General features: G+C 35.8%; 1 protein-coding gene across 1 annotated transcript; it reads right to left on the bottom strand.

Moving 5' to 3' along the window:
• Window positions 1-58,304: 58,304 nt before the first annotated feature.
• Window positions 58,305-138,342, bottom strand: FGF10 (fibroblast growth factor 10). The gene is made up of 3 exons (XM_017661370.3): window positions 134,359-138,342; window positions 64,451-64,554; window positions 58,305-61,064 (listed from the first exon to the last, which is right to left on the bottom strand). Exons 1-3 carry the CDS (start codon window positions 134,678-134,680, stop codon window positions 60,867-60,869), a joined length of 624 nt encoding a protein of 207 aa, XP_017516859.1. The 5' UTR covers window positions 134,681-138,342; the 3' UTR covers window positions 58,305-60,866.
• Window positions 138,343-144,179: the final 5,837 nt, after the last annotated feature.

Genomic DNA, 144,179 nt, shown 5'->3' with positions numbered 1-144,179 from the left:
ACATCAATGGACGCTAAACCTAGTAGTGAAAAGTAATTGAGGAAGCATGTAATGTTGACTTAGTCTTAAAGATTTTTTCATTACCAGGGGAAAAAATAGAGTGGAGAAACTTGGAGGACACCACCTTTATCAAGTGATAAAATATACCACCAGTAAGAGGACAAATTGAAATTGTGTACCATCTGATAGAATATAATAAGAATACAACATCACTTCTGTGATAGTCCTGTTCAAAATGTATAATGTGAATCTAATTAATAGGAAATATCAGACAAACCTAAATTTAGGGACTTCTACAAAATAATTAGTTTCAATTTTTGAAAATGTCAAGGTCATGAATGTTTAGGAGAGTCTGAGGAACTATTTCAGATTAAAAGAGAAAAGAGATTGCTAAATGCAATGTGTATCCCTGGATTGGATAATTTTGTTCTAAAGAATATTATTGTGGCAAGTATTGAAATCTTAATGGGATCTGTGGATTATATCATAGCAATGTATCAATGCTTATTTCCTGATCTTAGGGGTTGTACTGTGTTTATGTAGGTAAAGGCTCTTTGTAGGAATTGTACACTAAAGCATTCTGGTGCTAAAGGGCATGATGTCTCCAACCTACTCCCAAATTATTCAGAAAAATTTTTCTTTAGCTATAATCCCAAAATTTTGTTAAAATTTTTAAATAATTTCAGAAATAGGAAGAAAAATTGCAGCCTTATGCTGTTTATAGGAGACATAATTAAAGAATGAATGTGCTGGGATAAAGAAATTTCATTGGAAAACACTAGTCAAAAGAAATCTGATGTAGCGATATTTCTGTTATGGGAAAAATCTGATTAGGTGTGGATAAGGCATACCACAATATAACAATAAAAGGCATCAATTCACAAGGAATACATAATAATTCTGAAGGTATATGTGCCTAATAACATAACTATTAAGTGCAAGTTAATCATATTACCATGAACAATTTATAGCTCCAAAGGTATAGTGGAATTTTTAGCGCACATTTCTCTGTTTTGGATAGATAAAAAGAATTAGTAAAGATACAGATAATACAAGTAACACAGTCAGCTAACTTTAAATAATGGATATTTATAGAAGTCTGCACTTTCAAATTAGAGAATTTACATTATATCAGACACATATGGAAACTATACAAAAATTGACCCTCTGTAGGCTACAAAAAAATTATACAAACTGTGTTTTATACTAATGCTATATAAAAAGAATTAGTAACCAAACCAATAATATATATATATATATATATATCTAATAAGCACAATTCTAAACAGTTCATCTTTCAAAGGATATTTAGAAATAGCAATATAAAAATTTATAAGATGCAAGTAAAAGAGTGCTTACATATTTATTGCTTCATAATGCATATATGAAGAAAACAGTTTAAAATTTAATAACTGCTCTTGAATTTAAGAACTAAGAAAAAAATCAAAGTAAAATTATAGACATACTTTAGTGAAATAAAAAGCACCAAAATAATAGAATAAAGATAATTAAGGTTTCTTTAAAAAATTGATAAAATGTATTTGCTATAGCAAGAATAATGAAGAAATAAAATGAAATAAACATTGTTAGAAATGAAAGGGGAAAATACTACAGACACAGGAAATTGAACAAATAAGTCTTCAGAAAACCTTAGTGAAAGTTTTACTAAATGGACAGTTTTCTAGAAAAATATTATTTAACAGAAACCATTTACCTATAAATCCATTAAAGTAATCAAATCAGTAATTTAAAAATTTGTCATCAAAAAAGTATCATACCAAGGGGAATTTAGAAATATACAGGCCAGATAGTTCCTAGTCTTTGCTCCAGAGACTGGAAGGGGGGAAGCTCTCTGGTTCATTTTATGTGGTCATATTGGAAGCTTTCTCAAGGAACTCCCCCATGCTGCCCAGTCCGTATTTCCCCGTTCCCCTTTTAATTTCCAATCCATCTCATATGCCCATGAATTCCCATTTTAAAAATGACCAGGCAGTTTACAATTTTTATTTCAATTAAGCAATATTTATTGAGTAGTCTACTACATCCCAGGCCCTGTGATAGTCTCAGAAATGAAAGAGACATCAACAAAGCAGATTGGCTACTAGATAGTTACAGTTAAAGCCTCAGTCTTGGGCAAAAATACTGTTGGCAGTTTACAACCCCCTGAAATCATCAGCTCATCTCTGTATGTTCTTCCTTCTTGTCTTTTCTCAAATATTTTGGACCCTTCTGTAGATGAAGCTTTAAACATCAAATGACAAAGACCCATGAGATGAACAGTGGCAAAGCAATTTCAACTGTGCAGCAGGAAGCAGCACAATCCACAGAAAAAGCCTCATTGAAAATTAACTGAACAGGTACATGCATGTAGCTTTGCTACTGTTACTGGAGGCAAATCACTCAACCTGTTTATGACTCATTGTAAACAGATCTACTATTACCTCTCCTATTGGTTTTATAGTATTGCTGAAAAATAAATGGAATAAAATTAAATAATTGATCTTAAATCATCTGAAGAGTAGTATAAATAAAAGTGAGGTCATCATATTTATCAGCACCACATTAATGTATAATGTATAACACTGTATTTATGCAAAGGAAATTTCTATGTAAAAATGAATTTTGAGACAGATTTTGAAAGCAAGATGGGCATAATTTTGCAAGGAAAAGTATTTTCTGGGGAATTATTATTTCTAGTTTGCTTATTTCATAGTGTACAATTTGCAGTGCTGTGGTCTTCAAATATTTAACTGCAATTATCGTACATTGTGACCCAGCAAACACACACACAGACATGTATATGTAGATATCTCATATGAAGTATAAAAAGTCTCAAAAAACAGTATTTACATTTTGTATAGTAGGTGCAGTATGATATTTTCTATTCTACTCTATTCCACTTCATTCTGTTTCATTTAAAACTGCATTTATTTCTTGACCTTAGTTTGAAAAACAATGTTTAAATATATCATATCTCATATCCATATCGTTTTTGAAGACAACTCTAATGAAAACAACCTATTAATGCTAATGGGATGAGGCCAAGCAAAGTCAAATATTTCTTCTGTTGGATTCCAGAAAAACAAGTACTAAAAATTTATGTTCTGCAGTTGAGGAGTTCTGGTTGTGTTACATCCAGACTTTTAAAATTGGAGCACAAAGAGTTGGTTAAAAAAAAAAAAAAGCTACCAGATCCTCCAGTTTCCTTCCAATGACCTTTAATAGGAAGAATGACCGAAAGGAGTTCTTGAGGATGAGCTCTCAAGTAAGATAGGAGGAGGTTCTACCCTGTTATATTTTAGAGTGTCACTTTATTAGATCCAGCTGATGTTTTTGGACTATCATCTCTGTCTTTTAAAAAGGGAAATTACCAAGAAAAAATTATAATCAGGCAATTAAAAGCTGGGATACCTCCATGTTTTTTTTTTCAGTTACTTTAACCTTTATTATATACAAGTAAGGAAAATCATAATAATTCATAATAGCACAAAATATTTACTTTTTTATAGAGAGGGTTTCATTTGCATAGACAGAATTAGTTTTCTTTTTCACTTGTATATTTAATTTCAAAAGTAATTTAAAATGTATTGAGGCAAAAAGTAGTATAATCTGCTTTTTAAAAACCTTGTTGAATCACAGTATAAATATACACAATTATCACATAATTGGATTAAGAGGTACTTATTCACCACCCTTATTAAAAACATCCTTTGTAAAGTGTATTAGTTTAAGAGAAGATTTGAGCATTTTTGAAAGATAATGACTGTACAATTATTATGTTCCTTTTCTGTGGAAGTACCACACTTACTACTTCACAGATCTTTTTAGCTCTCCTTGCATCAATCATATCTGATAGATAGTAACAGATGGGAAAGCTTAGGCTCTGATAAATAAGTAGTTAAGGATAAATCCATGATGCAGACTTCAGCCTTTCTCTAAAACCTGAGCCCTTAACTTCAAAGTATACAGTTTTCAGAAACCCAAATATTATCATAGCAAATAGCTCCTGCATATTACTACCAAAGATATTTTTCCTGAGTTGTAGACCTGCAGTAGGTGCCAAGGTGTCTAACTCTATGTATCCCAAGCTAAACATCTTGTCTTCTCAGACATGTTCACCCATCCACTCTAAAATGAGTCTGACCTCTTGGAAATCTCTATTTTCTGTTTTTCAGTGAATAGCCTCCCTCAATTACCTAAGCTGGCAATTTAGAAGACCTCCTTTCCATTACCATCTCTACTCAATTCACACCTAATTGTCCATGGAATCATACTGGCTTCATTGATAGCTCTTGAATCCTTCCACTGTTCTCAAGACTAGCTGCCCTTACCTGCTCAAAAAAGTCTATTCTCGTCATTGTGTTCCTGGCAACTGTTATGTTCTCACTTCTGACTCCAGTTTTCTTCTGCTCCTATCTATTCTCTGCACAGTAGTAGCTATATCTTTCATATCATATTTCTCATATTTCTTCCATATCATATTTCTCATCACATCTTTCTTGCTTAGAATCCTTTGGCTCTTCATTTACCAGACCAAAGCCTGCTGTCCTTAGCCAGACATACAAAGCATCATCTGTAATCTCTTCTCTCTCCAGTCCCTCAGTACCTAGTCTTTCTAAATTACAACCGATTTGTTGAGCAGCTATGCTCCCGACTCCAAACCTTTGCATCTGCTTTTAGTTCAGCCTAATTGGTCCCCTCTAACCCTGTGCTTTAGGAACTCCTTGTAAGTTTTCTCTTTAGGTTCCCGGGCATACATATATGGTAGCAATTCTCATCTGCATTATAACCTTCCATCTTTCTACCTACATGAGACCAGGCTCTCCTTTTGGGAAGGTCCTATATCTTAATCCTTTGCATCTTTAGGGCTCAGCATACTGAGATATAAAAGAGTCAAACTAATATGTGAGGCACTGTAATGCAGAATATTTTTCATGAGCCAGCTTCTTCAGTGTACTAAAAACAAAGGAATGGCTTGAGAAGATTAGTTAGCTTCCAAAATGTGCCTGATTTTTAAAGAACTTTTGACTCTAGGAAAATCACTTTTTAGAAAAATGAACCTCCTCTCCTGGGAAAGGTAATTTGATTTAAACTTAGAATAACTACCATTATTTGCCTTGTTTTCAGAAATAGATGAGAACAGAATAAAGGCCAAGGAAAATAAGTACATTGGCTGTTTATTATAATGTTAATAAAGAAGGGAAGCATTATAGAATGAGTCTGGCAAGACTCCCACCTCAGGAGGTATGAAATGGTAAGAAAAGGACAAAAACAGAATTTCATAGGACATGAAATCAACTCTCTGGATTCAGGTACAACTGGGCATGCTTCTCACCAGTAACAGGGAAATGAAAAAGACGCCCATCCAGCTTTATGAGCCCGTGGGGAGGCTGGGATGAGAAAAACCATATGAGACCATTTAGTAAACTACACAATGTATCAAATATAAGATTTGTGACTGTTAGGTTCAAAGATAACCTACTTTGTGGAGAAATAGTGAATTTATTTTTTGTTTAAATAAAAATAAATGATTCATTCTAAAAAATAAAACATTTATTTATTTATTTAAAATAAAGTAGAAGGTAACTTGAGCAACTCTTTGGTGCAAATGTCTGAAGAATTATGTGATACCCATTGGAAGTTATAAAAGAGAACATTTTTAGTTCCAGTGCCAGATTTAGGAATCACCGAGGCTATCACAGGTAGTTGCAATCATGTAGAAACATCTGAACTTAGGACTTTGGCTCTGTAGAAAAATAACAAGTTTAAGAGTAGCCTCTATGGATATGTTGCTTGATCTGAAGCTATTCTTATAATCATGGACACAAAAGGTAATACTTTTTGGAAAGTGCTGGAAAAAATAGAATTTGAATAATTCTATTCACTGTGCATTAAAAGAGGGTTGAAACCATTTTACGTCCATACAATTAACTAAAGATAGACCATGATTAAAATGAGCAATGGTGAAATGTACAGGGTTTTTTTTATAGGAAAATATAGAAGTTCACACAGTGGCAAAGTGTAAGAGTATTCATTTTATTTTGGCTGACTCTATGTAGACATACTATGGCACAGTTAATTTCATTGACTGTGCCAAATATTATTGTTCAGATTTACTGTAAATTTAAGTATTATTTGGTGTTATTTTGCAGTGAGTAACTTAAAAACAATGAATTTTCCAAGCAATAATTAGTACTTAAAAGTTGTCTTCCAAAGTATATAAAGATAGAGTTGTTTCACAGTGTAGCACAGAGAAGGTACATAATGGATCTGTGGCATCTTGCTGCACTGATGGACAGTGACTGCAGTGGGGTATGGGTGGGGGACGTGATAATATAGGTAAATGTAGTAACCACATTGTTTTTTCATGTGAAACCTTCATAAGATTGTATATCGATCATACCTTAATAAAAAATTAAAAAAAAGATAGAGTTGTTTCATATGAAATAAATAAAAAGACTATGTAAATAGGTTTTTGATTTTATTTTTACCCTTTAATATATTCCACATATATTCTTTTCCCTTTGCTACATTCTTACTGCATCATACAAGGTATGTAGTACTCCAGTTCCATGGCACTTTTCCCTTCCTTCTGCTATACTTAAAAATGTAAAGATGTCAAGTGATTCACTCAATGAACTAAGGTTTTCAAGCAGTTATAAGTATGTGTCACAGGCCTGAGCACAGCATCAGTCAAGTTTGGTACCAGGATGTCCATCTCCTACTCCAGGGAGAGTGGCTGCTTGCCCTGGATTCACTGTGTGATCTTGAGTGAGTCACCTCACATTCTTGAACCTCAGTCAACCCATTTGGAGAATTAGGTGAAAGCTAAGCTTTAGTGAGAAACAGATGCTACATCTGAGATGAGTTTTCTTGTGTAAACAAGTAATTCCAAAGTTTAACTCCAAAGAAAGTCACTGTGTGGATGGCCATGATACATCTGAAGTAACCAACTGGGTTAAGGCTTTGGAATAAATGTTTTTGAATAAAAATTATAGCATTGTCACATTACATCTGGGTTTCTTGAAACTATTCTTAACTAATTTTTATTCTATACTGTTTTTAGATATTTACTGTTGTGCCTTTTATGCAAAACGTATTTAATGCTTTTGGAGCATTTTTATATGGTAAATTATACTCCTCTAATAGGTCAATTAAGTTGTCAAGGTAGGAGGAAATATAACTCAAAATAGTCCAGTTATTACCTAGTGAAAGTCAATGAAAGTTAAGACCTCTTCTCTTTGGGATAAAAGTGAACAATCAAAGGATTTAAAGACATGTGTTTTTAGAGACAACAGCTAAGTTTACATTTTGGTTTAATTCCTGGTAGATTACTTGTCACTTTGGTAAATTCTTACATTCTAAAACACTTTGCTGAAGAAGAGATAGATAATTTAATAAGTTGAAAAGAATTCCTCAAAGGAAAGAAAATCCTCTTGAGAAATGCTAGTCCATGTTGTCTGATTGCTTTCTCTCCTCTTCAGTTGCTACTTTTGCTGATTGAAATAGCTGTGAACATCAAAGTAAGATCTGTGGTTCCAGAAACTCCAAGCTTGCCATAGCGCTAACCTTATATTTCCTGTGTTGACTTCATGTATTGCTATCATTGGTGCACAATTTCAAAGCTTCAGGTTAAATGTGATGTGGTTTCCCATTGCATAACTTTTTTTGTATTTTAAAGTGGGAATAAGTAACATGTGAATCAGCAAGCTAATGGATACTGTTGAGAATTCTGTGTTGGCTAGTTTATGTTTCTGGTTTGTTTTTTGGCAACTATGGTGTTCTTGCATTTGACATTAGCTAAGGGGGCAGTAGCTTGGCCTTTAATAGAAAACAATCCAGGAATTTCAGGGAGGAACTAAGCAACAAGAGGCCTGCAGCTATTATCTTCTAAAGAGATGAAAGACACTCCTGTGCCTATGCTTTTCTTGGTCGTCTGCACAGAACTCTTTCGACTTCAGTGAGAAGAGAACACATCCGTGGTAGAATTTGGCCCTGAGTTTCTTTAGTAACTAAGCTTAGTCTAATTGAATGAGATGCGAAATAACTGTTGGCTAGAGTATAATTGCCCATGGAACACCAAGAACATGGTGGGCATAAATCTAAAAATTAGGAGGGATGGTGGGGAAAACCTGTATTTAGACTTAAAGCTAGAAAAATATTTAGTGGAAATATCCATTGCACCTGGATATCTTGGGAAGCAGGCTGAAGGAGAATAGTAAGGGAGAACATTATTTTGATATTTAAAACATTTGAATAAGTTCTCATCATGAATAGTCTTATACTGGTCTCCTGTAAAGAACTTGAATTACAAATATTTTCTATTCTAAACTTCTTACATGAGTGATATAATTATCTGTCAATCATGTTCTTCATGTATATATATATTGTGTTTATGTTCTTTATATATAAATAAATAAATAAATAAATAAATAAATATATATATATATAACTTTCATGTATGTGTAATACCCTTTACTGCACCTACAATGTCTTTCTGGATTCTTGCCAAAAATATTATTTTAAGGTGTACAAAAGAAGAATAGAATAGCTTTGGTTCCATAAAAGGCCAATTTGTTTTTTAGGAAATGGAACTCTGACCTTGTATCTGGAGCTGGAAGTAAGATTTATGAGCATAAGGTAGGACACACATATGGAAGCTTGTATGAATTGAGCCGTGTGGAAATCATTCTCTTTTCACCTGGCACAAAGTTCAGATCCTACCATTGTTTTGTGTAGTAAGTGTGTTTAAAGAATAAGAGAGTTACAACTGTAAGAAAAGTTGGGATCAGTGAATCGATGTGCTAACCTTGGCCCTGAAAGGTTGGTTATACGAGATAAATCAGTGGTATTTAATGTCCATTATTCAACTTTAGTGAATAAAATTACTCTTCTTAGGTCACCCTCACTGGGATTGATTTTTATAGTTGATCAGGATGAAAGCTGATGAGTCCAAGAGGTTTGTAGAATATGTGTTTCACAAAGGTTATTCAGGAATAAAGTCTTACAGCAAAAAAATTTTTTAGAAGATGTTTATAAAGCTATCTCCTATTTTAAGATAGACTGTATAACAAAACAGTATAAAAAAACCCTAAATTTCTACTGGGATTCTTGGCAGAAGTGTAAGATACTTTTATGTAAGATTTTGAAAAATGCTGCCTATGCATCTATTTTTGAGGGAAAGCTTTTTCTGCCTACACACAGCTCTAAAGTCAACATTTGATATGCATTTTATTTATGCTCTGATGTTCCGAGTATATACAAAACTGAGTGTGTACACTAGAATAAATTTTAATTTGATAAAATGCCAATCACAAAGGAGTTGTTGATCTTAAAATGATCAATGACTTTAATCTGTTAAATGTGAGAAATTTTTTCCTTTTTTTTTGTTTTGTATACAATGCCCAGCCAGTTTTGTATTTCCAAGTTTTAACATTTTTGACATTGACTTTTCATATTTAGAAACTTTTCTCTGAAGACTTCAAAGCTCTGTGATTTGCATCTCATCCAACAATGTGTAAGGCAGGGAATTTCAAGAGGAACATATGGGAGGATAAGCTAAGAGATTTCCCCTTTAAGAAAAATGGATCTTTTAAAGTCAACACCTGACTCTCACTTTTCTTTTGCAACATCATCAGTGATCACCTTTATTTTGGAATTAAGAAAATGTAGTCAAAATTTCATTCAATTAATCATAAATAATAATTCATTCAATCATAATAATTAATAACTATTCCATCTCAGCACTAAATTAAGATGGATTGTTTTACTTCCATTCAGTGGTTCAGTGAGTACTTTCTGTGCCTTTGAAGGGAGCTAGGAGCATGAGGTGATTGCTGGTTTAATTTATAGGTAATTTCTTTTTTCCCTCATTTATTTATTTATTTAAGCATCATTGATATACAATCTTATGTTGGTACAGTTATACAACACAGTGGTTCAACAGTTCCCCATATTATTAAATCCTCACCCCTTCTAGTGTGTTCACTATCAATATAATGTTACAGGATCATTATCTGTATTCTCCGTGCTATACTACCATCCCTTTGACCAACTTCCTTGTGATTGTCAATTATTGTGCCCCTTTATTCCTTTCCCCCTCCCTCCTCAGCCCCTCCACTTTGGTAACTGTTTCCCTTCTACTTTTCTTATCCAAATTTCTTTTCAGGGATATCACATAATTATGGGAACAAAGATTAAGGTCTTTCTATATCACTGTACCTGCTCACCAATCCTGAGCATGTCCTGCTCTTTTCTTCTTTATCTTTATGAAGGACATCAGCTGTGTTTGCTTGTACAGTATCTAGCCACTTTGGGCAACAACTCTCTGATTTTCATTTGAGAAATCACCTTTCTCCCGTCCTCAGTCCGTGTGGTTTAGGTGGGATTACTTTCTTGCCTTGGATCCATGGGTGGATACATGACCCAGATTCATCCTTCAGAACATTCTGTGCCTCTGATCACAATAATAGACAGATCAGGTTAAGGGTACTCAGATTCTGGGACTTTTGTTGGGAGAATTGATTTTTTCTTTTTAAAGTTCTTTCCATCTGACTTGCTAAGCTGTAGGAAGATAGTCTCCCAAGGGGAAAAATTACCTCACAATGCAGGCAGTGCAGAGGAAATTAGAGCTATATGTACAGGGATAATTGATGATAGTATCATTTGAGTGCTTGCATCCAACTATGCCTGAAGATAACTAGTCATAGAATTTTCGGTTATCAGTATTTCCATTCAATTACTTATTTATTTAGCTGCATTGAGTTTCTCCTAGATCAAGAGAATTCTTCTCCATATTACTTTATAAAAGCACTAATGTTTAGTATGGTATAAACAAAATACCAGTAGAATGTTGGAGAATGTCATCTTCATAATCAAATTTTTTTCTGTCATTAAAAAAATTTAAAACAGATTATTTTAGAATCATAGAATGTTCAAGCTTGAGAAAACTTTAGAAGTTGTTTCATCCAACCCTTTCATATTATAGGCAGCATACTACTATTTACAAAGAATTAGGGTATAATGAAAGGCTGTGCAGCAGTTTAGGAAGAGTACTTACAGATCCAGTGCATACCCACTTTGTTACTTGTGAGCAGGTCTCTGGAGTGTCAGTTTCCTTAACTTGTTCTGAAGATGTCTGGCTCATAATTGACATTAAATGTGGTAACCTTATTTTTTGTAATAAATGTTAACATTTAACATTTAACATTACTATTATTAATGTTACTATTAGTGCCAAGAACGTTACTGTTTGTTACTATTATTGCCTGGGGCATAGTTCCTAACATGCTTATTCAATGCAAGGCATGAAACAATGACAGTGTGGGTTTTCTCTATATTTTACTTTTTATTAGAAGTAACATATGTATATCTGAATCTATTTGTTTGTTATTTTTAAAAAACAAGATAAGCCAAACCCCAAATAATGGTTATGTATAAGTATGGGAGAAAACTGTGGAGAGAAAGAGATTTAAGCTAGACTTCTCTGAATATAAGTTATTTGTAGATTACCATGTAAATATTACATTATTATGAAATAAAATTAAATGAAAACCCTTGAAAATTGAAGGCACAGTAAAATTAATGAACTTTGTATCAAATTGGTGCAAAACCACACAAAGTGGGACTACTGCATGTCTTAAAAATACATAATTTGACTGCACGTATCTAGGGGATATATTCTATGACAAAAAAAATTCAAAATGCTTTCTTAAAAACTCTGTTCAGTGATTACATTGTGTTGTTTGTAGAAACTACACCTCAGTACAAAATGTTTAGTAACAAACAAATACAAAACAAAAATAATATTTATACAGCTCACAAGTCTGCAAAGTTTAGCTGATGTGTTCTGGCCTTATGCATGAGTATGTGATTAGTTTTGGGTTGGCTCAATGGCGCTGTTGATCTTACTGGGCTCAATCTGGAAGTTAGTTAGCTGCTGGCTAATCTAGAATGCCTTGGCTGAGACAGACATCTGGGTCAATATGACTTATTCTTCTGTCTTTTGGCCCCTGGGAGCTTCAGTTGTCTAGTCCAGGCATGTTCTTGGGGCAATCACAGAAGCCCACTGAAGAAAGTGGAAACATGCAACAATTATTTCTAACCTCTTTCAGTTTCATGGTTACGGAGATCTTTTCGGCCACTGAAAGTCATTGGATGGGCTTAGAAAAAGACTGTAAAAACGCTGCAAATAGCAAACTGTGTTGATATGAGAGACGGTGAAGAAGTGGGGCTATTAATGACAGTCCACCTTGGTAGTGTTGTTTCGAAGTTGTTGAGTATCTGATGTTAGAATAAAACAGAGGAGTTGTTATGTTGATGTTTATGAAATCTGGAGTTTTTAGAATGTGAGGAAGAAGAGCTAGATACAGTGTCGAAGAAATTTAAAAACTACTGTCTTGAGGTATGAGTGTAAACCTGTCATGTATTTTACCTTCAAAACAAATATGAAACCTAGCTTTGTCCACTGGAAAAATCTGGAAAGAATGACCAACTCAGTGGCAAATAGGCATGATTAGCATCCATGCTCTGATCTCTAAATAACATTTCCCACTAAAATAAACTGGGATTCTTTGGATAAATGGCTGATTCCAGGACATGTATTAGATGAACCTAGAACATCTTGTTACATCAAACAGCAAGGAAGTTGTCAAAAACTACAGGATCACATCAAAAGGAGACCCCAGAATTGTGCTGGTCAAAGTTGGAGAAATTTTGACCATGAATAAGAGTAATGATTCCAAACATCAAATATGCTTAAATCCATAAGCTCATAGTAATACCAAAAGATTCCTTAGCCCTCAACTTAATTTCACTCCAGGAAACCAATTAGTTTAGAAAACCTGTAAATAAAATGAGAGACTGAAACATTTATATTGCCTTTCCTATACAAAGTGCCACAGGGTAATCAACTAGTTAATGAGGGAAAGTTTCTCTCCAGAAGAGTTTCAAGCAACAAATGAAGAAAGGATTATCAAATTACAATATCACCATTTTATAACACTTGATGAAATAATGCCTAGGAAATAAACATCCATGGCTGCTGACCTTACAGCAAACAGTGACAACCAGAAATGATGTGCCTCCTGACAGAAATACAAAACAACCCACGTGAAGCATTCTTGACAGGAAATCAAACCTAAATGTGATTGAGACCCTAACCTAACTACCAATTTACAGGAAATAAAAGGGACAGGAAAAATATGAAACAGTGCCGCAGGACTGCAATCAGCAAAATCCACACTGGGAGATATTACAGGACCAAGAAGCCAGTTTCTTCAATGTATGTTTTGGAAGGAATACAAAACCAAGAAGAGGAAGGACTTGTAGATTAAAGAGATTTAAGGGACATATCCACTAGTTAAACTATATGGATCTTACTGCGTTCCAGATTTGAACAATCTCTAAACAATTATAAGAAAATCAGAGAAATTTGAATACCTATTAGATATTTGCTGACATGGAGCAATTATTGCTAATTTTTTAAAGAAGTGGACTAACGGTATCATGCTTTTTTTTTTAAAGATGATCTGTACTGAAATGTTCATGTATGGAATGATATGATGTCAAAGAATTTCCTTCAATATAATTCAAGTTTGGGGAGTAAAGCAGCACAAAGCTGGAACATGATTGACTATGAGTTGACAATTGTTGAATTTGGGTAATGGATACATAGGAGTTCATTATGTTCCTTATTCTTGTTGTATGTTTAAAGTTTTCTTATTAAAAGATTTTTAAAAGTCTATTCCATGAATGTTCTCCAAATGTGTAGGAATCTGCAATAGTTAAATATAGTCTGTCCATGATTAAGAGCTTAGGCTGGGCAGCACACCACCTAAGATTGAATTCTGTTTCTTTCTCTTGAATCCTGTTTCTTTCATCTTTCTCTACCTGAGAGAACATGCACAAGTTACCTAACCTTGCACTGCCTCAATTTGTTTATCTATAAAATGGGAATATTAATAGTATGTTCCTTAGAGGGCTGTTATGAGAATTGTAAATGTGAAGTGATTAGCATAGTGTGAGGCATACAGTAGTCACTCAATACTTTTTATTTTTAATTGATATGCTATCATAAATATGTATATGTGAATGCACAGATAAAGGGCTGAAAGACTGCCTCTAAACCTGTAATACCCGTTACCTCTGAGGAAAGGAGTAGGAGTAGAGAGAGAAGAGTTACTCTTTATTTTTTATTTTATTTATTCAATAATAGCGAAAATATTATTGAAGTACTTGTATTATTGAAGCAATTTTTTAAGACTATCCTCAGTACAAAAAAGAATTCCCTGAACAATTACATTTAAAATTTTTAGTTGAGCACCTTGCTGCCAGCAACTGACTGTTCACAGCTCAGTATGAATAAAACATTGTGCCCACCTTCCAGGAGCCTAAACCTATAGAAGAATAAGATGGGGTACAAAAGGTAATTCCATGCAGGTTAGTGTATGTTATAGATCCTAAAACAATTTATAAACACAGGAACACCAGGATTTAAAATATGGTGTGGGGCTAAATTCTACTTTAAAAAAGACCAGCTTAGTTCTTGCGAAAAGCTTATTGTGGTAAAATACTCTGCAGGTAGTGAAACACATTGGATGTAAAAGAAAGAGCCTGAGAGATAATAGGAATTCACTCCATGAATGACAAGGTGAGTTTCTGCCACCTTATTATCAACACACAGATTACCACTCCTATTACTGTGAATTCATTTGAGTAAAAATTAGAGTAATATCAGTTTGTCTCATGTCTCACAAAGGACAACTACTTCTTAATAGGTCCTATGGAAGCATACTTAGAGAGTAATACTAACAGTGTTAGTGTACTAACAGTAACACTGCAGGAGGCTTCAGCATACTTATATCATGCACCACATTTTACTGAGAGAGAGAAGGTTTCAGAACTGACCATAGTTGTTGATATTGCCCTAAATTAAGAACCACAGAGCTCTGATTTCACCTGTACAGATTTCAGTCTGTGGACCTGGGCATATATATAAACTCTTGCCTGCTGCATGACCAGCAGGGAAACAGCATAACTCCTGGGTTGCTGTTCCTACCGAGTGCCTCTGTGGAGGCTCACTGATCACTTGAAGACTGTTTTAGCATCTTGAAAAGTGGTAATAATAATAATATCCCTACCTCATTGGGATGGACAGGCAGGTTACTGGACATAATGCATATGAAGAGTAAGCCCAGTGGAAGGCACACAAAGTAGTTAATAATTGCCAACAATCATGTTTAATGACTGATTCTGCCTGTGGAATAGGAAATCTGCGAGGACAGGAACAATGTGACATACTGCTCGACCTACGGAACCCAGCTCCATGAGGGTGTGAATGGTGGAGCACTTATTTCCATACACTGCTTTAAAAGTACCGCTGCCCCAAGAAATCACACATGTGGAAGAATTGTATATGTAAAACCTCTATTTACTGCAGGAAGAACTGGGCCCTGAGAAATCTGCTGTACATAAAGACCCTGTAGGATTCAGCTGGAAAACCATGGTCCTCTCATCACTGGGAACTTTGTTGAAAAGGTTTCCGCTACATTTAAATGAGAGACTGAAATTATGGGAGATCTAACATATATGAGGGACCATTTTCTGTGAAGGGTAATAAAAGTAAAGTAAAAGATCCATGTTAGATCTATGCACGTTTTCCTTCTAAAATGCTTGGCCTTTTGTCTGAGGAACTCTAAAAGGGAATGAACTACTGTGGGCAGGTCTGCCTTGTCTTTATCCCCTTTTTCAATGGCGATTGGTTTAGATAAAAATGAAAATTTTAGGAAAAAAAATATGTCAGGCATTAACAGGGTTTTTATTATTTATTTTCTGAGCTTAATTATGGTCGGTGCTTCTCAGTTTTTCATTATAAACCTCTTTTTCTCAAGGGGCTATAACTCCCTCAATAAAGACAATGACTTCAGGCAAACACTGGAAGCATTTGCTCTCTACTTAGGAGGACTTTTGTTTTTCCGGGTCTTGAAAGTGAAAATCCATTAAATTCTTTTTACAATACAGGAATGTTAAAGTAACAAAAAAAAAAAAAAAAAAGAAAGCCCAGAATTACTGCTTTCATATGTGTTTCTTTACTACCTGGGCCAAATTTTGCTTGTTTTTTCAACAACAGTTTTGCAGGCCCTCTCATATTAATCCCTCTGTATCTGAGATAATTCGGCAATGACCCTCTGTACCCTGTCCACTGGCTTCCTCAGAGATGCATGCTGGAGATGGTATAGCAAGTAGTCTGTACTCTGTCATTTCTCTTCCCCTGATAGATGATCCATTATCACCCAGAAGAAAGCATTCTGTTCTGCACATGGTCAACTTAACTCAGTAAAACACTACAGCAAGCTGCCGCTGCTAGGGCAATGTGCTGGTAGTGACCAGGTCACACTGAAGGTGGTGGCACACTGAAGCCACTTTAAAGTGTCTCCTCCAACTTTTTGCTCCCAGGGAAGTGCTGATCTGAAGACTGCCATGGCTTCCTCTGTTGTGGGCCAAAGATAAATTCAGGCTGAAGATGAGGGCCTCAAGATACATTTTAGAGACTCACCAGACCCTGAGGTCTACCCATGGCATGAGTTGGAGTCCCTGCTTATGCCAGAGTGGTTCCAGGTTTCAAGATGTGGCTGGGGTTACCTGTGCAGCCGAGTTAGACCTGAGGGGCCCCAGCATCTTTAAGATTCTTTTCTTTTCCCTTTGCTTTGCTGTCAAGGACTATTTCATATTTTAAAGGAGATATTTTGAAAACAATGAATATTTTTAAATGAGTATCTAAAAACAAGATTTCTCAGTGTTCAATGCCTCTGAAATACACATATACACAAACACATACACATGGTAATACATTTCCTCTGGCTTCTTCAGTCCAAAAATAGCTTAAAAGAGAGAATATCTACCTTAGAATATGTCACAGGTTTCCGGAAAGAATATCTTTGGGAATAGATAATAGGCAGAATTATAAAGCAGTGACAATAAATAGTGGTGAAACTGCTTTATACAGGAAAAAAATATTAGTTTCCTATGTTACACCATACAAAGGAAGATATAAGTATATTAAAGACCTAATTTTATACAATTAAATATTTTAGAAGCAAATATAGGAGAGGTTTTCTTAGACACAAGACTCTAAGCTGTTATGTAAAATATTATCAAATTGACTATATCAAAGTTGAACAAATTCCAAACAACAATAGACCTCATAAACAGTTATTATTTTAAATGCATATAGCCAGCAAGATGTTATTATCTAGGATATATAAATAATTTCTACAAATAGAAATAAAAATAATAAAACCACTGAAAAACTGAAAAAAGATGTAATAGGCCATTCACAGGAGAGGAAGAGCCAATAAACCTCAGAAGTGATGTACTACCTCACAAATAATCAGAGTATAAATATAAACAAGATACCATTCCACTATTATCAGATTTTCAAAAACTGAAAATTCTTATTTTGCTAAATGTCACTAAGAATGTGGAAAAATGGGAGCTTTCATATATATGCTGCTAACTGGTAAAAAATCAATTTGGAGAGATTTTGACAATATCTAGTAATGCCAAAAATGTGCATATCCTTTAAAATCCACAAATTTCACTTTTGAACATATGCTTTTGAGAAGCTCTTGCACCAGTGTGTAAGGAGATATGTACATGAATGTTTTTTGCAATATTACTTATACTGGTGAAAACTGAACTGTTCTTTCACTATGTTTTAAAAATTTATCATGTTAATATTTATTTAGTTTATTTCTTATAACTATTGTAAAGTATTCCACAGTATGACTATGCTTCAATTAATTATCCTTTCTTCTTCCAGTTAATTTATCTAGTGGGGAGGGAGAAGGAAGGAAAGTAGGACTAACATCACAGGAACTACTGTGTCTTACCAGTATATATTAAAAATAAAGGATTTGAAAAAAGAATGGAAAAATGTTATCCAGTTTAGGAAGCTGGATAATGCGGATGTGGGTAGGAGAAACTTCTTGAGGACTTCCTCTTCTTGAGATCTTGTTATCCAATATCATTCAAAATGTACCATTTATACTAAGTCAATTTGCAAAAACTTTACAAATCTGGACTTGGTGATTTATGATTTCCTAAGTCTTTTAGTCAATGAATAATACATCTAGAAAGAGCTCCTTTTTTTATTGCTATGATAAGATTGATACCTAGAATATTTTCACGCAGCTGTGCAGTAGCCACCAAACTAGACAGTAACTATTTTCAAAATAGGAAACCACTATTGTGTTTTATTTATATTCTAGATTTCTCATGCTTTTCAAAAAGTGCCATGCACATTAAGCAACAAAAATAGTTGGCTGGACAGCTAGAGAGGATGAATTTTGAGCAGGGGAGGCTTGGGTGGTAGGGGTGTAGAGTGCTAGAAAGGAAAATCCGGAGTCAGACACCGTGTCATAGGACTGGGAAAGGGTGTGGATATTATGAAGAAAGTAAGCTTGTGGAATGGAGCTTTGGACTGAGGCTTAAAGTATTTTAGGGAAATCAGATGGAGAAGATGTAAGGAAGACTTCCTCTAATATTAGTCATTATTGTTTTTTTCCATTCATTCAACCCCAGATTAACCATTCAGCAAAATAAACAAGGAAGGGTTTCCCTCCTCCTCAGCTCTCATGCCTTTCACTGCCTTTGACTTTTGTCATTTTTTTTGTTTTATCTTTATCTGCCATATTCAATTTAATCTGTATTTGTAACTATTTTCTTTGTCACAGTGAGTCACTAAAATTTTAAAGTTTGGTTTGAATCTGTTATCAGATACCACATTTGTTTCACCTCATGGCTTGAAAATTTAATTTGTATCCAGAATGTAACCATAGCTGGTGAGTCTGGCTTGCAATTACCATATCAGCTGCTTTGTGTGAATGATCCTTAAGATCTTAACTTTAAGCAGTGGAAGGGCAGAGGGGGCACCATAGTTGGACTGTGCTGAGGGCATCAGTTGGTCTTAGTCCAGACTTGCATTCATTTGCTAACTCATTTCGTGTGTTCTGAAAGCTTCCTGTGTACCAGGCAACTGTATTGGCTCTGGAAATTCATGTTGCAAAGATTCAACCCTGTTCCCTTCCAAGTATAACAGCCTATGTACCAGGCTGACAAGTAAAGAGGAAATCACAATACAGTGTATTCAATAAATTGCTTAGTACTCTGAGGCATGGATCACACTGTGTGGTAGGGACATTGACCTACATGTCTTCTTTTCACCAAAGTTGGTGCTAAACTCAAAAAGGGAAACTTACATTTTTTAATGAGGAAACACAAAATCTACAATATGCAGTAGAGCACAATTATTTGTGAACATATACATTTTAGTTTTTCTATTTGGAGCAACAATTCTCAAGCCATAATTGTCTAAATCTATCTCCTGTCATATGTATGCATCCTCCTTTGCAACGAAAGATGATTATCTCTGAGTACATGAATCTAAAATTCGTATTAGGAGTTCCTAAAACCACTCTGGAAGTGCTGAAACCACAATACAGGAAGGAATGAGCACAATACTAGTGTGGGTTGTTAGGCATAAACAACTTCTGGGACTGAAATTGAAATGTGGATCAGTAGCAGTAACCAAGGTCTGTTATAACCGCTACATTTGATAGAAGTCCATCAATCCTCATTTACTCTTACTGTTTAAAAAAACAATTCAGAATTTTCTATCTTTAGAGGTAGGCCTAGGTTATGGGGGGAAGAGGAGGTATATTTTTTGGATCCCTGGGAAACCACATTTATTTTATCTTTTAACGTAGACCTTCCATACAAATATACAAAGGCTGGCGATGTAATGAAAGGTCAGTATGACACTTTAAGTAGCCTCCAGATATTTTTCATTTATCATGAATGGTCAAGGTAAGTACCTTACAGAGTGAGGAAAATGCGCTCAGAGATGTTCTAGCCAACACCACAGAGCTATTTAGTGAAGGTGTGAGGAATGAGCCTTCAGAGGTATTCAGACGTACCTGGGCACCACGTCAGCAGACCTGGCAAGGCTCTGGGCCCCTCACACCTCAGTATCGGTCGGAGACCAGTCATGAAAATAAAACCAACAGCAAAAAATTTGACTGTATAGGAAATTTAGTACAGAAAATTAGCCACAGTTTAGAGGAGCTTAAAGTGCAACTTAGGAAAGTTAAAGCAACTCTATGAAAAGCAACTGCAGCAATCTGCAATTACCCACAGGTCTGGAGGGGAGGCTGGAGGAGGAGCTGAGTCCCTTGGGTGGGAGTAAGGGCCATGTAGGAGGGCCCCTTCATTCAGGACTGACAGCAGGACCACCGAAGATGCTTTTGGGACACAGACGAGGGGAAATACCTTGGATTCTGCCCCCAGCAGCCTACAAGATGAGCCCAGAGGGAAGCCCGTTTGCAAGAAACGGAGAAACAAGGTGAGAGTCCCTCCCCCTTGGAAAGCAGCAGAGTTTGAAATGATGAGCAAGGGGTCTGAGGAAAAGGCCCAGCACGCCTGTTTCCGCCATACCTCTGTTACTGCGTGCTGGATTGTGGCATTCCTGGTTCCTGTCTTATTGAAGGAACGAATGCAGTGGAGAGGTGGGATAGAGAGTTAAAGCTGCAAAGCGTTTTTATTGGGCGAGGAGAAAGGAGAGGACTCTCCAAAGCTGGAGGGCAGGCCGACCCTGATGCGTAGCCACCTGCGGGGTTTTACACTGTGTCTCTGTATCGGGGTGTATTTGGTTTCCGCCCTCCCATTTTGTCTTTCTTACATCGTCCTTTTGATCAGCCTTGGCGCCTTCCTTTCAGCCTCTTTGTGCAAGTTTGTGTTCATCATTTTTCCCAGGAGTGCCCCAGCGAAACCCACAGCAGGGCCACAGCCGCGGTGTAGGTTGTAGGTGACATAACAGTGATAGTGGGATGGCCTCAGGGTCATCGGTGGACAGCGTCCTGGTGACCCGTACCTTTTCCTCACCAGTTTGTGCTGAGCTGCACAAGGGGCTGGTCTCAGGGAGACGGGAGGTCTCTGGGCTGTGACTGCGGGGTCTGTCGCCTGCCTCCTCCCCTCCTGCTCATGTCAGTCTAACTGCCTACTCCAACATCTCTCTGTTTAATCTCATATGTATGTTTTATATCTCAGGCATATTTTATTTGAAGGGATTCTATATTAAAGAAAAAAGTCTAAAACTCATTATACTAGACCAAAACTCACTTCTAACAGAGCACTAAATTTTTAGTATTTCTATGTACAAAGTACTTTTGCTTATGTTCCCTCTTAGAATGCTGACATTTTTCTATTTTAAAAGGAAGAATTAGAAGCTCAGAGTAATTTAATAAATTTCCCTCAGAAGGCATGGCTAGAAGGTTCAGCAGCCAGGATCAGAAATCTGGGTCTTGGGCTTCAAATTTGAGTGCTAGAGCCACTAGTCCAGATTGTGTGCTGAGCAAATTGAGGGGTGCTGCAACACATTTATAGGAACTTACCTAAATATTTTAAATTTCCAAGGGAAATGCAGTAATCTCTTTTGGACATTACATGAGCTAACAGTTTCAACATTAGATTGCTATGTTCATTTGTTCACATCATGACTTTGTGAAGCTGGGTTTTCTATGATAAGCAAGGACCATGTGAAAATAATTTTGCAACAGGAGATGAAGGTAGCAGTGTCTCATCTGATTCCAGGATTTGAGAAACTGTGCTGTATTCACCAGACTCTGAATTGTTAGGATATAAGTGCTTGTAAGTTGTCAGGACCTAACTACTTCATAAATACAACTATTAGGTATTTTAGCTTAGGGTGCACTGTGAAAGAATTACTGTGATATGAAAAACACTGTAAACTGAGAAAGTATCTCTGCTCTAAGGACAGTACCCCATTAGGACTGAGAGCAAGTAACACAAAGTAAACAGATTATGGGTGGGGGCATTTGGGGGTGGGAAATTTACAAACCCCTGGAAGGTTCTTCTGCAATCCTACAGCCTATGGCCACTACCTTTATTTGCTTTTATCTGAATAGTAAACATGGGCAACAGTAGAGTTTAGCAATTTGAAATTTAAGGTCATCCTTGCAAAGAAAAGAAAGCTATGTATACTCTTAGACTGCTCTAACCTGTCTCTCAGATCAATGAGTGGGAAATCTGGAATATAAATTGCTGGATTATCAAGCTTTCAAAGACAACATGCAGGATGAGCACAGCACATCATCCCTGGTTCCTTCCATCAGGGCTCACCCTTATCTCAACCTGGCTTTGCCATGTGCTCACTTGGGAAGCTTCACTGTAGCGGTAACTCTGCCATCTCTTTAATTGCCATTCACAGGTTAGGATTTTTTCCCTTCCGAAATACAATTCTTGAAATGATTTTTTGTATCTTGAACACTTCCTTCTTATCTTTGTACAGACCTCTAAAATGTGCCTTACAGTGCAAATTACACTGGACAACAAATTCCCCAAGAATCACAGACATTTTAAAAGATCAAAGAAAATAGGAATTGAAGTTTGTAAGTGATGTTATTTTAAACAAAAATGAGTGAAACTGACATCTTGTGGCATTATAGAGTGCTATGATATTTTGAAAGTCTCAGGATCAAAAGTTAAGGGATAGAAATCTGAAAGACAAAATTCGATATTTTATAAATGTATGAAACAGTTCTCTTGGGTGAGTTACAATACTAGAGTCAGTATAATTGTAATGAAAAGACAAAATTTTTTAAATGTGTGCTAGAGATGCTGTGACTTCTTAGTGTGAAAAAGTTCTCAGCCTTGTTTATGAATCAGAATCACTTGTGGAACTTTAAAAAAAATGTAGATGTCAGGGTCTTGTCCCAGACCTATTAAAGCCTCTGGACTAATGCTCTTGGTTCCATGTTTTTTAAAAAGATTATTGATGGACAGCCATTGAATGAGGAGATTGTTGAATTAGATGCAATCTGGTTTAAAACTATAGACCAGCAGCTTTGGTATCACCTGGGAACTTGTTAGAAAAGGAGACTCTTGGGTCCTACCCTAGACCTACTACATCAGAAATCTGTAGTTCAGTAAGATTCCCAATGATATGAATTAACATTCCAGGAGCACTGGATTGGCAGAAGACAAACACCAGCCTGGAATTCAAGGCACTAGCATGCAAAGGCTCTCACTAGCTCATACAAGTCATTTATCCTCTGTGAGTCTATTTCTCTGGCTAAAGGAACAGAAATACTCATACCTACCCAACTTACTCTAGGACTGTTTTAAGGATATGAAATGGAATATGGAAAATATATAAAAGTAATTCAAAAGATTAAAAAGTATACTGTTTATATAAACTGATAGTCAAATACGGTCAATTGAACCACAGATTTGTAGAGTGATTTGGCTCTTTGGTTTATTCCATCTCTGTATTGTGAGCCACAACCTTGATTGCTACATGATTCATCCCCACTCACATTTGGTTAGCCTCCTAAATTGTCCAAAGATAGCATTATTTTTTTCATATAATTTTTAAGTCATGGGGAAGTAAGAAATACAAGTGAAAGGATAGCTCAACTAATATCTGTAGAGTCCCTCTACTTTATACATGAATGTATCTCCATATCTGGAACTTCACAAATTAAGGATTTCAGTAAAGCCACTTTGGCATTATGAATCCCATAGTCTCTCTTGTCATGTGTAATTAATGTCTGATTTTGGTTTCCTGATCAATGGGTCATCTTGTGACAAGCTGCTTTGTGCCATTTGGTGAATTTGATACTGGAGCTCTGTCCTTTGTGTCTAAGGAAATAACTAGAGGAGTATCATCTTTAGAACTGGCCTGGTCCTTGTTCTCCAGCCTCCTTTGCTGCAATGTCACACCTCTTTGGGACTTCTGTGCCACACTGTACCCACAGCTTCTTCCTGACCTGGCAGCCTCCTCCAACCCCTGCCTCCAACTCACGCTTACGAGGTGTCCTTGTGGATGGGCTCAGCACTCCTTAAGTACAAGCCTGGGTTTGTCTCTAATTGCACACGTCACTGCTGACTCCTAAGCCAGCTGTAACCCCAAGACTCTCCTCTGCTTCTTCTATGCTGACTGCATGTGGGTGAGAGTATCTCTCTGCACGTACTTGGTGTTATGCAATGTTTCTTGGTACCTGTTGTGCTGGATGCAAATTCTAATAAAGCTCTTTTTACCTCTTCTCCTACACTCTTGATTTTTTTTTTGTATATCCCCACCTGAAAGTGCGTATTTATTGCTTCATGTAGCCTAATATTGCTCCCTATCTTCAGTTCTTTCCCTTCTAATTCTTCCTACATTGTACAGGGATCAGGTTACCATCTTTTGCTTTAGATTCACTACGTTCCCTTTAAGTCTAGTATCTATCTCTAAGGCTGTGTATTTTCTGGCCACCTGCCACTAAGCCAGACTTAGCTAATAAATATTTGACCTCACCATCCATATGTTCCTCACTCATTTCTTGGATGATGGGGGACCCTATTTAATGCCATCTAGGGACATTGTCACTGTGGAGGTATAGGTCCTTGAGGGCAAATAGAAAATCAGACCTGAGGAAATAAAACCAATCTATGTTCCATGATAGTTCCTTTGAAGATTTCTTGTGAAAAAGGAAGTAGGATCAGTGAGTCAGTCATCCAATAGGACTTTGAGAAACCGCAAAAATGCTTTTTGTTTATACCTCCTTGTGGTCTCTATTACATGTAAGGTACACATATGGCATTTCTAGCAGAGGTTTTGTTTATATGTGTCTAAATGCATATGGTTTACAAATAGATGTGGTTTACAAATCTCACTTTTTTAGTTATATAGCTACAGGGCGAAAGCAACCCAGTTTGCAGTTCAAATGGTATCAAATTGTTATTTATACCATTTGAATTTAATTACTATTTGCAAAATTTCCTGAGGCCCCTCTCATACAGTGGTATTCTGTGTCTTAGTGTTTAGAGGGAGTAGAAAATCAAGCAATTATGGTAAGTATCAATTATTGAAAGATTTAAGAGAAACGAAATTTAAATAAATGATGAAAAGGCAGGTGCATGTCCCACATGGTTTTGGTCCCTTGCATTTGGGTTTTATTTTAAAGTGTGAGTCATTTTTGTGTAGTATTCCCAGAAATATTTTAATACTAAAAATGTACCAAGCAGTCAAGCTTTGAAGTTCTTGCTATGACATGCTGCCCCTCTTTCATGTGTGTGGGATTCTGTTATTGTATGTTTTCCCCTCTCTTCTGGAGTGGATTGTGGCTCATCTCAGTCATCTCTGTCTCCTGGTATAGTCCCCTCTGGGTGTATAGTCCCCTCCCACAATGCATAGAGATAACTTGTGTAACTTGTACAGTGTGTGGAAAATGATGGAATGTGATTTCTGAAGCTAGGTGATAAGACATTGTGGCTTCCCTTTGCTTTCTTAGACAACTTGCTTTTGGGAAAGCCAGCTGCCATATCATAAGGACACTCAAGAAGCCCTATGGAAAAGCCCCTGTGGCAAGGACCTGAGGCTACCTGCCAACAACCAGTGAAGAACTGAGGCCTCTGGCCAATAGGCATAAGAGTGAGCCATCCCAGAAGCAGGACATGCAGTCCCAGCCAAGCGCTCGATACTGTAGCTGCGGCTGACATGCTGCCTACAATCCCGTGAGAGAACCACTCAGTGAAGTCACCCCTGAACTCAAGACCCACAGAAGCTGTAGAAAATAGATGTCTATTTTAAGAAACCAAATTTTAGAATAATTCATTATATAGCAACATATAATTAATGCATAAATACTCTACTCAATGGGAAGATCTCTGAGCTGAGTGATATTAAACTAATATAAGTCCTAAAGCAATCTGCTAGAGAAATTAGTATTACTTATGTCTAGTTTATTTGTATTTTTATGTGTATAAAATAAAATGACTTTCCTTTTATATTTGAAGTCAATTTAAGTTAAAAAAATAAATGATAATACTACAGAACTGAATAGGGGAGGAATTTTAAAATCACAAATATAGAGACTATTATTTGAAGGTTTTAAATAGTGAAAGAAATAGTTTTCTGTCTCTAGAAATTAATAATATGCATTCAGGTTGGTGATTTCTTAGATATACTGAAGAAACTTTATAACATAATTAAGTGTCACTTGCCAATATTTTCCAGTTCTGTGTAAAGTTAACTGGACATATAAAACATATTTTCTCCTGTTGTTGACTTTTTATTGTTTTGGGCCTGTAGTAAATGTAAGACTGCTATGCTTAAGGGTATAATTTTGTGCAGGAAACCACAATAAGGTCTGGGAATAATTGCCACAAAGACTAAGATTAAACGATAAAACTGGCAAAAATCTTTTGACATTTGTATCAAAGTCTGTTCTCTAGAAGAAACATTTCAATTATTTTTTCAATGGGGAAACCAGTATTAGAGGAAATGCTATAGATTTCATTTGTTGTATAGCAAGCTACTTTTCTATCTCTGTATATACCTCTGTTCTTCAGGTAGATAAAATTAAGATAGAGTATTAAATCATTTTTGAGCCAAACTATTTTGTTTTAAAATGAAGTAGCCATATCTACAAAAGAGAAAAAGTTTAAATTTCCAGTTTTCAAAATCTCTATCATGTCCCCCCATGAAATCAATCACCCTGAATATCCTCATTCCACTTTTCTTGATGACATTATGGGAAGTAGAATAAGTTGGGGTCAAAGTAGTATTATTATTAAGAAAAAAATATGGTTGCTCCCTGAAGGACCACATAGTGGCTCTGAAGGTAACTTTGGGTTGGTGTTCTGAGCCTAGTTCTCCCTAAATTGAAGTCCATGGGGTCCAGAGACAGGACATAAAGTCCAAGAGTTCCTGCATCTTTTTGCATCTTATTTTGGAATGCTGAAATTAGTGGAAGGAGTTTGGCAATATATCTGAAAGGGGTCTATAGTGATAAACTTAGCTGTGATGAAGATCTCTGAGGAATTATGCCATGACCTGTGTCCCATCCTGTGTCTTTAGCTCAGTGTCACCCACTAGTCAGGGTGGGGATTGTACTCTTCCCACATTTTTGTGGAGAGCTTGCTACTCACACCCTTACGAGCCCTGTCTTGAGAGTTCCCTAGAAAACCATCAATGCTTTTATCTGGATGCTTTATTAGGAAGATCCTGGAGGAAGCAAGATCCAAAGACAGGTCCTGTGGCTAGTTCCTTATCAGTTGCCTGACTATGGCAAAACATGTTAATGTGAGAGAAATAGGAGTGAAGACAATCTGATTTCACAATGAAAACAAGGCATCGTTTTTTCCTCAAATTTTTATTGGGCATGTTACAGACAGGCAGCTCATGCCACATGCAGAGAAGACATTTTAAGACTTATTCAAAGTAGACATTTCAACTCCCTGAATTAATATAGACTTAAATGGTAAATAAGAATGCAGAATATTAAGGCATGTTTTTTTGTTTATTTATTCCAGAACAGCCCTCAGCCTTTATTATGAAATTATGCCAAGTCAATGACAAAGGCTCCCGATTGGAGGGTTTTGATCTGTGTGGTTTCTGTTTCAACATATGAATTCATAGTTATTTGAATAGGACTGCAACTAAATGAGGATTTGACCAACATCTTGAACATTCACTTTTCTTGTTCTGACTTTGTGAGCAACATTGGTGTTGAATAGGGAAACAGCAAATAGTAAGTTCAGCTGTTTGAAATCCAAAGCTCTGTTTTCCACAGACACATAAAATTAGTTGAGAGTAGCCAACATTCTGGCCTGTATTGTGGTCTGAGTGTGCTGTGTTGGCTTTTGTTACTACATCCCGTCTGTAAACCAGGTGCACAAAACATCGTAAGGAAGTGAAGTCTGGTTGCTGGTAATTAATGGAGTTATTTGGTGAATGAAAGTCAAAGCAGTAGCAATATATTATGCTAGAGAGTGTTAGAAAAATTTTCCTGAAGCTAGAATGGGACCTTGCAAATGAATGCTTCTAATCTCAGTGAACTAATATCTTCTTATACTTATTAAAATTCAGTGTTTAATCATCAATCCTTGCTTTAAATAAGAGAAGGAAAAAAGATTTTTATTGGGTGGATAAAATGTTCCCTATAAAGCAGATATGGCAAAGCTACTCACTGTTATGAACTGTACAAGTAATGCCCCACTCAACATCTTATTCTGCTTAAGGGTAAAATTTAAGGCTGTCTCACATCTCCCTTCTCAGCCTTTGTGCCCTCTGGATAAGCTTTGCTCATGATTGGTGCTGGATTCTACATTTCATGTTCTCCTATATTATATTTGCAACATTTTCTTTGGATACAATAATGATGTAAATGATGTTAATGAAGATATGACTGCTTACTTGGAAAAAAAGGAAAGAAGTATTGAGATTCATAAATTACAGATAATCTTATGACATACTGTGTACTCATGAACAAATCATTTTTTCTCTCATAAAGAGAGAAATATGCTATAAACTAATGAGAATTTTTAGAGGATTTATAGTTCACATGTTCATATAATAACTCAAAGCCTCTTTTATAATAAATATGTCAAAACTGAGGGATAATAATCCTATTAATGCAAGAAAAAAAACCCTATTTGCATCCAAAGTCAAAATGATAAACAGAAAATAAAAGCAAAAGCATAGCAAAATAAAACAAGGAAAAACTTCCTTACCTGTTAGAAAATTGTCATCCTTTCTATGTATTAAATGTGAAGTGAAATTTCCACCTATTTTGGATAGAAATCATTTAATCAATTATCAAGTACCTATCAGTAGCTACCAGTTCTTCAACAGTAGACCAGACTGAGGTACTTGATTTGAAAAAGAATCATCTGGGCAGATTATAAATGCAGCTAGCGCTAGCGCACCAGAATCCTGTTGCTAATCCAGTTTGAGGTTCATTGTTCTGAGGCAGTTATCCTAAAGAAGTGAAACACCTTAAGTGTTTCTGCAGAGGGGAAGGAGATTACTATTTGGTTTAGGAGACCAGATCTCTCCACAGAAAAACAGCAGGTAATTGATAGCAATTTGTAATTCTCCTCAAACTATAAAAGTTACATCCTATTTTTTGCACTGGAGCAAGTTACATCCTATTTTTTGCATTGGAGCAAGTAGATGATTAACATTCAGTCAATCAATAAGAAATGATATATCACTTGCCTAGACCAGTGATACTTAATTTTTTCTTGGTTGTATTGTAGGCTCTTTTTGAATTTGATAAGTATTTGAAACTTTTACAAAAATACATTATATATTATTATATAATGAAATTATTATATTGTGTGATAATAAAACACTAAGAATCAAACTATGCATCTTAACATTGTGATACATGTAAAATATATAACCAAAAAATAGAAATGCCTACTTTTCTTAGAGAAAGTAGAGGGACAGTTCTTTGGTTTCACTGATGAATGATACTTGAATTAAAAAATGCAGGTGAAATCACCCATGAGAAGTGATTAGAACAGGGAGAGAAATGGAAGAGGAACACTGAAAAACACAATCAATTAGGGGATATTGGAGGAAGAAAAACCTGTGAAGGAAGATGAGAAGCAATAATTAGAAGAGATGCCGCAGGAGTATTATAGCAGTGATGGAAGGATCTATCATTGAGGGCAGAGTAAGCAATATTGCTAAGTGTTACTGAGGTCAGGTAAGTTAAAGGAGACAATGTTGTTGGCTGCTTAAGAGGAATAGAAATAAAGTTCTTGAGGAAGTCATGGATTTATGAGACTAGATCTTATGCTTTTTTAAAAAAATTTTTATTAAAGTATGACTGATATACACTCTTATGAAGGTTTCACATGAAAAAACAATGTGGTTACTACATTTACCCATATTATCAAGTCCCTACCCATACCCCAATGCAGTCACTGTTCATCAGTGTAGTAAGATGCCACAGATCCACTGTGTGCTTTCTCTGGAGCTTATGCTTTTTTAATATGGGTTTTGAAGTTCTTTGGGATAATAGCATGCTTCAATATAGGAGAGAGGTCACTGATCCAGAAGCTCTTTGACTCATGTGAGTGAGATTCTAGGAGATGATAGATAATGGCACTAAGCAAAAGTGGCATACTGGATCTGACATGCAGGATCAAGCTCATAGGTGCTATAACCATGTTTTCAGATTTTAGAATGATCACTATAGAATAATGCTATTGGAGGAATAAGCCCTGTAACATTTGTCAGAAAGAAAAGTATAAATATTTAGGGTATTTCACATTATTTGTTATCAGGTAACATTGAGTAGTGACACAATTTAGGAAAGTTTTAAGGTCAGAAAATCTAAGGAAGTCATTATTAATATGACTGCACATTACAAGTTACAAATTCCAAGCAACAACCCAGTCCAATTTAATTTTATAAATACCTTTAAGACTTCTGGTTTTAGCTCTGACAAGCAAAGAGCTTGGAAGTCATTATCCCTTCGTTACAACAAGAAAAAGTCTGAACAAACTAAAGCTATAAACCTATGAGAAGACTGAAGTCACAGGGAAAACCATGTTCTCAAAATGTAGGAGATAGATGAAGCTAGAGAGTTACAGCCAAACTGGATAGAAACTAAAACAAATACCTAGGCAAATCCTGTTCAAACTATAGAAAACAAAAGGCAAAAACAAAACTTTAAAAGAAGCCAGAGAAATAAAACACTTTACCTGTAAAGAAACACGATAAAAATTATGATAGCCTTTTCATCAGAAACTATGCAGGCAAGAAGGAAGTGGAATGACTTATTTAGTGATGAAAGAAAAACTCACCAACCTCGAATTTTATATCCAGCAAAATTATCCTTCAGTAGTGAAGGAGAAATGAAAGCCTCTTAAGTGTTCCAAATTCACAGCCAAGTTTGAATTGGTTTAGGTAAATGTGGTTTGAATTACAAGCATATATGGAATGATTCTCATAAATAACTTCAGCCAAACATTTTAACTTAAAATTTTCCATAGTCCTTTCTCTTCCACTGACCACTGAAGAAGATTCTGGCTTTATAAACTCAGTTTTTCTCCTACTCCATTCTACATAATAGAGAAAGAAAGAGAAAGTGGAGAACAAGACTGAGAGAATTTTTTCTTTCTCTTCCATTTTTTTCTCTTTTTCCTTTTCCTTTTTATTGTCTTTATTTATTTTTTTTGAAGAAAGAAAAGTTAGAATGAAAGTAGTAGCAGTATATGAAGAAAACATGGAAAAATAAAGGGAGTTTTCAAATATGTTGCTATGAAGTATATCCTTTTAATGGTGTTTGGAGATACAAGTACAAAAATTGAGTTACCTTTTACTTCTCTGTTTTCTCTTTGCTCTAACACTCGAAAAGTGGGTAATGGCTTCAATAACTTTATAATAAAGATATTTCCCACAGTGATTCTCACAAGATTTTCTTCAAGTTTTTGAAACCACTATTGTCCATAATCGTATAGTAGGTATGGATGGAAGTTTTTTGAATTGTCATTAAGTTCAGGGATGCTTTACTTGTTTTGGCAAGGACATATCAAGGGAAAGACCACTTCACACAATTTGATATATGGTCTGCATATTTATTAGTAGAATAATTTGGTCACAGAAAGATGATTCAATAGATTACTCAATGTATTTCTAGAAAAAGGTGAGTTTTGAAAAATTGGCTCACAAGAGGGAATTATTGTCTTTTCTAGATCCAGTTGTTGTACAAGTTTATCTGGAAGCTAAAAATGTGCCTTGACTTCAAGAGGACAAAAATAGAAGAATTTCAGCAACTAGTCAAGCATTGTTTCTTTTGCTTTACCCTTTTGTTCTCTTGTCTTTGATTTTATTTTCTCCTAATGAGAAGATAGAAGATGGTTTGTAGGATTATAGAAGGCACTGGGCTCATTGTCCTTCAGGGTTTGTAACAGATTTGGTCTTTTATTTGCTTCTCTTTTGGGAGAAGGGGTTGAATAGACATAAACACTGAACTCAACTCATTCCTTTGGTGATACAGCTTTATTTTTTACTTTTTATTTGCCTTAATCAGAGAGAGCAGAAACCCTGCATTAGATACTAAGCTGGAGACAGGCTGAGTGACTGGGTCTCTTAGCAGTAGTGGTACAGTGCTAGAGTAAACCGTGTCATGGTCATTGATCCACTAATCTAGATGGAACTTTTTTTCTCATCAGTATAAGGGTTTGGAAGACTCTGGGAAATCTGGCCTTTTTCTCATTCCCTCTGCATGTGATTAAATAATGTATTAAAACTAAACATTTTTAAAGTGCATACACACATTAAATCTTTAAAAACTGTTAAATTATATAACTGATAAAAGCCCCTTGAGACATATATATATATATATATATAGATAGATAGATATATAAAACAGGATATATCATGTAATTTATACATATGATTATAAATTGCTCAGATATGAAACCAAGTCACTGAAGGCTCATATGCTTTTCTCCCATCACACTCTCGTGCTCTTCCTACAACCACTATCCTGAATATTGCTAATCATTACCTTGGTATAAAAAATAGTTTTCCCTCTTATGTATGACTCCCTAAAAAATTGGGCTTTATAAAAGTGTTATTTATAGGCTTCTAGGACATGTTTATTTTATCAATATTATATTTCTACAATTCATCTGTGGTTTTCACATGTAGCTGTAAGTTGATTCTGTAGAGTGTTATACTGAATGAATGTTAGATAATTTTTTCATTTTCCTAATGATGGTTAATAGAGCATTTGTTTCTGTTGTTTACAGTTATGAATAATGCTGCTCTGAAGGTTTTTATGTGTATTTTCTGGTATATCTGTCTTCTGGTGCACATGTGCAAACATTTCTCTGGGAGTAGAGTTGCTATGTTTTATAACACTAAAATGTTTTACTTTACAAGTTAATTCCTAGTTATTTTCCAAAATAGTCATAACAATTTACTTTCTCACAAGTAGTATATACAGTTCCTGTTGATCTACCTTGTCCTCTAATACTTGGTAGTATCAGACTTCTTAGCTTTTGCCAATGTAGTGGATATAAAATGGTACCTCCCTGTAGGCTTAATTTTTTTTCTAACTTTTATTTTTGGTATCATTAATATACAGTTACATAAGCAACACTGTGGTTACTAGATTTCCCCCATTATCCAGTCCCCACCACATACCCCATTACAGTCACTGTCCAGCATGGTAAGGTGCTATAGAATCACTACTTGTCTTCTCTGTGTTGTACTGCTTTTTCCATGCCCCCCTCCTACATTATGTGTGCTAATCGTAATGCCCATTTTTTCCCCTAATCCCTCCCTTCCCACCCATCCTCCCCAGTCCCTTTCCCTTTGGTAATGGTTAGTCCATTCTTGGGTTCTGTGAGTCTGTTGCTGTTTTGTTCCTTCAGTTTTGCTTTGTTATTATACTCCACAGATGAGTGAAATCATTTGATACTTGTCTTTCTCCACCTGGCTTATTTCACTGAGCATAATACCCTCTAGCTCAATCCATGTTGTTGTAAATAGTAGGATTTGTTTTCTTCTTATGGCTGAATAATATTCCATTGTGTATATGTACCACATCTTCTTTATCCATTCATCTACTGATGGACACTTAGGTTGCTTCCATTTCTTGGCTATTGTAAATAGTGCTGCGATAGGCGTACATATGTCTTTTTCAAACTGGGATCCTGAATTCTTAGGGTAAATTCTTAGGAGTAGAATTCCTGGGTCAAATGGTATTTCTATTTTGAGCTTTTTGAGGAACCTCCATACTGCTTTCCACAATGGTTGATCTAATTTACATTCCCACCAGCAGTGTAGGAGGGTTCCCCTTTCTCTGCATCCTCACCAACATTTGTTGTTGTTTGTCTTTTGGATGTTGGCCATCCTAACTGGTATGAGGTGATATCTCATTGTGGTTTTAATTTGCATTTCTCTGGTGGTTAGCGATATGGAGCATCTTTTCATGTCCCTGTTGGCTATCTGAATTTCTTCTTTGGAGAAGTGTCTGTTCCAATCCTCCGCCCATTTTTTAATTGGATTATTTGCTTTTTGTTTGTTGAGGTGCGTGAGCTCTTTGTATATTTTGGATGTCAACCCCTTGTAGGCTTAATATGAATGTGTGTGATTGCTGTTAAAGCTGTGTGTTTTCCTATATATTTATTCATATTTATATTTCCTATTATGTAGAATGTCTTCATGTTTTTTGTTGATTTTTCTCTTGGTTATCTTTTTTCTTATTTACCAATTTATAGTCCTTAATATATTATGGTTATATTATTCTTTTGTTAGTTTTGTGCTGTAGCTATGTGTCTCTGTTTTAGTCTGCATTTTTACTTACTTTACATCCTTTTATTAACACAAAATTTTCCCCAATTTTATTGAGAAATAATTGACATACATCACTCTACAAGTTTGTGATGTGACATATATCACAAGCTACAGCATGATGGTTCAATTTACATATATTGTGAAATGATTACCACCGTAGGTTCAGCTATCATCCATCATCTCATATAAATACAATAAAAACAAAAGAAGAAATAAAAAAATTTTCTTGTTATGATGAGATCTCTTAGGATTTACTCTCTTAACAACTTTCCTATATATCATATAGCAGTACTAACTATAGTAATCATGTTGTACATTATATTCCTGGTACTTATTTATCTTATAACTGGAAGTTTTTCCCTTAGCACCTTCTTCCTCCAATTCTTCCTCCTCAAACCTCTGCCTCTGGTAACTACAAGTCTGATCTCTTTCTCTATGTGTTTTGTTTGTTTGTTTTAGATTCCACATGTAAGTGAGATCATACAGTGTTTGTCATTCTGTGGTTTATTTCATTTAGTGTAATGTTTTTAAGGTCCATCCATGTTGTTGCAAATATTAAGATTTACTCATTTTTCATGGCTGAATTATATATTTATATTATATGTGTAATAGTATATTTTATAAAATAATATATTATATTATGTAGTGTACAATTTTTTAAATCTATTCATCTATCAATGGATACTTAGGTTGTTTGCATGTCTTGGCTATTGTAAATAGTCTTGCTGTGAACATGGGGGCGAAAATATCTTTTCCAGTTAGTGTTTTATTTCCTTTTGATATATTCCCAGAAGTGGAATTGCTGTGTCATATGGTAGTTGTATTTTTAATTTTTAATAATTGATGGAGGAGTTTAGCAAGGTCACAGTATACAGGATCAAAATACAAAAATCAATTGTTTTGATACATACAAGTAAGGAACAATTTGAAATCAAACTGAAAAACCTATGAAGGAACTTAAGCTGATGACTGGCCACTCATTAATTCAATAAAGCCAACCTATGTTTCCTTGTGCAGGATGTCATTAAGAAGTTTGGTCAGGATTCAACTTGGATGTTCAGAGCCCTTCAAAGAAAGTAATTTATTCATTGTATCGGACTCATGGTTCAACATACTCTTGGTGTTATTTCATATCTCTGATGATGCAGTCACAGCTCAGCAGTTTTTGCATGTAACACAGATAGACAACTGTTTTCAACAATAGGTCTGAAATAGCTTTGGTTGAGTTCAAATAGTTTGTGGACAGAAAGTCCTGTGATTGGCACAGGCATCTCCTCATCCCAAAATGTTTGCTCAGTAAGTTATCAGGAAGTGACAGAAAATGAGACTTCCTGAATTGAACTGTTGAAGGAGTTGAAAAGACCTTTAGATCTCTTGTAACCCAACATGTTACTATGCATTTCATAAAAATTGTCTCTCTGAATTGCCTACAGGATAGACTGTTAACAGACAATAACTTCCAATAAAGCATAGATGTGGTCTGGTTTCAGCTTTTGTTTACTCTTAACTTAGAAGTTAAGTTTTCTTCAAACCTCTCACTTGCAACGTAGTGGGTTCCTATCTCTTTAATATAGATTTTTCAACCTATATTTTACAAGGTACATCATGCAGTATGATATTGCCATGTTCATAAGCTGCCAAAGTGTTTCTCTGAAGCTACCTTGATGATAGATGTACAATTATAAGTGTCTCCAGTAGAGCTTCAAGGCATTGAAGTTTTTTTCTCAGCCACAGGTCCTCAAGGCCCCCAAAAGAGGAAATAATTATTTTCAGGTCATCACAATGACCTAAGTAAAAACATCTGCTATTTCTACAGTATTTCTACCAGTAAGGTAGCCATACTAAAAGTCTCCCATTTGTCATTATATATTCCGTAATGGTAGGATTTCTGTTTTTCCCTAAATGTTTCGCTATATATATTATCTTATTAATTTGTTCATTCTTCAAATACATGAGAAGGTAATATCTGTCAGACAGTGAGCCAGGATACATAAATAATTATGTAGGAAGTGACGTGAAACAAGATTATAGGGAATTATTTCTAAAAACTCATCAGTCCAGAAGAAACAAAATCTTCAAATCCAGAGGTAATGAAATACTCAGATTAGTTCTCTATACCAAAAAGTAAGGTTGTCTTCCCTTTCTGTGGTCTTTCTAGGAGAGAATCTATGTAAAAGACAGTTGTCCCATGGCCTAAGGCTATCACTGTTCTATGACTTCGAATTTTATGGCCAGTTTTATTCCCTACTTACTTGTTTCAGAGAATAATGCCAAATTAAGTATATAAAACATTTAAAATATAAAATGTTACCAGAAAGATAATAGGACATATAGTTTCCTGCTACTCTGTCAAAATAACTTAAAAACATACTGGAGCTGGAAAAATACTGAGAAGGTTTGTTTTGGATTGTTGTTACCCTCTGGAGGCATAGCATCAACTCAGAAACAGGAAAAGTAAGGAAGGATTCAGTAAGTGAAGTCTAAAAACTTTATGTCAGCAATGGTTAATATTCATGTTCTTGAATTCTGTTTATCCAAAGGAAAAACCAAGGTCAAAAAGCCCAGAAACATTTTTATGGCAGCTCTTATGGTTCAAAAACAGTTTATTTACTTTGGTAGCTAATTATTTGTAAGCAAATTTTCATGTTTTTCCAGCCATAGTAGCCACACCATTGTTCAGAGAAGTACACTTTCTGTATTATAATATTAATAAATAGAAGTGAATAGTTACCACAAATGTGGAAAAGAGAGGAAAAAAAACCTTAAAACAAACAAATTTCTTTTATATGAATGATACTATTGGAACAAGAATTTTATAAAATCAGAGGCAAGACTTTGTGTAAATAATTGGCATCTATTAGTTTTTACAAGGTTGTTTTGAACTCGCATTTTAGGTTTGGGGACCTAGTTAGCAGAGTGCATTATTAAAAACCTATGATCTGGTGCTCTTAATTCAGGTAAAGCCAATATCAATATATGTAAATCCTTATAGGATTTTACAGATGAATTTTGGTGTTTGACCCATACAGCAGATTTAAGGGAAAATATCTCTTTGCTATTATTTGTTCAGACTAAAGGCTCTGATGGGGCCAATGGGGATATATTTAAACTCCCAGTAGTATTTTAATGGCTATGGAAACATACTCCCGTTAATTACCCCTCCCTTCAGTAGAAGACTATTTGAATCAGCTTGAATTGTGCCTTAGGTCTTCCATAACAAAACAGCATTTCTGCATTTCTTAAAAGACAGAATATGGAGGCATTATATCAAATTATAAGGTTTCATTGATCATGAGAAGAAATTTTAGGACACTAAAAACGTAAAGAATATCTCAGCTTAGTTAATCATGTATGTTTTTTTCATGCCAGAGGATATGGCAGGGGCTAAAAAGAGGAGAGATAGCAAAGAGACTCATAGAAGCAGCCGCTCATTAAGAAGTGTCTGATGGATTCCCTAAGTCTGATGGAGTTTGGGTTCCAGAGGTACAAGCTATAGTCCAGTGTAGTCAGTACAGTGAAGTGTGGATCCCAGAAGTACAAATTTTTGCTTTGGGAGGATATTTTGCTCTGTGAATACAGTATCCTCAGATGTAAAAATAGATACAATAGACACGAACTTGCAAGATCATGGAAAGCAGTAGCATATTGTTTGATCCTGGGCTTGGAACACAGTAGGTCCCCTGATAATATCTAGCCTTCCCACTTCCTGCTATTTTTATTCATTATGGCAATTATATTTTAGGCATATTAGAATGTGAGGTCTTTAAATAATGAACCATGTCTCATTCATATTTATGCTCTCAGCACCTTTCATGCATCTGGTGATAACGGAGTTCAAAAAGATTAAATAAAAGTAACAGAATTATAATGTATAGGGAGACCATGAAGGGAAACACTGCAAAAATAAACATGTCAAAAGTTATCTAAGCATTATTGGTAGCATTACAGTAGTAGTAGTGTTGGTAGAAAAAGAATAAGATACGGCTTTCAAGTGTGGTAAAGGATTTGGAAGCCAGTGGAGTATGGTTGAGGAGTGTTGGTTTTAATCACTAAAATGTTCATCAGCTCTCAGTTAGGAGCTCTGTAAGAATGAAAGATGTGCTTCAGTATTCAGACCCTGCTCCCTCAAAGAAGCCTTTCCAAGCACTCTAGGTCAAATGAACTTGCCCTCTTTCATATGCAGCCATATTCACAGTCAAGGTCATGGCCAATGATTGTTTGTGGCTTCCTTGTACCAGGCATTGTCCTAGGCCTTGAAGACAGAGCTGAATAAGACAGTCAACAGTCAAGGTCCTTGTTGCCATGTTATTTACACGGTAGTGAGGGTGCTAACATGAGACTAAGATCTGATAGATTTAGTTCCCTGTTTTGCATGTATAAATCTTGTATCTATTCCTGCTCTTCCCAGTAAGACCAAGGGTTCCATTAATATAGAAAATTGTCATGTACTTCTAGAGCATTAACCCTTACTAGGTCCAGATATCTAAAAAGCAATGGAAACAAACAAACAGTAGGTTCTCAATTTGCTGTTCTCAGTCTTAGCACTCTATCTTTGTGTCACTGGGATAGATAGATTTTAGGAAACAGAAATGGGTTATTTAGGCATATTCCTAAATAGGAATGGTTGGGAAACCTCTTAAGAGAGAAATGGTTAAAATAATTAGACAAAAATACTTAGTGTCAAGTTTACAGTAGGTGCTCAATTGACACCTCCCCACAAATAGTGGGTTTTCTTAACTATTGGTTGTAAGTGGACTATATTGTATTCACCTCATATTGCAATGTGAGGGAGGTTACAACAAAAATGACATTTTTGAATCTCACTAGTAAATGGAATTGATGCAGTGAAATTCCAAAACCTTAGGTGTCTTAATTATTCCACAAGTTATTGAGATGCAGATGACTTCTCTTTTCCCCTGGGATCTATGGTCTAACTTGTGATGGGATGACTTAAAGTTGAGAGAATTCCAAATTCATTTTACAGGCTACGCATCTATGGTAGGAGTGCTATCCAATCCAAAAACAAAAACACAAAATTATTTGCTTACTACCAAAGTTATGTGGTAACTTGAAACAATAAAATTCCTTAACAAAATTGGAAAAACCAGCATAGTAAAATAAAATCTTAAAAATTTAAGAAATATTTAAAGCAATTAATTCAATAAGGATTATTATATAACATACAGAAGATTAGGGTTTGCCCAACCCATAGGATTTACTTCCATGTGTGTATGTATATTGTGTTTAAATTACTGTAATTTACACACATAAAGGAACACCAAATGAAGTAACAAAACTTTTTCTAATAAGATGTATTGACATAATATGAAAAAGTACCAAGAATATTGTTCCTTCAATACCTATACTCATATCAAATATTAAATAAAATCAATAATTCCATATCTATCTTTAATTGGTAGTATTCAATAATTTGGGATGAAATACAAATATTACACATTTTGAAAAAAATGACTTCCCCTACAGGATGCCAGAATCAGACTAAAAAGATTGTTTCATTAGATTAAACATAAGGAAAATACCAAACAGAGTTAGTACTTCCTGAGAAAAGAGGATGTGAGGATGGACGATTTGAAGAAACCATCAAGGCAACACATTGCACTTCACATTAAGCACTCTGGGCAAGGGAGAGCTACATCTCTTGTCTCTTTTTTATCTTTCCCTTTCATTCTTTTACTCATGAGGTAATAAACACAGTGTGTTTTTAAAATGCCTAAGTTATTCACCATGGATGACACTCTTGGGAGTAGGGATTGAAGGTGAACCTTGGTGTTCTTAGAATTAAAATCCTAATCCAACTCCTTATGTAGAATTTTAGTTGCTAGTGTTTTAGGGAAACCCCAATAATTACTGAAGTGATAGGAAACATCCTCTTTAAGAGCAGGCAGGCAATGAAGTAGCAAGAGGTTTTCCAGCCTACCTTATGGTCCAGGGGAAAAATCTGAATTTTGGGAGTGGGAGGATGGGAGTGAAACACATTTCTGCCTCTGGGGTGCAGAACTGATCTTTATTTTATGTCTAGAAAAATGCTTAGAGAATAAAGTTGAAAATAATGTACAAACACTTTCAAAATGGCATAGTCCTATTATAAACTCTATAGATGCATAATAACGTCTAAAAGATGGAAAATGGAACACTACTTCAAGGGGAAGCAAATGAAAACCCAAGCAAAATGGGAAGCTCTAAGAAACACTCTTAAACTGTTTGGTGGAGAGCTCACTGAGAAAGCTGCTTGGCCTCAGAAGGGAAGTTCCATTTGCTTACAGGGGATGGTCATTATCCTTGGACAAGTAAAAATATTTAATTTGGTGCCAGCGCAATTCTATTGACTTGATTCTTTTATTTATTTTCTGGAAGTTACTTTTACTACCTTCATTGGAATGGTGAGTCAAACATTTTTCTTTCTATATTTAAACTATATACATTAAGTATGATGGAAGAACACAAATGGGATTGATTCAAGTAAATATATGTTTATGAAAATAGTCTTCCTGAGGTATATATAAAATTTGTACTGACAAGAATTTAACTGATCCCAAATGTGTAAAGAACAAACAAAAGATTCTGATAATCACACCATTAGTTTTATTTGAAAATATGTCTTTCAGAAGAAAAAACTCATTGGCTTCTCAGACTCCCTGGATATTGTTGAAACATATAAAGATTATTTGAAAAATATAAATTCAAATTAACAGCTGTCTACATGGTTTTTATCTGTTCAAAGAGTAATGAGGAAAGGTAATAAAGCAGGAGGATGTAGTTGCTGAGGAAGGATCTGCCACAATAGTTTAATGTCGATATTGAAAAAATAATTTTTTGAAGTGTAGAATCTAAGGAAATGAAGGACCTAGAAACTGAAAGATGCATTGGGGTGGAGGAATTCATAACAGAAAGAACCACATATTTAAAGACCTGGAGACAACAAAGTTGATGGCACATTCAGAAACCTGAAATAAGTTCACTGTGGGTAGAACCTACTTTTCTGATTTAACAAAATGTTAGGAGCATTTCTACAGTTGATGTAGAGCAGGTAATTACAACTGACCTATCATCATGATTTGAAAATATTCATTTATAAATAATCTGTAACTACAGATCTATTAAATAGTGATTAGTAAGTCTAATTCTAAATTGCCTATCAAACACTTTAGAAGTTAAGGCCAAGCTAATGTTATCTGGGCATTACTTTAATTAAGAGCAAATATTCTTATAGATCCAGTGCAGATGATAAGAAAAACTGGAGTTAAATAAGAAACATACCATTCCATTTTGTTTCTATTGAATCAACTGCAGTCCCAAAAGATATAGAGCAACATTTTCCAAAGTATCATTAGTTTGGTTTTCAAAATTCTTGGTACTGTGAGAAAAATAGTAGAATCTTGCTGTAACACTATTCATGATTTGATAAAATTCATATAATTCTGTTTGATTATTCATTAAGAAGTAGTTATTGAGGACAGCCTGTATGCCAAGCATTACCTGTAAGCATATGAAATGCTCATCTTTATTCATAATTTTGGGAATAACTTTTATTTAAATGGTAACAGTGAGTTACCATTTCACACTACCAGGTTGTTGATATTTTTTTAAAGTTGTGAAAATACAAAATGTTGATGAGGATGTATTGTGATGGGAACACTGGGGGAGTGTAACTGTTACCATCACTGTGAAAAACCATTTCACATCACTTTGTAAAGTAATAAATGGACACGTCCCAGCAATTCTCCTAGGTATGTGAGTATGCTGAAAGATGTGCTTACAGCAGTTCTTATCCCCTCCATCACTTAGTTTCTTAAGGCCTCTATTTCATCATCTCTAAAATGAGTGGGTTGAACTAGTTGATCTCTTAAGGTCCCTCCTAATAGTAACATTATATGAGGTGTATGTGTCTGAAAAACTTAGAGAGTATATCCATTTTTCATCTGAAACACATATCAGTAAGAAACCTTTGTGGTTTCCTTTTCAGAGTTCAATTTGTTTTTGCATTTATTGAGCCCATTTTCCATAAGCTAAGAGTTCTGTTAGGAGCTTTACATGCATTGCTTCAAATCTTTATAACATTTTCAAGGAAAAATTATAACTCTTATTTTACCATTAGTGAACTGACATTAAATTCTGCTAAAAAATGACAGAGCCAGGACTTGAATTCAGGTATGTTGGATTCAAATGTCCATATTCTCTCCAGTGTGCTGAGATTGCTGAGGCTAATTCTTTGATAGGCCTGTGAAATAGATAATGAAAAAATGTGTTGGGTTACTTTACCTTGGGTGTGTGTGGAGGGGCAATAATGAGAAGAGGCAAGAAATGAGAATGTTTTTCATCATCCTACAGTGTACTTTTATAAAACTGGAAGTAGTAGAAGATCGTTCTTTCTCAAACTTGGCTGTTAAGTTTTTGGTTTTTTGCTGACTTGCATAACAAGTAACATGTAAAATATTTTCTGCAGTGTTTATTTTTTATTTTCCTGTATCTTTGAAAACTATTATGTATATGTACACCACCACATATATTTATTCTTGAATCTGTCGTTCTACATAGGTGGCAACAAATCTGGATTATATTTCATGCTCAATTAAAAAGAAATCTTAAAAGATTTCCATGTATTATGGAAAGATCGACATCTGTCCCCTATTTAATTAGGTCCATCCTGATTATGTTGAATGTGTTCTGGCTCCCGTTAAGAAAATTTTCTAAATATACACGAAGGAGGACCTTGTTAAAAATGAATTGTCAGCAAGAAACGGGCGAGATTTAAACAAAGAAACTCCAAGTAAAGCTTACCGGAGGACTCTCTCGAACCTGAATGCTTAGACTGAATAATAACCCTTCCTTTTCACCTCTCATGACTAATCCACACCAAAAAGCAAATGCAACTTGAAACCAATCATTATGGAGGCTTCAAGAGTTTAGTTAATTTTTCCTTCCTGTTACTTTTCACTTTGGAACACCTTTCGGCTTCTGGGATCTGACTGGAGCAAAGAGGGGAAATGCCAAAATACTATGGGGAAAGGTTGTTATTGGGGGTAATTTTGACCTGATTTGAGGAAGCCAACTCTTGCTATAAGTTTTATGTAAAAAAAAAAAAAAAAAAAAGCTCTTTGAAATTTCCAGTGGGTTGAACAGATATAAGAATTTCAGATTACAAAACAAACTAGATAATAATGCCAGAAGTAGGGAATTGTCAGTCTTCACGGGGGGAGGAATTGGATTTAAGCTTTGGATCCTGAAGTTTGGGTTCTGTCCTGTGTTTTGCTATTAATTCTCTGATTGTTTTCAAATTTTTCCTCTGGCTTTCCCTATTGTAAAAATATGTAGCAGTGAGAACTCCCCAAATTTATTCCATAGGGAGATACAAGCATTCTAAGGGCATGCAAATTGCTTTTTTTTATTTTTGAGTCATTTATTAATTCACTCAACAAATATTTGCTTGCCAACCACATGTCAGGAGCTAATCTAAGTTCTGGGGATATAACAGTGAACAAAAAGAATCTGCCCTTAAGCACTTTAAATGTCAGTAGGGAATAAACAAATATATGTTAGACTGTGTTAGTGCTATGTAGAAAACTGAATCCATGTACACAAATATTTTGTGTAAAATAGTTAGGAAAGACCTGTCTGAAAAGTGACCTTTAAGCAGAGACCTTATGGAAATGAGTGAGTGAACTATACAAAGATACCCTGGATGAAGAGTCCCTTAAAGTAGGACCAGCAAGCACAAAAAGTCTGAAGTGCCTTTGTGCCTGTGGGTTTGAGAAGCAGTGAGAACAATGTACTGGACGGGAGTAAGCATGCAGGAGAATGGTAAGAGACATCTTCAGAGGATTAGCAAGAAAGAGATTCAATTCCTGAGTCTAGAGTACATGCTTACATGTAAAGAAATGGTAGCCAGCACATTCATTGAAATAGCTGCTGTTCTGTCATAATACAGATGCACAACTGAAAGGACCTGCTGCACGAGTTTATAATTTGAGACTCTTCCCTTTACCATATTTGTCAGGACAATTGGCAGGGATGCAATTAAGAAAAAGAAAACCTAAACACACTAGAAGAGGAAGAAATCTTTTTTAAACAAGAAAAGGAGACAGTTGGGAACAAGATAATTTTCTCCTATTAAGCTATGTACTTTGAACAATTCAATCAAAATGCCCAAATGAGACTTCCTATTCCTCGTCTCTTCCCTCCCCTAGTCTTCCTTCCCTCTCCTCCTCTTGATTCTCCTTCCTTCCAAAGTTTCCATTCTATATGAATTCATTTTATAAAGTTCTTGAAATGACAAAATTATAGAACTAGAGAACAGATTAGTGATGACCAGATGTTAAGCGGGAGGGGTGGTGAGAAGGAAGTAGGTGTGTCTGTAAAAGGACAATATAAGGGGTGCTTGTGATGATTGAAATGTCCTATGTGTTGACCTTATTAACCCCAATATCCTGGTTGTGATATTGTACCATAGTTTTGTAAGATTTTGCCATTGGGGGAAATTAGGTAAAGAACACATGGGATCTCTATTATTTTTTACAACTGCATCTGAATCTATGAGTATCTCAAAAGTTTAAAAGTTAAAAAAATAATTACCATTTTGATGCTAAAGGACAACTTAAGGCAACTGAACTCCTTCACTCACCACACACACACCCTGGCACTTCTCTGCTAAGGCTTTCTAGGTATTGAACATTCTATGGCATGTTTACCCCTTAGGGTAGGTAGTCAGGCACATCGATCACACTGGTGCATTAAGGCAAAGTTATCAATAATTTAAATTCAGTGGTGCTCTCCTACACCAGGAAGCTGTGGTGTAGCCAGTTGAAAAGCCACCCAGATGAACCAAAACAGTTTTTAGAGGAATAAGGAGCTGATTTGAAAACTAATGTTTAATAAAAAGGAGCACAAAGCATTTTGGAAAACTTTTGGTGAAGAAGTGTTAAGATTTTTGCTCCTCTGTCTGCCAAGAGTCCAGCACCACATGAGAGTTTCCATTTCACCAAATTCTGTGCAACACTTAATGTTATCAGAATTTCCAATTTTTCCTGATTTGGTGGATGTGAAGTAGTCTCTTACTGTTTCATTTTCTTAGAAATTTGTAGGAGTTCTTGGCCTTTTCTGCATACAAATCTTTCTCACTGTTAGGTGCTACAAAAATCATTTCCCAATCTGAACGTCATATGAATTTGTTTTTACGCTATAAGATTTTGCCTTTCTTAAAATTTTGTTAAAACCTGCCTTAAACTATCTGGTTTTATAAACCTTTAATCATTAAAACTATGTAGCAACTGTAGGGATAGATAGAAGTTTTGACAGAGGAGAATTAGTAATCAAAAGATAGACTCACACTTATTTGAACTTGATTTATGAGTAATATGACTACATATCCCAGTTTGCCTAGGAAAATTCCTGCTTATGCCTATTGTCTGAACTTAATTATTAATAAGGCTCTCCTCAATCAAAACTTTTTGTTTGGATGAAAATATATACATATATGGTCATCCTATATATATATGGTGGATGAAGGCAGACCTAGAAGTAAATAGGGTACTGTGGACTATCCATATTGAAGAGAATATAATTTTATTCATATCCTACACTATAACAAAAATTAATTCCACATGAGTTCAAATCTAAATATGAAAGGAATCTTCAAAACTTAGAAATAATTAGAAAATCTTTACAGCGTTAAGTGGGGAAGAATTTCTTTAAAATTATATGAAAAGACAAACCATGTTAAAATTAAAAATCTTTCTTTTGGAGGCACTCTGGAGAGCAACTTGACAGTATGTGGGAAAGTTCAAAGATTCTCAAACCCTTAAGTCCACCTCTAGTTAATATGGAGAGGGCGTTTGACCTTGTAGAACAAGGGACTTGTCTGAGATGTTTACTGCATTAGTGATTATAAATTTAGAAACAAACTATATTTGCATCAGTTCGAGGCTGTATAAATAGTAGTATTTTCATAAAATGGAATGCCATGCAGAAATTTAAAAAAAGATACTAAATTAAAATTTGCACAAAATCATAGGCAGATCTTGACCTTTTACTCTTCACATTGTCTGGGTCACCTGTTTACTGCGTTCTGCAGACCAAGGATGCTGAAGACAAATGCAAATTTCATCAAAGATTATTTATGTGAAGGTGAAAAAGGACACTATGTACTTTTTAATTATAACACTTATTGGAAAAATCAGAATTAAAAGATCAACCTGTCTATAGTATATTGCCTTTTAGCTGCCTAGTGGTATCTTAGATCTAATGCAGAATGAAGTCTTTGAAAAAAATTCAAGGATACATTTTAGAACTTAAGACTCTTCTTAATTGTTATCCAATCCTATGTTAAAATGTATCTATTAATAGTAAAACATTCTAGTTCATATAATATTTTAGAGCCTCCAGAGAAACACTGCACATACAAAGTGAATTAAATATATATTATGATTTCTTGGATCAGACTGGGAATTACCAACCATGTGATGATCTCAAAAACTTGTTTTAATCTAAGTTTACTTTTACATCAAAAGGCTTTGTAATTCCTATATCTGTTTCTGACTTTTAATTATTGAAATATTTTCTCTAACCCATTAAACCATTAAATCCATTCATCTGCTGTGTCCCCTTGTCTTGGGTATCTCTGTTGGCTTGAAGAGGGTTTCTGTTTTTCATCTCTGGTTTCAGTACTGACCACCACTTTCCCACATTGTTAAAACTGGATATTGAGAGCCAAAAGGGACATCTGTTCCGAAACAAATCATTTTCTCAGTGAAACTGGCAATTCAGTGTTGATGTTGAGGAATGAATCTAAGGACTGAGACTCAGGGATCTGATCACAGTATCTCAGGTGAACAGGAGTGCTGTTCTCGTTCTTCGGTCAACTCTGATTTTCTTCTTCATCTCTGAGTGGAACGTCTGGCTCATAAGTCCCATTTCTCTTCTTTTTGCCTCTTCTTAGGCCTCACTAATGGCAAAGTAGTTAATGGGAAGGCATTAGGGCAGGGATGATAGTGATGAGAACTTAGGAGAATGATTAAGGACTTGTTTCCCTCTACTTCGTATTTTAATGAGAGCCTAGATTATATTGTTGATACTGTGAGTTGTGCTATTTGAGACCTCTTTGAATAATTTCTTTAAACATCTCTCATAAAAATAATCACACTTTGCATTTTGTTCTGTATTTCTTTAGAGGTACATCCAAGGTGTGCTCATTAGAATATAAACTAGTAAATACCAACAGGCCAAATGACAATGAGAGTGCCCTCTGACTTGTGAGTACTGTACCTCATTTCTTCGACTGGCTTTTGCCAGCGGTAGTTGTTAAGGAAACATCTGGTTGCTGTCACATATTTTAGTATCCTATCTCATTGCATGACATTTTGTTCTGTGACATTTAGTTCCCACTTGGGACTTGGAATTGGAAACCTAAAATTAAGTTCCATTTCCAACATAATAATAGGGAATTGTCCTGGATAATGATGTTTGAGGTTCCCAGTAATGGAATTTCAACACAGCACATTGAGAGGAAATAATAGCAAATTGTTATCAGTGACTTTCCTTGCAAAAATACAAACACTTAGGTCTCAGAAACTGTTTGGAGGGGCTATTCCAGAGTTTTTTTAGTCTTGAGAATGTTAGCCTCTGCTTATTGGACTCATGGTAAATTGAAATGATCTCTCTTACAGGGAAGTTCATATACTCACACACCTCTTATTTACCCTTTCTACCAACTTTTTTTTTCCTGCAAGGAAACATTTGGAAATGTTCCTTTTGCAATGTCTGAGTATACTTTTTTTAACCTTTAGATAAAACTGCATCTATCATAGGTTCTCTCTGATAGTTCTTTCATACAATTAAAGAAAAAGATTGTAGGCAATTGCTGTTTTGCTCCTGCTTAACTTTAGTATTTAGCTTAGTGTCTGTGTGCTGCTAGTCCATATCCTAAAACTAGATTGATAAATCCATTCTTACTTTCCTATGCTGTTGGCTCTCTGCAGGCTAGTCCTAAAAATTGCCGCTTCCCTCAGCAGTTTGTTCCTAGGAAGTATTGTGTGTTCTTAGGTTTCTCCAGTGGATTTATTAAACTCACACGCTATTTAAGTTAAAACTGAGGTAACCGTCTTTCAGAAGAGGGAGTAAGCTGGTTTGCTATAGTTTTGTCAAATAGTCTCCACCTTAAAAATGAACTAACTGTACTTATAGGATGTCTTAGGTATAGTTTCAGAGGAAACAGACTCGGTGACAGGACTTTGCATGTAGGAAACTTATTGGGGAGTTTCTTGCGACCCCTGAGAGAGGTGAAGGAAGCAGGTTAGGCAGAGAGAAGAAAGTTGATCTGAGATGAAGTCACATTGAATATCTCTGCTGATCCCACAAGAGATGACCTCTTTGAATTATATCCCAACTGAGCAAGGTGACAAGGCTTTAATAACTGAATTGAACTGTCACTGGATGTGACTGCCACAGTGTGGGACAAGCAATGTGCCTTCAGCAGCTAGAGAATGACTGCCGAGGCCCTGCGAAGGAGAACTGGGCAGTGTACCACCCATTACTATTCAGGATTCTGAGAGCTGAATTGTTTTCTTGGAAACAAAGATGATAGATATACTTTCCTTCATTTCCCATTTTAATTACAAAAGTATTAAAAATTTAACAAAAGATACGTGACTACACAGTACAGAATATGCAAGAGATTTTTGTCTTTTTTTTAAAGCCCCCATTCCTTGTGGGTTGAACAGTTATTACTTTCACTTTCTCTGAAAGTGAGGCTTTGTATTAGTTGGGGAAAAAAGCTGAATATTGCTAAACCATTGCTCTACTGAGACATATACAGCTTATCTAGAAAACCCTCATTCTCATAGGGTGTGCCTTTCCTTTCAAGTGAAAATTTTAACACTTCAGACCCTCTTGGTTCTTAAACCAAACTCTCCAAAGACAGGGTCCCTCACTATATTTGAAGTAAGATAGTGCTTAGGCTCTTTTTACATCATCTCTGCCTTCTTTGTTCTGATGCGTCAGGAAGCCCATCTTTCCAGAGGGGACAATTGTGGTTCAAAAAGCTAAGAACCTCCTCTTAAGATGGCCCAGAGCCCAATCATCCACAGTGCTGAGAGACACATGATTTTAATATGTAATGATGGTCTGGTCAATGGTTAAAAAAAGGATTTTATGGAGAAAAAAGAGATAATATACAAATTAAGCCTGAAATCTACATACTGAAATCATCTTGAGTGAATGTGAAAATTTCGAAGGTGACCTAGTCATTATTTTAGCACATTAGGAAATGTTTTATGTGTTCATTATTAACCAAGAAGGCAGAAAATCCATGTGTTGAGTACTTACTGCTTGCCAGTCATTATAGCAAACAGTCAACTAATATGGTAACATTGAATCCTTACAACTGTCACAAGTATTAGGAATTATTATTCAAGGTTTTTGTTCATTCCTTTATAGTTTTGCTCAATTCGCTCATAGTTCTGCTTAAACAAAGTAACTTTTCTAAGTTTACATTGCCAGAAAGCTGTAGAGCCAGAATTAAAAGTGCTCTCTTTGTCTTTCAAAAGTACGTTTCTCCTCTCCAAAAAGTATCTATTAAGAGAGATGTGTTATTAAAATGAACACTTTCATTATCCTTATTATTACATTTCTGGAAAAAATTGAAAAAGACATTGGGCTATAAACAGTGCTGCTCTGACTTTCTTTTTTTGTGTGGAGAAAAGAGTGATTTTGGAATCAGAAAACCTGCATTTATTGCCCAGCAGTGAGCTTCAGGAAATAAATGAACCAAAAGTAGAATGATAGAGATCTACATGTCCACTAATGCACTGCATTTGATATAGGAGATGAATCTTGGACAGGGTTTCCAGTGATGGGACTATGTTATGTCCCAGAACCAATCTGTGATATTTTGAATGTTGAGTGTGCCTATGGTTGTTACATGCAGCACTGTTTAGCACAGAGTTATCGTGGATTATTTTATTTCTATAGCAGACATCTCTTCTGTTGAAGGCCTGCTAGCCCCTTGCTTAATTACTAATTGTACAAAGGAAGATGATAGTTCAGTTGGTAAAGAAAGGAGGATAAAATACTGAACACTGTAGGTGTCCTGGATATTATTGGCTTCACCAGTAACTGATCAGAGAAGAAAGAATAAACAAATTAGGAGAGACGTTTTGGCAAGGGCAACTATATTAATAAAAGAGTCTTGCGTTTTTGTGTATATAACACAAACATTCCATTGTTTTACACATAGTTTTGGATGGATTTACTTAAGTTTTTGGAGATGGGGACCCTTATTACCCATTCATCTTGTCGTTGCACACAGTAGGGTCAGAGGAACCAAGTCAGTAGTGTATTTGGACTCAAAAGTTGATTCTGAAATTTTTCTGGGAAAATTAAGACTCAAAAGGTGGAAGCTAGGATTCTACCTGGATTATGAATTATTCTATCTCTGGTGTAAACAGCTATGGATGGGATGGAATAGAAAGTCACTTGGTTAAGAGAACATCGGATTCTGAGGTGAAGATTATTAATATGAATATAGCCTCCTAATGTTCTATCTGAAGTGAGTGATACTCATTTAGATGTATAAATTTTGATGTTATCCAATTCCATTATTTTATAGTCATGTCTTTTTCATAGTCTAATTCCAAATGTTTTTACATAAAAGTATTATCGAGATATGTTGATTCATAAAATTTGTTATAAATTATCAGGAATGAATGGAGGCTACCATAAATTGACATATATTTGTATGTACTAGTTTGATTTTGTGTATTTTTTTTGTTCCTTTAGTAAACAGGGAAGGTCAAGATTTAAAAAAAATCAGAACTCCCAATAGGATGTCTATTCCTCACTAAATTTTCTGCCTACATCAAACTCATTTAATTAGCATATTGAGATTTAAGTCAAATATAGTTATTTGGAGCTATCATATTTGAGGTCATCAAGCAAACTGCAAAATAAATTTTTTATGAAAAGACATGAAGTGAAGCAATTCCAAAAATCTATAGGTTGACTAAGTAAAGATTTATTGAACAAAACTCAATTGCACTTGACAAAGATATGGCTTAGGAGTTTAAGGTTGTGTAATATGAAGGTTGGTGTAAAGCAAATTCTGTTCTGTTGACACGAAAGTCTTATGATTTCAGATGTGTCCAACAACCTCCTAATCATGAGTTCTGTGGATCTGAAGTTACAGACCCTGTAGTAGTTTTCTAGAGCTGCCATAACAAAGGCCTACAGACTGGATGGATTAAACACCAGAATTTCATTGTCTCGCTGTACTGTAGGTGAGAAGTCTGAAATCAAGGTATCAGCAGGGGTTCATTGTGAGAACTGTGAGGAAGAACAGCTATTGGTGGTTTGTGGGCAATCCTTGGCTTGTGGACTTGTCACTTCAGTCTTTTCATTCATGTTCATACAGTGTTTTCCCTGTGTATGTGTCTGTGTCCAAGTTTCCTGGTTTTATCAGTATATAGTCATATTGGATTAGGGGTCCACCCTACTCTAGTTTGACTTCATCTCAACTAATTATGTCTTCAAGGACCCTATTTCCTAATAAGGCCACATTCTGAGATACTGGGGGTTAAGTCTATGTTTAAATTTTGCTTGTATTTTTTTCTAGTAATAGGAATGAATAATTCATATTATATATATATATTAATTTAAGTATCCTTGATATACAATCTTATATTGGTTTCAAGTATACAACACAGTGGTTCAACAGTTACCCAATATAGTAAATCCTTACCCCAACTAGTGCAGTTACTATCAACATTAGAAGATATTACAGAATCATTGACTATATTCTTCATGCTGTGCTACTATCCCAAAGACCAACTTATATTATGGTTGAGAATTTTTGTTCTGCTTTACCCACTTTGAGCTCCCCACCCAACCACTCCACCCCCACCCCCATGATAACCCCCATTCTCTTCTCAGTGTCTGTAACTCTACTGCTATTTTGTTCATTTTGTTTTGTTTTTATATTCCATAAATAAGTCAAAGCATATTTGTCACTCTCTGCCTAGCTTATTTCACTGAGTATAATGCTCTCTAGGTCCATCCATGTTGTTGCGAATGACAGGATTTCTTTTTTTATGGCTGAATAATATTCTATTGTGTATATGTTCCACATCTCCTTTCCATTCACCTATTGATGGACACTTAGGTTTCTCCCACACTTTGAATATTGTAAATAATGTGGCTGTAGACACAGGGGTGCATATATCTTTTTGAATCGAATTACTGGGTAATCAAGAAATACAATCTATTTCTATTTTTAGTTTTTTGAGGAACCTCCATATTGCTTTCCACAGTGGCTACACCAATTTACATTCACCAAGGTGTAGGAGGGTTCCCTTTTCTCCACATCCTCACCAACACTTATTATTTCTCCTCTTTAGGAAAATCGCCATTTTAACTGGTGTGAGGTGATACCTCATTGTGGTTTTGATTTGCATTTCTCTGATGATTAGTGATGTGGAACATCTTTTTATGTGCCTGTTGGCCATGTGTATTTCTTCTTTGGAGAAGTGTCTGTTCAGGTCCTCCATCCATTTTTTTAATCGGGTTATTTGTTTTTTTTGGTGTTGAGGCATATGAGTTCTTTATATATTTTGGATGTCAATCCCTTAATGGGTAGATCATTTATGAATATATTCTCCTACACTGTAAGTTGCCTTTTTGTTCTGCTGATGGTGCCATTTGCTGTACAGTAGCTTTTTAGTTTGATGTAGCCCCATTTGCTCATTTTTTATTTTGTTTCCCTTGCCCAAGGAGATGTCCAGTAAAAAAGTTGTTCATGCTTATGTTAAAGAGATTTTTGCTTATGTTTTCTTCTAAGAGTTTTATGGTTTCATGTCTTACATTTAGGACTTTGATCCATTTTGAGTTTACTTTTGTGTTTGGAGTTAGGCAGCAGTCCTGTTTCATTCTCTTACATGTAGCTCTCCAGTTTTCCTAACACCAGTTATTAAAGAGGCTATCTTCCCCACTATATATTCAAGGCTCCTTTATCATATATTAATTGACCATATATGTGTGGGTTTTTATCTGGGCTCTCTATTTTGTTCCATTGATTTATGTTTTTGTTCTTGTGCCAGTACCATACTTTTCAATTACTGTAGCTTTATAGTATAGCTTGAAGTCAGGGGGTGTAATACACCTGGCTTTGTTCTTCTTTCTCAGGATTGCTTTGGCTGTTTTCAATCTCTCTCTTTAATCTTTGTCACTTTAATTATTATATTTCTAGTGTTGTCTTCCTGGTGTTCCTTTTGTGAAGAGCTCTCTGTCCTTCTATGACCTAATTGTCTATTTCCTTCCTAAGATTTATTTCCTCAAAGAGGCTTTCTATCTCTTTGTCTCCCTCCTCTCCTTCTGGTACTCCTATTATGTGAATATTGTTCTGTTTGGATTGGTCACACAGCTCTCTCAGCATTCTTTCATTCCTAGAGATCCTTTTCTCTCTGTTCCTTAGCTTGGTTGTTTTCCTCTTTTCTATTTTCCATCTCATTAATCCTCTCCTCTACTTCTAGAAGTCCACTGTTCATTTCCCTCCATTGTTTATTTCATTACAGTAACTGTATTCTTCTGCTCTGAGTGGCTCTTTTTAGCTCTCTGCCTCTTGTTGAAGTCCTTCCTGAGATCTTCAGTACTTTTCTGCAGATTAGTGAGAGTATCTATGACTGTTACTTTGAAATCTTTATGAAGAAGATTGGTGATATCCAATTCATTAAGCCCACTTTTACGGTGTCTTATCCTCTACTTTTGTTTGGAACATACTCTTCTGCCTCCTCATTTTGTCAGGGTTTCTGTGTTTCTTCCTTTGTATTAGATGGATCGCTATGCTCCCTGGTCTACAGAGTAATGGATATGAAGAAGGCATCCTGTGGCACCCAGAAGCTTAAGACTCTTTACTCTCCAGTGCCTGTTTCTTTGTGGTGGAGCCCCAGTCATTGGCAGGCTATGGGCGGGATTGCCTTTCTATCTGTTGGCAGTGGTCTATCTCAATTTGCTGCCATGGCAAGTAGTGCATGGCAAGACGTGCAGGCACATAGTGTTGGCTGGTCTCACAGTGGCAAGATGCAGGGTACTGGACTTGGGCACCCAAGAGAATAAAGGAGCGGGGAAAATTGATCAGAGCTGACTTCTGCTGGTGCCTCTCTAATTGGGCTGAGACAGGGCCGAGAAAGTTGTGAAAGCCTCTGTCTCTGCCTGCCAGACAGCAAAGTCTGTTGCTGCTGAGCCAAGCAGGTGGGTGGGTGGGTGCACAGGGAAGTTCTTGGGGCTGAGCAACCAGTGAGGGGGATGGAGCATCTGGGTTCCTGAGAGTGCCTGATCTGCTGGGCCAAGTGAGGGCTGTAGAAATGTCGTTCACCTGCCCTATCTCCTGTGGAGAGTGCCCTGTCCAACCCTTTTCCCTCTGGCACCTCTCCCACTGCTGGCAAATCATTCAAACTGCCACCTCTGCTCTGGGTCACAGCAGGACTGACAGAGTGTGCCTGTTCTCTACAAGAGGCTGGAGTCTCAGCCTCCCAGAGTGCTCCAGATCACCCTGGTGTCCAACCTTGCTAATCACCAGAGCTCAGTGCAATGTGGATTCAGGTTCCTAGAGCAGATCTCCAGGGCCAGATGTTCAGAGTTTCTGAGCTCCTATTTCCTCCCCACTCTGTTTCTTTTCCTCCAGCCTGTGGGCTGGGATAGGGGTAGGTCTGTGATCCCGATTGATCATGGTTCTTTCACATTATCCTTCTGTGTGCAGTCTTCTCTTTTTCCCAGGTGTATGTGGTCTGTTCTGCATTCATCAGGTTGTATCCATGTTTAGTTCTATTTGTTGTAGTAGCTTCTTTGGTGTGTGTATGGGAGAAGGTTTCTGCCTTGCTTTCCTGCTCTGCCATCTTTTTTCCAAAATACCAGGAATGAATAATTTAAATGATTAGTAGTTATTAATTTTATCATGAGAGAACATTTATAAGCATAAAGAGAAATATAAATTTTAGAAAAACATAGGAAGGAGGATGTAAGAATAATTCCAGGTACCTGATATTAATTGCATCCAAGAATTTCCACTAACATTATTGTGGAGACGTCACTCATTTGAAGCAGCTGAAGTAGATATTGGTTTAAATAACATTTATCTTTTTCTTGTGAATCTAATAAGGTAATAGATTTCACAAAGGTATTTAGTATCACCTAGAGTTAAAAATGAGGAGAATGAGACTGTTGCACTTGAAATATGGTGATTTGACTATTTCTTAGGAGATCTTGGAGGATGGAATGCCTAACTTGCCTAGGGTTAAGATGAGGAGGAATGATTGCAGATACTGACTTAATATTTTTAAAAATACTGTTTAGTTTCACTTGTTTCCTGCATGAGGGTGAGCTTTCATCATAAAATGCATCTAATATCCAATATTCAGTTTATCAGGGAACCAAATAAGATATTGTTTGCTTCGTTACTTATTTGCAATACCATTTTTCAGTGTTTCTTAGCTGGAAAACTTCCTGAAAACAGACATTTTCCTTATATAATTTTTATAGATAGTGGCTTAAATACTATTAATGTCTGAACATATTTATCACATCACTGAAAAAATGGCTATTGAAAGAAAGTCTGGTGTTTAAATACTAGATGCTAAAATATTTTTATGTTGAGTTGAACTGATAAGTGACCTCTAACCCAAATGCCTCTTGTAATCGTAAAAAAGTCTTTTTTTGATTTATAATTTCACATGAAACACTGATTTTAATTTACTGCTCCTTGAAAGACTTAAGAATATTTGCATTGTCAGCAGCTTAAATTGACCACAGAAATGATAACTAAATAACTTCAAAAATTATAAGATTATTTAAGCATTTATGATGTACATAAGGTAATTAAAACCAAACTTTAGATGAGTTGGTTTTTCTACAGCTGGGGTCACTGCCTAAGTTGTGCAAAGGAATATGTTCAATTTTCAGTTGTAATGAGGAACATGGGTTGTTTTGATTCTTCATTTGTTTTGCTCATCTCTAGAGGATACAGTTGCCTATATTAAAAAATGAACATAGGTTCTTTTGTGGAGGATAATAAAACATGTAAGATAATACATGCCACATGCATATATGGTTGGCATATGGCTTTTCTTTGAGTATGGAATTGCTGTTCTTAACTGCTATGGAACAGCCACATGGAAATGTTCATTATTAGTCAGTCACTTAGTAATGAGACCAATTCCTTTGATCGCATTAGTTTGATCATGATTATTCCATTTTACCTAATACATGTTATTTGTAAAGATAGTTTAAGTAGATTATTCACTTGCAAAGGCATTTTGTGTCTTATGATTGTTTAATCAAAAGAAAAGAGAAATGCAAAATTTCTTTTGTCTCATGTTGAATGTATACAATACATAGTAAAAGACACAAAGTGGGGTTTTTCTCTTTTTCTTTTACAATTTTTTAGAAAAACTAATGGCATTTGAGTTACAGATTTTTTTCTTTGTGTTGATATACTTAAAAGTACTAATACACACTCTTGGAATGACTTAAAGAAGTACTTTTTTTGTGATATAGTTTGATATTTGGTAAAAGGACCACCTTTTTATTCAGTGAAAACTTTATAGTGAGCCTGGCTATATTCAGGGCCCTATTCTTGGCTTTAAAGCTAAACCAAACCTAACCTAACCAAACAATGCAATTTTTCCTTTCTAAAAAAAAAATTCATAAAAGAGAAACCATGAGACCACACAAATAGGTGAGCTCAAATTAGTGGAAAATGCAAAATTGGAAGATATATATTTAAATAAGTAGTTTAATTTAAATAGTGGTAGCTAAGAACCATTTTTGCTTTCTTACCTGCCCAACACTGCTTTTCTTAACTAGTTCCAACTGTGTGGCCTCCAAAATCTGCATCTTCTAGCTCTGCGGTCATGTGACCGAAGCTTGGCCAATCACAATGCCCATGTGCCTTTTCCTACTGATTGTTCTAGAGATTGGTGTTACCCAAACCTGGCCAATAAGAGTCAGACTTAGATGTTTCCATTTTGGGATCTTGAGAAAAAGAGGTTCTGGGTTTTGAAGATGGAAAGAACTGGATGTAAATTGTAACCAAGCAAATAAAGCCAATCATAAGTAAGAGGAAATGAGTGCCTGAGAGGAAGTGGAGTTTAATTGCTTCACATCTCAGTTCTGATGGAACTCAGTTACCCTTTTCTCTCCAGTGTTCTTCCAAAATCCCTCTTTTTTTCTTACTCTTTAGTTTAAGCTGAAAAAGTCCTGTCTAGTGAAAGACAAGAATTTTTTATCAACATGGTATTTATTTGCACATAAATGTGTTACTTCTCAAGTACTAGATAACTTCACTTAAATATTTCATGACTTCCTATAGATATCTTTATTTGAACAAAATTTGGTCCAGCTAAAGTATTCACTGATAAGGAAAAGGTAAATTTTATTTCTGCTGAATGATCAAAATCCCTGAATTAATACCATCCATTATTAGAACTGTGCAGCATTAATACTGATCTATTGAGGTAGTGTCCACAACCTTGCTTGGTCTCTGGACCCAACCTGCATTATTATGTATTTTTTCTCCCTACTTTTCAAATGAAATTCATTGGCTCTTGAAATCATATTTTGCAGCCTCCTGGCTTCCCTCCAAAAGTCTTTCATTGTTTCACAAGCCATCCTTGTTTCCAATTCATCCTTCTTTATCCACTGTGTAAACTAGGTGGACCTGAATACTTAGGAAAAATTGAAAGCATTTGGTTGTTGTTAGACTAAGGATAGTTGACTCACACATGTAAAACATTAAAGAAACCTTACGAAAGTTTGAGTGATTTTTTTTTTCCTTCTGTTGTTGTTGTTTGGGGCTGTGGGGCATTTAACCACATCCTGCCATGCATACACTTGCTTTTCTCTCTTTATTACCAGGTATAGTTTAGGCTAAGAAACAAACTAACACAATAGTTTTATTTTCTTTTCCCAGCATTTTTATTGATTTATTTAAATGTAACATACTATACACTGTTCAGCCTTTTGGGAGGTTTTTGGAAGGTAGGAGGAGGGAGGGGTTCTCTATCTTTATGAGGGATTCTTTATCTTTATCCTCAGAACCAACACTCAGATGGACACACATTTGTAGCTGACACACTTTGACATTGTGGCCAGGGGCCACACTTTCTGCAGAGGCAGTACTCCCAAAACTATGATGCTTTTTTTTTTTAAACATACAATATTCAGGGCTGGAGCTGCCTTTCCTCCAGTAGAATAATCCAGCTGCAAAGGGGACCAGAACTTTATCTCAATATTGGGCAGAGATGCCATTTTTAAATGCAAGAGAATCTCATTTCTCCTTACCAAACTGTTTTTACCTTTATCTCTGTGGATGTGTGTGTGTGTGTTGAGGGGGAGAGGAGAGTGAGATGTTTTCTACTTTTGGTTTCTGCAAGCTTTGATACGTTTTGCTAGAAGCTGTTTCAGTGTTTTGGGTACTATAATGATGACTGTTTACACATGGTCTCTTTGGTAATCTAAATGGCTATGTGAAATTCGAATCTAATTTGTGCCCTATTTGCTGTTACTGGGGTCATCTAATACTGTATTTGTATTTATCTCATCAAATATTTAATTTTGGTTGTGGGTGGTCCAGGTTCATGTGTCAGATACAATTATTATTTTAAAATAAAAGAACAAAGATAATCGAGTTCTGATAGGAATGCATCACATTATAGCTTTCCTATACACTCAGCTGTCAATTAATTTTTAACATACAGAGTCCAACCATAAAAATTCAACATTTTTAGAATCCCATCTGTCATAAAGCAAGTTGGAAGCCAGGTGCCATGAAATGCGACTTTAGTCATAAGCTAAAACACTCTGCCTCAAATGCATTTCTTTTGAAATCTCAACTTTTTTAAGGAATGAGAAAAACATGGGATTATTTTATGGGAAAGTTTCTTAATAAAGCTAATTCTTGAATAACAGATTAACTGAAAGTTCTGGTTAAGCATTGACACAATTAAGTTATAAGAGTGGATCACAAACACCAGCCTTCCTAGAGGTTAAACTTTAGTAAAAAAAGACTCATTTAGTGAGTCTTTCCCTTGTACCAAAATACTGTGTCCAAACAATAAAAATAAACAGACCTTTTCAAAACAAGAAATGTGAAGGTAAAAAAACTGCAGCATCAGTATAATCTTATAGTTATCACTTAAAGTATTTAGAACAAATAGTATTTTTCTACACTTCTTTTTTATCACTACAGACACTGCAAATAAGGCTTATGTATTTATTTAGTGGAATACAATGTGGTGATGACTGGTACACTCATGTATTGTTTTCTATACCTGCTCTTAACAAATGAATTTCAATATGGTTACATTATCGAACCTTCCGAAGCTCTTTAAATTTACAGAAAGTAAGTTTTATTTGGTATTGTAAGACTAAATTGTACAGCTTGAACATGTTTCAGTATATGGTTATACATATACCAGAATATATTTGCTCAGTTTAAGCCCCTGGGAGAGTTTCACTTCATATCAAATTTCTTCATAGTTCTTTGGGGGAGATGCACTATGTGGGACTTACACAGGGTTCTTAATATGCAGACAGCCTCTTCATCACTTACCATTGTGACATATGGCAAAAACTCATTAGTAAATAATGAGGCTAGGCTACTGAAATGTATCTAACAATAAATTTCCCTTCTTTTACTGTTTTCTTAGAGACCCATTGATGTAATGAAAGAGAAGATTTTGGCCTTCTTGTCTATTTATTTAAAAAGGAAGCCTTAAGAGTGATAGATGTTTCTAAATGATTGCAGAGATCCCCCAGTCAAGCCATGCCACAGAACTGTCATACTTTTGTTAGTGGTTCTTACTGCAGAAGTACAAATCAAGTCAACTGACAGGGCACGGGCACTCACACTGCTTCCCCGATCTCATCTCCTATTCTTGAAGTGTTTGCCAAGTTTTGAAAACACTTTGTCATGAACATGCACGTGGTGTGCTGCAGAAAAAGAAAAGGTTAATCAGAGGGCAGCTGCTGAGGATACTCTTTAAAACCCCAAAAGATATTTAACATCCTATTAAATAAATAACTTAGAGAGAAATAGAAAGGGATGAAGGCAGAATGCACAAGCATACCATACTATTTGTTTTTTTAGAACAGTTTTATACTAACATGTTTAGATTTTTAAATTCTATCTGATTCTTCCATGATGCCACTCCCAAAGCTTCTTTGGTTGTGCATATAATATGACCCAAGTGCTTTCCAGTAAATTCTTGTGTGTCTTACTGCTCATTGAATCACTAGGCTTGAATGAGCAGTGAAAGTCTTTGATATGAGTCCGTATTCCATAAATAACTTTCCCGAAGATCATTCAACAGATTGTTCCATGTCCTTTAAGTTCTGTCTCAGAGGTTAAAAAACATGAACAAAAGCTTAACAAAAAACCCAGCCATAATGTTGTTTGCTTAGACATAAGTTTCATCCCATTTGATCTGCTTATATCTCAATTATAAGGTGTGGCACAGAACTAATTAAAAGAATGTCATATGTCAGCAGTGAGTACAGAAGCCTTTAAAGACTTCCTTTCTTTCAAGCAAGCAGACATCTGCAGTGTGTCCTTGCCTTTTGAGCTGCTGTCTTCATGAAGAATATCAACTATTTCTGACAAAAGAGCCTTTGGTTCTACTGTATCCACGAACAGTGTGCTCCTCTATGAGTGTACCACCATTGGGAGAAAATGAGCGGAGGTGTTTTTCCTTCGTGTTTTCTGTCCTCTTCTTGGAGCGCCTTTTCCATTCAGTGCCACGTACATTTGCCTCCCGTTGTGCTGCCAATTAAAGGATGCGTAGGTGTTGTATCCGTTTTCCTCTATCCTCTCCTTCAGCTTACAGTCATTGTTGAATTCTTTCTGCAAAGGAAAAACAAAATCTTTCATGCCTATGTGGATGATACTTGATTCCATTTGACACAGACCGTCAGAGAACTCCAGTTCAAGGATTTTGTTTTTTGTTGCCTGTAGACACAAACTGTGCACTTAATATACACCGTCAACAACAAAAGACTAAAACTCAACCACAAAACAGATTCTGCCTTTGAATGCTCACAATCCATTGTAGTTGATCATCATAACCACATATGCGGGCCCTTCTAAAAAGCTGCTATGCTTAGAATATGACATGGTTTAAGTCCTAGAATGAGGGTAAGAAGCAAATAATCTTATACTCCTTTTTTCAGAGTAATGATCAGGGGGGTCTCATGGGAAATAGAGAATTACAGGAAATACTAATAAGGTGGGCTTATCAAGTTTGCCAATTATACCTATAAAATTCACAGTAAATACACCCACAATGATAAGAAATCAGATCTTATAGCAAAATCATAATTGTTCTAGGTAACCAAGAGACTGGGGAGGGACAGGGGATGTCTTCCTCTATTTCAAATACCAGATTTCTCAAATTTATAAATTATTTACAATTTTCTATAATGCGGAATTGTGATAGGTTTTACTCCAAGGTCTAGGAATGATTAAAAATCAGGATATGAAACACTTGCTTTGTGAATTACCATATCAAAGAAATGGTAGTTTGAAATTAAATTTCAACTATATAGTAAAACTATATAGTTTTCAAAGCAGAGATTTTTTTATATGGATAATTATATTCATTTCATAAAAGTGGGGCCATTTAGAGACAGTGGGAGGATTGAGATTATTTCAGATGATTTTATATTTGAAATAGAGCTGTGTATAGAAAAGTAGCAGTGGATGCTTAATTATTTTTCCTTCCAGAAATAAATTTACAGAGCAATGTTTCTTGAAGTAAGGTACTTCATTCATATACTTTATATATATATATATATCAAATGTTATATCAGAATCTCTGGAGGAGGGACCTAAGAATATTGTTTATAGCATTTAGATGAATCACAAGTATTAAAGTTAAAAAAAACTAAGCTAGAGAAACATCTTAAAAGTAGGGTTTGGGTGGTTTAGAAAAAAAATTGAATTTCCTTAGGATACCTGTTAAATTTGTTTGGTTCTTAAATCATGCCCAGTGAGGGCCTGTTCTATTTAAATTCAGTTTTACAACTTATTTTCCTAATTCCATTAATCAGGAGAAAACTCAGAATACAATAGATGCATTGTTCAGAGAAGGAATAATAAAAATATAAGAAAGAGATACATCTCTCAAAAGGGAATAGAGGAAAATATGCAAGAGATTTAGAATATACAGCTGATTTAATCAATCACTCTGGTATTTGCCTAACTGATTGTTTCAAGAAGGCTTTTGGAGTACATGGAAATTAACTGAAAAAAAAATGATGATATGAGTTATGAGTTATCATTTGATATACAGAATTATATTGGGTGTGTACTCATACATTTTGATGGTATAAGCCTTTAGATGCAGAGTTCCTATTGTATCCTATCCATGAGCAGGATATTCAGTTTGAGTAGATTTTTCATGTAATTTGAACAAAATATGTTTTATTCTTCCTGGTGGCAATGCAAAATCACAAAAACAGAGCACCATGGTTAGAGGATGGGCTTCTTTCTGAGACAGCTGGAAGTAGAGAGTATAGGCTGTGGTGGGCTGAGCCCCTAGAACAGGTGGATTTACTCATTGTACAGCTCTGTGCTCTAGGTGGTTCTGGGGCTGAGGCTATAGTGGGGGACAAGGCAGACACTGCCCTCTTGACGCTCATAATCTATTGGGAGAAAACAGTCAGCAATAAACAAATCAGTGAGAGAAAATCAGATAAATTTCTTGCAGATAACGAAAATGGGTGGATGTGAGAGAAAGCAATTGGGCATCTAGTTTGGTAATAGAGATGGAATGAAATAATATCCATACCATAGGGCTCAAGAGACAGCATAGCACAGAACATGAACTGTGTTGTGAGAGAAGAAAAAAATGAGAAAGTGGGAGGAAAAGTATTAAATATTTTCGTGACACAGTTTATTTGAGTTACCCATTTTTCCTTGATGTCACCTTTTTAAAGAAGTATGCCTTATCAGTTAAAGTTATTTAAAAATTTTATTGCAATTAAAATGGTTTACATTTTTCTCTCAATCTAAATCCATATTAGGGGTCTTCACTTTAATGCTTTGGTTTTGACTAATTGTATCAGCATCTCATTAAACCTGGTCCTCTTGCCCAGTAATTATGACATATAGTAGATTAAGCAGGAATTCAGTCATACTCACTGAAAAGAAAAACAAAAAAAATCTTCAAAAGTGATTATGCTGTGGACCCCCAAATGGAAACATTTTAAAAAATGACCCATCACTCTAGCAAGCTCATTCATTAGCAGAGCAACACATAATAGCAAACCTTAACTTCCTTTGAACCACCCCCACCCATTATCAGCATGTAAAAAGCATGTACCTTAGCCAAAGGGACTGATCCAAAGTGTGCCTGACTCCCCAATTACAAGTGGACCTGATGTGAGTGAAATACAAGGTTCTTCTGTAATAATGGCCATGGTTTTCAAATTATGGTTATCAAACCTGCAGCATCAGGTTAAAATTGCAGATTCTTAGACCCTGTGAGATCCTTACTGAATCAGAAAATCTGGGAGTATGTTTTAATTAATCCTTCCAGTGATTCTGATACATAGTCAAGTTTGAGAGCTGTTGGCACTAGGCAGGCTCTGCAATCATCCTTATGCTAATGAATAAAATAAGTTTATTTATACATTTTAAAGTGGCATTCTTAATACTTGCTATGGAACACAGGAATATATGTACCCAAAGCACTGGCTGGCTACCAGCTCCATAATTGAATTAATGACTATTCTCTAGGTAAATAAAAATCTGGACTTGATTGAATAGCACACAAAATGATGATTTTCTTGGTATGTCTCCCTGTTTCAGATTTTAATAGAATACAAAACACCAAGCCCCTGTTTTATCTTCAGCTGTAACACACACATAGTATATGGTTTTTTACTCAATTCGAGATCTTGGTTTTCAATGATTCTTCTCCAAGTTGTTTGCAATGCCTGTGCCAGTGTGATCAGATGCTTCCCCATGAGTATGACCGGTTAGCAGTTCAGAATATTGGCTGACAAATGCCAGCAACAGCCTATGTGTTAGACTACTGGGTCACCAACAGAGATCACAGAGCTGGAAGAGCTGCTTTACCAGCCTTAAACTCTGTTGACCAGCCCAGTGTGGTTCTATTTACTGGCAAAAGAATGATAACAAAGCTATTCAATATCTGGGGGAAATGTTCCCAAACTGTGGTACTGATTTACTGCAGTGGCTTTTGAAAATTAAAGCAGAATACTTACTGAGCCATAGAGTTTCCCCTTCTTGTTCATGGCTAAGTAATAGTTGCTGTTAATGGCTTTGACAGCAACAACTCCGATTTCCACTGAAGTTATCTCCAGGATACCTAAAACAGACAATAAAAAGGAGTAAACTTTAAAGAGTCACATAAATTTAGTTGAAAGAAAGAAAAATCAGAAGAAATATTGAGTTTAATTTTTGATGGTTCTAAAATCAAAAGATTAAAAAACCCCAAACCTCTTTCAATGTATCTAAAAACCCACCAGCTATATAGAAACAAATAACCTTTAAAAGAATTCCCCTACATTTTACTCTAACATATAAGGGGAAGTATTGTTTTAATTAGAATGCTTCCTTTGCTAACTCTGCATTTTCAACCCCATAAATATTGAAACAACACTATTCATCTTAGCCTAGATTTCACAAAAACTTATCGGAGCACACATCTGTACTATGGTATTAAGTTAAATCTATAGCATATGTCAATAATATGTCAGATTTACCTCAGTCTGTAAAAACAGTGGTAAACTATTTCTTCTTTGTAGGACACTTAGATAAACTAAATCTCTTGGCTACATTTAACTGATAAATTCATTTTTGGAGAATGTGTTGACATTCTAAAATACAGAAAGAGCAATCCCAACATCTACATTGTCTTTAAAATAGCAGAATCACTTTTCTGCACTGGGAAAAAAATCCATCAGCATTTTTAAACTGCTTATGTCTCCATTTCATTTGTAAAAATGGGCAATATAACAGTACCTCCTTCATAGTCTTGTTGTGAGGATTAAATGAAATGAGAAGAGGTAAAATAACTAGAACTTGCTTAGAGATTAATGCCTCCTTAATTATTATTAGAAGGAAGTTTTCAAACAGTTCTAGATTTTGGAACCTCTTCAACAAGCTGTATAAATCCCAAACAGAAAATACAGATTCCCATTGGCTTAGCCCATAAAATCTGAAAGTTGATTGTGTTTACCATTTATCATGCATTGTCTATTACAAAAAACACCATCCTAAATGTGGTTGACAAATAGTGCTCATATTATTTCCATGGGGAAAGAGTGGCTTGTTCTTAAGATGTGAATACTTTCTTTCCTCCTCTACCTTCAGAGCTTGGTGGGCATTGTGGAGGCCAGTAGACATCCCTGAGTTCCCCCATTGCAAAGCTGACATGACCAGAGAGACTTGTGCCAGCCCTACATGCCGCTGACCATCCTGTCCATGCATCCTGTAGGAAGCCCCTGATCTAACATAGCACACCCTATCATTAATAGAGATAGATCTCAATTGGCAATCTCAAACCAAGCGAAGATTGTGAAGTCTCTATTCTTAACATCCTGTTTCCTTATCCTGGTAATTGCCTTCAAGGCATGAACAAATACACATTTTTTTTTTGCGTATTTTAAAAGTATTTTTTCTCGTAGTTTATTTCTTTAATTCTCACAACACTCCTCTAAGAAGGTATTATTATTGCCAATTACAGATGAAAAAATGGAGAATATTGAGGTGATATAACTCCCACACAAGATGAGAAAGTGACATAGGTCAGCAATGATGGATCTGACACCTACGCGTCTGACTTTCAGATCCTCTTGCTCTCCATCATATGTCCTTACTCTTCCCCATTCTCACAAGGGATCTTGCGCGAAGGCTGTCTGACAAAATTACCCAAGGTGGTTGTAACTTCTGGGGGGAAAATCCCGGGGGCAAAATACCTTTGAAACCGAGAACAGTCAAAGGGAGAAATAAAGTGGGAGAAATCTGTTTATTGCTTACAAACAGTCGTCCACTTCTGCTCGCCCATGTCTGTCATGACCCAGCTGCAGAAAAAAGGGGCCCCACCTATACCCTCTCAGATCCAGATATGCTCTCGCTCCTCCTTGTAATTACCTGTTGATATGAAGATGGACTACTTCTCTCCACCCCTTGGAAACACCTACTGATATGGTGATGCACAAAGGCCAGGAGAGAGATTCTGGAAATGTTGCAATTTTACCCACATAGTAGTCTTTAATAGGCATGCCACAGAGGGTAATGTCTGAGTCAGAGAAGGAAATCTAACATACTGTATTTATGTCACAAGCAGGACATACAGAGCAAGGCAAGAGGTAGGAATCTGGGGCAAAATATTTAGACTGGTATTTTTACTTTGCCTAAGAGGCAAATAAGCCCTGTCAGCAAGTTGCCAAGTGTTCTCTATGTAGGCTTTTGTAACTGGCAATTGTTAGGATGAAATGAATGAAGGATGATTTCAGCCAAGAATAAACCAAAACTTTTGAAGGTGAACAGGAAGTCCTGGGATTAAGCTATAGTAACAGACTGAGTTGACAAAGGGAAAAACATTATGATATAAATATTGCCAAATCCTTGACTGGTAATTTTGAGAATGCATCGCACACGGCAGATCATATTTAACTTCGAAACCCTTGCATCTTTCTTTCTATTTTTCACAAAATAGGAACCCAGTATTCAAAGATTCCATCAATGAATTAACTATTTTTTCCACTCTCAACCAATTAAGTCTACCTTGAAAGGTTCATTATGCTTCAAAACAGAAAGAGGGAAGACCTAGGTGATTTAAGGGCCTTTCATATTCTGAAAATAATTTTTTGGATATACCATCTGTCAGCAAATTATGATCTGATAATCTTGTAGGTAATGGACAATGCCTTTTATGATAAGCACCTGTGAATGTGAGAGTGAATTTCTGAGGGACTCAAGTCTAGGAGACCTGTTTATTTTTTGTAAGGAATTTCTCCAGTGCTCTATGTTTTTTGGTGAGGAGGATCAGTTTTGAAAAAGTACTTTTGGAAAGGAACACCAGAATTTTGTTTGAGGGCTGTATGTGTATACTTTGATGCAAAATTAAATGCCAATTGAAGAACAGCATTCTGGGATAGAGTGAGAGAGCATACAGGGTCTCTTTGTATTTCTTACAATTTATGTGAATCTACAATTATCTCCACACTCAAAGTTATAACAATTACTGTTTTGTTATTAAAGAAACTAACTCCTGAAAATTATATCATCAGTAAAAGGGAACATAAAAATTATATTTCCCATTCATACGTAAGGTATTTTATAAACTTAAATATACATTCTTGTAGTGAAATACCATTATTTATATTAAGTTGTAACTATATCAGTTTTGATGTCTCTGAAGAGATGGATGTCCCAGGTGGTATAATCTATTTAAGGGCTTTTGGACTGTCTAATTCAAGCACGTAGAAGAAGACTATGATGAGTAGAGATTTTCTTTAGGATATGGGAATATGAAGTCAAATAAGTTACTGGCTCTTCTCTTAGAAGTTTGTGTTCTATTGTGAATTAAAGACAAATACACAGTGTATTACAATAAAACATATTAAACAGTAGTAAGAGCTAAGATGGAAGGCAGTGGAGGAAGATGAAGGCAGTCCATATGGGCTAGGGTGCCAGGGCACGCTTACTATCGGACATGAGCCCTGAACTGTGTTTTGAAGATTGAGTAAAAAGCATCAAGGGGAAATGTGGGAAGATCTGAGCCAAAGAATTAAGGTGAAGCAGTATGGTGTTGTCAGAAAAATCATCAGAGGTTGGTTTGCCAACTGGAAAACAAAGAAGAACACAGGAATTTGTAAAAAGTGAGGTTGGGGAATTAAGTCAGACTCTAGAATCAGTCATATGGGGTAGAAAAAAATCCTTAGATTTTGGCAAATAAGAATTATTTCATCTAAAAATATCTAACTTTAAAAAGCTGAAGAAGTCAACATTTAGCAAATTCCTTCAAGTAAATAATAGTACTCTATAGTTTATTTGAGGCAATATTTGAAATCCTAAATAATGCAATTTGATAAATCAACATTATCAGTGATTATTAATCCTATTAATGGGCTAGTTCTACTTTCTCCATAACATGCATCTGATCACCATAGTAATGGGAATGATTTTACAAACTGATGAACTGCAAAAGAAAATAATCTAGAAGTCAAAAATTTTATGGAATTCACCTTTTCATTTCACTTGCAGGGCCTGAGTTATGTTCTGATGAATCTTTGAGTGGCTAATCTGAGGAAGGTTATTTACAAGTGTCTTTCCCAGTTTATGCTTCTCGCACCTCTCTAGGAGAGAAGGATCTGATCCACTAGCCCTCCAGCCATCATGAGGGACCAAGACTGGCACCAAGACTATTTCTCTTTTTGGGCAAACAAGCTATTGGCCTGGATGGCAACTTTTTCCTTAAAAAAATATATGTATTTTTTATGAACAAAATAGGAGAAAGTGAAAGGCAAGTAGAATTGTAATAGAATGGATACAGACAGAGGAAAAGCTAGACATCAAAAATAAATGCAAAATCCTATTATCCTCTCCTAGGAATCATTATTTAAGTAAATTAGTTTGGCTAACATGTATTAAGCACCAGTGTGCAGGGTTTGTGTTAGTTCTCACCATGGAGGATGCAAAGACAAACTTGAAGAGAGAGTCTTTACCTTCAAGGAGTTTTAAAACTTGGTAGGGTAAGAACATGAATAATTAAGTTGATTACAATACAAAGAACATATATCATATGAGAGAGAAAATATGTTGCCATGGCTTTACATTGTAAAGTAACTGTCCTCAAGAAGAAGGTTGGTTTTTGAGGTGAACCTTTCAAGAGTAGGATTTTAATAGGTGGGTATTTGGAGAGATGAGGGGAATATTCTAGGCAGAGGAAAGTGACAGAAAAAGGCATGAAGAAAGAAGCGAGTTCAGTGTGTGCTTAAGCCACAGTGGGCTTTCCCAAACTGTTGTGCTTTGTGGGGGCTACTCTTGGGTAAACTAAGGATTCTGCCTCATTGAGTAGCAGTGGTGCCTCCCCAAGTAAGGAACATACTTTTCAAAAAAATTTGTTGTGGAATTTGGAAGCAGCTCAATAAATGTCAGAGCCTCATGAATTTAGAATCAGTCATGTCTGTTACTTTTCTCTAAACATTTTAACTCTAGATAGTTTATAATACTCTTTAGTTTGATCATTTTAGTCAATGTGCTAAAACATCTCACGATTAATATAATGTAGTATACAAATTCCTAACATCTGTAAATCTTTCTCATGAATTGTTTTCAAGTGTCCCAAATGGATCTATTATATCCTAATACAGAAAAACTTAAGGAGCTGTCTGGGGTGGTGATTATATTCACACTATATACCTCAGAGATTCTATTGCCATACCCAAGATTTTGGGACTGAATGACTCTAAATGTGGTCTTCAGTTCAGAATCTCTATGGGTCTTGTATCCTTAACTGTGTATCTTTCTCAAAGAACTATTGCAATCACAGTGGCCTTCATCTAATTTTTTTTTTAAGAGCAGTGCCTAGTTTTTACTGTGTGCTCAGTTAGTGGTCAGTCCCATGGCTGGTTGAGTAAAGGAAAACTGGGTATTCAGTAAATACAAAATTTTTTTCTTTTGACAGTACAGTCATATGTGCAAAACCTTGAGATGAATTAATAATACCACATTGAAATAAATGAAAATAAAAGTAAAAGGAAATGCCAAAATGTGTATGGTTTAAAGGAAAAGTCAGTGAATTACAAAATATAAGTGTTATCATTTGTAGGTAAATTATTATAAATTTGAAACTCCTTTAAATGTTCTAAATGATATATGTATGGTTCTGCAACTTTCGTTATTAAAATTGTGATAAAAGGGATCTCAAATATGTACCTGAAAGGCTATCTAGTTTGTGAGGTTGCTAGTTAAGTGAACATTCTTGCTTAAGAGAAGCACCATTTGTGGTAGGTTTCGTGTAAACATAGTAGTAGCACAAAAATCAAGAACTGATACAAACTCTCATGTGTCATATACTTTCAAATCTCATTCATATTTCGCTTAATCTTCACAAAATATATCAGGTAAGCATTTTATTCTATAAATGTTAAAACAGCCTTGGAGAAATTAAGTAAATTGGTGGGGATAATACTCACTGGGGTATGATAGACTCAGTGTTTGGATCCAAAACCCATTTTCTTTTGACTACCTCAGGGCTTGTTGAATAAATTTGAAAATAGCAAAATAACAAAGGCAATGCTAAAGATAATTTTACCTATTTTTAATATTTTTCTCCATATTCTAGCAAACACTTGAATTTTAGGTTTCAAAAGTATTTTAGGAAGGCATATTGTTTAGTTAAACACAAGAGGATTAACTTACTCACACATTAATTTTCTAGATAACTTACCAGTCTTAGAATTTACTTATTAAAAAATAATTTACCACCTAAATCTTCAAGTTTACTCATTTCCTTGTTTATATAAGGAGATTACTGATCAAAATTTAATGTTTTTCTTGATGACTCAGGGTTGTCAACTTTAGTTCTGATGACTTTCTCTGCTGTGAAAGTGGAATGTTCTCAGGAGATCCTGAGTAACCTACATGAAAAGAAGCTGATAGACTAACATGTAATTTTGTTAGACTTGAGTCAAAAATATGGGCAAAGTTTGGCAATGCTCTTCTCTGAGTACGGGACATGAGGTTTTGTATAGAAACCCTAGGATCTCTTCTTGATAGGTTCTCAGTTATATTCCAGAGAATGGACATCTACCCAAATGTCATGTTAAAATTCTTGGGGAAACATAAATACATTTACCTTTATGTCTAGAAAAAGCTACCTTAGTTTTACCTTTTATGTCTGTGATGACACAAATGTAGTGATTTTTCCTATGTTGTAAAAATTAGACAAATTTGCAAATGATCTAATGGTATATAATTTTGCTTCATAAACACTGGTGTTGACAAAATTATACAGCAATTATTTCAGCTGGTAGGTAGTTCATTTACACCATTTAACTTGTTGAAAACATGATTTCAATCATGATTCTTGATAGTGAAATGCTACTCTACATCTAGGAAGTCCAGTAGATTCTAGGTCTGTGTATGATCATGTCTAGAAAAAACACACAGCAGTTTTAATATCTAAATAATTTCCATCATAATAATTGGAAATCTTTCAAATAACAAAGAAAATCTTTCTCCTGTCTTTAAAGTGAGACAGAGCTAAATTAAGTGAAGCCTCGACACATTATGTGAACTGTTGAACTCCTACACAGCACAAAGGACCTTCCTGAACTCTTGTGCTAAAAGACTTAGGCAAACGTTAGCCTGGCTTCCACCTGCACTAGGCTGTGTCCCTAAAAATGACACCAGACCCTGTGCTGAGTCTTTGCATTAGTAAACACAGTGCTGCCAAATTGAGTATTGTACATTGTCCCAACCCACCTTGTCAGACTATTTTCAGTAGTTCTCCTTTTACTCTCTTCTGTAATTTTTTTTTCTGCCTAGTCTCTAGTCTCTTTTTGTCTCATCCTTTTCTCTTCTCTGTAATCCCTCTTTGTTCCCTATCTATTCTCACTTAAAACCCTCATTTACCTTTGTCTTAGCTCGAGTTCAGCATTCTTGCTCCCTGAGGGCAGTCATCTGGATAAAATCCTTTTCACCACCTTTAGCACTTGTCTGGTGCTGGGTTTTGTTTGTTTGCCTGACAATTCCATAAACTCAAAAAAGTCTCATGGTGATTATGGAATGGAAAACTGTTACTGAATTCATGTTTGCATGTACCCAGTAAAATAGTCCACAAGTGGTGAATGTAAAAAAGAAGAGGATGGGTTTTGAAGACCTGTGTAATTGTGTATTGCTATATGTTGAGAATAATTGGAACAACAGCAACCTTTGTGGGATTAATTTTATTTTTTGTATTACCTATTTATTTTCCCATCTCTTTTCTCTTCCCTTCACCCTCTCTCTCGCTTCACACACACACACACACAGTGAAGCAGCTAATACACACATACACAATTTTAAAAAGGGAGCAGCAAAGTCACATTTAATGTGATGAAATTCATAGCAGAGTTTAGGTGCAAATGAAAGGGAATTAAGTGGTAGCTCTAAAAGAAAAGAACTTGGCTTATACTCTCAGCTCTGCTACTTAACTAGCTGTGTAACTTGGATAAATCAGTTATGCTCCCTGTATCCTCATTTCCTCATTTGCAAATTGGGACTCATTGCCTACAGCTCACAGGATTGCATAGAATCATGGAAAGTGGGTATTGAACAGGTATTTACTGTGTGCTTAAACAGAGTGGTGGCAAGTTAACTAAGTCTTTCTATACTAGCAGCTGTCAAGCTTGAGTATGCATCAGAATCATCTGGAAGGCTTGTTTAAACACATATTGCTGTGATTTTTGATCTAGTAGATCTGGGATGGGGCTGGAGAATTAGCATTTCTAGCAAGTTCCCAGGCAATGCTGATTCTGCTGGTCCAAGGACCACACACTGTTCTACACACTACGATTCAGAATCAGAGCAGACCTTTGAAGAAAAGCATTGGCAGAAATGTGCAGAGAAGCAGACCACAAACAGGAAAAGACACAAATAATGTTAGCAGCTTAACATCAAAGACTATGAAAAGACATATGGGGTTTTCTTTTGCTTGTTTTTGATAAGTGTGGGGCTCAACATTTGCATAACTGATAATGTAGATTTGGAATTTGTGTGCAAATATATTACACTGCTGCCTATGGCCAGTTTTTTAAAGATTTGCAATAAGATTATTATCAGAATCTTTATTTTCTTCTCAATAAGAGTGTAGAAATGTTGGTGGAAACTTGTGCTTTCAATTACTCCTTTAAGTATTTTATATGCATTCTTACAGGGCTAATTATGTTGACACTCTAAGAATTAAGGGATTATATAGCCCTTTTAAATTATACTGATTGCCAAGAAATTGCTTCAGTAGGGATTCACTTGTTCCTTCACCCTCCACAGAGTTAAAGGCATATATCTGCTCTTGAATGATTTCACCACCCTTGAAAGGTAGATACCAGAGTGGACTACTTTGTACTATTATAGACTCCAACTGCCTTTTCAGCATAATGTAATAGAGCTATTTAGTTTCTCTATCAGCTACAGTTCTTTCAAATACCCTTGACATTCATTTAGAATTGCAGACAGAAACAGGACCTGCATTAGCAGAAAATCCTTACCATCTCTAAATCAGATACATCTTTCCCAATTTGCTACAGAGCCAAATGACCTTTTACATTAAAAAAAAAAAGCTCTGGTACTTTAAGTCATAGGATAAATGCAGTGATGAGCTTGGCCTTATTGATGAGTACAGTGGCATATTCTAGAAAACTTCTCAGTTCAAGGCTTTATTTAATAGACCAGTATTGTAATTTAACCATTGTCACTGAACTAACATTAAAAGTATCAGAAACTAGCAATAAGAGCCAATCACTGCAATGTTATTGCTGCTGAAAAAATCTATAGAGAATGCAAGATAATACTAGAAATTTGTTATGCTCTAATAAAAGCACATCAAACTCCCTAAATTAGATCTATTATTATAAAGAACCATAGGTAGGCATATCAATTATAATACTACAAACTGTGAAGAACTAAGTCATTATAGTTTATTTTGAGAAATAGTCTATGTTCCATCAAAACTTCTGATCAGTCTAAAGCACAAATTTCAAAGCCTCAAAATTAGCTAAAATTATTAAATAAGAAAACCTAGTCTCTTTTTTTTCTTTAGTAAGAAATTCAGATCATTTAAGGTTAAGACAAAGCTAGGTCTTAGCAAACTGTAGAGTCTGAAGAGCTTGATGAAATCTAGAGACTGTCTGGTTCATCTCTGATTCTCTTCTGTGACAGATGACCCTGGGAGACCCAGGGACATTGAGGGACTTACCCAAGCACCTCTAGAAGATTACTTACAGCCTTAAATAAATAGTTAAAACATGTTCTTTCTAGCACATCATGAGGCTCTGATAAACATTTACAAACTGTTGGCAGCTAGGCAAAGATTTCATATCTACTTAATGTTTTAAAGACTAATTTATCTTGTTTATAACACTGAAACAATTCATTCTAGTTGAGCTTGACCATTACACATTATTTATAAAGGAAAAAAAATTTTAAAGTTAACATACAGGGTTAGAGGAATTAATTCATGGCATAGTTCACTAAATGATTATCATGTCAATGTAGATACCTATCCTAAAGATACTTCTGTAAAATGTCTTCTACATTCACTAAAGGTTTTATGAATTTCTTTAATACAATTAAACATAATATAGAATACCTTTCCTCAATTTATGAAAGGGATAAAATGGGTGAGTGGAGCATATCTTGATGTTGGGTTTCTGGCAAGAAAATATCTTCCTTGATGCATTGAAGTGTTCACAGATTAGCTAAGCATGAACAGCCCTAAGTAGTTTAAATACTTAATGTAGAGCAAGTTTTAGGATTCAAGCTCAAGGTTGCTTTGAACATGTGTACACACTGTAAATTTGCCAACCTTTAAACTTCATATGGAATTAAATGTTATTAGTTTCTCAACTCTTTGAAAGATTCTGTATTACTTAGTGGGAAGTTATAATAATTGCTAAGAAATAGAAATACTACTGTTGTTACGTGTATTTTTGTTTGTGCAAAAAAACAATTTGCCCATTTTATATGCTTGCCAAAGTGAAACATTGATCCATTTGCCATATATAAAATTATGTATTTCTGTAATCGTGAGACTGGCAATAAGGAATCCTGGTTTCTGCTTAAAGGGGGATGTTTAATCAAGATACTCAGGAAGCTTATGTCCCTCTGGACAGAAGGTGGCCCTTCTTGGGCCTAGGTGGCCTAAATACACCTAGGTGGAAGTGATTCTTAATCCCCGAAATTCATGGAACTGCCCTGTCATTGTCATAACACATAGCTGGCAAAGAAAACACATCTCTTAAGTTGGGAACAGAAGACAGCATCACATATTCAATTTGGATCACTAGTAAAGCACACAACCAGGATTTTTCAGAGCACATTGGAGGAAATACTTTCATAGAAATTAATGTAAAGGTTTTTCCTAGTACTTTAAAAATGGTGTTTGGAGACAGCATAAAAGCAAAGATTGGAGCTCAGTGTAAGAGACATTTGAATTAGCATAGACAACATGGGAAAACAACATAAGACTAGCAGGAAATGTTCTAAGAACAGATAAAATTACCTTAACTAAATGTGAGTGTAAAGGTGTTACTTTTTCTTTAGTGAAATGCAATTTTGGATTGATATTAGAACCCAACATATAATCTTTATTGTTCTTTGTAATTATACATGGGAAATGGAATGTTATATGTGTTTTTAAACTCTCATTGAATATTTTTGTTGTTTTCATTAACTCTTGAGTTAATAAGCTATCTGTAAAGAAATATTAGACAAAATGAGTTCTGCTTTGCCATATCTGTTTTCCCATGGTGGACAATGACCAGGAGTTATCTCAATATCACATCTTATTTAAAAATCAGTGCTTAAATTTGTTTAAACGAGTATGCTTTTGAGAAGGTGCACATATTCTTTAAAAGAAAATATGATCCAACTGATTCAAGTTTGAAAGTGAAAACTGATGGCTAAGGGAGGATTATATAAAAGTGGTGGTCCCCATAATCAACAGAAACATTAGGAGAGGTTTAAAAAATACCTAGAGGCAAATGTGTGGAGAACATATATATATTTCAGATAGGTGGTGTTTCATACTCATCTTAGTGAAAATCTTAGTAAACTGTTCTAAATAAAACATGCTAAAAGGTCAGCATTTAAGAGTAGAAGATAGATTACAACTACTATGTATTAGTTCTTCTGCATATATTATTTCTGGGATTCAGATTAAGGGAAAAAAAAAGAGATAAAGAGGAAACCAAACACTAAAAGCTGAAGAGAAGAAACTCTGAGAGAAATAAGATCATTGGACTGACTGGATTTTGTTTATCTTGCATTAAAATACATATCCAAACCATGCTAATTGCAGATGTCTCATTTTCTCAATTCAAATTCTATCCAAAATTGTTAAAGCCTTTGCAATTTTGAAAAAAAGAAAAAAAAACAGTATTCAAAGAAATCCAAAGTTTGTCTTAAACTTCTTTGTAGTATATCTCTGTCCATCTGGGTAAAGCTCCAAAATATTACATTTTGAAGAAATGTTTCCACTTACATTTATTGTCAAAATATGAAAACATTCCTCCCCCAAAGACTCAATATCATCTAAATCATATGATATTGCAAGAAGGAATTTTCATTGACTTGCTCAATTCTAACTAGATTATATTGTCAAAGAATTATTAAAGTCAACTGAAATGAAACAATTAATTTATAATAATTTATGGTATGAAAATTCTGTTACATTGATATGGGATAGGGAAAAACAGAAGCTAGAGACTTGAAAATAACTCATCAGGTTGTCATTAAAATAACAACACTCACTTCTAGGTTAAATGGTTGCCTTTTTAGCAAGTCAGGTTAATGAATTAATTGAAAACCTATATAGAACAAGCAACATTCAACAGTTCATAATATTTGATTTATACTGCAAATGTTTCCTCCTACTAATTCTAATAAGCCAGAAAAAAATTGTTATTGTAATATAATTTAGTAAAAACATTGAAGTATTTCAGTGTAGATTATTCTTGGGTAAGACTCAAAATAAACTATATTTGTCTTCCTTTAAGAATCCTTACAGATGATGTCCAAATAGATGTCAAATTTAGTGTCATAACTTAATTTTAGTAGGGAATATATTTAAAGCCTCCATATTTTACCAAAACAGACTCAGAAATTCAAGACCCATAATACAGCATACATTTCATAGTCACTGTTATTAAATAGATGGATAGAAGCATGCACATCTGTCTTATACAAACAAATCAGTTAGAAATATAGTTGTAAAAGTTAAAAAACAGACATGCCTCAAAAATACTGAAAAGCTTGATTAAGCTATGGCATACCAAGGAAATGGAAATCAGAAATAGGTCTGTATTAGGCAGTATTTATTTATGAATAGGGTACAGCTACTGAGTAGCTGAACTTAATTCTTGATGCATTGATACAAGAACTAGGCATATTTTCATGTCACAGAGCAATGTTCAGCATGTAGATTTTAGATTTTTTCAAAACTCTGATCTTCAGTCACCTTCCAGAAGTGAGAACTATGTTGAAGAAAGAGAAGAGTGAATTTGGCTGGTGGTAGGAAGAGACACAACTTGCCCTTAGTTTATTGAAAGCTCTTTTATTTCTTTATATGGGCTGTATTTGTACTACCAGTACCTAGCCCAAAGCAGATGCTCCATATATAATCATGAACAAATCAATAAGTTTTCTGAAGAAATTAATGTACAAAGTACCTGTTTCAATTTCCACAAATTTATTTTCCATTGGCAGGTATTCTCTTTTTATTCAAAGGTGACAACTCTACCCAAGGTACTCAGTGGAGTAAAATCAGAAACCAGTTCATGACCTTCCAGGGTAGGCATGAATAATAACGAGCATGCCACCCCTCTCCAACCCCTGCCCCCTCTGCCACTGCCCAGTTTGTCTTCCATCCTCTGCATAGTCTCTAGTCTGAAGACTGATTCCTCACATTATTGTAAATGTGTATTCAACCAAAAGTTATGAATGGTTGCCTTGAGGGACTGTTACCAGATATAACCTATGAAAATCACATTGACAAATATTTAGTGCATACTGTGTATGGAATACATCTATTGAGCAGAAAAAGAGCTACTATGACTTGTATGTAACAGGAAGAGAAAGAATAAAACAGAATCCCAAGCCTAAATCCAGAATTAATTTTTTCCTACTAGATGCCATCTGCTTCAACCACAGCAAAATCCAATCACCACTTTGTTCCCTTTCCTTATACAGATGTTAAAAGAGCTTTTAAAAAGCAAGTCCCCTAACCATGAAGTCCAGTATCTCTGTCCATGCTCTGGATATTCTTTGTCTCAGAAACTTGGTCAAGGATATGAAGGGAATGAGGTGTGCCATAAATGTTGAAATATAAACAATTACTTGTTGACTCTAAAATCCTGATGGGTGTTTTCATCTTGAATGCTTAACAGCTTTGCAGTAAGGTGGGAGACTCCATCTTTATTCTGCTAGCATACAGCCTCCTCATCCCTTTTTGCTTTTTCAGCCAATACTTTTAAGTCTGGAGAGGATGACAAAGTCTTTTCTTTATGTTGAGACTTAAAAGCTACTGTAAGAGTACAACCATTTCACACCTTCCTCTTTTTATTTTTATTGTTTCTCTGACCTGTCAATTGACAAAAACAGCCAATAATAATTACATTTACAATATTAGGCTATGTGATCTAATTGCACAGATTTGTGCCACATGTTTTGTACAGTTACACACACTTAATTTCCAAAAACAGAGCTTCAGAGACATTTTCTTAGCTGTGTTCTCATTCACAAATTTCATGTGGTGTGCATGCTGTACTGTTAAATGGCTGTAATTGAAAACTGTTTTCATGTTTTTTCCTTTCACCTTCATTCAACCCTTCCAAAAATACTGGCATCCCTCTAGAGTGAGGTGTGTACTACTCATTGGAATCTGATAGATTTTTCCCCCACAATTTCCCTTGCTAGCTAACTACTGTGTAAGGCAATCACTTTGGAAAGTCAGAGGTATTTTTGACTTTTAAGTTGAAGAAAGTATTATCACACTGACTCTTTTGTTAGACATAATTTTCTGGCGAATTTATTATAGCAGAAAAAATAGGTTATTTTCTTTAAGACACTTTCTTAGATGCTGTACATTTCCCATAATCCTTACTAAAACCTGACATTCTTACTTGTTAGTAAATATTTTTTAAAAGTTTAAGAGAAAACCATATTAGGAAAATTAATTCAAGTAGATTATTATTCAGAATAACTTCTTGACATATTTGAAGAATTGATATTAGTGATGAAGGTTTTGCTTTTACTGTTAGCAAATAGGTATGTCTCATTGATTGTCTGTTGAAGCAGATGTCTTCCTAATTGGCTGACATATTTTGACCCTAGGTTTTTAACTTGACATCACTGTCTTCTACTTCATCAATACTGTCAAGCTCAATCAGCACTAGTATGTACATGATAATTTAAAAGAAAAATATCACAAAATGAGCATACTTCCTGAACGGAAAATGAAAGTTCCTATGGCCAGGATCCTCACCTGACTCTAAACTACTTGTTGATGTAATTGGCCTACTGTATGTGCTATTGCTTACACAACCATTGGCAATGAGCCATTATTGCCAGTGTTACTATATAAGGAGCTCCACCCACTGCTCTGCCAGAGGCAGAGACAGAGATGGACTGCGAATGCCCCAGAGGCATATGCAACTCCAACACTCGACCTGCCACAGTGAGCATAAAGCTTGGTATAAACCCTTTTACCCCCAATGTTCCAATGTTGTTATTTGGTCTGAACGGATCCAGAGTAAACTTGCCTGGGGACAATCCCACTCAGATGAGACATTGGCATAGCTGGTAGGATTTGTTGCAGACCAAAAAAAATACAGAATAAGCTGCCCTCATGGAAGGGGTACTTCAGCGGGTAACTCCCATTGGGCATGTGGTCCTAGGTGGCTTGCCTGCTAGAGCAGTGAGCCTCTCCCAGGACTAGGGGGAGGTGGAGGTGACGCCTGAGGGAGTAGAGGAGGCCCTCTGCAAAATAGGGAATTTCATAAAAGAATAGAGTGCCTGTGAGGCAGTGAGAACCAAGGGTTGGCTGTTCCTCACAGTGTTAAGGGCCATAAAGGAGAAGAACGCATTCCTATAAGAAGCACAAGAAGAGGGAAAGATCATGAAGGAAGAAAAAAGTTCATTGATGATTGAGATGGCATCACTGCAAGGTGTTTGGGAGATGGTAAAGGATGTAATGGTAGCCCAAGAAGAGACAGCACAAAAATGCAGGTTGTGCAGTGCTGTGAAGGAAGTAAAAGATCTATTGAAGAATGAGATGGCATCACTGTGAGGCACTGCGGAAGAGGTAAAGGCCATGAGGAGAAGGACGTGCCCCTGTGAGAAGTATGAGAAGAGGCAGTGTGAGAAAGCACACTTCAAGGTGCTGTGGAGGAGGTAAGGATTCTTTGCAGAATGAGACAATGGTGCTGCACGGTACTGTGGAAGAGGCAAAGGCTGTGAAGGAGAAGGATGTGCTCCTGCAAGGTGCACAAGAAGAGGCAGCATGGAAATGCAAACTGCAAGGTGCCATGGAGGAGGTAAAAGATTTGTTGAAAATTGAGATGGCATTGCTGTGAAGTGATGTGGAGAAGGTAAAGGAGGTAGTGGTAATGGAGATGGAGGTGCTCTGTGGGGTGGTGATTTGCTGTTGGCTCTGGAAGTGGTGGAGGATACGCCAGGGGAGACGAGGAGGTAGAGGTGGTGCCAGAGGCACCCACTCCTTTATTGAAATCCCACCCAGTATAGTTAATAAAATAAAAAGGCAGCCACTGTGGTTCCTCCAGGAGAGGTGCAGCCTCCTCCCCAGGTCAAGGAGCACATTACGTTTGCCCCTACACAAGGTCAGAACTGTTGGATTGGGGCTCCTAGTTTTAGCAGAAACCATTGGAGTCCCTATCAGCCTGGCTCCTGCATGTTTGGGATGTGGGAGTGAATAGGATTATTCTGTTGGCCATGAGCTGTTATTGTCAGTGTTACTATATAAAGAGCTCCACCCTGTGCTCTGAAGACAGTGATGGAGATGATTCCAGAGGCAGACATGATTCCAGCACTTGACCTGCCACTGTGAGAATAAACCGTTTTACTCATAATGTTCTGTTGTTATTTGGTTGCACTGAATCCAGAGTGAACTTGCCCGGGGGCAGTCCCCCTCAGGCAAGACACTTCTGTTAACAGAAGCATTTGCTTTGACACTTGTAGTTCAGATCTTCTAAGTAGCCCTGGCAAAATAACCATCTAGTTCCTAACACAAAACAGCTGTTTTAGATGACAAAGTCTTGTCACACTAAGGCACCCAACTTCTCAGAATGGATAATTGGCCAGATCTTGCTCCAATTCATCTTTAGTTTCTACTGAATCTGGACAAACAACTGTGAATTTACACCAAATTCCTTTCCTAAAATAGTCAACTTGGCTTCCCGTGGAGACAGAGTTTCAGAGTCTTAGTGTCCCCAGGGTATCTGCCAGGACAAAGCTGGTTTAGGATAAGTCAAATTAATAGCAGTTTCCTCTTGCCATTCTTAAGCTGACCTTTTATATTTATGAGCTCATCTGCATGAGTTAAATGCTCTGCATATATTATTGCTACTTCAATGTCAAGAACTAAGTTCTTTAATCCTTTAGTAAATAGCTTTTCAACATTTACAAAAGCATTGGATTTTCAAAGCAATGTCTAAAAGGGCATTATAAACAAGGTGCAAAGAGACAGTGGTAGTTGATACTTTCAGTTCTCACATATGGCTTATATTACAGCTGAGCAGGTCCCAAGCTTTTATCTCTGGGAGCTGTGAAGTTGTCTGCTTACAGAGTCTCACTAATTAATCCTTAAAATTTACCTAAGAAAGGCTAACGTGGATAGGAAGTTGTTTTCTGTTAGTTGTTCCACCTTTCACCCTACCACACATCTGGGAAATATTCAGTTTAAGAACAGGTCCAAGCCTTTTGGCATTAACTACCTCCAAACATTAAGATATCACCAGCAATTTGCCTCTGTTTCAGAAAATTAAGAGCATGTTTGAGACATGAGTATGCCACTAATATTACTGGCAATAATTAAGAGTTGTTCTTTTCTTATAATGGCAAAAAATAGGGGATATTCTCAGATGAAATAGGTAGGTAAGTCCAAATGGAAATACTACTCTCCTCAAATAACTGCATATACATTTTATGTGGATGCTAAAAATAAAGCTTATTAAATGCTACTGTTTTTCTTTATGGTTGTCCTACCAGTATTACAGTAGAGAAAACACAGACCCTAAATAAATAGTATGTAATCTGGTTTATCACTTAGGGAAATATCAAATTATACTTTGAATTGTTTAAATTACAGATTGCGGATTACTAGCTCAACTGATCAGACATCATCTTTTTGTTTTTTTGCTACAGTTGTTGGCTCCTTTGTTTAAAATAGGAAAAAAATAACCTATTTGTATCTTTTGCTTCAGACTGTGATTCAATTTTAGCAATTGAATTTTGCATTCATATTCTTGATAATTAAAAGTGAGTTTGTGGGTAACACCATAAACAGTTATGCTGGTAAAATTATGACAGTAGTTTATGGCATTTCTATGCTATAGCTAAAGGTAAAAGAGATGGGTAAATGGGAAGTGAGTCTGAAAAATGTATTTGGGAGTTAAATTTAAATTTCTTTGTCAAGGTAGAAACAAGCAAGATTAGATAATCCTTAAACATATGTACTCTTATTTTAGGGCTTCTTTGTTGGTGGGGTCACTCCATCAAGACTTTGTTTGCTTCACCACTTTTTACATCTTGGAGCTCTGATCAACAACAGGGACTCAAAGAAACTGCTTGTATTATATCCATAATTATCCAAATGCTATGCCCACTGTGATTTTTGTTTTTATTAAATAATTTAAATGATAGGAGAAAAAAGGAAGAGGAAATTGAAAATGGGGCTCTTGTGCCTTTAATTGGAGATTCAGAAATTTTTCACATGTGATTTCCATGTTTGGTTCAGTTTTTACTAAAAAGGAACTGACATTTAAAAGGTCATTCTAAAGACATGTGAGCAAATTATACTCGAGGGTGTTGTATATACAATTAGGGTCCCTTTCTCTGTAAAGTCTTGCCAGATTCTTAAAGGAATAAGGATCCACCACTCTGTTTTCATCTTCTTCTGTATCTTCGGTTCTGACCAAATGTTACTGATCCCATTTTGCATGCAAAAACACATATGGGATTGAGAATCAAAAGCAGTTACCAGCCAAGCTATTATATCACACATAACCAAAGACCACCAAGGGTAGAAATCATGCTAGCATCATGCTAAAAAGAATGTAAAACAGTGCCATGAATATTATGATAACTCAGGACTTAGTGATTGGTTGATGGTTACATGTGGACACTTTTGGGCTGCAGCTGGCAGTATCGAGGCTGTATTCTGATGGCAGTGCAGCTCAACATAACTGAAGGAAAAAAACTGCAGATGCCTCCCTTTCTATCTACAACCTCTTAAACAACAACTAACAGTATTAAACCCATCATATGTGTAAAGCACAAGTATGAACTCCATTTTGCCAAGAAATATCACAGAGATATGGTTAACATCTTGTTAAAATCGCTTTTTACTCTTGGTAGGAAGCCTGTTAATAGTAGATCCAGCTTTGGCTTGGCAGATTGTGAGCTGTATGGATTTGAAAGAGCCAGTTAACCTCTCAGAGTCTCCTTACACATCTGTAAAATAAGAAGGTTGCCCCAGAGGTGATTATCAAAGCTTTTTCCAGCTTTATAATTCTAAGATCTATGAACAAGGGCCAAAATTACAATTTAGAATTTGGCACTTGGTTTTATACTATGCTAGTGCCATGGGACTGCTCATTTCATTACTCTTACATGTTGAATTTCTCTATGTAACCTGGTTTGACTTTGTTGTTTTTCCTTTAAAGAAACTAAGCAATCTATCCCTTTGGCAACTGTGGGTGATTCTTAAAAGGACTTTGAACCATACTTGGGAAATAAATGCCATGCCTACTGGTGCACTTGTCCTACTGCCCTCTAGTGGGTGAGGCCATATGTTCCCTAAATCACATGCAAATTAAAGTAAGGGCTTGGTAAACTCTCCAAATCGCCTGAGGTGGTGTCTCAGCTTCAGCATTACAAACTCCCAGGTAATTTCAATGCTGCTGGTCTTAGGACCTTAGTTCAAGTTAAGGAAGGAAACGTACTCAGCATGTGCTAGGAAGTACGTTTCTAGTTAGTAGGAAGGTGGAGGAGAAAAAGGAGGGGGAGAGAGATGGGCTGGGGAAGAAGGGGGACTGTGGGGGAAGGGGGAAATAAATAAATCCATCGGATTGAAAGGGCTCATGTGGCAAAGCCACATTGCTCTTGATCATTCACCATCTCTAGAAAGTTCCTAAGTCTAGGTTTAATAGGATGGCATATGCCTTTGGACCTAAATAGTGTCCCTCTTAATGTTTTATTGTATTTTAGCAAATTTAATTAACAGGCCTACAAAAAATCAGAACTAGTTGGACCTAAATCAAGGTTTTTTCAATTCTGTAATTATGTAAAACACATTAAAATCAATCTATATAGAGAATGCCCACCATATTTGTGTAATTTATTACAGAATAAGCTGTGCTGTTGGAACCGCAAGTACATATAGTTAGATGCACCGGATGGTGGCATAGTGGGACTTCTTTACAAACAGTAAAATGGTCTAAGTTAATCAGCAAAAAACTGTATCTATGCTCAGAGCACTGTGCTAATTATAGATCTAAACAAGGAAGACAACTTGTAGCATTACATGGTGAATTCATTTCACAGAAGGGAAGAGAGAAAATGGACTATGATAAAGTGTAACAAAACTTAAAGGAGATTAATAGCTCCAGTTTATGTGGTATCGCTATGTATTGACCCTGTGCTAAGCACACTGTGGTCATTACCTTAATGGCCCTATTACATACCCACTTATATATGTAAGGAAACTGAAATTGAAAGAGCTCGAATGTGTGGGCTCTTAATCACTACATTATGTTGCATTTCATTGGTTTTCAAAATGTTAACTTCAGTTGACTAAAAGATGAAAGGGGCCTTTCCCTCAGTGTGATTTGATTTCCATATTCTCCACAATTGCGTCAGTAGTGCAATGGATGGAGATGATTCTGAGGCTGCCAGTTTGAATAATAAATGGTTCGTGTCCAGATCCCACTGTTTCTGCACTTGTATTGTGTGTGTGGAGAGTGGGACTCCAACAGTCACACTCTCAGAAGGGGGAGTTGACAGGAAGAGGAAAGCCAAGACCTGCCACTCTCATCTGTATTTAGGTCTGGTTTCCAACTCTGCTCCTTCATCAGGGCTTTCCTCCTCTTATACTCTCTTTCTCTCACTTTTCAGAAACAAAATGGCTCGATACAAAATGCAATAACCATCTTTTTACTCCTGCAACTAAGAAGTGCAGCACTTCCTTACAATAATAGTAAATGTTACTCCAAGTTTATCTTCCCAGGGTTCTGCTTCAAGGAAGCCCCAGTTGTCTTGAAACTCTGTGATGCCCCACATCACTTTTCTGAATGAGAAGATAAGTGCTCCCTGGTTATGTTCATAACTGAGGCTCTCCATCTTCTCCCATTTTATAATGTTATCCCTGTAGTGAGAATCCACTTGAAAAATACTGCTGCTTCTAGTCCTTTCCTCCAATATATTTGGAATATTCCTAGGCTTTTTCTACCAAGATTCCCCAAAACCCAATATCAACCCAAATTTTATCCCAATTCAATAAAAAATATTGCCTGCCACTTACTATTCCAACTACGAAGGGGAACATGGTCACTTCACATAAGAAAAAATGAATTCAGAAATGCCTAGAGCTTATCAATAGAAGTACCTCTAGAGGTTGTATTAATAATGTCAGTAATTTGGATTGGACAGAATGGATATACACAATGGTTAAATGAATTACTTAGTTTATAGTCTCATGGCTAGTTTAGGCTTTTTTCAATCCCAGCTTAATGTTCTTTCCACTAGCTCTAGAAAAATGATGCTATGTGAAGTAGCTTCTACCTGAAATGTTAATGACAGGACAACAAGAGAGCTGATGCCTGATATTGTTCATTCAGCTGGAAAATAAATTGGTCATAAAACCCAGGAGGGCTCAGTAGAAACTGATTATAAATTCTGAGGGAGCAACCATAACTGAGTGTAAGAAAAATATAGCCCCAAAGTACTTTTCTCTCTCTCTTCTAATCATCCACGTTGAATATTTCCCTCTACTAATGTTACAGGACTTTTAAAGATAGAATATTGTATTTGGGTTAATTTAATCTCTTTTACATAATACGAGACCCAGAATTTAACTTCAGCATAAAGAATGGTGAATAATAGCAAGAGAATAGGGAAAAATTTGAATAGATTGTCTTTTTGTAACCATCAGTTATAAGAATTTACACCTACATGTGGGAATACATAACAAGGATCATTCATAACAGTGGTCATTCACCGAGACACTCATGCATCTTAATGATGAGAAATAACCTGTTCTTAAGCCAGCACTATTAGATTGCAAGGGTCCCCAGATTTCTTTTTTGTATCAAAAACTTTTGGTAATTTTGATAATTGAGAAGCTTCAATTTTGGCTCTATCTCCAATCCTTTTCATAGGTAGTGTTCTACTAGTTTGGATCTTAGTATATAATAAAAATCTCTTTTCATATTAAGGACACTTTGTTGAAATAAAAGAAAATATAAACCAGAGTCTTATTGGGAGGTCTACAGGGAAGAAACATTCAGATTTTATGATCTCAAAGCTACATGTCAAATATAATTTTTGGTTTGCTAAATTTATTCATTGATTACAACTTGAGCATCGTTAATACAAATCAATGAAATTTTATGTATTAGGTCACTATTTTAATTCATTGTTTAATATATGGAAGGTAATCATGGAAAACAAGTCCTTTGTACAAATTCTCATAGTTCAGCTATATGCTTAGACTTTGCTTATATGACCAGCTTTCATTTACTGTTTTCCTCCCTATTTACTCTACACATTAGAAAAGAACAGATTGTGAAAAAGGAAAAAAATTCTGTAAACAAACTTTATAGGACATGCTATATTACATATGCATACCCATTTTAATAACATATTCTTACATATTAAAAAATGAGAATAGTGAATGTTAGTAATGGTGATGATTTAACACCAAAGGTGACCCCCAAATATCTTTGACTTCGTCACCTGACTCAACCTGAGAAAGAGAGTCTATCTTAAATAAGATAGAATACCTCCATTACTACCACTTTTTCTCAAATCCTAAAAGTGGTTCAAGGTTCTAAAGTTTATACCTGTAAATATTATTAAATGTTCTAAAATAGGTAATCCAGAGATGTATTAATGATCCCTGATCATTTATTTATTCTGCAAAGAAAGCATACGTCTGACAAAGAATCATGATAAAGATAACATGATAAAAAGAAAGCTACCACTGAATCCTAAATAAAATACTAATTAATCAAATTCAATAGTACAGAATAAGAAGATACCCTTATGATCAAGCGAGAATTGTTCAGCAATTCAAACATAGGTTAATATTAGGTAAACACACCCACTGAAACAACTAGAATTTAACATTAACCAAGAAGGTCAGGTCAATCCAGTCCAACATTAAACAAAAATTAGAAGGATAAGGATTGAAAAGAGGAAAACTTACTATCATTACCTTTGGGTGACAGAATTACTTAGCTAAAATATCCAAATAATCTACTGAAAACCTTCGTAGTTGTTTACATTGACTCAGTATAAGATATTTAAAATGAAAAGTTTTTCTATATGCCAATCACTCTTGGAAAATAAAATAAAAATTATGCTCTGATAAATCATAAGAAATAAGAACAAGAAATAATCATGCAAAATATGCAGCACTTATGGAAATTATGAAACTTTGAGAGGTAAAAGATGATGAGTATAAAGAAGTATGCACATTATAAACATTTCAGTTTTTCATTTATTATATGCTTAGTGTAATTTCAATAATTTAAATTTCAATCTTTTAACTTAGTAAAGGAATTAGTAAAAGTAGTCAAATTTCAACTTCAAAAATACATAATTTTGAAGAAAACATTTTACTATCAGATGATAGAATGTATTGCACAGATGTAATGATTTAAAGAATGTAATAATGGCACAAGCTCAAACACTAATTATCCTACATAGAAAATTTTCTTTTAAGCAAAATGCGGGTGCATTTCTATTCAGAAACATGACCTAACCTTTTGACACCCCTCAGTTTGCTCAAGATGTGGATTCTATCCTAACTCTTCAAATTGTTAATTCTTGTTCTGCCCTCAACTGGCTGCATATATTAGTGGCAGCCCAAGGACATCTCAGGTTGAATATTCCTGAATTTATGGCTACTCAGTATCTTTCAAAAGTTTGTAAAAGAATATAAGAAATATGAGGGATATGGAATTTATTCTTATAAATATGGCTTTTAAAACTATACTTGCATCAGAAAGTCAAAGTCAAGGGCTTGAAAATACTATGTTAGTATGAAACATTTCTTTTTCAGTTTGCTCTGTTTGTTATAAAAATATGGTAAAGAATGTACTTACCACATTATGTAGTTTCTTATGGTTTCATTAAAGAGATAATTTAGGATTTTTTTAAGAACATTAGTTTTTTTATACCTGTGAATCCTGAATTTCATATTACACTAAATTTGCCTCCTCTTGCCAACTGTTTAAGAACCTAAGGGATACTATTTACAGCTCATTTCTTGTATGTTACAACATTTGAAGGTAAAAATTTATGTTGACTCCATATACAATTTTATTGATATTTTTTGCTTCATTTTATTAATTTTAACCTTTATCCTTTATCTTTATGTCTTCTTAAATAATTGGAGCTGGAAACAGTATAAATAAATAGTAAATAATTGTTCAATGTGTCAAATATAGTTTATGATTAAGATAACATGCAAAATCAGAAGAAGGTTCATTAGAGAGTGCTGGGAAATTACCCAACTATTTGGGTAAAAAAGGGGAGTGGTTGTATCCTTTCCTCAAATGAGTGGTAAACTACAAGTTAATAAAAGTGTTGCCTTTGAAAAGCAATACCATAATGTAATCAGAAGTAAAAATACAGGGAAAAAATGTAGTTTCAGGGTATGAGAAAACAGAAAAATGCTGACATGCTCTTCTTAAACTGAAAATGACAGATTTGAATATTAAAAATAAAATGATTCTCTACATCAAAATACATAACAAACAAAAAGAAAATATTTTAAAAAGAATATTTCTACCACAAACTTGACAAGGGAATTAACCCCAGTCAATAAGAGCTCACATACATGAATGAAAAAATAATTAAGACTTAACAGAAAATTGGGTAAAGAACATGAAAATATAATCCAAATGAAGAAAAATGCAGGTTTTAGGCATGCAAAATATTTAGCCCCTTAATTAATAAAATAAATCCAAATGAAGACAAGATAAATATTTTTCTTATCTAATTAGCTATGATAAAAAGAATTAATGAGAGCCAGTGTTGGTATGAGTTTGATAAATTGCTGATAGGCATGTAAATTGCAACAATTTAAAAGGAATTGAGTAACTTGCTAGAATAGCCTTAAAATTATTATATTCTTTAACAAGATTTCACTTTTAAAAAATATATGCCAAAGAAACTGTCAGAGATACTAAGATCAGTGATATTAAAAAGTACATTGAAATCATTATGAATAATACTGAAAAATCAAAAATAATCTAAATGTCCAGCTAAAAGTATGTTATATAATTTTTCTAACATATGATTATTATATTTCTGCTAGCAATTATAGAAAATATGTTTAGAAAAATGTTAGAACTAACTAAGGATTTGAGGAATGGCTAATAATGTAAGCTTTAAATGTGATACTGTATGATCACAATTCTGTAAAAGCTACAGTTCAACATATATCTTGTATTTCACATTTAATTACCTATCAGAAAGGAGGAAGGTATCTAAAGTAACAGTGATTATTTCAGAGTGATGGCTTTATTGTTTTTATTTTTCTTTATAATCCTCTATATTTTCTACACCTAGTAGATCATTTCTCTGAGTACAAAATAGACTTTCAGGAAAGATGACTTAATCAAAGTTGAAGGACAGTAAAAGGAATAGAAATCATGAAGCTCTGTGAAGTGCCTGCAGTAACTGGAGCTTCTGTTTGCCATGTAGAGGAGATAAATGCCGTATCTCCATAGAAAGATGGGCCACAGCTATCATACAGATTGACAAAAGCGTCTGTCCAACATGTTTGGCTTTGATGTGTGTAAGAGATCAACAAAGCTTTCCCCTTGCCTTCCCTCCTTGCAGCCCAAGTTCAAAGAGATATTTATTCCGAGGAGGCTAAACTGTAACAAAGGCCTCTCCCTAGCTTTGAATTACAATGCAAAGTTTATCTATAACTTTATTTATCAGAAATGCCCCAACAGCTGAGTTAAAGTATGCCATTAATTTTCATTAGCCATTTGTGATTTATATGCTCTGTTTCAAGTATCAAAGACAAATAATGAGACATTTTATAGTTTTTTAGTGAGGAATGTAAGAAGATAACTTAGAAAATTAATGTAGAAAAGCAAACTATATTTAGATCGAGATTATCAAACCAGCTACTTAATAATGAATTTAAAGCATGTTACAAATGTCAATTGGAATGTGGACAGATGTTCGCGTAAAGCCAAATCAATGAAGCTAATTTCCTGTTAATTTAGAACCAAGTATACTTAACTTTAAAAAGCTCCTTTTCTTTTACTATTTTCCTTTCTAAAAGTGATCAAAGCAAACAATGAATATGATTTAAAGAGGGCATTTATTAAGAATTTCCAAAATATCTAATATTTCAAAACAGAGATTAAAATCCAAGCGAAAAGAACATCTTAAAATTTTATTTTTATTTGAAGTCTGTACATCTTGGATTCTAAATGTTATAAAATGATGATCAGAATGGCTAAATCATTTTAGAATTCAGTAATACAAGCAAGTGCAAATTAACCCACCCCTCAAAAATGTTACAGATATTAAATTGGTGTTTAATTTTAAATGTGCAAATGATAATACTGTTCTTATTATTAAAGAAATGTGGAGTTGAGGAAAATAGAAAAACAAAACACAAAGTAAAAATAAAAATTTAGTGTAAGGCATCCTACATTGGAAATTACCCTTCTTTACATGAATGGGCTATGTTTTATCCTAGCAAGAGAATTGTCCGTGTTCTGTATCTGCTAATTATCTAAAATGCAGTGATACCCTCCTTTCACCACTCTATATGTGAAACAGGAACCTATTAGGCCCATGCTGAGAAATTTCCACTTATTTCCTCTTTTTCCATGTTGAGATTCTTTGAATGGGTTCTTCTTATCTTAAAGGTTTCCTCTGGCTGTTGGACTTCTGTCTGTAACATCTTGCTCTCTGTCCTGTTCCTCAGTTCCTCACCTTATTCTGACTGACTCCTCCCCTCGTACAGGCTCCTTACTGTCTCCTACAGAGGACTGCCTCTTGAGGCCATCTGCCCCAATTCTTTCTAGGCTCCTATAACACCCACCTCTTGCCTGTGAAGATTTAGGTTTTCATTCTTACACACCTCTTTGCAACAGTGCTATCTTGTTCATTTACCTTACCTTTAAATTTCTCTTTCTACTACTTGATTGATAGGGCAGAAAATGGTAAGAAACCAGTATTTATGGGAATAAGGAATTTTAGAATATCACTTTTTCCCTATTTCCCCACTCACCAGTTGCCACTACTGCCAAAGTGACTGACTGTTTCCTCTTCACACACATCTTTGTCACATGCCTGTGACAGTTAAGGAGGGGTGGCAAGAAAAAAGACAGGGATATGTAAAAAATGACAATAGCAAATGAGGACAAAATTGTGGGGGGAGGGAAAAAGCAGGAGAATCAGCAGCAGAATTTGGAAGGTGAGATGAAGTGGCCCAAAGAACAGAAATGACATTCCTAGGGCTTGCTCCTTTTTAGAGTCCCTCTAAGAATTGTCTGACAAGTATAAACTTGAGGGAGAGTTTGAAATCTATCTTTGTACCCGTAAAATGCCTCTTTTTGGCTTCTTGATGTTCCCATTTAACTCTTTTTAAAAATCCAGAACTAACATATCAAAATATTATGAAACAGTAAAAGTTTGGAAGTTTAAGGACATGGCACATGCAGGCATTAAGACAAGGATAGTTAATCCCAGGACATGATGGCTCTAAGTGTTGTCTTTTGTTAATATGATAGTTTTACTTTTCAGTGTTTTGCCAATATTAACATAAATGATGGTGCCTGTAACTCTCACTTTATGACTGAAGTGTGTTTCCAAATATGGAATTCTGAGAGAGAATGCCTTTTGAGAATTTAGGTTCCAGTGGATTCCCTGTTTTTGATACACAGGTAGTCTTCTTTCTAGGACTTAGAGTCTACCACTTCAGGTAAGTTCAGAAAGGCAGAAGAAAAATAATTAGGATTTTATATATTTTCCTTTACCCAACAGGAAAAAAAAAAGATATGGCAATCAAGGGTAAAATCAGCCCCAAGAAGACAAAAATCCACTTCCCTACATTAATCTTAGAAATTAACATGAGAAGTACCTTGAATGTAAGGAAGGATTTATACAATTATCTGAAACATACTGTCCATCTAGTAGGAGAAGAATTTATTCAAATTAATTCTTCCTTTGTTCCTATTTTATCAGCATCTCTGGGGTCTGTCTGATCTCTAGGTTCCAGAGTAAAATTTTACACATGGTTCTTGGTGAAATAAATGGCAATACATGTTTGTTAGTCTAATAAATATTATAGTGTAAAGTTTTACAATGGAATTTGCTTCTTTCCTATTTATATTGTGCAGGTTCATTAAACCTGTCTCCTTGGAAATTTGATACATGTAATAAATGCTGGACTAAATAAAAATTTGTTAGATTTAGTTTATAAGGAAATCTTAGAAAGGAGCAAGAATTTAAAATAAAACTGTATCACTCAGTTCTACTTCATTAGGTCATGGATCTGATTTACTAAATACAGTAAAAGACCAACATAATGTGGTTCATTATTTTACATATACAGGTAGATAGATAGATAGATAAAGTAGATAGTCTGAGCTATTCCCATACCTTGCTTCCCCATTGTTAGAAAACAAGGATATAAAACTTAACCAGAGTTTACAAGCAGGTGTTACTTTAAAACTCTGGACATTGGGTAAAACAATGAAAGCTCTGTAATGTCCACATCATAGACCACCCCTATTACACGGGGATCACCTTTATGAGTGATTTCACACCATTATGTGAAGATTTAAGTCAACTAGGGCACTGCTTGGGTTGCTCAGCACTGCTGTTGTAGGACCTAAATATAAGAATAGAAACAGTCCAGAATAGGACCTGTAGTGACTGGGCAGAAATCGTGGAACAGTGGATTGATCATAGAGTTTAAAATCATACAGACCTGAACCCAGGTCTTTCTTTTATTATAGATGATAATGAACAATCCTACTTTGAAAGGCTTACATAAGGAATACATTATTTAAATTTATTTATGTAAGGAATAAAATAAAAATATTTATATATGGAATATATTATTTAATGTATGGAAAGTATTCAACAAATAATGGCAATTCTTATTTCTATATTCTAACTAATGTAGTAGGCTTTGTGGAAATACCATCTGGTGGTGTTGAAGGCAGAGCCGGGAAGGTAGCACCATCTTTTTTAACATAAGCTTTAAAAATTAGGTATTTTCTCTTAATAGCCCCATTGTATGTACCTTTAATATTTGTGAGTTTAATCCTATTTGTAAATCAGTGGATTTATATTTTCAGTCTATACCACCTATTGCTATTTATTCCTTCATTAGTTGCCTTCTCTATAAAATGTTATTACTTTAGTCTTAAATTTGATCTTCATAAGCAGCACAGATAAATCAATGATAGCTTATCAAGTATCACACATATATTATTTACTCCAGGACACAAGGAAGTGGAAGTCACCCTCTAGCATCCAGACTGTACTCTTAATCCAGCCATTGAAATTCACTGAAAACTGTGTTAGGCACATTCTGTCAAGCAGCAAACAATTTGTGAAAAGCCATGCATGTTATATATATAATAATCCATCTATAAATATAGATGTTGCCAAATAGATAGTATAAACAATAACTCAATAGGAGTTCAAGGATTTTAGATTAGGAACATTATGGAAGGTTTTTATGGAAAAACAGAATCCATTATTCAAATTACTTATTTACTGCCAGCACTAAGTCAAGCACTCCAGCAGAGTCCAGACAGAAGGAAGAAACCAAGGGTCCCTTAGAGTAAAGGAAATGAAAATATTAGGACATTCTTTGTAGCCTTGCCCACGTTGAAGTTCATCTACATTTTTAAAAAATCCATGCACACTTGGAGATATTTCAATAAATTTAGGTTGGGGAATGTTTCTTCTTAGAGGAGTTTGGTGATGTCTGCAAAGTTACAGACGTCAATTTTCACTCCTACTACATGCAGACAAAGCAGGTAAAGCTACGATTCAGGAAGCAGAGAGCAGGGCAGGTGTGAGCCCAGACATGTGGACCAAGAGGACAAGTGAGAAGGACAAGCTTTCTGTTAGAAATCTGAGCAGACAGCAAAGAAAGGGAGATCCATAGAGAATAACGAGACAAGGGAGCATGACAGCACAGAAAAGGTATCAGCTTCAAGGCTGAGGCAAGCCCCTCTCTCAGCCCCACGTACTACGGTGCATTCCATTGTCATGGACCAGTTTTGAGGCTTAACCAAATTTCATCCTTTCTGGAGGATAAATTCAGGCAGATGATGACACCATGTTCAATTAAAGACAAACTGTTAGCAAAGTAACATTTGGAGCAATTTTACTTCTCACTAGATTGCTACAAAACCATAGGATATATCATTTAAAAATTTTAGAAAGATTAAACAAGTATTTTTTTGTCCCTAAATTTAAAACAAACAGTGAAAACATAATATTTAAGCTGAGATATAATGTAGGCAAAAGTTAAACTCCTTTTCTTTTTACCAAAATTAGGATTTTCCTGATTTTTTTCCCCCTGACTCCCTGACCCACTTCTACTTCCAGGGATAAATATTTTGCATTTCCAGTTCTTAGGATTGAAAGATACAAATTTTCCTTCAGATGATTTTCTGTGAAACATTTGCTCATAATAACAGTAAGCTTTAGCATTGTTCTGATTTTATGGTATGTACTGGGTCAGTGGTTTCTAGGGGTCAGTAAAGGAAAGGAAGTTTTTGGACTTTCAAAGGATTTCACTGGCAAAATAACTTTTTAAATTTGGATAAAAGCACTTGAATGCTCCTTCCCTGATTCAGGCTACAGTAGTGTATACAATTATTTGTTGGCTCTGTTCTTTTCATACTGTATAGAGTCTGAGGTCTTGGACATCAGGAGGATGTCAGTTATTGTGATCAATGGTCACATTACACATTGTTGATAACCTGAATAGGCACCATAATCCCAAGCATATACACTATTTTTCACATGTATATGGATATTTTGTAGGAATAAAATGATAACATTTATTTGAAAGTATTCATACTAGCTTTTTATCATTATGTAAGTATAATGATTCCATGTGGGAAGCTATAAAATATTATTACCTTAAAAATGGTTTTCCAATGCTGAAAAGTTAGGAATTACTGATAGTATATTGTTTCATTGAAAAATAATGAATGAGGTAGAATGAGAAAATGAGATTTTACTGGAGATATGTTGGGGAAAAATAAGTAAAATAAAACTGAACAAAGATGATATTTTCTGAGAACATTAGAATTCAACCAAACTTTTCTTTGGTTTATAAGAACATTAATACATCAAAATTCCCCCTTATTATTGAACTTCCATTCAAGTGAATGACCATTACCATCATCAGTTTCTGTCCAAATACAGGATCATACTCTGCAATATGTTTGGGTATTTCTCATCATAAAACAACCTTCTTTTGACCTCAAGTCTTTCCCAATTTTCTCTCCATTTTTTTTCTCCCCTTCTCAACAAAATATAAATTGTTTACACATCCCCATTTTCTCAGTCTTCATTCTCCTTCTCAGGTAATAAAATTGGACTTCCGCTTGGCACCCTTCCATGAGGCACCAAAACAGGTCCTGTGTTGCTAAGTTCCAATGGTCTCTTCTCAACTTACCTTTCAAAATTACTATTCCTCCATACTTCTGGAAACAGTTTTCTTACTTGTCTTCTGAGGTAGCACACACTCTGGATTCTCTCATATCCCTTTAGGCACTTTTTCTAAGTTATTCTCCTATCTTCTCCTTCTGGAGTACTCAGCATGGAAATATTTGGACTAGGACCTAGGTTCCTACACTGTCTCCACAGGACTCTCTCAATTTCATGATTTTAAATTTCATACATATGATGCTGCTGCTAAAATATACATCTCCAGCCCTGACATCTTCCATCAGTTGCCTTTACTATAGTGATCTTGGTATCTCCAAAAGTAAACAATTGATTTTCCTCCCAAAGTTGTTGCTTGCCTGCACAGGTTTCTTCATTTCACTACAAAGCAAACCATTTACTCTTTCTCTGACCTCTTCACCTCCAGCCCCCATTTAACAGTCATACCTGAAGATGTGTCTGTGCTACCTCCAAAGTGTGTCTCGAATCCACCACTTTTCTACAGCTCTGTTGTTAGTGCTTCAAAGCCATCATTTTTTTCACCTGCATAATGCTTTCATTTTTCTGCCCTTCTATCCCTTGTCCCCAGAATAATTGAAGTGACTTTTCTAAAACCATAAATTAATCCTTCACTGGCTTCCTATTAATTTAGAATAAATGTTAGACTTTCTAGCATGGCCTAGAGAGTTACGATCTACTTTTTCAACTCCCACTACCCTCTCCTTTACAAAGCATTTTCCCACCCCACTGGCCGCTTTTCTCTTTCTTGAACACACTGATTTCACTTTCCAAGGCTCTTGCACTTGTGTCTTCTGCCTGAGCTTTATTTCCCCCGATCTTGACGTGGCTGACTCTACCCCATCATTCAGGTCTCAGTACAAATGTCATCTTCTCCTAAATAAATAATCTTATGTAAAGAATTGTCTTAAACTAGCTTCATCCTGAACTTTCTGCAGTGACAGAAATGTTTGATGATCTATGCTGTCCAATGTATAATTGTTGAGCACTGAAAATACTAGTGATGTTGAGCAATTGAATAATTTAATTTTCAGTAATTGATCTAAATTGAAATAGCTACTTGTGGTGGTGCTACCATAGTTGATAGTGAAGTTGTAGCACAATACCTTACCTTTGTTTTTAAGTAGAATTTAAAATCATATTTGAAAAAAATCTGTTAAACTACTTTTGAAAAATTTGTTTCTCTTTATAATGTAAGCTTCATAGGGTGGGGACATTTTTGTCTGTTTGCTTCTGTATACTCAGTGCCTACAAGAGGGCCCAGCACATGGTAAGTTTAGTAAATGTTTGCAGAATAAAATGGATGGCTAAATAGATGAATCCATTCCCTTGGCTTCTGGCTGAAGTTAGGCCTGTGCCAAGTATCTCTGGTTCAGACCATTAGCCAGTAGCATGCCCCTTAGACTTCTTCTGCCTCACATAAGTGTCTCCTTCATGTCACTGTCTAAGTGAACATTTTGAGTTACATAAGTGATCAAGTCACACACTGTTGCTTAAAACACATTCATTTAATTCACCACCAAGAGTATCTCTTAATGATGTGATGACTTTTTCCTCCCTGGGTCTCCCTTCCTCATATCTTATACTCAAGCAATACTGAAATACTTGCAGTTTTCACACATCTTGGGCTGGTGTGAGCAATACTTCCTTCTCATGTTTGGTAAACCCTTATGTATCTGAAGGAATGTTCTCTTTGATGGTTCACACATAGCAAATCTTCCTTCTCTTGGTGAGAATCACTCCTTTTTTTTAATATACCTTTCTACCTTACCCATACTTTGATTGATACAAAAATGCGTGAATATAATACACTTGGTTTCAGGGACTGTGACTTACTTTGTACCTTAACACAGAGCAAAAGATCTAGCTATAGCATGCAGTAAATGCTCTATCAATAATTGTTAATTAAACTCAGCTCATGGCCTTAGAGCGGGGTTGCATTGCACTGATGGATGGGACTTGGCAATGCTGGCTCAAGACTTTTGTTTTTCCTATAAAAAACTATTTCTTTTCTTCCATTTTTCTTACACAGAACAATTATTTTTAGTGTCCAGGTAATACAAGTTTATAAATATTTATTTCCTTATGACCCCAACATAAATAAAATTTACCAACATTATAAATTTTATTTATGTTGGGGCCATATTATACTTCTGAATTTAGAAGGTAAATATAAGAGTCTTCGGTACAACAATTCTGCAGTATGTCATTTTTCTTGATTGCCATAATTTCATATAAAATGTAAATAAAACCTGAGTGAAAATATTTCACAAATATGAGGATGGTTAATAGAAAATCCCAAGGATTCTACCTGCCTTCCAGCTCAATCATGAATGAAGTGGTCAATAAGGCATTACTAGGCTTGCAGCATTTAAGGACATGTCTTAACTATTCTTAAGAATTATATATTTAAAGGTGGATCAGCAGTGGGTTTTTAAAAATGTAATTTTCTCATGAAATCAAGAGTAGAATTGCAACAGTAGGATGAAATATGCTACAAGTATTAATAAAGTTAACACTAATAAAACTTACTAATGTTTTACTAAGAATAGTCCTTCCATAATGGATGCAGAACTAGGGACAGAAGAAAAGGTGCTGTCTTGGTCTTGTTGGGCTGTTGTTACCAAATATCACAGCCTGGGTGGCTTATAAATGGTAGAAATATTTTGAGCATGGTTCTGGAGGTTGAGAGTCTGAGATCTGGAAGCTAACATGGTTGGGCCTGGCTCTTTTGGGCCACTGACTTCTTGTATCCTCAGAGGTCACTAGCTGCTAGGGAGATCTGTGAATCTTTTATAAGAGCTCTTTTATAAGGGCTCTGATCCCATTCATGAGGGCTCCACCTTCATGACCTAATAATCTCCCCAAAGGTTTCACCTGCTAACACCATCACCTTTGTAGCATAGGATTTCCAGCATCTGAATTTTGAGCAAACACAAACATTGACACCATAGCAGGAACTTAACACAGGATCTGATTCTTATAATCATTCTGATACAAACTATGCATATTATATTTGCCCTATCATCTGAGTTGTGAAGAAAATTCATATATAACTGGCAGTACTGTATTTTATCTGGCAACCCTACTTGGGGGTGGATACCAGGGGGTAGTGACTTACACTTCTTTTATCACCTTTGATTCTAAGTTCTTGCTTGTACTAAACCCTCAATCTCATGTGTTCACTAAAATTTCAATCTCACTTTCCACGAATCTTCTCTTCCTTAAGCTCTGCACTGTTGTATTATGAAACAAGGCTTCTTTTCTGTAATGTTTTCCCCCTAAACTTTTTCAGGCATTTGTGTGTGTAGCAGGCTTCCCTTAAAATTTGTAACTAGGGAGGGGATACAGGCCATAAAAGATGTGCTTATTTTCTGGAATATTTCTATCATACTCTCTGGCTCCTTCCCGCTTCCCACTGTAAGTAAATTTCTCACTATCTGTTTGTCTCCCTTGTCTTTTGCCTCCTTTTATTTAGTTTCACCTCCTCTTTCATTTATTCAAGCTTTTCTAATCTTGCTACTAACCCCAGCAGCCAGATTTCTATTACATTTACATGCAAAGCATTTTAGCTCTCTCATCTCAGTGACTTGATAGATCGTGTCTTCATGGCCTTAATTTTTTAACAATGGCAATTCTTCCCTAAGAGAAATCATATATAAGCATCTTACTAGATGATAGATAGTGATTACAATGGGGTGTGTGTGGGAATTTGATAATATGGGTGAATGTTGAAACCACAATGTTGCTCATTTGAAAGCTTCGTAAGATTGTATATCAAATGACACCTTAATTTTAAAAAATCATATATATATATATATGTGTATATATATATATATGTATACATAGCTCACTGCCTTTGGTAAAGTCATTTTGTTTCCCTTGCTGAATGTAATCTCTGTAATTTGAGATTAAGTTATATTTAGCCTCAGTATATATCTCGCATCAGTTTGATTTATACTTGGTTTTGAAAATTGTTTAATAATCTAAATTTGCTCTAGTTAAATATCTTTAGAAAAAAAATGAAAGCTGTTTCAGAATACGTGTCAATAACTTTAAAAATTTAAATACCGAAGGCAGTGAAGTTGAGTGCCTAAGAGCATAGTATGTGGAATCATACAGAGAATCCTAGTTTTGCCATTTTCTAGCTTTGGAAATATCTAAGTCTCATTTGTTTATCTGAAAGTTTGGGATAACAAGAATAATAAACTGATGGGACTGTTTTGAATATTTTAATGATTATATTTTCTAGATATATAATATCTATTATAAGTAAATTGTTAAGTAAATTATGTAACTATAAGATTCTTACAGGAGTCTTAAAATAGTATCTATGAATATTTTTAATAATATCAAAAAGTGTCCATGAGAAAACAAAACTGTGACTAGGATAACAAAATGTACTATGTACAGTGTGATATCCACTAAGAGTATCTGCATAACCACAGACACTTATTGTATATAATCATAGATACAGAGAAAGAAAGTGAAAGGAAATCAACTACAGAGGAGCAGTCACCTCTGGGTAGCAGAAGTATGAAAGTTGTTTATTTTAATACCTCTTTATCTTATGTATTTCTAGCAGTGGACATGCAATTCTATTAACAATAAGAAATTGATATACCTATGTGTGTATATATAAACATCTATATATGCATAACATACATATGTAATACATAAGAGTACACTTAACATATATATGGCCTTTATATATATTTTGTATGTAAAACATAAAACTTAAGAAATATGTTCAGTTTAAAATGGTCAGGAAGAAATTTTTTAAATGAAAGAATAATATTTTTGTTCTACTCATGGTTCATTGCATGAAGAAAAAAAGTCAGTATCTGGGTTTAGCCAAGAGCTTATGAAATCATTATGGTCATTCTTGGTTTTGATTCATGCTTTAGATGGCAGTGCAGTTATTTTTTAGAAGAATGATGATTTTTAATAACTTCCATGTTGCAAAAACTTGTTTATTTGCATCATTAGGTAGCTTAGAAAAAATGGCCATTGAAAATTGTTCTTTGTATTACATTGCACCTAAGAACTTTAAAAGTGCTTAAAATAGATAAATATCCATTTGTTGGAATTAGTCTTCTCAGGTTAGATTGCTTACTCTGGCATTGTTAAATTAATAAAAATAAGCTAATTCAGCCTAGCCCATATTAAAATTTGAATTATCTTGGAATTGAATATCTCTCTCTTTTGAGTAAAGATGACATAATTCATGATATGAGTTTCTTATTTATCTTATTCAAAATATACTCCATTGTAGAAGTCATGACAGTGTATATCATTTTCTTACAAAAAGAAGTGATTTGTGTTCCAAAGATAGATAGGTAGATAGATAGAAAATAGATAAAATGAGTCACTGATTCGTTCTCACATTCTTGGTGCCTAGAGGCCATGACTGATAAAAGATATGTTACTTCTCTGATTTATCCTAATTGATATGATGTAACTTGTTTTTAAAGTTAAGTGGCTTTCTAAATATTTAATAACAGGAAAAATCTCTGAGGATTTGAGAACTGTAAGTAAAACGTGAGTTAGATGATCACAAATACTGTCTTTGCTTCAACGAGGAAATATGCTACACGGTGTGCTTTTCTTTCAGAAACCAGAAGTCTGTGCTTCCCAGAGCAGCTCGTTGTTGGAATCTTACCTTCTTAAGGAAGGAAGGCTTCCACTTTGCCATTGACTAATTTCTATACTAACATTTCTATTGATACTTTACTACTATAAGTTTGTTATTTGGAGGTACTAGTTTGGACCATGTTAAGGTGTGAATTTTCCAACAACCAGGAACTTGAACTTTAATTTGAATTCAGTGGTAAAATTTAGAAGCCAATGGATTATTATAGAATAAAAGTATTACTTGTATATTTATACATACATATATAAACAATCTATTATTGTATAACAATTATTCTGTTATTAGTAGTTCATTCTCAGGCTAAGGAGTGTCAAAATTAATCAGAATAATAATCCACAAAAGAGGAGTATCTATGGGGATGCACTGACATGTGAGGGGTGACTGTCATTCAGCCCAGGCCACAGTATCAAGGCTTATGAGCAAAGAGAAGACCATGTCCCTGGCCCAGTCAGCAGGGTGAGGGCTTTGGCTTTGAGGGGCTTCTCTAAAGCTTTTGATGCACCTGTGCTGTGTATAATGAAATCCATTGTCAGAACTCAAGGGTTCAGTAAAAAAAGCTGCTTGTAGACATCATAAAAGCTGCCACAGAGGGAACTCATGCCAGACCAATGCAGAGATGGCAGGGCCTTTATCTCGGTTAGGCTACAAGCTAGGCTCTCACATTTTGGGAACAAAATATCAACTGTACATTTCAGAAAGTTTACCTGACTCCTACCCAGCTCCTGTCAGAACTTTGAGATAACTGATTTTTGATATGAGCAGTCCAAAGTCTGAGAATATCTATCAAAGTATTCTAAGCCCCACTGCATGTTTAGATCACTAAGAGTATGTGATTTGGACCCTGAGAAATTCCTAGTTTCTGTTATTATGCGAACCTGGATAAGATGATCTCTCTGTGACTTCCCTCATCACTAAAACAGGGCTATTAGTAAAAAAAAACCCTTAATAATAAAACCTAACACAAAGGGTTTTATGAGGTTTAAATGAATTAGTGTATAGTATATCCTCATTAAATGCTATTGGAAGTTGTTTTGTTACTATTAAAAATAAACTTTCAGGGTTTTTATGTAATATTTTATCCTAGGGTTGTCATAAGAATAGATGAGATAATTTCTTAGAAAAAATGTTTTGGAATAAAAAATTTGTTTCCTTTAATATGACATAGTTAATTCCGGGTGTAGGTAGAATGAGATAACACAGCCTTAGTGTGGAGGTAATGCTATGGAGGTAATGCTACTCATTTCATGCAGATCCTGTAATGTTTATGAATTAAATTATGCAGGTAAAGTATCTAGAACAGTATTTGGTCAATGCTCTCTTCTTAGTTAATATTAATTTACATATCTGTAATCCATCCTCCCTCTTTAGTACCCACAAAAGAATACAGTGCTATGACATATTTTTATTATCTAGATGACCTCTCCTGTTAGTTTTTTGTTTTATTTTGCTTTGTTTTTTATTGAGAGCTATCTGCTTCATGTTTTTCTTCTTTACATTTCATTAAGCTTAGAGCTAAGTAGCTTATTTTTTTGTTTTGAATTTTAATTTTTTTAATTGCCTCAAATCCTTTTATAATTAAGCAAGGAGAATAAAAAAAAAGAAAAGGAATCCTCATCATACTTTATAAATATCATAATGAGAGCTTCTCAGATACTTTCTAAATTGGAAAACTGCTAGTAAAATTGGTTGTATCTGCAGAATTTTTCTTCAGCAAAAGAAACTACGAAGAAAATTTGCAGAGGCTCTGTAGTCTCTTCTTCTTAGTTTTAAGATTAAATGAACTGTCTACTACATCATCACTGGGGAAAGAAAACTCAGTTATTTATCATGAAGAAAAAGCCTGTTATTTTTCTTGACAGAAAGCAGCTAAGCTTGAAAGAGCACTTCTAGTTTATCCAGCTAGCTCAGATGTTTCCATTTCTGAAATGAAATGAAATTGTAGCAAATGCACTTATTTCATAAATAATTTGAGGATTTTTTTCCACCTCTGTTTTGGTTGCTTACACCATAGCAATATAACCAAGTAGTAAAACAAAGCATACAGTAAGATGAATAAGAAGCTATCATTCCCTGGACTTCTTTTCTTAGTTTAGGTGAATTAGAGTATGTTGGATCTACCTTACTTTCTGAATGTTACAGAGTTCCCTTTTCTTAGGGGACTATAAACAAAGAAAAGACCCCATAACAAAATCATACAAAAATTCTTCAATTGCATTTCTAGCAACAATCTCCTTTGTTGCTAGAAATCTCCTTTTCAAGTAAAACTCTTATATTGAAATCAGACAGTGGGTGACAAGGTAAATATGTGTTCTCAGTTCCTTAAAATTTTTTTCTTAGCATATATGTTGCCTTAATACTGTGATTAGTGGGATTTCTTAGATTGACTAAGAGAAAGGTATATTTTTAAGTAGAAGTGTTTATTAAGTATAAATATAATCTGTACTATATTTATATTTAATATTATCTTTCTTGATTCTCCAACTACCTCATGCTTAAAGGCAATTATATTGGCTTTAAGTCAAATTATCACTTTAAATCTAATTGCATCTGATAACTTTGAGACCCCACCCCACAACTGCAAAGCCTTAAGCATCACCTAATGAATGTACTTAAACTTTCTGTTCTGTTCAGAAGGTATCCCGATGGACACCAGTCCTCAAATAAATGTTAAAATCTCTGAAAGTGATAGTATGTTTGTAGCACCGCATCATGTATTGGAATTTGTTTCATTAGAAAAGTTATAAGGCAGCTGGTGTTTTAATACTAAATCTATGATGGATAAAACTCAGGACTACTAGTTCAGCTACTGCCTGCCCTGAGTTACACTATCTCCTCTGCAAAACACATGTAACATATTAACAATCCGATAATTAGTGCACATTCCTGCCTGTTCCTTAAAACCTCACTCCCAGTTGTGGCTTTGGTTGGATCTTGTTTTTTATTAGTTTTCATAATTCACTACTGTTGTAATACCAGTCCCCCTTTTCAATTCATTAGGCTTCTTATCTGGCTAAGCAGGGTTGATGTAAAGTCAGAACTTAAGAAGGTGGTGACTCCATCCTCTTTACATGTATCCAGCTCTAAATTATATATTCATATAGTGCAGAACTATGGTCTCAATGGCATGGAAAGGAAAATAGGACTTACAAAAACATTTTTTTCAATTGTATTTAGAATTGGGAAAATGGGATAGGAAATAAAAAAACTGATTCAGGAAGCATAGCAATTGTCTTGTGAACTGTTGAGCATGTGTTGAGCATGTGACTCATCTTACCAAACACTCTGATGTATGTGGCCCCAACCTAATATTACAAATGATCTTCTAAAGGGGATATTTATAGAAAAGTCAAAGTGTATTTCCTTTCTGCACAATATAATATCTTTGTTGTGGACATGTTAAGAGAGTGAGCAGAAAGAGAAAAAAACGTATAAGGGTCTGATATGAATAGACTCAAGTAGAACAGGAACCTTGTTGAGGAATCTAAAGTGTGAATATATCCTCTATATTTACAATGTCCATTAAAATGGTACCATTTACTAAGAAAGCAGAGAATTAAGAAATATCTCCAATTCCTGAGCTTCAAAACGGGGATAACTAATTGTTAGTGTACAAGGGTATAAAAACAAGGAGACTCCAAAGGCCCATATTTTTCTGCAATACTTTAGCAACATTAAAATGATGACAGTAAGTACAGCATAGTATAGAGGAGAAGAGTTCTTACATATGACTCTGCATGGTTATTTTAAGAGCAGCATGCATTTATATTTACAGTATCATGATTTGGTTTTCCTAACCTGCATTTTATAAGTAGAGTAAATTGAGATAAACTATCCCAAGTGGTACCTTGAGCCAAATATTTTAAGGCACAGCACTGCTTTTCCCAAGAGGCCTGATCCTCTAACACTTTAACAAGGGATTGCTGGTCATACAACTCTCAGTATCAGGGAAGGGTGGGAGGTGAAGTTATTAGAGTCTCCCCTAGGAAATCAATTATGGGAATCTGAGGATTTAATTTCAGCTCCATCCCTAAACTTTTACCAGCTCAGAGTCCGTAGGTCAGCCAGCAGGAACGGTAAAGACTATTCTTTGCCAATTTTGTTTTAACATATCTGAGAATCAAAATCAATTAGAAAGATGACCACTAGCAATTCAGTTGAAACTGGCCAGCCTCTCACACTGAAAAGGAATGATTCCCATGGGCATTATGTAGATAAGGGATCTCACCCCTATTATCAATAAAAAGTTGGGCATGTTTCAGCTTATTGGAAAATTAGTTTTCTTTCTCCCATTTAGGGAGGAGAATTAGACCCAAATTCAACTTAGATTTAAGTCTAAAATAAGTAATTTTGTTAGCTGATCTACCTCACACTTTATTACAAAATGCATTCAATGTTGTAAACATGATTTTTGGCAATCTCTTACTTTAGCTCAGGAACTGAGTTGGAAAACACTGGACAACATTTGGATAATGACAATCTCATCTTGTCTTCTTTGGAGAGTAATAATGTAAACAAAATGAGCTTTTTACTGGCAGTGAAATGCAATGGCGTTTGTGTCTGTTCTTTTTCTAATATCAATGTCTCAAGGATATTTTCTGAGCATGTTTCTGGAGGCAAAATGCTCTATGTCCTTTTTCAGTATAAGGATCTTATATAGCATAATCAACTGTTTTTATCAGTTAGACTTTTTTTGCAGTTAGTATTTCTCAAGAAAATCACTAATTTATCTGCTATTTTTAAAAGCAGCTCTAAAGTTCTCTGATGCTTTAATGGAGGGAGTGTCCATGAAAAGGTGTCCAGGATGGTTTTAGTTGTTAGGAAGGGCAAGAGAGCCTTATCAAAACTGATGCAATATTACTCAACTGCTACTCTGAAGAAGCAAGAATGAGGTGAGAGAGAAAAGAATTACACACTTCAGACTAACTGGGTGACCTTATAACCCTTCCCCTGCAATAGACTTTGCTTTCAAAAATCTAATGTTTCACTTCTTCCTGCTCCAACTGCCAAAACTCTTAGAAAAAGGATTCTTATACAGAAAATACATACATATGTGTATGTAGGTGAGGGTTGCCATCTCAATCACTAAGACTACCTGTAATTTCCTAAAATTTTATGAAAAGGCAAACATTCTATTGCAAGTTGGAAACATGATGAGTTATTTTGACGTGGCGGCAACAAAATGCAAGTTGGAGCAATCGGATGTTAGACCTGAAAGGGGCCGTAGAAGTAACCACAACCTCCTCATTTTACAGCCAAGGAAACCTGAGCCCAAAAAAGATCAAGTAATTGCACAATCACACAGTTCACCAGCGCTGGGATAGGGTAAAATGTAGACACCTTGTAATCCATGTGTGTTTCTTTTCTCAGTTTAGAAATATAAAAATTGATCTATTTGTAAATGACTAATAATAACTTAATATCTGAGAAATGGATGGAATTGAGAATTTCCAGTTGAAATTTTTTTTTAACACTTACCAGGTGACACATATCAAGTCATTTAACCATCTGACAGCCCCATGAGTGAGATACTATTAGCATCCTGTTTTACTGAGCAGTAACAGGCATCTGAGGTTCAGTAACTTGCCTGAGGTCATATACCTCCTTCAGTGGTGAAGCCAGGATTCCAACTCAGCATGGATCCAGTGTCCTTGATCTTAAGCAGTATGCTATTTTGCTTCTCTTTGTAAGGTGCTTAAGTTGTTTAATGACAAAGATGTCAATTTGGAACAAAATTCTTCTGCTTCCCAACTTGTTGAGAAACATAGGTTTTTCTTTGTAGCTAAGCATGGTGCCTTTTCACTGTCAGGGTTATCAGGACACTAAAGCTTCTTAATCTTTTCTGCCATGGAGTTAATTAAGACCTATAGGAATTATATGTTTCCCTCCACCTTCTCCAGAATTTACCATACCCACCAAATTGTAAGATGAGGAAGCAGAGCCCACATGAGGAAAAATGGAGTTGGTGTACTCCAGAGAATCAGTGACTTCAAAGCTAGGAGACTTGATGGAAGGCAAAGGGATTTAAGGGTCATCTTAGACTATTGGGCCTTCAGTGTTTTCCCACCCTACCTTTAAGAACTGAAAAAGTGTTACAGATTAGCAGATTATAACTCATTGAGAGTTAAGAGGCTTCTGCATGGCAGAAGTTCCAATAAATAAGACACGACATACTTCAGAGAGAAGATCTTTAACCTATGCTCATTGGCTAACTTCTTTATAATATTTCTGCAGGTTCATGAAGGCTCCAAGAACTACATTGCATTATTTTCATGTTCTGAGAAAACAGTGGGATGCCTTCCCTGTGGTGCAGTGAACTGCTGTCCTGGGGCACATAATCTTAAATTCATAACTGTTCCTCCAGAGAGGGAATCTATAGTCAAGATTTTGATCCTCTTGTCTCTTAATTATTTGGTTAAATAAGGACACATCTGATTAAGCATACATTAAGTAAACAGAAGGGCTATTTGAGTCAAAAGCTCTAAAAAACAAAAGGATAGTATAGAACACAGACAGCTAGCTGCTTTCTTGCTCTGCTAATAAAGGACTCCATCCAGATTGTTTATGTAGTGTGCACAGAGTGTCAACTGATGTGGATTGTACTGGAAACTTTCAAGCATAATTAACCTCAGTAGCCCTGTAATGCAATTTCACCTATAATCCACAACCCAGCCTGTACCCCAGAAGAATCTCACAGCTAGCTCACCCCAGGATTGCAACATTTCATGAAGAATCCTGTGATTAAAGCCAGACATATAGACAGTAAGAAACCATGTGGTGCATATTATCTCCACACATCAGTTTTAATGGCATATGCTCTACCCATGACAACAGTAAAAGTACAGTATATCTTAAATTGATGTATCATTTTAAAAGCAAAGAAAAAATGGAAATTACATAATAAATGGGGTTAGCTTCCCAAAATAGAAAATTTCAGAATGACATTATCCTAGGAAAGAGTCCCTGCTTTTGGGGTACATTTATTTTCTATGTGATGCAATACAGGCCCATATCTCCAAACCTCTGTATGCACAAAAGCTTAAGCTTTTCAGCAGTTGATTATGTTCAGTCTTATACCCCAATGACAGCCTCCTAACAAGATTAGAAGTCTTATAAAGACAAAGTACCACTTGTACTTGTTTTCAACCATCCACAGTGCCTTGCAGAGTGCTTATATTTTGTTTGTGTGCTGGTGAAGAAAGGGTTTTCTTCCTGCTATTCAGTGTGTTCTGATCTTGCACATTTTTACATAAGGGATTTTGTAAGGAAAAATTATACTGACATACATTGGTAGTATTGCAAAATCACATGCATTTTCAAAGACATTGACATTTTCTGGATCTCCTAGGAAAAATAATTCATTATTATTCTACTTGGCATTTGTAACTGTGTAGCTTTATGGGGAAATCACAAAACCTTATACATTATCATGGAGAAGGGAAGTCTGGATTAAATAAACCTCTTTTGGGTCACTCCAGCACACTGAGGGAAAGAGTTGTTCACTGGACTTTTTGGTAGGGACCTATAAAATAGCACATGTGAATAATTTGTATGTGGTTGATTACTTGGTCCCTTAGTTCCCAAGGTAGCTTGTGCTGGTTAGGTAATGGTGATCCAATTTGACTGGACTGGAAAGCCTAATTCCATCCTGAAAATATGTGATCTATGCATAGCCCTGTGATTGTTCAGAAAATGACACCATCCTGAACTGAATCAACTTCTTGGAATACCTATATTCTTTTATGAACCCTAAGAATTCCCCTTCAAGTTGTCCCAATTTTCATAGTCCTGAAAAACAAAAAAAGACTGCACCAATTGGGGTTCATTCAGTGCTAATAATGACATTTGTCAAGACACATAGGACAATTTTGAAGTCTAAGTATCACAAATCATTATTCTGCTATGAATGCCTGTGTAGGTTTTCCTGCTAATATCCCACACTCCTTTCCTATGGTAACAATTTATTCTATCTGGTCCTAGATCCCTGATTATTCTAGCCACATTTCTAATTAGGCCATGGCCACCACTTTGAATTCCTTGCCATCTCAGCCTCTTCTTTAGATTGCACCCTTCCTTCGAAGAGCATCCTCAAGTACATACCCCCATGGCTTCCTCATGCCTGCCTCTGTATTGATTTTATATACCATTCCATTTATAATCATTAATTAGGAAATTTTATAGGTACGTATCATTATATTAAGAACCTTGTCTCCTAAATTAGATTGCAAGACTTTAAAAATTGGGGACTGGAATCTTATGCCTCTTTGTGTTTGGCTACAGATACTTAATGATGTTTGCGACACATGGTGACAGTCATTATTATCACTACCACTCAGGGTAGCAAGACACATCTAGCCACCCCATCACCAACTAACTGATTGTCAAATATAAATGGCATAACTTTATCTAAAAAATATTCTGTCTTAGTGATATTTCAAGATTTGAATCTTCTAAGGAGTCCTGGTGCTGCTGCAAATGCTGGTGAATTCCTAGTTTGCCTAACTCGTGCATCTTTTTTTGAATGAATGTCCTGCTAGTTATCTCAGTGACCCAATATAGAACACAAACAAAAGTGCCCTGAAATGTCTATATTAAAAGATACTCCATGCACTTGCAAGCATTAATAAAATTTTTAAATGGGAAGAATTGTCTTGCAGAGGCAACCTTGTCAAGATTATTCTTCAGTGTTGAAATCTTGACTGGAATGATGACAATCAGAGAGTTTGCTAATTCAGCTAAAAACAGCTTCTGCCATCCCACAGGAGCTCTCTGGGCCTTCTTAGCTTGCAGTTTACTGCTTTCTGAGTTCAAACATTTTTAAAGTTGGAGAAATAGCAGCTGATATTTTTCAGACACTCATGAGAGACTTTAATGCTGAGGCATTTAAAGGCCACTCCAGGGGTCCACACATCCCTCTCCTTCCCAGGGTCAATGTCATAGATTTGAGAATTCTGACAATCTCCAAGAACTACTGGGTGCATGGAGATGACCCATTGTGTTAGTTAGAAAGGCAAAGCTTGGTACATCACCCTGAAACCCAATGGAGAGCAAGAGTTCCACTCCAGATGACTGATCATCAAACAAGAATTTGGAAGGGGTCAGAGCATCTGGAATTATCTCTCTAGATAATAGCTCTGTTTAGGAGCTGAGCCAGGGAGGAGAGAAATGTCTGCCTTGCATAGTCTGGCAAGACTTAGAAGCACTGGACTTCTACAGTCTTTGTGCCTTACCAACTCATATTGCATTACACTTAATAAATCTGCATGTGATATTTTCTATACATTTACTTGAAAATTTTCACTGATTTTGGTTTGTCTGCTCAGCAGTTTTATAGTTTCTATTTCCTAAGCACCTAGACATCATTTCTTATCCCCTCTCATCTGCATTTGCAAAAAGTCTCTCTCTCAAATGCACATACAAAATCACTTCCTACCTTTCTTGGTTGCTTCCTTTACCAGAAAGCTGATCTGTTTTTATTTTGTCCAAACAAATCCTTGCCTGTAAGCCTTCTGCTTCCATTCTGAAAGGTCCCTTGAGGTGACTGTTCTTTCTAACGATTCTTACTGGACCAGGTAATAAACATAGAAGGACATTATTTCATAGTGACTAGCTTCAAGCAGACCTCTCTTGGCATCATAGCTGTGCTACTTACTGTCCTTGTCAATATTGGCAAATTATCTCTTAATACTTCTGAGAAATTGAAAAATATCACCTGCTCCCTACTCTTTTTGACAGAGTTAACCAAGACATATGTAAATTATAACCTAGCAATCAGTAGTTATTCTTTACCCTGGACCTTGGCTCCAGGCTCCACATCTGTCTGACCAATGGCCCAAGCCCAGCTCGCAGCAGGCCCTCCTCGGAGGTGGTGAGAGTCCCAGGCTTACCGGTGGTGCTTCACTATCAACAATTACAGTGAAGATGAGGAGAGAAATGTTACCAGCCTGGGAGGACTATGCAAGTATTTGATCTGCGGGCGGGAGGTTGGGGAAAGTAGTTATTCTTGTTTCCTCAGATTTGGCAGCACCAATGTTACTCATAGTAGCCTGTCCTGTATCCATTTTGTCATGTTTTCTATCCTGTGTAGAGATGCCATACAGTACCAATGAATACTATGTTGCTAGAGAATAACTAAGTTAAGTCTCTTTCGCTTCCTAAATATGATAATTGTTTAGATCCTATCTGTCCTTATATACGCTAGTCTCCCTCTGTGCACAGTGTCACTAATCTTCCTTTGTTGAAGATATTCCCCACCTGGAGAAATGTGAACTGATATCACTCCTCTATGAGTGTTTCTGCCCAAAACACTCAATTGAAGCAGGGTTAACTGTCCTCTCTTTTGGGCTTCCACTGCACTGTCCCTTTGCACCTAATATACTATGTGATTAGGTGTTTGTGTGTCAATCTCCGGTTCTAGACTGTGAACTCCATGTGGTAGATAGCAATGACCAATTTTGTTTATCCCCAAGACATTTCACAGGGTCTAGAATGTAGAAGGTACTCGATTAATATTTTTTGAATAATGGAGGTACTCCTGACTAAGTATGCTCTATAACTTTTCCAGTATTCCATAATAATATCAATTTTTCTGAAGTTCATTTTGGGGAAAAAACAACAGATGAGTACAGTTTACCTAAAAATTGTATGTTATAAAAAAGTTTTGTTTCACTTGCCTCATATCTCTAAATGGCCATCATTTAATTTATGTATTATTTAATGCACTATTTTAATGGGCTATTAATCATTTAATGCACTATTAATAAAGTTTTCAACTTATAATACAAAAGGTAATGGCTCTTCAAGTAAAAATTTGCATTAAAATAACTGGTGATTCTAAATTAAACATAATTCTTTTTAAGAGCTAATTGTGAATATCACCAAGAAATATAGATAAATCGAAGTAAGGAAATGGGTATTTACATTTTCTAAGGAAATAAAATTATTACTTACAGTGAGCCAGCAAGATTCAGCCTTAAGTGATTTTGAAAACAGTAGCAACTAAAAAATACAGCGAGATTGGAAGGTTTAAAAACATTTCAACTACAGATTGATTTCTATAACCATTCTGTAAGAAATTGGACCATGCAAATTTCACAGAGTTTGAGGTTCCACACAAATTGTCTTACATACCAAGAAGTATCAAAAAAGACGTTTGTTAAAAAGTGAATGTAGAGTGTGAAAGCTTTGTCTGCTCTAAATGTGACTTTCCTATTGGGCCATTGACAATATCTTTCTTTATGGATTAATGATACCCTTTTTATAATAAGAAGAAAGGAATTTTGTGCAAACTGGTATTCTGTGTCATTAGGAAATTTATGATTAACTTAGAAGGTCACTGTATATAGCCACTTGAAATCACTCATAGTTTCATATACACTTTTGGTCTATGGAAAATCTTACTCATTCTTTTTGTTTTCATTAATATTTTCTTGGTTTCCCAGGTAAAATTTTCCTTCCTAATTTCTCTCTCCAGGTTTTTATCTTTCCAACTACACAAGTAAGGTAGCCCTGGATCACATGGTAATGAGGCAACAAAGTAGCAACTGGTACTAAACACAACTTCCTCACATGTGAATTGCATTGTAGAATCCACTGCATATTTCAAAAGCTTATAGCTTCAGAGAATATCACACAAAGAAATAAGGCTTCAGAGCTCAGATCTTGGCTATAGACCAAGGTTTACGTGGCTAAGAAACTACCAAACTCATCCAAGTTATATTTTCTTCCTTTGCAATTTAAATTTTTGGGAAAAAAAGAAAAATAACATTTCTTACTATGACTCTTTTAAAGGAAAGATGGAAAATTACTTTATAATGGGAAACTAAAGGCCTTAGAACTACTAAGGGAAGGTACTACCTTATATCTTCTGTGAGGAGACAGGTGCCCTTCTTATAAAAAAGGTGACACATCAACAATCCCAGGTATATTAATAGGAAGATACACATCTTATATTTAAGGAATTTCATGATACCTAACAGTAATTAAATACAGTTACTCTCCAGATATAATCAGGTTGTCAACCTCTCAGCCCATGGCCCATTATAATGACTTTTTGTTGTCGCAACTGCGAGAAGGGTATTACTAGCAACTGGTGGGTAGAGACCAGGGACACTGCTAAACGTCCTACATAGCACAGGTCATCCTCCCACAACAAAGAATGACCTAATTCAAAATGTCAGTGGTGCTACAGTTAAGAAACCCTGATTGATCAAGGAGAAATATAATAGAGGAAAGGTTAATTAGAAATCAGAGAAAAAGAATTCTAGTTAAAGTGCAATATGATTAGTTTTTTCACATATGTACTGAAGATATTAACCTTCTACCTTGCCTAACTGAAAGAACAGCTATGAAAACCAAATAAAATCATATACATAAAAGTATCCAGGTAAAGTATATGAATGTATTAAACCATATATGAATCCTTTTGATTCAAGGAAATAAGATTAGAATTATGGCAATATAATCTCTGAGGATGATTTTCTGTGGATGGTTTTACATGGAAAATATAATTTGCAGATACAAAGCCAGCTGCCTTTCTATTTACTAGTAACCACCTATCTGAAAAAGAAACAAAACAACCCCATTAACAATGGTGACAAAACCAATAAAATGCTTAGTAATAAGTTTAAACAAGGAGATGAACAACCTGTGCACTGAAAGGGTACATATCTATAAGGCATTAACAAAAGAATTGAAGAAGACAGAAATAAATAGCAAATTTAAAGATTTTAAGTAGGTTATTTAGACTCAATTATTTCTCATGGGGAGAAACCATGACAAAATGATCTAAAATTAAGAGAGATTTAAGTTAAACATTTAATACATATATAGATACTATATTCAAATGCTACCATTGGCTATTGATGAGTATTGTAGGTTCTCCAATTACAATGAGTATTATCAAAGTGGGTATGAGAAATCTAAAATAACAAAGGGTGTGGTTTGTGGAGGGGGAGTGGGGGTGATCTCAGTGAACTCTGAAAGCCCCTTCTATTCCTACAATGTCTGCTCAAACTTTATAGCTCCAGATTAGCTGTCAATAGGCTCTGGCAGGTTGACTTGTAGAATTCCAGACATTGCCACATTCAAGAGCTCTTCAATCAAGCATCTCTGCTTGGGCTCTTTATGCCCCTTTCCTGGTGGTCAATTCAGCCATCAAATAATTTGTCAAAGGAAAAGCTTTCTTTTTGTTACTGTCTCCCTTTCTTCATAAATTCTGATTCTATAATGCTATTTTAACAATACATTTGGAAGGAAACTCAATACCTTCTTCTTGCACCTCCCCCTTCTCGCTCCATAAAATTTCTATTCCGCTGAGCCATGACTAACATGTACAGTATGCTTGCAATACTGTTCTTCCCCCTAAATGTCCTAACTCCAGATTTTCACTCTGAGGACTTTAAGCCTTGATTAAGACATATGTTAAAAGTAAAAATCTGTTTCATCCTAGGAAGATGTCATCGCAGTCCTACATTTCCCTCATTTGTCACAAAGGTACTTGATAGAAGATCTAACCTCTCTATGTGTTGCAGCTCATTTCAGTATAGAAAACAACACATAGATAATGATACTAAAATGGAAAAATAACCAGTTAGGAGGGGAAACTGTCTACAAACAGAACTAGCCAAAAGTGTGTAGGTTGTGTATATTTGGGCAAAAAGAGTGAGAGATCATTTGGTTCTTCCTTCAAAGTACAGAAATAAATGTAAATATGAGAAATGTTAAAAATAATGTAGCTTAGCACAGTTGACCACAGTTGGACAATTTCTGGGTACATAATATTAAGATAAAGTCTTTCTCTTCCTCCTAATAATATTATACCTATCTTCTATTTTATCCATTTGAACATTGCTTTTTATCATTCTGATCATAATAATTCCAGATTTTAGCAAACCCACAGTAAAAATTCACTCTCACACCTCTGTATCAATTATTTCCTACTTTGTACTATTTTTCCTTCCTTCTTCCTAATAGAAGCCAATTAGAATAATGAGGGCAAAAGGTTATATATACATCTGGTCCTTCCATTTAACATCCTGGTTTATCTTTGAGGCTTTGCTGGGAACAATGGTGGAAGGTGGGGCAGGGATACCTCTTTATATACATTATCAGTGTAGAAAAAAAAGCATTCTACATTTTGTACATGTGTGACATCAGAAACAACTCAGACATGGCAGCATTAGGGAAATCATTGCTTCTTAGTTTCATGTTTAATTGTCAGAGCCAGGAAAGAAGGAGGTGAAGAAAGAAGGCAGGGCTTGCATGGGCTGACACTCCCAGGGACCCGGCTGGAGCAGGCATGGCTTTCATTATATTTAAGTGAATTAGTCTGTTTCCTTTAAACAGGAGAGATTAACAAGCCACCAAGGGCCTGCTGTGGGATTTGACACTTTTAGTGGCTTGTGACATATGATTTGTGAATATCAATTCGCCTTCAAAAGCAGAAAGCAAGTCCATCATTAGCATGAGGTATGCCAAAAGCTGATTCTAGGTCAGTTGTTTTGAAATTCACTAGGAAAGACATTTGCCAAGATGGGGAAATAAATCTTTTCTTTGATTCAATATCTGGATCATTTTAAAGTTCTTTGGACTTAAAAATGGCTATACGTAGATGTACGAGTTTAATATGAATGCTTTTTTTTTTTTTTTACATAAAGAGAACGTGTCAAGTCTTCAACTTGTGTACTATGAAAACCTTAAATAAAGGGAAAATGATCAGCAATTCTAAGTAAACTTTTCTTAAATTTTTGCTTTCTTAGTGAAAGAATATGTCTTTGGGCAGTTGGACATCAAGACAAATATTCCCAAACTATAAGAAAACCAGAATAAATATTTTCTCATGTGATTAGGTCAAAAGTATCTTCAATGTTAGATGAATGATATAAAGAATTTCAAGCTGAAAGAATTGATAAAAAAATGAATCCATATTCTAAAACTATTTTTAAAACATTTCCAGTTTATCATTCTATAAAAAGGTTACTGCTAGAAAAGTAACATATTTTTTGACCTATTTCTTTTTTAGTCATCATGAATATCAAGACGAAAGTGATCAGGAGCCAGATTTTTGCAGCTGCTGGTTCAGATTTGTAGATGGCAAGAAGAAATATTCTTTGGCCTTTATCTAAGCAAAGTCAAGTCAAGAAAGCACAGAATATTACATACGGCCATTGCAGCTGTAAAATCGAATTTGCCAATGTACCATAGTGCCCAGTTTCTCTCTGCTTGACTAAAGGATTTCAAATTAGACTAGTTATGTTATAGCTCATTGAAGGGTACAGTATTATAGTGTTAGGTGCATGTGCCCTGGAGCCACTCTATCTGGGTTCAGATCCTAGCATCATCATTTATTAACTGTAATACTTAAGTGAAATTATTCAATCTCTTAGTGGCTTCAGATTTTCCCATCTGTAAATTGGGCTGACACTAGCATCCACACCCTAGGGTTGTTTGACGGCTAAATCAGTACACACAAGAAGTATTCAATACCATTAGCTGTTACTATTTTATCCTATTTTAAAAACAGAGTTGAAACAATACTTCAAGCCATGGAGTTAAAGATGAGTAGCTGAGACTATTTACTCAGTATGCAGAATCATTTGGAGGGCTACATTGCTGCCAACACTCCTGGGATGAAAGGCGTTTATGCACAAATTCCTGTGGCCTAAAAACATCACCAACAAACAAGTAGGGAGGAGCCTGAATCTGAGCGTTTGTTGACACACTTGTCACGTGGTGTAGCGTCCGCGGCTCCTCCCCACAAACAGCGGAGGCAGAGCACGGACACGGTGAGGGGACAGTCAGCTTTTGCTGGCTCTCACAGGTCTCTCCCTCACCTACACACAACTCCTACACTTAGAACAGTGGGCTAAAAACAGACCTAATCTTAGGCTTATCGGAGTATCTCCCACCAACCAAGGTGCAGTTAAACTTTAGCATGTGTTTTAACTTACTTTAAATTGCTTCCTCTTTACAGAATGCACTGGTACTTTCTCCTTTCCCAGAATGTGTACAAACATGGAAAATATGGGACCATGGAGTATGTACATGAAATTTGTTCTTTCAGACATTTTGGGTTTTCCCAAACTCACACCTTTGGCCTATCATCCCAGCACCTCCACACTTTACCTAGTGTCACCGTTTATTGTTCCTTAGAGATTTGTTGGCATTAAGAATGCTTTGAGGGGCTTATTAAGGTTGAGATTCCTGTGCATACACCTTTTATCAATGCCCTCTTTCCCTGTGCAGTACTTCTGGAATAGGACTCTTACAATTAGTATTTTGAATAAGCACTCTAGTCCATTCTAATGTGTGATCCATCCATAGGCCCAAATTTGGAAAATACTTAACATTGCCTATTACTATTAACTCTTTCAAATCTGGCTTCTCTCTCCTCTTGCTCCAAACCACTTTCCTAAGTACTTAGTAAAAAGAATCTTACTTTTGTTAAGAGGAACGGGTAGGGTCTGGATCTCAAACCAGAACTCACAAATGTCTTTGTGGCCATTCTATTGCTAAGAAAATTTCAGAAGTCTTCTGTAGATTTGGGTGGACCTGTGCTATTTGATTGTTCTCAGAGACTAGAAGTAAAAACTTTTGAATACCGCTATGGCTGGTAGGGTTGATCCTCACCTCTAGCATGCTCATGTGCTGAGGGTAATCCTGGGTCAGATCTTTCAACCATTCCCTTGCACCAGAGCCCTATTCCTAATCACACTCACCTTTCTCAATAGCACCACCATTACCTCCATTCTCAAACGACTATGTTAACAATGATTGTTAAGGAGAAGAAAGAGTGAGCACCACAACACTCTAAATTAGGAGATGTCACTGTCAGCCTCAGCTTGGAAAAAGCCTCATTAATCTAAGACATGACAGCAAAACACTTGTCTACTGTCTGCAACTTCATAGGCTCCTATTATTGTGAGGGAAACTAATTTTCCATAAGAGGAAAAGCCAGTTTTAGAATCCTGCTTTTTTTCCTGGCCTTAAAAATTTAACTGATATAAACAGTTGTGATAATAAATTTTTAGAGGGTTGCATTATTATGGAAACATTTTGAGATATGAGAGGCTTAAAAACTGGATGTCATACAAATTTTATCCATAGTAAAAGAGGATAGATGATCCATGATATATGGTTTCAAAGATAGCAAATGTACAGTATTGAATTATTGAATTTAGCGTCAAATTGTTGAATATTTAGTTACTGAAATACTTCAGAAAGTACTACTTGCTTACATTTTAATAATATTAATCGTCCATTGATTAAGTAGACTTTCTATCACTCTTACCTATAAAGGGGCTTACTTAACTGAAGGGTTCCCAGGGGGTTAGCATGCCTCTTCAGAGGGGTGGCTCTTGGACCAGTGAGGAGGAAGAGAACAAATATACTTTAATCCAGAATGAATTTAAAACCTAATGGGAAAGCTGAACACTATTATAGCCAGGTTCCACATCAAACAATCCAAGCTCTTCCTTTGCTTTTGTAGGTACCCAGCAGTCAAGGCACCATATGCAAAATAAACTATGTTTATTAAGCAATGTCTAACAAAGACACAGTCATTTAAACTTGTCATCAAATTTAGATTCAACAAAAGTTTGAGGGCCTAGTATGAGCCTGATACTTAGCTAGATATTTTTACATAATTTATTTTAATTTTCTTGATCAGAAGAAGAACCAGAAGCTCAGAGACCTATCTCGGTCACACAACTAAGAAGAGGTGGATAAAGTATTTGAACTTAAATCTCTTTGAGTACATGCTTAGTGCTTTCTATAATAATATACTGGTTTTGTTAAAGTATCCTGAATTTGGGCCACATAGAGCTATCATAGGTTACTGCATTAGTTTCCTAGGGCTGCTGGACAATTTACCACAAAGTTGGTGGTGTAAAACAACAGACAGTTATTTTCTCACAGTTCTAGGGGCCAGAAGTTCAATACCAGTTTCATTGGGCTGAAATCAAGATGTTGGCAGGACTACATTCCCTCTGAAGGCTCTCTAGGGTGAAAGCTGTTACTTGCCTCCTCCACCTTCTTGCATCATATTCCTTGGCTCATGGCCCCGCCTATGTTTTCAAAGCCAACAATATATCTGTCTTCAAATCTCTCTCTCTGCTTCCATCATTGAACCATCCTCTGCCTTCTGTGTATATGACTAACCTTTCTCCACTTCTATCTTATAAAGACATTTGTGATAGTGTTTTGTTTGGTCTGCTTGGATAATCCAGGATAATCACTTCATCCCCAAATCCTTAATTTAATCACATCTACAAAACTTTACTACGTAAAATAACACTCAGAGGTTCCAGGGATTATGATCTGATATCTTTGGATGGCCATTATTCAGCATACTAGAGTCCACCTTCTGGACCCCACCAATTTCACACCAAATTCACAGACATCCCATATGTAAACTACATTCACCCCATTCCAACATCCCCCAAAGTTTATACACATTACAGCAAAAACTCCAGTCCAGAATCTCATTTAAATATCATCAGCTCAAAAATCCCAAGTCTTATCATCTAAATAATCTAAATCAGATATGGGTGAGACTCTGGGTCTGATCTATGGTGGGGCAAAATTCCACTACATCTCTGGATCTGAAAAACTAGAAAATAAGGACTCTATTCCCAAACTACAATAGTGGGACAGGCATAGTGTAGCAGTTATAGACATTTCCATTACAGAAAAGGGAAAAATGGAAGGAAGGAAAGTGTCACCAGTCATAACCATTTAAAAAATCCAGCAGGGCAAATTCCATTAGGTCTTAAGGCCTGGGATTAGTTCTCTGTGGCTTGAGGGCCCTGCCTTCTTGAAGCTGAATAGTTTACCAGCCTGTTTCCTGCCTGTAGAATTCTGGGAGTCTGAGAGCTTTCCTTTATTTTTTCATATTCTGTTTCTTCTGTTTCAAGCTGGTAGTGTTCTGCTGATTTAACCTTCTCAAAAACTTTGTGGGTCTCCTGTGTATGTCATAGGCACTCATTTGAGTAGAGAAGAGGTTCCTGCTCAAATCTTTCTTTGGTAATCTCTATTCCTAGCTTCTGGTGAGATGGCTGGGGAACCTATCAGTCATGTACCTAATCTCTTCAACACAAGCAAGCACAAGTCTGTCCAGCCACACATTGGGCCTTTTTTTTTTTTTTCACATATTTTCTTAATAGAGTATTTCCTAATTTTGCATCTTTTACAGTCTGCATAGGCTGAGAATTTCCCAAATCATCAAGTACTGGTTCAACTTTGCTTTGTAATTCTTTCCTTCACTTTATCTATTCCCTCTCACATTTTACTATAAGCAGCAAGAGGAAACCAGGCTGTACCTTCAACACTTTTATTGGAAATCTCCTAAGCTGAACTTCCAAGTTCACCACTTCCAAGTTCTGCCTTCCACACAACTATAACATGCAGTTCAGCTTTGTGTCTGCCACACACAGCAGAGATTTCCTTTCCTCCAGTTTCCAATAACACTCCCGCTATTTCCTCTAACTTTCCCTAGAATTTCACTTTAATATTCACATTTCTACCAATATTCTGTTTGTGAAGATATATGTATTCTTTAAAATGATATAAGCTTTCTCTCCTGTGCTTTTCACTTTCTCCTGAGCCTTCAACAGAGTACCTTGAAAGTCCATATTTCTAACAGAAGTCTGTTTAAGGCAATCCAAGCCTTATCTATCATGTGCCTCAAAATTCTTCCAGCCTATACCCATTAACCAATTCCAAAGCCACTTCCACATTTTTAGGTATTTGTTACAGCAGCACACCTGTCTAACATATCACAATCTGTATTAGTTTCCTCTGACTCCTGCAACAAGTTATCACAAAGTTAGTGTCTTAAAACAATAGACATGTACTCCCTCACAGTTCTGGAGGCCGAAAGTCCAGTATCAGTTTTGCTGGGCTCAAATTAAGGTGTCAGGAGGGTTGAGTTCCTTCCATAGGCTCTATGAGGGGAATCTGTTTCTTTCCTCTTCCAGCTTCTACAGCTACATTCAGTGCTTGGCTCATTGCTCCTTCATCTGTCTTCAAAACCAGAGCATTGCGTTTTTAAACCTCTCTGTGTGTCTAATTTCCCTGTTTCTGTCTGTAATAAGAACAAATTATAGCATTTACAGCCCACCTAGATAATGTAGGATTATCTCTTCATATCAGGATCCTTAACATAATCACCTCTGCAAAACTTTATATTAACATTACAGGTTCTAGGGATTAGGACCTGATATCTTTGGGTGGCTGTTGTTCAGCATACTATAGTTACTATCTCTTCAAGTAGGTATGCTCTTGGAATCTGGTCCTTAATCTAGGAGATGAGTGTATTGAGAAAAAAAAATTTAATAATAACTTGGTTCAGTACGCTCATGTCATAGATTGTCTCTGAGGCCAAGATAAAGTAAGTGATATGCCTAAGATTGCACAGCGAATGTTCTGACACAGCCAAGACTATGAACCATAGCCCTGTACTGCCTCTCTCTGCAGTACATTATTTTTCTTCTCTAAATGAATTACCAAGAATTTCTCACTTCTTGTTACCAAAATTATTCCAGAACCCAAATATATCTCTGAAACCGTAAATAACCATCTCATAGTCAGAACAAACTTTAAAAGGGGAGTAAAGTTGTCATTATCTCCACTGAACATAGCCAATGGTTACCTTAGGCAAACTGGAGAAATATAGAAAACAATCTACTTAAAGCATTACACAATATTTCTACTCAGGACTTTGAATTTAAGTAGTTAACATTCAGTTAAGTAATGATAGCCCTAACATTTTCTGAATTCTCAGAATTGTGGAACTTAGAACTTAATGGAATTTTAAAAGATAATTTACTTCAACCAAATTTTTCAGCTGAGTAGTATATTCATCACACTTTGGTTCAGGTAACAGAACCAAAGTTATTCTAAGTGACTTGGATCAAGGACATGTAGTTAAAAAAAGTAATCTACCTAGTAACTATATAGAGAATACCCATTATATGCCAGGCACTGTATTAAAGGCTTGCATGCATGGTCAATGTGGTAAGTATAGTCCTTATTCTCAAGAAGCTTTTTGTGTTTGAGGAAACAAGAGGGGTAAATGAATCAAGTGTGAGATTATGTTAAAATATAGATATAGGGGCTTTGGGAAGCACAAATTTTGTGGGGACAATACAGTAGTCAGGAAGGCTTCCTAGAGATGACATCTAACTGAAACTTTAAAGGAAGGAGTCCTGGGGACTAGGGTAGGAACTTCATTCCATCCAGACCTAGTAGTGTGCTCAAAGGCTGCATGTGAGAGGACAAGGCATGTTCTGGAACTAAAGTCAACTCAGTCTGACTATAATGGGGAGTACAGAAAGAAATCAAGTGGGGTGGGGGGTCAGCAGGGAAAAATACCATGAGGGCCTTAATAAGACATGCAAAGGAATATAGATATTTTTCTGACATTATGAAGAAATTGGAGTATTTATAGGGCACTGGCTTGTAGATTTGTGCCTTACACAGACCAGACTGGCTAAGACTAGGGCTATTTTTGAAATGGGATACTTTGAGAATCAATAGGGTACTATGAATAATATGCCACAACAAGAGGCACATACTGAGACTGTCCCACCTTTCCTAAGGCTAGCCTAGGTTTAAATCCTGATTCACTTATGCTAACTCTATAACTTCAGTCTGGCATCATAATTTATAGACTCAATTTTCTTGTCTAAATATAATATGGGATAACTGACTGTTATACCAATTTCACAGAATTTTTCTGAAAATAATTAATGAAAACATGAAAACACTTGATAAATTATAAGGTGGTATGATATCAATATTTAGTTTAATTTTATATTATTCCATGATTTAGGGGTCTTTCAGATAACGGAATACTAAAAAACAAACACAGCAGTCGTAGCTTAAGATAGTAATGAGAGCTAACATTTTTGAGCTCTTAATATGTGCCAGCACCAATATTAAAAACTTCACATTTACGGTCTCATTTGTAAATTCACAAACTCATCTTTCCATCAACGATGAGTGGGTGATATTATCCTCACTTACCAGTTGTAGAAATCAAGACCCAGGGGGGTAATTTGTACAATGCAGTTTTAGAACCAGATTCTACATCCAGAAGTTTGTCTCCCAAGCTCATGGTCTTAATAGTGGGTGCAGTTACATACATGCTATCTGTATCCTGCTCCTAGTTTGTTTTAAAAATACTTAAGTACACTTTTTTGCAAGAAAGAGTTGTAGTGCCCTTTGTTTCTTTTCCTAATCACCTAAATCAAGTAAATCTAAGACAATTTAGAACAGGACAAGAAAAAATACACAATTGGAGCAAGTAATACTGACTCTCAGTCATTCTATCGGAAATCTGCTGCAAAATTACTAAACCTTTTCCCAGTGACATGTGTATGTTAAGAACTTCTGCAGTAGCGACTATTTTAAATTTTTAAGTAATGATTATTTAGCAAGTAAGGAATGCTAAAGATGATATCATTTGGTGTAGATCAGAAGAACTACTTTCTCCTGTCCCTAGAATAAAATTAATGCTTTTATTTCCTAGTCAAGCTCCAATTGTAATATATTTAGGCTATGCCAATTATACTATATTTTGTACTCTTTCAAATATTTTTCCGCTTTCTCTGTTTTATCTTTACATCATAAAGTAAAATAAATAAGGAAGGCCAATTTTAAATGAAAAGTGTGTTAAGTCATATTTTAGCAGAAAATTTAAATCCTCAAATATCAGGGTATTTGTATACTTCCCTCTCACATGACAGCATGTTCTGGTGTATTTTGCTTTGCATTTCGTAAGGCAGCTGCCAGCCTGTAAACTCTGCTCCACCCCAGTGGCCTGCTCGTTTTTTTCCTAAGAGTTTCATGTAAGGTTCATATAAGGTTCAAATTTCATGTTAGGTTCAAAACAATTGTTTTGAAATATTTAAAAATTTCATGAAAGGCAAAAAGAGAAAAGTGACTCAAATTTTTAAATACTTCAAAACAAATCTTATATATTCAGTATCCATGGTTACCTTTTTTGTCCCCTTTTTTCCCTTTCTTTTGTTCTCTTTCATAGTGTGTCCTTGAACACAACTTTTGTCTTCCATTCTTTGTTTTTTGCTCTTCACTCTTTCTCCAAGTAGTCAGTCTTCAAATCGATGCTCCTGGTCTCTTAATGAACCAGGTCTCTACTCTTTCCCCCAAACTGAGAACGTTATGAACACTACAATTGCTAATCTTAAATAACTTCAGATGTGCTATTTCCCCTTTTGAAAAATGCCAGGTATATTCCTCATTCCTGCCTCTTTCTTCAATTTCAATATTTTTAATTACCACTTCATCACACAGTCTGCTAGCTACTTTTTGGATGCTTTCTTTTGAAACAAGAAGAAGCATAACATTTACTATTCCCTTATAGAATACCCACTTGATGAGGGATTTTTTTATGTGCCAAGCACCTATTAAGCTGTTAAATGCATTAAGTCTAACTTCAAACTCCACACCAACCTCAGGCTCAGGGTGCCTTTTCTATAATTCCTAAAGAGGCACCAAACTTTCCCCAAGCTGTCCCCTTCCTCCTGTCCCCTACCTTCAAAAGACTTCTCTGGCCATGAGGCTTAGAATTAGTTCTTGATTGTTTTCTACTAGAGTACCTTGTTTCTTCCACAGCATTTACTCCAGTTTTTCATCATGTATCTCCTTGTTTACTTGTGTGTTTTTCTGGCACTCTCTATAGAGTAAAGAAAGCTCTGTGAAAACAAAGCCAGCATCTTTTTTCAGCACTGTGTTTAAGTGTCATGCAGTACCTGACACAAAGCAGGAACCAATAAATTTCTGTTGAATGAATGATCTCATTAAATCTTTACCAGGTAGGCAAGAGGTAGGTACTGTTAATGTCCTTTTTTTTTACTGGTGACAGCTTGCCCAAGTCATCTGCTATGGTCTGGCAGTTTGGAGTCTCAAATGCACACACTGTGTGTCTTCAAAGCTTACTTTTGACTTTTTACCAGGTCATACTTGTACTCACTTTCAATCAGAGCCCACACTTTTAATCCCTCTAGTTTACTGCCTCTTCAGCGGAAACTTGGACTTAACATTCCCTACTTAGATACCATGGCTGCGATTATTTCGGTGGGATTCCTTTAGATCACAGGTTCTCATTTCAGTTAATTTAACATCCAGTTGAATGCCAGGACTTGGGTTATATTTCCCTCACACCTTTCTTGTCATGTCAGCCCTTTTGCAGTGCTACTCATTAGCTTGATCTCTTTCCTGGGAGTTCAAAACACTTGTCTTCATCACTCCAGCAGAGCGCCTCCTCTTCCTTTCACAGCCTGTGTCTAAATGCTCTGGGGCCTCTTCTGCTTTTCCTCTGGTTTCTAACATTCAAATTATATGTTCTTTACCATCACTTTGTTTCAGCTTTAGAGCACTCTTGTGGTTTTGTTCATGAAGTTGTTACACATAATTTGACTAACATCCCTAGCACTTTTTTTAAATTTGTGGAATCGTATCCTTCTACAGAGATGTTCCCCACAAATGCCCTGGAAATCTGGTTTACTACATTGATAATTACTGTTATTAATAACATTATAAATATATCTCACTTTAGGTCATAAATAGTATGTAAATTAGTATCATGTATTACCATTTCACCTATTACAGAATATTAATTTTTCTTTTACTATTTCTATTAATAAATAAAAAATGTTTAGGCTTTGGAAATCTATACTTATCCATATAATTTGAAACCAATTATAAAAAGAAGCTTGGCTTTTAGTTATGATTAAAATAACAGACTAATTTAACATATATAGTCAGATTCTGCATATAATAAAAATCTAATTCAGCAATCAGTGCCAAACTGAAAGGAGTACGTGAACATGTGCATACTATTAATTCAAATTCTAACTCCTATAGGTGTCAGTATATTTCTGATAAATATATGTGCATTTCTATAGTTGGTCAGCCTGGACTATATGTGTATATATATTTTACATTTTCCCTATGATAACCAGTATTAATGAGAACATGAGTTTCATTTTAAAGAACTACATTTGGCAGGGGTATACAGAGAACCTTTATGATCTAAGTGAAATCTGGAAGTGGGAAATATTAAAGGCCTCCAGATTAGCATTCACCCTCTTTGAAATAAATGACAAAAATACAAGAGAAATAATGATTTGATTTTCTAAAATCATCTTCACTTTCCTTCTCTTACAGAATCCAGACAAAGGCAAAAAGGTAAGGAAACTGACAAAGTAGCTAGTAAGTATTGCATGTACTAAAACAATTTCAAAGTAAGGTGAAATGAGCCTACAGGGAGAGTTATTGGGAACAGAATATTTAACCTGGAGGAAAAATGCAGAGTGATGGCGCAGTAAAGAGATGATCAGTGTCCATTCTCAGAAAGTGCTGATCTGTGGTCTGTTCACTTGACTAAAGGCAAAGCTATAAGAAATTGTCCTGAATGCTGGAATAAAGAATTTACTGGAGATTCAAAATTAGAGGCTCCTATTAGAGTATGTTGAATGTACATTATTGGAGACTTTCATGCATAGAATGTAAACTATATGTTTTGGATCCACATCCAAAAAAGGTTTAGCCCACTAGCTCTAAATATTACATGGGATGCTGAGCAATGAGAATGGATGCCTTTTCCTGGCCTCAATGGTATATAAGAGTTTAGAAACCAGGGGAAAGGGTGGTGGTGTGGGGGGAAACAAGCAAAGGAGGAGAAAATAATGGACTGGTATGGAGGGTGATAAAGTATCAGGGATCCACAGCACTCAGAGGCAGAGTTGTCACAGATGGCTGATGTTTCAGATGTATAACTACCTTAAGACAGAGCTATTAGGAAGACGCTAATGGGCCCTGACCTGTAAAGATGATATGAGTATGACAAGGTATCTTCAAACAGGGGCAATGCCCCAAAAAAGATTAAGGATGGACTAACACATATGTTTATCAATAAAGCAAGTTAACACAAGGTCCCTGAAAGAAAATAGTAATAATTATAGAAAAATGCTTTTTAAGAAAGTTTTCAACTTCACAGTTAGTCATCACTATTGAGAATTAAGTTGTAGTTAGCCCGCACTATTCATAATTAAGTTATAGGGTTAGCGAAATTTTTAGATTATGTTTACTTGACAATTATTTGAAGTTGGGAATATATTGACTTAATACTTTATGTCTTCTATTATGGTTAATTAGGTGGTTAATTAATATTTCAATGTCATCATTCTTTATAAGAAGCATGCCAAACATTCGAAAATTCCTCATTAATGATAACACACATACTGACAGATTCTATATAGGTAACAGTGAACAGATTTAGGTTAAAGAATTACTAGGTGAACTATAAAATGAGGCAATGCTTTACTGCCAGCACTATTAATCTATCAAATGGTAATTGGAAGCACGTGTTAGCAGCAGTAAAAAGTCACTGTCCAGTTGTCCACCTTACATGGGAATCTACTCTGAGTGTCTTCTTTGATTTATTGTTCCAATTACAACATAGTGTTCAAAGAAGGAACACAAATGACCTGATTTAAAAGCAAGGGAACATTTAAAGCCATTATTTTGTGGGTGACCTGGCTCCCTTTTAGATATCTGGAAACTTTCTATTTGTATAGTATCTATACTGATTAAGTATTGGTTTTAAACTGATTCTGTAAGTATCAATATTTTGTATTCATTAATTCAGTATCAGAGTGACTTCCTAAGATACAGGTATGATTTTCTTTCACTAACTTTAAAGGCACATTTCTAGGTTATTACTTGTTATACTGAATGACTGGCACAAGTAAAGGTAACAGACTGAAAAAAATTATGAAAAGTAGATACTTTTAATCTGTAAAGCAAGTACAAACACCACTGGTTAAATGTCAAACATAAATGATCTTAAATTATTGTGATATATCATGAAAAATAAAGATATTTCTGCATAAAGAACTGGAGACAAAATGAAGTTCATTACTTTTCTAGACTGTGATAAAACTATTAAAATTACATAAACATGAATCCAATGCCCCATCTTACTGGAAAATTAAAAGAGAACTTTAATTTCTGGGAGGGAAATGCTAATATTTTACTTATTTGCATCAAACAAACCTCAACTATTCATGCTGACAAATGTTGGAACTGTAATACTAAAAATGTCATCTGAATTACTGCTCATTGCAAAGTTCACAGAATTAATGTTAAGATAGATTAAAATCACTTTGAACTAACACACATGTATTATGCTTCCTTCTGAAGCATAATAAAGAAATATCATTTGTGTTACAATTTTGGATAAGCATGCAGGCATTTAAGGCTTAGGAAAGATGTAGATGTTCATAGGCAGCTCATAAATGTGAGGAACATTAGCTCCATTTCAAATGAGCTGTCAACTTTTTTCCAACATTTTGGCATTTGGAAAGTCAGGCATTTGGATAAGAAATGGGGTTTGACTCTGAACATTAAGGTAATTGTTTAGGAACTTAGAGTGCTTATTCATGTTCTCCTGTGAGTTCATTAAACACTAAAGAACTGGTATAAGGCCTTTTACTTGAAAGTGGTCAGTAGAAATGCAGAGGAAAACATATATACAGTGGGGTTTCCTTCATTCTGTTAGACATGATTCTTCTTGTTTTAAATTCTGTGCTTAAATATCATTTTGAAAACACCTATTTTTAAAGAGTGGTCCATACCTTTGGTGAAACAATTACTGAACTACCCATGACCTACCTAGAAATTGGTGTCTCTGAGTTCTCATACTCCAATATCGGCGTGTGATTTCTGCCAACTGTTTTCTTGTATTTCTTCTAGTAGATGGTTATAAATAGATCTTCAGATTTATGAAGAGGCAATTCTCTGTAATTGTGCATTTTTAATGGATTTATGATAATGCCATCAAAGTGGAGGGTCCATATGGTAGGAATGCAGTAAAGGTAACAGGATAGTGTCATGTAAACATTAAATACAGTGACTTTCACCTTCATAAATCCTCAATGCTCATGATTAAATGCTGCTGGTTGTAAATTATGCAACCAAATGCTAGAAACAAGCACAATTTAAATAAGACATGTTGTATATAGGTTTCTTCCCAGAAAGCTGTTATATATTTATTAGGAGATAATATTTGAGTCCCTATTTTCCTCAAGAAGTATTTTCTTACTTTAACTCTTATAATAAACTCTAGTCCTGATTAAAAAGTAACAATGTAAAGCTTTAATCCTAGGCAATAATTTGTCATTTATATGTGGTGAAGTACCTTTTTGATTTGTGGACTCATTTTAAAGCTTTCTTACTATATATATTAAGCTATATATATATTTAATTTTATATATATATATATATATATATATATATAGCTTTAGTTCGCAAAGACTTTGCCCTTTTCTAGAGTCATATATCAGAAGTTTCGGCAGCAGCGCAATTTCACACTGGTATGCAAAATACAATCAAATTATTTTATTACACATGGGAACAATTAAACATTTGGCCCTCAGCTATAATTACTATATTTGATGAATTCATGGATTTTTCTTAAAAGGTCATATATTTCTAATGCCCTCTGTTCAACTAAGTGAGGTTGATGGATATGTGTGTTGTGTTCCTATGAGAAATATATTCCCAAATGTAATAATATCACAAGAGATACTTCACCTAGAGAATGCACTCACAGTGCCTGAGACCTTGTAGCCTCCTGCAGTAATAACTTTAAGATATTTCATTTCTTTGGCGCTGTCACTGTACTAATGTTCCAGTTTCATTCTGAGGAACTATTGGTGTACATAGCAAGAAACAATCAAGGTTTTGGGTAATTTGCTTTTTTAGAGTGTTTGGGGTGTCTAATCTAATATATTGGTATCAGTGTTGTTGGTAGAAGAGCAGTAGAAGAAACAAGTGATGTAACCAAATAGACTTAAGCTTTGAATCCTAGCCCAGCCTATTTCTGGCTGAATGACCTTACGTAATTTACTTTTTTCAGGTTTAGTTTTCATATCTGAGAAATGTGAACAGCTATATCTAAATCATAGTAATATTACATATATACATATATATTTAAAGAAATAGGGCACATGCTAAATACTCAGTACATCCTGGTTTCTCTATTGTCTCCTATACCCCTTTCCCAGAAAGACTTACAAGCACTATGGCTCTCCATTTGTAGAATATCCATCCTTGGCTGTCTCAAGTTTAGGAATACACTTTCCTTTCATTAGGTCGCCTTTTCTACAAGTGACAACCACAGGAGAAGCCCACAGCTGTTTTACTCACATCCAAAAATAAGTCCACCAGTCCCAGTTGCAAGGGTACCTCACAGCTGTATCCAGCCTTTCTAGGAGGCCAGAACTGGAGCCGAGCGGTAATGTTTCAAGGGCAAAGCTCTAGATGTAAAGAATGATAAAACAAACCTAAATGAGCCTAAGCATATCTAGTGACAGATACACCACAGCTATTCTAAATTATTCAAGCTTTCTCAGACTTCTAGCAGGAGAAATATAATTTATCTGTTCCCTTTATTCTATTCTCATATAATGGCAAAGAAACAAACCAAAAATACAACCCCCCTTAAAAGAAAGAAATTATCGTCACCCAAATTGAGAAGAGTTTCTTTAGCACATGTAATATTTTTAGAACTATCCAATTTCTGGGAATCAGCTTTGGAGGTAGAAGTTAAAAATGATTTTGCAATGCCTGTGGGTGATTTCCTTACTACCCTTTTGTTAGCATTTTGCTGGCAAAAAGCTGGTAAAACAGTTGTTTAATTGCCCAGGACATCACAAACATATAACCTCTTAAGTAAGATGTTACGATATTTTGGAAGCAATAATATGAGGAAAAAAAGTAACAAAGAAAATTAAGCTTCAAATAAGCAAACCTCAAAAGAACAGCTTTGAGTGTTAAGAATAATTAATTGTTTAGGAAAATGTGACTGAAATGTGGTTTTTGGACAAGGAACTGACAGTCTTCAGAAGTTATATACCCTAATATTGAACAGCTACCATTTGGTGGTCTGGCTGGCTCGTTACCCTATAGACATGGCATAAGTTTATTCACATGTAATTATACAACATTAGATAATATCTTAATCATACCATGTAGTTTTGCTGAATCAGTCCAGCTGGAAATTGTAGCAGCATTCTGATTACCTGGCCACATGTGAAATTAAAGCTTTTTCAACCTGTACGTTGCACTTGCTGTGTCTTGATACAGATGTTCTTGGAAAGCCTAAATTATTTATGGTTTGACATTAGTTAACAGAGCAAGCCCCACCCCTTTCATTTTCAACCACTGATTAAGATTGTATTACTGTATGTAACATTGTCATTTTAACAAAGACTATTAGTATACCTTATCATGAGGAAGAGATATTAGTGTATTGTGGACAGTTAGGATAGGAACTGTCTACCCTCATTATTGTGCAGTAAGAAATATACACCTTTTCCTTTGCAGATAATTCTGATTTTAAAAATGTAATTCAATGTGTATCCTGGAAGTCAAGTAACTAAACAGTTAATCTCACAAAGATCATTATTTTAGAAAATAGTAATTCAAGTTGCCTAAGTAAATGAGTAGATTGGTTCTGCATCACATCAGAAATCCACTCAAATATAACAAAGTCAAGTTAGTGTCCAAAAAATAGAAAAGAATAAGGTTTCCTCAAGGTTAACATTGAAATTTTATTATGTTTCTTTGAGTTATCCTCAGGTACTAAAAATACAGAGAATTTCAGTCCCTGGGAATTTTTTTTAACTCCCAGCTCTTCAGTAAGTGTTTGAACCACTTCTTCCCAAATGTCCTACTGATGACACCACAACTCTTGTTTTAGAAGTAAAAAAAAGTATTGATTTTTAAATCAGAACCATAACATCTTTACATAGTATGTAATGAATTCAGGTAAAAAATGACTTTCAACCAAAAATATATATATACTTATCGTAACTGGCATTATTTCAGTCACTTTCTATGAATCAGAGTGGAAAAAAATATAAGTAATGGATTATTTAACATCTCTAGTATGAAACATATGATGGAACACTTTAAAATAACTTCTACAAATATTTTTATTACTTGAATACATATTGGTGTTTTTAGTAAATGGGAGCAGCAGGTGAGGAGAAACAGAAATTAATGTTGAGTGTATGTGAGTCCCCAAATAAGAAAGCTAAGTCTTAGTTCTTGTAAATCTTTATTTAAAATGGAAATGGTAAATTCTGGAGACCTATATTTCCTGAGTACAAGACACTTTCTGCGCCAAGGAATCTTGAAATGTATGACCCATATATTTAAGTTAGCGGGCAAATATGTGCTTGCAATTCCCAAGCAATTGACATGAAAAGGTCCTTTTAAAAGGTGACTTGGAAGTACCATTGAGATCATGCTAAATGGTCATTAAAGATCTTTAAATGTCCTCGTCTACTGTCTTCAGTGTGCCATTACATAGCCTCAGGATCCTTTCAAACAGCAATCAATAGAGGATGAATAAGTCTCACCACTTGAAAGTAACTAGGAAAGGAAGCCAACAGAGTAATCCGGCTTTGCTGGCCTGATTCAAGAAGAGACACAATATCCACCCCTCCTCTTCTAGTTCTCCCTTCCCCTACCAGTCCACACCCCTACAGAAAGAAAGAAGAGAAAGAGCTGAAGAAGGAAAGAAAGAGAGAAAGGAAAAAGGAAAGGGTTCCAGGTCACAATTTGTACTGAGAAGAAAACCTCATCCTACCCGACAAACTACAGCATGGAAAGACTCATGACTTTTACTTTGAAAATAAAAGAATGACAATGAAATTTGTGTGAGGTCTGTGTGAATCCAGTCCCAGATGTTTACAATGCTGTAGTAGTACGGCTCTGCAACATGAGAGGTTTCCGAAGAAACGAGTACACCAGGACACCACAGAGCAGCGCATATGCTGTTGACAATGCAGACATGAGCATCATGTTACCAAGAGAGAAGGCAGGCAGAAGACAAATAGCAGCGGTGGTGCCTGAGAAGCTAACTTCATGGACTGCAATCACTCAAACCAACATGAAGGACGGAAAAAAAAAAAATCAAAACCAGAAAAATGCTTTTACTCCTATCTAGAGGGGTGGTAGAGTAATAAGGGTGTGGGGTGGGGAGTGAGTGGAATTGACTTTCTTTTCTTGAATAAAGTTCCCATAAAGCCCCTATAATTGACAGCAGATAATTATTTTCAGCTTGAGGAAACTGCCCCAAAACTCTTAATAAGATTGCCGGGGAAAAGAAACAATGTGTTTACTTGAGCCACTTCCAGAAGGGAGGGAAAGGAGACCTCGGGATGAGGCGGGGAAGGACGATGGAGACAGAGAGGGAGGCATCACGGCACTGCAGCAGCTCGTAGGAGCCCTGCGTGGTCGGGCGAGTGACAAGCCAGAAGGGCGGCCCATAGGGTGGCAAGGAGTGGGGGGTGTGGAGGGAGCCGCGCCGAAGGGAGGGGGTGCAGCAGCAAAATGTATACACGGGGAGGGGGGTGGCTTAGTGTGAAAGTATTTCACTTAATCATTTTACAGGGGTTGGGGACGTAAATATTTAGCTGGCCACATCTGGAACAGATTTCCCCCGTGTGGGGTGGGGGTGGATAATTGGAAGGAGGGGAGCGTGCATTTGCTACTTACTGTACGGGCAGTTCTCCTTCTTGGTACCGCTGACCTTCCCGTTCTTCTCAATCTTGAGAAAGTACTTGGTGAAAGAAAACAGCTTTCTCCAGCGGACGTCTCCTTGGAGGTGATTGTAGCTCCGCACATGCCTCCCCGCGCTGGAGGGAGAAGAGAAGGAGGACGAGGAGGAGTTGGTGGCCTCCGATGACACCGTGTCCTGACCAAGGGCTTGGCAGGTGACAGGGACCGAAGACACCAAGAACAACAAGAGGAAGCAGCAGCAGCAGCCGGGCAGGTGGGGAAAGGCTGAGGCACCATGTGTCAGTATCCATTTCCACATTGTACTGAAACTCTCGGCGCTGGAAATTGTCTCATCAGAAGGAACATACTGGAAGGGTAAGACCTGGTGCGAGGCAAGGAGACAGCTGGAGGTGGCGGCCGCTGCTTAGCTCCCTGCGGGCGCGGATCTGACCAGAAGTGAATGCACCAACATCCATCACTCCTCGGAAGGGCCGGCTGCCTCTCCTCGCCCCGTTCTCGGATCCGCGGCCGCGCGCCTCTCGAGTCTGCGGGTGACCGGTGGACGTGGGTGGCCGCGGACGCAGGAGCTGGCGGCGGCGGCGGCGGTGGTATTGGTCACCAGCGATCTTCACTCCCCCAGGAGTTAGTTTGTTCTCTTCTTCACTCCTTTCTTCACCATGTTATGCACAAAAAAGGTCCGAAAAACAGATGACAGCACGGTGAACAAAACCTAAGGGGCTGGGGTGGGAGGCTGGCGGAGCTCTCCTCGTTGCTCTGCGGTTGGCACCCTCTGGTCCCTCTCCGCAGAGCCCAGCCGGCCACCCAGTTCTGGAAGTACGTCCCTTTGGAGTTGTCCGAACTGGAGTCAGCTGCCCGCTCGCCGTTGTTTTCTTCCCTCTCTTGCTTTCTCTTTTTGGTGGTGCCTGTTGATTTGAAGCCTCCAGAAAGTCACTTCTTGCTGGGGGGGGAATGGCGGTTGGTGTTTTGTTTGGCCCTGTTTCCCTTCCCTTCTCCCTTTGGAAAGCCCGCTTGTAAACAGGTTGAAGCCTGGAGTCTAAATGTCAGTGATTCTGAGCCAGAGGTGGGCTCTGCCTCTGCTGGTCAAACCTCATTTGCAGGGGTGGAGAGGCGGGGGGAGGGGGTCAAACTGCGGTGGGACATCTGAAACCCTCGGCTGCTGGGAACGCCAGCGAGTGGGAGGGGGGAGGGGGCCGAGAGGGGGGAGAGCCGGCGAGCGGGGAGAGGAGACGCTCGGGGGCTGCCGTCCGTCCCGCTGCTGTGCAGCCGCAGCCGCCTCGGGAGCCTCCAGCTCCGCCTAATTGCTGCTGGAGCGCCCTGGTGCTCGCTGCTCTGGCCACCGGCGCGAGCTGGATCCTCGTGCTTTCCGAATTTTGCTCTCACCAGCATGAACCAATCCCCTCTGGGGAGCCCCTTTCTCACTTGTTTTCCTGTGTCGGAGTTTTGTTTTTTTTCTCTCTCTCTCTCTCTCTTGGCAGTGAAGCATTTGAGAGCCACCTGGAGCTTGGAGCTCGGTGCTTGGCTTTTCCCTCCTCTCGCTCCCAGAAGGAGGGGAGGGCTGAGGGAGAGAGCAGAAGATGCTGAGGGTAAACCTCCCAAAGCAGCAGATTATAAACTGGTCGGAGCGAGCACCGAAAAGGGAGACATAATTAGCTTCCTTTCCTCCTCTTCTGCCAGCTTCCAAGGAGGTCTCTGCTTTAATGAATCACTGATTTCTCGCTTCCGTTGCTGAAGTAAAAAGTTCACACTTTGGCCCTCTCTGCCTTTCAAGCTCAGGGAGATTTATCGTCACCCTTAAAAGTTGCCCCTCTCTTGGTGCAAATGAAATCAGGGACCGAAATGACGAAATGACTGATTTTTAATTGCTAACATGGGTCTCTCACTGAATCACACGTGTGCTCTAAAGCGAACGCACTTCACTGAGTTTGCAAAGATTTAACCGTAAAGTTTGGTTGAATATTCTGCTGTTCTGTTTTCTTTGCATTTTCTTTTGCACCTTGCCCTAAAAGGACGTTTTCTTTTTTCTATCTTCAGATTTAATGTTTTAAGGGCTCTATTTTATAATGCAACTGCACCTCCAGTCTTCCTGGCTCACACTCAACCCTTTGCAACTCCTAATTGCTCACCCTGCTCATAACCCAGGTGTAGACAGAATCAGGTCCCTGCCAAGAATTAAGAGGCACAAAGAATAAAATATCATGATAATCCATTCGAATTTGAGTAACAGACAGTTCTTAGAGGATCTCTTCTTTAAGAATAACTCTAAACTGGGGAAAGTTTGGCTGGAAGGAGTACGTACCTACAGGTGTATTGTAGAAAGTGTTTATGTTTTGTAGGACAGTTGGACATTTGTGCTATACTGAAGCATATGAAATTACCAGTCTGATAGTTTACAGCCTTCAAAAGTGACCATTTCTTTTGGTTCAACCTAATATATTCAGGCTGCTATTCTGAGAGGGAGAATCAGTTCAAGGTGAACTTGGGAGTTTGACCTCTGTCACTGTAATTTGGAGGGAGCTAATCAGAAGAACTTGTGTATGTATATACAAGTCAGAATCCCTATAATGTGCATTAGCCTCAATCTTCATTTGAACAGAAGAAAATAGAAAGGAATTGAAAATCTAGCTTTAGAGATGGGCATTAGGAATGATTGCCCAATTATATTGTTTAGTGACCTGAAAAGTGACTTCATGTGCATGCTCTTACATTTTCCTGTTTATTCAGTACCTTGGAAATAGAGCTATTTAATACTAGAATCAGGATTTTAATTGCATTATTTATAACCCATGGCAATGCTGACAGAAAATTTTGACAATGTGGTGAACACCATAGTAGATATTCAAATTTAATATAATTAGCTCTAATTTTTGCAGCTATTAATTGGAACGCTAAGCAAGTCAAAAACATACATCAAACAATTATTTTCTTTCATTAAAACATGGATATTTAAAAATGAACTCCCAGTGCTAATTTTAATTTTCTGATTCAGTTTCATACCTGAGCTGACAAATGCCTGAGAGCATAGTGTTTCTAAGGCACTTGAGTTTCAATTCAATTGTTTAGCAGAATCCAACTGCTTGAATTGACAGCTAATTAAAACTACATGTTCTTTTTTTAAAAAAAAATTATGTTTGATGAAACCATACAATAAAGATTCTACTTTAAAAAGTTACTAAACACAGGAAGTTATTATTTTGAGGTTTCTATACACTGAGCATCAACAATATTGATGCCAGCTTGAGATCCTTTTAATTGTTTTTAAAACTCACTGTAGACACCCCCACTCCACCCTGAAGGTAGTATCTGTCTGTCCCTGTTTCTCTTTCCTCTCCCTGCTCCCTCTCCCTCTAACACATTCAAATCTACCACTTTTATGCTCCAGTAGAGGAAGCTGCTCGGATCTTTGTTCAAAGTTTTATGCTTTTATTCTGTCTGGAAAGGGGAAAATCACATCTTTAAAACTTCCATATTAAAATCTGCTTGCAGCAGGTGCAGTGTTTAAAAGTTCTGGAGCTCTTTTGCAGCCCTTCTGTATAGCGTGATGACAGGAAGGGCATTTACAAAACAGCCCAAAGGAAAAGCTGACATAGCTTTTTAGATTATATCTCATTCTTCTTTTTCTTTTCTGTGCAGCCTTTCTTTTATAGCACAGTTGAATTCCTAAATACTCCACTGCTTTGCATTGTTAGGTCACCTCTTAGGTTAGCCCGAGAAAGCCTGAGAAAAGTTCCACAGGAAAGATGCACTATTTAACGGAATTCAATCTCTCCCAATAGATTTGAATCACTAACATAAATGTATGAATGTAGATTATATCTCTGTAATGAGGCCTGAATCATTCTCAGTTACTTCAAAGGACTGAAATTCTACCTTCCTTTTTTTAGCAGCAATAATCAGGTCTTAATGGGTTCCTTTATTAATTGTTTCTCTGCAGCGATTGAAAAGGACAGTGCAAGCTTCAGATTAGAGTGGTACCTACTAATTCTAAACGGCTGTTTGTCTCTTTTTTCCTGGTCTCTGGAAAGCATGCTTTATTTCTATGCCCTAAATGTATCCAGTAATATTAGGCTAAATCTTTATTGGAAGAAATAGATGTGGCCTTTTGTTAAATGTGATATCTTGAAAAATTGTTGAGGTTTTTAACAGCAAGACCATGGCAGCAGCCCCTGAAGAATCCTAAAATGTAGCTATGTAACCTCAGAGAAGCAGTTTGGTAATGTACTTCCAGATCCTTCAGTAGCTATTCTGTTTGAGCAGTTTCCATTTAAAGTATCTATTTCCTGGATTCTTTATGTTGCTTGGCACTATCTGTGGTTTAGTTACAAGTTGTGTGTTCTAGTATGTGTGATGTTATTGGCAGTGTCAGTAAGCTGCTTCAAATAGTACTAAGTCAGGTCAAAAGTCAGCCAGGCTTTCTACAAAGTAGACATGTGCACTCCTCATTTTTAAAGTGTGCAGTGCAGCCCTCAGGAGTATGTGTTCCAGCCCATTTCCCTTTTGGATACCAGTTTTAAGGGGTTGTTGGGGCTTATGGTCTTCCCGAGATGCAGCCAGAGGTGATGCTTAGTCAGAGACGTTTGGGGCAGATAGAAGAATAATATCTTATTTTTTTTGTCATTGAACTAGGAGTTTCATGTGAAAAGCAAAGAGGTTTTACCCTACAGAGTAAAGTGCAATACTTCACAGCCAGAAGGAATCTTAGCAATAACTGAATCCAGCTCATTCATTTATAGAGGAGAGAACTGATGCCCACATCACTCAGTGGAAGGACTGAGTTTAGAATTCAGGTACCAAACTATAGGTTGTCGTCCTAATTTTTTTGGTAATACCTGCTCTGTCCATTTTCCCTTTTCTTCTTCCCTGCTACTCTTCTTCTTGTCACTGACCACTAATTGTTCTAATATGTCTGAGGTGCCAGGGTGGAGGCGATAAGAAGGCTTAGAAGGATTTACTTATGCAAAACCAATATAACTGTGATACAATAGATTAGCTAGAGAAAAGTGATAAAATAGCTTAGAGTTGAATTATTAAGTACAGTTGATCAGCCAAATAAATATTGGCATATATTTGGCAATTTTATCACAGTGTGTGAAATGTACAAGATTAGAGATCAATGCATACCATGTATTTTCAGAGTATTCAAGGTTTTTTCTATATAATCGGAATGTGAAGTTCTCCAGGAAATTTATGGCATCTCCTAGAAAAGTAGATTTATAATTTGATTCTGCTTTCTCTATTCTAATATTAAATTTCCATAAAGCAGTATGGTATTTTGAAGTATAGGTATTGGCTTGAGTAATCTATTTTTCAAAGTTTGAAACCAAAGAATATTTTCTATTCCCTAGCCGTCAAACAGATTTAATGATCTATTACTAAGAAAGAAAAATTACCACGATGGTGAAACGATCTTTTGAAGGAAAAAAATTCTATGTACAATTGTTTAAGTCACTCATAATGCAATAAATCACCAAAAATTCTTGGAAACTGAACTCTGCATCTTGGCATCAAACACAACCAAACACAACAAACGTATTTCCACAAAGCTGCTGTTTGTCTCCTCCCAGCTGATGGTAAACAGAACCTTCCCTTGAAAAAGCTGTGAAGTCTCTGTAGAGTTCTGTTTGTTTTCTGTTTCCAGCTGTCCTTTTGTAGAGCTGTGCTGCCTTCTACCTCCAGCTCTCTAGGTTTCCTGGTCCTGTATCCTGGATCAAAATGGTAAACATTCTGGTATCAGTCACTTATTTTTGTGAATTAATTGGCAGGTCATAATGTTTCTGTTAAAGTTGCAATGCTTTACAACAACAGACATACAAAGTGCATTCATTTCTTTATTGTTCACTTAGTTGGCTTTTTATCTGTCTAATTTTACTGATACGTGTTTATGTGCCAGCTGGGCATTGTACATGGTGCAAGATTCTAGCAAGAAATAAGACAGAGCAACTTACCTTGTAAACAGCATGAATAATTTTAGCTACTTTATTATTAATGGTGGGTAATATAGGGATCTCTTAGAACTCAGAAAGCAAATGGAGAGATTTGGTAGGAGAAAAAAGAGCCCCTGAAATTTCTTTCTGGTTGTCCTACTACCTTCAAAAAGAGCTGAAGGAAACTGTGACTTCTACTGTCTGGCATCATGAAGGATCAAGATTCCATCTTCTCCTATTTTATGACCTTGGCACAATCTCTCACAGGTTCTCCTTCAGTCTGGGGATTTGGCTCTGTCCTTTCTGCTAACTCAACCTGACTTGCTCTCCTTTCAGCTCTCAGACCGCTGGATGCATATTTTAAGCTTTCTAATTTATTATTTTAATTACGTCCCAATAAGCATTCTGCATTCCATCTCCTATTTTGTGTGCCCCCTATTAAAACATACATATTATCAAATTCAATTTTCCCTAATGCCCATTTTCCCTTTGGAAAAATTTTGCCTCTGTTAAATAGACTTTAAAAAAGATTTACTTTTTATTAGTTACTATTAACAAACATATTATTGCATTGGATAAATGCAATATTTGTGATGCTGGTTTTTCTTGGGTTGGCCCCAGGTCCAGTTTCTGCCCTTCTCTGCTCAGCTCTGGGCTGACAGCTATACATCACTAGTGTCTCTTAGACAGAAGAGTTGGATTAGAGTCTGTTTGGGTGAATAGGATCTTCAGAATTGGAGCACAGAGGAGAGAGAACTCTGAGTATATCTCTCCTTCTCCTCCTCTTTGTTTTAGTGTCTCTTTTCTGGCAGTGGTCGATATCCCTCCTCCAGGGCTCAAGCTGTCACTGGAGTCCCAGCAATAGCACTTCCTAAACTTACCTCTTTAGCCGAAGGAATAATAACAATTCTTTCTGTCGCCTGTCTGCAATCACTATCCAGTGCTTGTTCCTTTCACTGGTAACTTTGTTCAGGTCTGTTCATCTGAATCAATCAGGGTAATTCCGTGTCTTATGTTCACTACAGCATACATCTTCTGTAGTAAGTAATCAGTGCATAGTAATATGGGTTTTACCTCATAAGATGGTATACCAATGATACCCTAATAAAATTTAAAAAATTATAATAACATGGGTTTTATATATGTGCAAGATAACAGGGGAGTGTAATTTAATTCAAAGTGCACAGTGAAGCATCTAGTGCTTGCTTGATATGCTATATTCTTTGAGCTGTATAAAGGATAATGACACTTGACACTTGCTGTCAAGAAATACATAATCCAGTATTACATTTTGATTGATTATGCGGAAGTATTTTTCATTTAGTCAATGACTTTGAGGTTCAAAATCAAAGGGTAAAACATTTTGACTGTTAAGTGTTCAATAAAATACTTTTTACATAGATAAGTTTATAAAACCAAATTCAGGAAAATACAAATTATTTTCATAAACAACATACAATGTGAAACACTGTAGTCAATGCCCTGTGTTAACATTAGCTTGCTTCTTTTCAGTTTACTATGAAAAATTTAGATGTTTCCTAACATAAATCTACTGAGCTTTAAAATAATTAGTTTTTTCTGGTGAGGAAATTTGTTATACTGACCTTTGCTTGTAGTTTAGTGTAGAAAGGAATGAGGGAAAAATGATAGTTTCTAGCCTACTTTGTTTTAATCCAAAGACTATTCTTTAAAAACTGAGAAGCAACCAGCCTTGAATTGTACAGTTAGGCATGCAAGCTGGGTAAAGTACCAAAACTCTCAAGATAAAAAAATATTTGTATTTATATAGAATATAAATATATATACAGATAATTTTGTGGGTTGACTACTATCTGCACAATTCCACAGATTTCACAATAAACTTTTTGCAGAAATCAGTATAGACTAGAATTTATGGAGCTCAGATTAAGGCTTTCTTTTTTATCCTTTCATCTTATCTTCCTGAACAATGATAAAATTTTGAACCTTTAAGGCTAGAAAATACTTTCACTTCCTTAGTCCCACTGCCATTACTTTATAGATGAAAACAAAACAAAATAAAAGAAGAAGAAGAAGAAAGAGGCCTGGGAAGGTAAAGCAAGCTGTTTGGGATGACAGGGCTAGTGGTCATGGGCTACTTATAAATGCTCTCAATGAGCAAATCCTAAGAATTTCAGCCTTCACATATTTGAAGAATGTTACATACTTGCAAGAACAACAGTGGCCCCTGCTGAGGCTATGGGACAGGGAAGGAGCAAGGGAAGATTTCAGAAATTCTGGGGCATTTATTATTTATTATACAAAATTATCAGGGTTCATTCCAATGTATGCCTTTAGAAGAAGATGTCCTTGTGGTTGAGGATACGCTAGGCTATCTCTAAATTAGGCGAGCATCTTGATCAATCTCTTGAACCTTACCTAAGGAATAAGGTAACTGATCTCAGGATAACAGTTCAAAAATGCATTATTTTTAAATTAATTTCTGCTCAATAATCTAAAATAGCTCCTTCTTGTCCATCCCATTATCGGTTTCATATTCCTATTTCAGTTATCAGTAGAGGTTTTGATATTTTGGTTTGATATACTTAAGTTTCCTAAGCAGAGAGAGAAAAAAGACTCAGAAGCATTTCTTTGGCTAACTGCTGAGAAATACTCTTTTGCCTTTGTTCATTTGTGCTAGATATTTCCTACTTCATAGCACTAGATAGCAGTATTTTCTGGATTCATTTATTTAGCTGATACTATTTTTACTGTTTTATCTATCTTTGCTATGGTAAAAAATAGGAAATAATATGTGTGAAATGTTTTCATCTCATATTTTCTGCACTGAGAAACTTAACTGTGGTAAATCACCATACTCATTCTCTTATTGTCATTACACACACACACACACACACACACACACACACACACACACACACACACACACACACAGGCCTTCATGCTCCTCTTATTAGACATCTAGATTTGTTTTGAATTATTAAAAATAAAAGTCTATCAGATCATTTGGAATTGACTGAAAAACAATTTGTTAAAATTCCGAAGCATGCATTAAGAAGATGTCTAGGAGCTAAAGTGGCCCATTTACCTTCTTTTTTTTCCTCTGGTTTTGAGAAATAATTGACATATATTACTGTGTAAGTTTCAGGTGTCCAGCATGATGGTTTGATTTACATATAATGTGAAATGATTGCCACCGTAGGTTCAGGTAACAGCATCATCTTCTACAGCTACAATAAAAATAAAAAATCTCCTTGTGAGAGGACTCTCAAGACCTACTCTCCTAACTTTTCCCTTGTATTTATTATACAGCAATGTTAACCATAATCAGCAGGTTGTAATACATCCCTAGTACTTATTTATAACTGTAAGTTTGTACCTTTTGAGCACCTTCTTCCAAATACAGAAACAACTTTTGAAGTGGCTCAATATTTACTTATAAGAGATTAGTGTTACTTATATGAATTAGTACTCGATTCTGTCTGTTTTCGAGATCAACTTCTAGATTGACAGAAATAACCCAAGTAAAAGAATTGCTTAGTAGAACAGGGAAAGGAGCCCATTGTAATTGGAAGGCGGCTATGAATGTTTGATTTATCAGAGAAATTCCTCTTACAAGAATAGGTTTGTAAATTCTTTGTCATTAACAAACAAAACAGAGGAGGAAGTAATATCTTGAGATATGTATGTTGAAGTCTAGGAAAGTGAAGTAGCCTGCCCGAAGGGCAGAGCCAGGACTCGCCTTTCAGCATACTCCTGTGAATATTAAAGCCCTCCATACTCAGATGGAGCACTTTGAACCTCAGAAATGCCTGTTGGCAAAGTTAGGAGGTATCTGCACTGGAAGGGTCTAAGGAGCAAGGACAATGGTACTTCGCACTGATGTCTTCTTGTGTT

This window comes from Manis javanica, chromosome 1 (genome assembly GCF_040802235.1).
Source record: "Manis javanica isolate MJ-LG chromosome 1, MJ_LKY, whole genome shotgun sequence".
Taxonomy (NCBI): domain Eukaryota; kingdom Metazoa; phylum Chordata; class Mammalia; order Pholidota; family Manidae; genus Manis; species Manis javanica.
Note: the sequence above shows the minus strand (reverse complement) of the source record. Positions and strands in the feature narration are given on the sequence as shown.

Excerpts from the sequence above, each read along its gene's own strand:
- FGF10 (XM_017661370.3), bottom strand. The coding sequence starts at position 134,680 with ATGTGGAAATGGATACTGACACATGGTGCCTCAGCCTTTCCCCACCTG. Across the intron at positions 64,555-134,358 it reads GAAGGAGAACTGCCCGTACA|GTATCCTGGAGATAACTTCA; the intron begins GTAAGTAGCAAA and ends TGTCTGTTTTAG. Across the intron at positions 61,065-64,450 it reads AGGGGAAACTCTATGGCTCA|AAAGAATTCAACAATGACTG; the intron begins GTAAGTATTCTG and ends TTTCCTTTGCAG.